The 144,179-nt window shown below is 39.0% G+C and overlaps 2 pseudogenes; both read right to left on the minus strand.

The window, feature by feature from the left end:
• Positions 1–85: 85 nt before the first annotated feature.
• Positions 86–2,462, minus strand: LOC149142525 (sec1 family domain-containing protein MIP3-like; annotated as a pseudogene).
• Positions 2,463–18,448: 15,986 nt separating this feature from the next.
• On the minus strand, positions 18,449–86,481 carry LOC149142526 (sec1 family domain-containing protein MIP3-like; annotated as a pseudogene).
• Positions 86,482–144,179: the final 57,698 nt, after the last annotated feature.

The following is a 144,179-nucleotide window of genomic DNA, read 5'->3' on the forward strand; positions in this document are numbered from 1 at the left end:
TTATTGGGAGAGGCATGCTAGTGATGAAAACACATGTAGATGGTTGTTTCTTCTCTCTTTCGCAAAGATGCCAAAGGGGCCACCGCTACCATTCCAACTGCCTCTCACCTGGTGAATGCCGATGCAGGTAGCCACATTGAGCATTGGACTCACCCTCCCAGCTGCCCCACTGATCACCAAAATCAATGGAACTATGATCTTCAACTTTACATGATTGCTCTGGTTGGGCTTCATTGAGATTCTTCGACTGTAAGTTTTTCCAGTGTGATTCTAATGCCCCCTCTAAACCATGAAGGAAACCAATGTTGATACCTGGAGAACATTCAAGAATCGCATCTACAATTGCTTCTTTCAAAGAATGTTCCTCTTCCCATGAGAATGGACCTCCAGAGCGAGAACTTTCGAAATTTTCCCTAGCTAAGGAATAACCAACAATTGAAAGGATTATGGCATCTCGAATTGAAAGAAGACCAGGAGGTGGTTCATGACCCTTGCCTTGATTTTGGGTTCTCCATATAACACTTCGATTAATAAGATCTTGTATTTGACTAGAGAGACTTTGGCTTGTATCTCCAGCACTCAGCATCAACATTCTCTCTGCACTTGCAAAAGCCTCCCAACATGTACTCCATGGCTCACTCAGGGCCACTTCAGCAGCTTTTGCTAGTTGGATGATCCCTCTATTTCTCATGATGCTTGCTGGGTTTGAGGCTAAGGCATTTATGAAGGAACGCAAATCAGATGCTGTAACAGCACCAAGGCGACTTCTTATACTAACTTTTTCTTGATGGATTTCTTCTTGGAGCCATTTATTTATAAGCAGCGTCCCATCTTTTGTTCATCTCTCAAGTAATGCTTCTAAACAGTGCACATCGTTACAACTTCCAGAAGAAGCAAGTGACCCATACATTGGATCTAGCTGACTGCACCCTTTCTCTAGGAGAAGATTTCTACTCTTATCATCATGTGCACCTGAAGTTAGCAAACCAGAACTCCCCTTCCAACCTGATAAAAATACAGTCACACCCTCATTAGAGAAATGGCCCCCATTGTTCATAGAATTTCCTGGATTGAAAATGCTCTCTAGTGGAATTCTAAAATTGGTTGTACGATCTCGCAAAGAAGATGAGTTGACTGTGATGGTTGCACCATTATCTGTTGATTGTGGAGTGAATATGCTTCTGTGCCTCCTAGGCAATTCTGAGAACATTCGATCACCCAGTGAATCACCATGACAGCATGGTGTCACAAGATCAAGAGAGTGGTCTATAAGTAGTAGGCTTGTTGATCATTTTGTACGCCCTCCCACATCATAAAGGCTCGATAAATCTGTCAAAACATTTCCAATAGCTTGAGATAGTGGGCCCAAAGTAAAAATCTCCATTTCCATATTCATCTGACCAGCAAGATGATGAAGAAAGTGTGCAATTAGAGTTGCTCCTGGTGGAATATCATCCCCATCAGAAGTCAATTCCATACTAATCGCTGGCAACCCTGGGCTCAAAGAATTTTGAAACTTGTCAGATAGGCGCGATTCTGCAATGGCACTCTCTGATGGTAAAACAAAGAATCTGGGTGAAAGTGGGCAAAAGACCATAGGAAAGTGTTTCACTGATACTTTTATCTGTTTCCAAGACTCTTCCTTTGTCATTGTAGAACTGAGATCATCTAAGCCCTTTCCAGGGGAATTGTCTTCAAGACCAGAAATTGTGGCTTCACTTGAAGTTGGCCACAACCTATCCTCTTCCTTGATAGCAATGCTTTCACGTAACACCTATTGATTTTGTACTCAGCTTCCAACGTCATCTGTTTCTACAAATATTTGGGCAAAGTCAGATTTCAAAACAAGCTCTTAGTAATCCTGCAAAAGCAAGGCTTTGTATTCTCAATAAGCATCAGGGCCTAAAGGTGCATCAACATATGTTGAATGTGCATTCTGATCAGATATCTGGAGAATTCATGCAAGGTATGAGTGAATTGGTGCAATTTCAAGCAATTTTCGGGCTTGAGGCTATATGCTCCGCGCTAAGGACCCAGTGCACCACATGGGCTGTATGCGCCGCACCCATGCAATTTTACACTACGGAAAAGGTCCCTATGCGCCGCGCGCGCCCAGTGCGTCGCGCCACTGAGCTTGTGCACTGCACTGCCTTAAATTCACACAGTTGGCCTTTTCCAAACACTATTTGCTCTTGATGTTTCCAACTTGACCTTTCTCTTCACTAAACCTCGACTTCAATCAACCCTTTGAATGGAAAACTGACATTGATACACATAGAATCGTTTTCACAAAGACATGACTTTGATTTTTTCTGATTCGGCAAACCAAGTTGTATAATTTTGGCATTCTGGCATTTGAATGCAAACTCTGTTTTGTTTGATTTTGCTTTGTCTCTTTGTGCTGATGATGTTCTTTCTGTTTGTGCTTTTGCAGGGATAGGAGCAGCTAAAGCTGCTGCCATTGAAGAGTTGTACAACTTTGAAACACTTTGACAAATTACATATTTATTACAAAAACACATTTGACGATTTCTTCTTCAAAACAAGGTTTTGATGAAGGATCAATCTCGCATTATTGATGATAACATTCCTAAAATAAAAACTGACTGAACCTCCCTCTGGCCTGCAAGCATTATTTCACACTTCTGGAGACAAAACCCTGGACTCAAGAATTAAAATGACTCTTTTTGACCAAAATGGCATTTGATGACTACAAATGACGAGAAATAAACCTTGGTGAATTTGACTCTGACAGAGGACTGACAAGACTAAGACTAACATTGGCTCCAATTGGGATGGCAGCTGCCACTCCGTGGAGGTGCCAGGAGCAGCAGATCTTTGGGAGAGCAGATAGTACCTTCATCCATTGGGCTATGGAGTCATCATTTCGACAAACCACACAAGACTTAGACTCATTTATTGACTGAAACTTGACTCAAACTGACTGAATGCAAACTGAAATGACTGAAAAACTTGACTCTAACAAACTAACTCGAAATGGCAAAGACCTGGACTTAGAACTTAAAGTTTGGTGGTAGTACATGGCCACCTTTGTTTCTTACAAGACAATATATCATCAAACTACATCAAAATGCCAATGCAACCAATCAAGAAGATGGCTTCTTGACTGATTCTTCCTATCAGATCTTCTAGTCAATTGTAGATGCTTGTAACTGGGCCTCCAAAAAGCTAATTTACCATGATCTCCTTCATCACTGACTACTACAATAATCACCTTCACTGCTGCCTGCAACAAACTTACCAGAGGATCTTGAAAAACATGAAGATTTGCCATTTCCACCTCTTGCTGAGAAAACGAGATGTCTTTTTCTCTTGCTTCAGATTTTTCTTCATAAATAAGAGCACGTTCCTGGTCTTCAAAAAATTCTGAACAAGTATATGAGTAGATTTCCTCTTCAAAGAACATTTCAAATCACGAAACATATGAAGAAGAATCTGAAATGGAATCCATAATGGTCTGGTCGGCTATAGTCTGAATATATTTCTGATCATCTTGGCATGATATGACAGCCATATTCTCATTACATTCATCACATTCATCAATCATGAGAAAAGCAACCTCAGGTGATTCTTGAAACTCAAGTATGACATCTCTATCATCTATCATAAATTCATCCAGAGAAATTTTTTCACCTACTTGAACAAAGATATCCTCTTGTTGTTCATGAATTGACTCGATTACCTTGGTAGGAAGTGTTATCACTCAGGTTGTTCCCTTTGACTCCCAAGGGTATACGGCCGAGGTAACCACTAACCAATCTTTTAACCACAGGTCCTACCCTACTTGCAACCAGAGAGGGTTCTCGCTTTCTGATTTAGCTTTGTTTTGACGTAATTTTAGGCTAGTTATGATGCACAGGATTTTGTTTTGAATTTGTTGGGATGATGATTCAGTCAGAACTGGTATGTTTTTGCAGAATAATCTAGGCCATTGGGCATGGATTCGATGCTGCTGAACTGCTGGAAATGTCTTTTGAGGGAAAAGGTTATGCTACAGAGCCAGACAAGGCCATAATGGCCCATGAGTTAAAAGAATCTCTGAGGAACACTAATACTCAGCTTGATTTAGAAAGAATGTCCTCCACAGCAAAAGACAACAGAATCAAAACATTGGAGGACATTATTGTAGACCTGGGACATGATCCTAAGAATCCCAAGGCTATCAAAGCTCTAATGAAGAAGAAGGAGGATGATATTGCTGCTCTAAAAAGGCAAATGAGGCTCTCCTCAGCCATGCATCCACAGACGGGAGAGCTAGTAAAAGAGAAATAAGTTGAGGACACATTGGACCTCTTAATGCAAATGAATCAAAGAATAGTCCAAATGGAAGAAGAATTGGAAAAGGCACTGCAAAACATGCAGGGAGAGTCGACCTCCCAACCTCCTCAAAATGCTACAACTACTGCAGCAACTACAGAAGCAGCAATGACCCCTCCAACGGCTACAACAACTTTAGATACTGTGGCAACAACAACAACAACTACTGAGGCTAGCATAAGCATGGATGAATTGACAAAAGGTGTCAAGAAGTTGGAGCCTCAGGCAACAGAGATTAAACAAGCCAAAGAAAAATTGGCTGAGCTTGAAGCAAAATATGACAAGTCCAAAATGACAATAGCTGAGCAGACCAGAGAAATTAAGGCCCTGAAAGACAGAATAAAGGCCTTGGAAAAGGAACTGAATTTAGAGAAGACTCTAGCTAAGATAAAGAAAATTTTGTGCACCCGATTGACCACTCTATCACCAAACAATGGAAATCAATCAAAACAATGCATGAGCAGATTGAGTTAATAGTCCAAGCTCAAATTGAAAGCCAAAAGGCCAGAGCAGCACTAGGAAATATGCCTCAGCAGGCTAGCACGATGATACATTTCCTCAACACTCACACCAAGGAGGAGTTGGCAGCCTTAGACATCTACAGCAGAACAGATACTATTCTAACAGCCAAAAAGGTGCTGACCCTCAGAAATTTCGTGCAGAATTTTGAGAGAAAATGTCAGGAAATGCAGGCTGAGGTAGATGATTACGAGCTAAGAATGGGTGCATTACAAGGCAAAGGATTGCCCAGCCTATTGACCGGTGTTGGAAGACTGCTCACCCGTGAGAAATATGCCACTAGGATGACCAATTTCATTGCAAATCAGATCACAGCATCCACGAGCACTTCAGAAGAAGCAGGACCTCCATCAGGGCAGAGCCTCTATGACAAGCTAGAAAAATTATTTTACATTGAGCATGAAATTAATCACATGTTTGAGGTCCCACCAAATTTTTACAAGTACAGAGAGGCAAATGAAACTCTAATAAAAATACGAAGACACCAACTGCCTAAAGAAGATTCGTGGCAAGCAATGCTGTAAATTTTTCCCCAATGATCTCGGTTTTGTCTCTCCTAATTAGCCTCAGGTCAACAAAATTTAATGCAACATGAAGACAACTGGCAGAGCGGGTGAGAATAATGACTCAGCAAAATACTGGGACAGCAAGCCCAAGAAGGGAAACGCGCAGATTTTGGATAGTGCAGCTCCAACCGACTCAGTTGGTCACAAAAGTCAAAACTTTTTGACAAGATGGACAGCTAATGCACTAAATATTTACTGCAGCATTTACTCTTTCAGCTATAATTCCTCAGGGGTTGGCATAGAATTTATGAGCTATTAACTCATCAGCTTGATATTTTGTATCTAATTTTTGTATATATACCTCCCCATACAACGTATTTGGGGTTGGTGATTTTCTCTCTAAGACACTGTTTTGTAAATTTTCAGACTATCTAATACAAATGGATGGAAAAGTTCCTGATCTCTGCACCATTTGATGTCAAAGTGATGATCTGCGTTCTGCTACAGAATTCCTGTGTTGTTTGATGGAGCAATAAGTTATCCTAAACTATGTTTTGTCTTTCTATGTTTGCTTAAATCCAATATATGTTTCATTAACTTAGCAAAAGAGAAAAAGAATAGTGGAGGAATTGTTTGAGTACACCCTCTTTTCAATCTCTGTTGTTAAATGTGTTTTCTTCAGAATTAATCATAAACATGAATTCTTAAATGCTCATGTTTGTATTCATTCTATCATTATGAATGTTGTTCAGGAATTCTTAAATGCTCCTAGACAATATTCCCACCATTCCCTCTATCAGTTTAGTGAAAGATCCTTAGCTGCCTTTCACTCCTTGATTTCATCCCATCATATTACAGATTTGAAAAATTGTTCCACAGATGCTTGTCTGGCTATGTAGCATAACCTTTTCCCTCAAAAGACATTTCCAGCAGTTCAGCAGCATTGACTCCATGCCCAATGGCCTAGATTATTCTACAAAAACATACCAGTTCTGACTGAAATCATCATCCCCACAAATTCAAAACAAAATCCTGTGCATCATAACTAGCCTAAAATTACGTCAAAACAAAGCTAAATCAGAAAGAGAGAGCCCTCTCTGGTTGTAGGTAGGCTAGGACCAGTGACTAAAAGATTGGTTAGTGGTTACCTCGGCCATATTCCCTTGGGAGTCAAAGGGAACAACCTGAGTGATAACATAATTGGCGACTCCACTGGGGAACAGAATGAGTTTTTCAATTGTTGTCTATTTGTTTAAAACTACAGATGAAGCTTGAATGTTAGCCAGGAAGCCTTTGAAACTGTTCTTTCTTTGCATTTATAGGAGTAAATAGAAGTTTCTTCAGTCAAACTTCATGCTAGTTTTATACTCTAGATAGTTGTTCCAAAGTTTGAGCAGTTCCTTGTTAACTCTAAAAAACATTCCCAAAAATACCAAAAACAAATTCGAAAGCTGGCTTCTAAAAAGAAAACTAGATATACTAGGTCAAATCCTGACCTAGATCCTCCAGCTATTTTTGACAATCCTAATTTAATCCCTAAGGTTCTTAGGAAACAAGAAGAACAAGAAGATCTTGCTGATTCCAGCCCTGAGGCAGTTCAGCAAAATTATATCCCAACCCCTGCTAAACCATCAGTTCATCCTCAGATAACCCCTTCTTCTCCCTCTTCCTCATCCACCTCTCAAAACATATTCTTCACACCTTCATCCACCACACAAACTACCGTTGTTGTCCCTGTTGTTCCAGCTGTTTCCTTCCTTCCTGTTGTCCCATTTATCCCTGTAAATATGGCAAATTGTTATGCCCCTCTACAGCTGCCTGGTAATCCTGGGGCTATGCCTCAGGACTACCAAAGTAAGATCACTTATTTTGATGGTACCGACACATATACTGCCTTACAGCATACCAAGAAAATGCAAGACTACTTTGAAAATTATGAAATAGACGATGATGATGTGAGAATGAAAATTTTTGTCCAAAGTTTAACAGGTGAAGTAAGAACTTGGTTCAGAGCACTTGCTGCAAATTCCATAGCCGATTCGGGTGCTCTTTACCAATCCTTCCTGAACAGATGGGAAAAGAAAAAGGACCCACTACATATTTTATCTGAGTATGACACCATAAGGAGAGGCCCACAAGAAACTGTCCTAGATTATTGTGCGAGATTCAACAATGTTTAGAATGCCATCCCTGAAAACCTTAGACCTCCACCTAATTTAGCCTTAATCAAATTCCCTGATGGATTTGATTCTGAAATGGCATATCAACTGAGGGAAAGAGCCCCTACAACCTTGGCAGACATGAAAAACATAGCTGTCAGTGTAGAGGCAAACCTTATTACTAAAAGAAATGGGGCAAGAGCTGAAAGAAGAACCACTTTTAAGGAAGAACCTTCAGCATTTGAACAAAAGCTAGATGCAATCATCAAAGGCATGGACAGACTTGGGGACAGAGTAGAAACCATAGAAAGAAAATCATCACGGGAAGGTCAACCAAGTACTACTAGAAACCCAAATTTTAGAAAGAATCAAAATCCAAATGTTGGAAGGGTTGATCCCGACCAGCACATTAGACCTCCTTTTCAATAAAATTATGCTGAGGCCTCAACATCTAGTGAACCAACCGAGGATCCTCACATCAACCTAATGGGTCTGGACAACGAACATTAGGTCTTTCTAACACAGGAAGATCAAGAGGCCTATAGCTGCAATCAATTTCAAACCAAATCAAGAGAGTCTTTTGACTTTAGGGAAGGCTATGATGCAGCGGTGTATGAGGTGCATAAACAGTATAAACTAAGGAGTAGAACCATAGATGTACCTGAACCTATCAAACCAAAGGACAATAAACAACCAAAAAAGACAAAGGATAAAACTGTTCTTCCAGAATCCTCTAATAAAACAGATCTACATCCAAGAGAAGTCACAATGGAGGATATATCAGATGCACAGCCCTCTAGAAACCAGCCATCCCCATCCCTCCCCTCAAAAGCAAGTTCAAACAACATCCCTGAAAATAAATCTAGGACTGATTTCATTCAAAATCATACCAATCATGAAGAAAGGGTTACTGAAAATCCAGCTGAAAAGGAAAAATCTGCTGCACTTAATGCCAAGACTCAAATGGAAAAGCCCTTCAACTTAGAAATAGAAATAAGTAAGCTAAATATAGTTGTCCCTCTTTCTGAATTAGTCAAACATCAAGTGTATAGACAGCAAATCAATAGGTCACTCCAAATATCAGACAATAGGGATGTTGTGAATGTTCTAGATGATCAACCTGAATTGTTGTTTGGCCCTGAGGTTAACGGAAAGACAGCAAATGGAGGGGTTCCACCATTCTATGTCAGTTTAAACATTCATGACAAGGTTTTACACAATGCAATGTTTGATTCTGGGGCCTTACATAACCTAATTCCCAAATCTGTAATGGAAAAAATAGACCTAGATATCACAAGACCTTACAAAGATCTATTCTCATTTGATTCAAGTCAAGTCAGGTGCCTAGGCTTAATTAAAGATTTGTGTGTCTCCCTAGTCCAATACCCAACCAAAACGATTTTGATGGATGTGGTGGTAGTTGACATTCCACCCAAGTATGGTATGCTTTTATCCAGATCTTGGGGGGCCAAACTCCAAGGATCCTTGCAACTAGACATGTCCTATGCCACCATTTCAGTCTTTGGACAACCTAAGAGATTATACCGTGAAACATTAATGAAATATTTTGTGAGTAGTCAAGAAAAACCCCAAAACTTCCCCATCTATTCAATACGTCTAGACATGGATTCATTTATTTTGTATAATGCTGACATGTGCACCAAATCTTATCCCAAACTATTAGTGGCAGCACAGACAGAGGGATTGAATGAACAATTTGCCTCTCAAGACCAAAAGACTTTTGATATAATTGATACAACAAAGGAGAATGATACATCAAATGACTAGCAAGAAACCAATCTGCCCATGACCCAACCTTCTAAGAGTCTCAATACAAACCTTGACCATGAAACCCTTTGGTATTTAAAATTTGATGGCTCTGTAAACAAGTTGGGAGCTAGGGCAGGAGTCTGGATTCACAATATGCAGAATGACCAGGCTGAAGGTCATGCATATAGGTTAAAATTTCGATGCACAAACAATATGGCTGAGTATGAAGCCCTTTTGTTAGGATGCAAACTCATAAAAAATTTAGGTGCAACCAAAGTTTCAATCTTAGGAGATTCAGATCTGATCATACAATAGATGAAAGGAAACTTTATCACAAATGATCTAAGGTTAAGAGCTTATAAGGGAGCATCTATTCAAGTACTTGACACTTTCTCAGTATCTAAATTAACCAAAATTTCAAGAGAGCTCAATTTACATGCTCATAGCTTGGCAACCTTTGCCAGCACTTCCAAGCTACCTTTCAGCCTCAATCACAGTTTCACTGTTGAAATCAAACATAGGCCTGCAGTCCTGGATAACATCAAGAATTGGCAAGTCTTTGAGAGTGACACACAGATAAATAACTTCCTTACTCTAAAAGAAGAATTTTTCGGTATGAACATTGATACTAGCACTATGGATGATCAACAACAGGCATACACAATCAAGCAGAATATATTAACTGAAGCAGTGAATCTAGTGTTGCATCCTACTATCTTTAATAACCAAAATGTACAGGAGCTGAAGCAAACAGATTTTTATGAAACAGCTGAAACAGAAGCCGATGTAATTAATCTAAAAGACAATTTTATGCCCATAGGTTTAACCACTTTGGAGGATTTGTTTGATTCAAATGATATCTCAAGGAAACAAAAAATGCAACCACCGAACGCTGAAACTGAAGATTGTAACATTGGGACCACAGAAAATCCCAAAATGATAAAATTATCCAAGGCATTACCAGCTGATCAGAAGTCGAAATACATTGAGTTGTTCAAAGAATTCCAAGATATCTTTGCCTGGAGTTATGAGGACCTCAAGTCCTATGATACCTCAATCATCCAACACACCATACCTTTAAAAGAAAACCAAAGACCTTTTAAACAAAAGCTTAGGAGAGTGAATACTGTCCTCCTTCCCCTCATTGAAAAATAAGTGAAACATATGTATGAAGCAGGAATCATTGCTCCAATCAGGTTCTCAGAGTGGATTTCAAACCTAGTTCCCACTAGGAAGAAGATGGGAGAGATTAGACTATGTGTTGACCTAAGGAATTTGAACAAAGTCTCTCTCAAAGACCATTACCCCTTACCAAAAATGGATCATATCCAACAAAGGGTAGTGGAAGCCACTACGATGTCATTACTAGATGGATTCTTTGGATTCAATCAAATTTTAGTACACCCGGATAATCAAGACAAAACTGCCTTCACAACACCTTGGGGAACTTTTAAATATGTCAAAATGCCTTTTGGGCTTAAGAATGTAGGGGCCACATTCCAAAGAGCAATGGATATAGCCTTTTCCAAAGAAATCCATGATTTTCTAGTGGTCTACCTGGATGATCTTACTGCCTTTTCAAAATCAGATCAAGAACACTTAGAACATTTGAGGCAGGTTTTCTTAATTTGTAGAAAATATGGCATATCTTTGAATCCAAAGAAATCACTGTTTGGCCTATAGGAAGGTAAGCTCCTAGGTCATATAATCTCAAAATATGGCATTAGGATCGATCCAGAAATAATTCAAGCCATCCTTCAAGTGCCTCATCCAAGAAACATCAAAGAACTACAAGGCTTTCTAGGAAAGATCAACTTCTTGATAAGATTCATTCCTAATTTGGCTGAGCTCATAAGACTGTTAAATAATATGTTGAAGAAGGATTTTAAGGTAAAATGGACCATGGAAGCTAAACAGGCCTTTGAGGATATCAAAAGAGCATTGACAAACACACCAGTCCTAACAAGTCCTAGGTTTGATAGGGATTTCATCATTTTTTCTTTTGCATCTGAGCATACAATTGTTGCAGTCCTATTACAAAAAGATGACCAAGGGTGTGAAAAACCCATTGCATTTTTTATCAAAGCCCTTAGAGATGCTCCCTTAAAATATCAGAATATGGAAAAGCAAGCCTATGCATTGGTAAAGGCCATCAAAGACTTTAGAATCTATATTTTATACTCTCATGTGATTGCCTATGTCCCGAATGCAGTGGTTAAGGACATTTTAACCCAAGAAGGAATTGAAGGCAAAAGGGGCAAATGGATTGCCAATATCTTAGAACATGACATTGAAATCAAGCCTACCAAACTGATAAAAGGACAAGGTCTAGCCAAACTAATGACTGAAACCAATTTCCAAGCCCTTGACATTAATGAACTGGACAACGAAGAGGAGATAGCGACTCCAAAGATCAATCAAGCCTTTTTGCAATCTCCCTGGTATGCTGATATATGTTTTGTATTGTTAAACCTGCAAGCTCCTCCAGGGTTGTCCAGAAGTAAGAAAAGGTTCTTAAAAATGAAAGCATCAAAGTTTTTGTATCATAGACAATGTTTTATTTTGGAGAAATCATGAAGGAATTTTACTTAATTTCCTAACATTGGATGAAACTAACAATGTTCTCAAGGAGTTTCATGCAGGTGACTGTGGAGGACACCTATACTGGAAATCCACATCTGATAAAATCTTAAGGGCTGGATTTTATTGGCCTTCCTTGTTTACTGATGTGAGAAAATTTGTAATGTCTTGTCACAAATGCCAAATTTTTGAAGGCAAGAGAAAGTTGTTGCCTTTACCACTCAAACCTATTTCAACTGAGAGACCATTCCAGCAATGGGGTTTAGACTTCATTGGTGAAATCCACCCTTCATCCTCTGGTCAGCATAGGTGGATTTTGACTGCTACAGACTATTTTACCAAATGGATAGAAGTCATCCCTTGTAGGCAAGCCAATGACTCCATTATTATACAATTTCTAGAAACCAAAATCTTGTCCAGGTTTGGCTGTCCAGATAAAATTATTACAAACAATACTGCTGCTTTCAAGTCCAAAAAAATAATCAACTTTTGCCACAAATATCACATGAACTTGGGCCATTCCACTACCTATTATCCTCAAGGCAATGACCTAGCTGAGTCTTCCAACAAAAGTCTTATCAACATCATCAAGAAGGTCTTGGAGGAGAACAAAAAGAATTGGCATAAGAAGTTGGTAAATGCACTATGGGCAGACAGATTGACCACCAAGAGATCCATTGGCACAAGCCCATATGAACTAGTTTATGGAATGGAAGCAAGATTTCCTTCATCTTTAGGGATTCCTGTAATCAAGTTGCTGCAAGAAATACAAGGTGAGCCTAATGACATTCAAAGAAGGATCAATCAGACAATTAACCTACAACAAACAAGAGAGGAAGTCTATCAGAGAACCCAAGTATTGCAAGATAAGCTCAAAAGAATATTTGACAAAAGAGCCAAAGCTGAAGATTTCTTCATAGGAAGCAAAGTGCTGAGATGGGATTCTAGGAGGAAGGACAAAGGAAAACATGGAAAGTTTGATTTCTTATGGAAGGGACCTTCTGTCATTTATGTTGTACAAGGTAATAACACCTATTTTCTGAAGAGTTTGGATGGCTCAAACACTGAGGAAGGCCCAGTGAATGGGAGGATGCTCAAACATTATTTTGACCCCCTTGGATGAAACACTACACAGCCACATATTGTATATAAATATTTGTATTGTCAGTATTTTCATTTATAGCGGATAGATAAAGGTCCAAGTGAAGCAGATTTTGAGAAGGACAAGCTACTACGCCATCTTTTGATATATGATTTGATCCTATCATTGGAAAGCAACAGGAAACATTGAGGAACTATCAAGGTGATGAGGAATACTCAGAGAAACAAGTAAAAACAGAGCTGTAATTTCACAGCAAATCAACTTAATGGGTATTTCATACAAGTTTCTAGGATTCAGATCAATGGTCTTTAACTAAAGGAAAATTTATACTGCAGCAAGAATGGAAAAATAAGGCGATCTGACCTGCTGTTCCTGGCATTTCATCTAGAAAAGCCATCCCCAAGTGGAGCCACTGTTAGTCTCCTATACCAATAGGGTTTCATTTTTCATGATTGACAGTGGAAGTGCCAAAGATGTTAATCTTTGATGTTACAAAGGTTCCATATTTTGTGAAAGGAACAGACAGTTAAAAAATGTAAAGAGGGTATGCCTTAAAGAATAATCAAAAGGCAAGAAAATGAATTGGTCAGAAAAAATAATTGAAATGAACCCCAAAGAAAGACCAGGAAAGTAGCTAACCAAAATGCCACTGCCATCTTGATGGATGGCCCAATAGTTCAAACTAGACCATGCCATGTTTTAAATTGCTTGTTCTAGATTAGAGAATGAATATCTGCTCAAACAGTTCAAGCTTGGCAGATGAGTAGCTAGATAGAAAAAGGAAGGAGCCCAACTGCTTAATCTGGGCCCTTGGAAGACATAAGGGTAGATTTAGATAGGAGGGAAGCCAAAAGAAAAGATGATTATCAGGGTTTGCAAGGCTAAGTGCACCCATCAAAAAGAAGAAAAAATGTTAGGTCTGTTAGGCAGGGTAGGCAGTTGGAGGTTGCAGAAGCAAGGTCTGACCACATGATATATTGAAAATCATATCTTATCTCATCAATAAGAGAAGGGAAAGAACAATGGTCTATATGGCAAAACTATCAAAGCATGTCTAACTTCCCTCATTCATTTCAAAAGGTTTCTTACTAATATCCCCTTGAGGACTTTAGGATCTGCCTAAACAGTCCTTCTTACATTTCTCCCTTGAGAAAGTCATGTCAAGTTGTGACCTTCTTCCTCAAAAAAGAACTCACATTTCTTGTGTAAAGCCCTCACTTCATACTTCATCCATTTCTGGCTTCTAAGTTTTAGTTCTCAAGCTCAATTTCTCCCTCACACTTCGTCTCACATACCCATATTAACTCCTAACCCTATTATATAGCTCCCTAGTACATCCCCACCTTTATTTTCTACAAAAACTATATAAAGTTCCCAAAAAAACATATTAACTATCCCCCCCCTAGCATTATAGCTAAGTAACATGGTTATGGGAGACATTAGTCCATCTGGGGCTATAATCAACCCTTTTGCGTCCTTACCCCGGAATTAGTCTAACCTCTGGTTAAGATTAATAGCCTATACTTAAACCCCCACTCACTTAAACCCTTGCAAATTACCCCGCAGTCTAAACCCAATCTTAAATGTTTAAATGTTTTTTATTAAACATTGTGGTGCAATAACCCACATTAATCCTACCCCCCAAAACCCACCCAAGCTAAAGTTAGAACCAGCAGCTACAATATATTATTTAATTACAGGCGGGTCCCGCTCCGTACTTGCACGCCGCGCCAAAGGTCCCGCCAGCCGTCGATCTCCTACCGAGCCTGATCCAACGATGGGCGAGTGTTTTCAGCCGTCAACATGTCGGGCTTTAACATTCGGGGGATGGGCGGTTTTGCCGCTGTACCCCCGCCACTTCTCGACAGCCCGGGGTGTTCAGAGGCCTCCCCCACGAAACTGCTTCTGCTCAAAGGCGGTGCGGGGAAACCAAAAACTGTCATCCAGAAGCCACCCTCCGCCCATTATGTCAGCAGTCCCATCACCATGACGTCACACCCGGTCCCCGCCACTACCCCACGTCGCCCGCCACGCTGTCCTCCCACGCCAACGCTGTGTCACCGTGTCTCGCCACATCATCATCCCAGTCAGCGTCCACGTCACGCGTCCGTACTTGGGGCCCGTTGATGACGTCATGCTGACGTCATATCGGGAAAGCGCCAAAAGTGCGTATGCACCAAATTTTTCGTTAAAAACGTCGAAAGTGACCATTTTCGGTCATTTTCATTAAAACGTTGCGGCTGCGCTGTTCTGCTGTTCACTCCAAACTGCCTCCAGATTTCAAATTTCATCACTTTGGACGCCACCACCTGCAAATTCGACATCAATATTCGCCCTTCAATCAGCTCGACCACCCTCAGTGCTAGCTAATCCAGGTATTTGCCGAATTCAACCTGTTTACCCCTGTTCTTCCCGTTCTCGGGAATTTTTTCACTAAATTTCCTACAAACTCCTAAATTTAATGTTGTCGTCCTTTGAATGTTGGCCGTTCATAATTTCACTGTGCTAGAATCCATTTTCGGGCTTGAATTTTCGATATAGTCTCACACATGCCCGGCATTGTTCCCTTTTGCCATGTTTCGCTTGATGCTCTCAGTGCATTAAGATGTAATCCTTTTTTCCTCTGCATTTGCTCTCACTGTCTCTAAATTCAGGGAGTTTTCCAAAAGAAACTAAAGCTCAAATCAAACTCTGCAAATTGTCCTTTTCAATACAGCAACAAAATATTGAAGACTTTGGCTTCAGCTAGAATCATTCTGCCACTCCTCCTCAAATCCTCACAAGCTATCATCCTTAGCCTGTTATACTCAAAAAATTCATTCTAAAGAGAACACCTGAAATTTCTGTAATGGCTACTCCATCAGCTCTTAGTGTCACTCCTATGAATTCACCAAACAAGGAGCTTGAAGCCATGCCTCTTGCTGATAGAGATTACCTTATCCAATATCTTGTTGGTGACAGAAACCACTTGCATACTTTCTGCCAGTTGAGAAACAACTATTTAAGCAACAATGACATGTATGGTATATGGGAGTCTAATCTGCCTTATTACTTCCTCCCATCTGTTAATATTTTTCCAGAGATCATCTGCTTATGTGCTGAGAACTATGAGCCAACTCAGAGAGCTGTTAAGTCTCCATCTGGGAGCATACTTTTCCACATTAATCCTGACTCCATCAACCAAATGCTCAATTTCAAGCAGACTTAGCTGTTGTTCCCCTTCTCCATGAACTATTTGCTAGATGCAGGCTCCAAACTCTCCAGTGCTGACATTGAAAAAATCATCAAGACATTCATGAGGGCAGACCGCCAGCCTACAGGCACACCTCCTTTCTTATATGTCCATTTCAATGAGGTGGGAAAGCTTCTAGTTGATATGATCTCTTATGTGTTGGGCTTCAAAACTAGTGAGCACATTGATGAAAAAGTGTTGGTATTATTAGCTGCATATAGTGTAGGCCAGCCCCCTACTTATAAGTATAACTTTGCCAAGTTTATAGCCAATAAAATACATGACTAGCTATTGAAAGTGGACAGGGAGGGAGTATTCAAATATTCATCATATATCTACCACTTATTCATGTATTACCAGTCTGAAAGCTTCCAATGCCCCATCAAGAAATTGTATTCTAGGGGTGAAAAGAGGTCTGTCATCTTCTGGTCATCGGTCTTTCATGAAGTTCAAAACTCTCCATTTTCTTACTGTGAGTTTGTTGACCAATTTGTATACCCAGTCTCTTGCCCCCTAATGAGATCCCCTCCTCCCAGATTGTCATTTGAGATTCAGAAGACCTTGCAGCTGTCCAAGAGATATAAAATAGGTGATTGGTACCTATATCAAAACCGTACTGTCATCAGAATATATGGCGGTGAGCTCTGTCCTTACAGGCTTCCAAGGTATGCACCAATGAGGTTGTTTGCCTTGGAACACTATAGGCAACTCTTTAGCTCTGATCTCACCCACTTTCATAGTGCCAAAAATAAAGCCCACCTCAAATTCAAAGACCATCTAGGCCCCTTCATCATGAACAAGAAAGAAGGTTGGCAAGATGCTGATCAAATTCTCAGGGACAAATATAAGCTAAAGGGAGCTTCTGGTGGGTCCCTTATGACCCGGAAGGTTTTATCAGTGCCACAAGAGTCAAATACAGGCTGCTAGGTTATGACCACTGTAAATATCCACAAATTGAGCAATATGCCAACCAAGATGAGTGGTTGCAAGGTACATTAGTTGAGGAATTAACTCAAGAAGAAATAATGGAGAAAAATGTCAAGGATTTAGAAAAAACTCTTGACTTGGATTCTGTGTAGCAGGTAAAATTCAAGCTGCCACATCAAATTGGAGAAGGTACATCCGCTGCTATAGCAACACCAGCCGCCCAGGGACCATCTACATCAGCAACAGGTACAACAAAGGGCAAGGAGATAATGGGTGCAGAAAAGGAAGTGGTCACAGAACAACCTGCCTCTTCAATGGAGCAACCTCAAGTACAGGCTCCTCCACAACAAACAGAAGCACCAATAGTGCCTGCCTTGCAGACTCCTGCCCATGAGGAAAGAGGCAGAAAACGAGACCGAGATGAGTCCACACCTGCTAGTGGGTCCACTCAGCAGCCCGAAGCCAAGAGGCAAAAGGTTGATTCTCCAGTTGTGGAGGAAATCAGTGAAGAAATCCTTGGAAGCCCAAGGAAAGATAGAGAAGACAGTCAACAAACAGCCACAAGCTCTTTTCAACCAAAGCAGGAAAGACAACATGGCATGGAGGTGTCCCCCTCCACACAGAAAGGCAAGAGGCCAGCTAGCATCAAGGCCTCCTTTAAAGAAATTAAGGCACAAAATGGGCTGCTAACAGTGCAATTATATGACCAATTTCTCAAGGCAACACCTGCCAAGCAAGAAAGGTTGATGGCAGCATATGACATCAAAGAGGAAAAAATGATCCTCAGCCATTTTAAACCCAAGGTACAACAGCCTCAATCGGCTGCAGATTATGTCAGAACGAGGTTGGAGGTTATGGCAAAAGACATTCACCCCATGGATCAAATAGAACTACATAAGCAAATAGGGGAAATGGTCTATGCCACATTGGTAGACAAGGCCACAATGTCCCATGAGTTAAAAGAATCTCTGAGGAACACTAATACTCAGCTTGATTTAGAAAGAATGTCCTCCACAGCCAAAGACAATAGAATAAAAACATTGGAGGACATTATTGTAGACCTGGGACATGATCCTAAGAATCCCAAGGCTATGAAAGCTCTAATGAAGAAAAAGGAGGATGATATTGCTGCTCTAAAAAAGCAAATGAGGCTCTCCTCAACCATGCATCCACAAACGGGAGATCTAGTAAAAGAGAAAGAAGCTGAGGACACACTGGACCTCTTAACGCAAATGAATCAAACAATAGTCCAAATGGAAGAATAATTGGAAAAGGCACTGCAAAACATGCAGGGAGAGTCGACCTCCCAAACTCCTCAAAATGCTCCAACTACTGCAGCAACTACAGAAGCAGCAGTGACCCCTCCAACGGCTACAACAACTTCAGATACTGCGACAGCAACAACAACAGCTCCTAAGGCTAGGATAAGCATGGATGAATTGACAAAAGCTGGAGCTTCAGGCAACAGAGATTAAACAAGCCAAAGAAAAATTAGCTGAGCTTGAAGCAAAATATGACAAGTCCAAAATGACAGTAGCTGAGCAGACCAGAGAAATTAAGGCCCTGAAAGACAGAATAAAGGCCTTGGAAAAGGAATTGAATTTAGAGAAGACTCTGGCTGAGATAAAGAAAATTTTGTGGACCTAGATTGACCACTCTATCACCAAACGGTGGAAATCAATCAAAACAGTGCATGAGCAGATTGAGTTAATAGGCCAAGCTCAAATTGAAAGCCAAAATGCCAGAGCAGCACTAGGAAATATGCCTGAGCAGGCTAGCAGGATGATACATTTCCTCAACACTCACACCAAGGAGGAGTTAGCAGCCTTAGACATCAGCAGCAGAACAAATACTGTTCTAACAACCAAAAAGGTGCTGACCCTCAGAAATTTCGTGCATAATTTGGAGAGAAAATGTCAGGAAATGCAGGCTGAGGTAGATGATTACAAGCTAAGAATGGGTGCATTACAAGGCAAAGGATTGCCCAGCCTATTGACTAGTGCTGGAAGACTACTCACCATGAGCAATATGCCACTAGGATGACCAATTTCATTGCAAATCAGATCACAACATCCACCAGCACTTCAGAAGAAGCAGGACCTCCATCAGGGCAGAGCCTCTATGACAAGCTAGAAAAATTATTTTACATTGAGCATGAAATTAATCACCTATTTGAGGTCCCACCAATTTTTACAGGTACACAGAGGCAGATGAAACTCTAATAAAAATACGAAGACACCAACTGCCTAAAGAAGATTGGTGGCAAGCAATGCTGCAAATTTTTCCCCAATGATCTCGCTTCTGTCTCTCCTAATCAGCCTCAGGTCAACAAAATTTAATGCAGCATGAAGAAAACTGGCAGAGCGGGTGAGAATAATGACTCAGCAAAATACTGGGACAGTAAGCCCAAGAAGGGAAACACGTAGATTTTGGACAGTGCCGCTCCAGCCGACTCAGTTGGTCACAAAAGTCAAAACTTTCTGAAAAGCTGGACAGCTAATGCACTAAATATTTACTGCAACATTTACTCTTTCAGTTGTAATTCCTCAAGGGTTGGCATAGAATTTATGAGTTATTAACTCATCAGCTAGATATTTTGTATCTAATTTTTGTATATATACCTCCCCATACAACGTATTTGGGGTTGGTGATTTTCTCTCTGAGACACTGTTTTGTAAATTTTCAGACTATCTAATACAAATGGCTGGAAAATTTCCTGATCTCTGCACCATTTGATGTCAAAGTGATGATCTACGTTCTGCTACAGAATTCCTGTGTTGTTTGATGGAGCAATAAGTTATCTTAAACTATGTTTTGTCTTTCTATGTTTGCTTAAATCCAATATATGTTTCATTAACTTAGCAAAAGAGAAAAAGAATAGTTGAGGAATTGTTTGAGTACACCCTCTTTTCAATCTCTGTTGTTAAATGTGTTTTCTTCATAATTAATCATAAACATGAATTCTTAAATGTTCATGTTTTTATTCATTCTATCATTATGAATGTTGTTCTGGAATTCTTAAATGCTCCTAGTTAATATTCCCACCATTCCCTCTATCAGTTTAGTGAAAGATACTTAGCTGCCTTTCACTCCCTGATTTCATCCTACATATTTGAAAAATTGTTCCACGGATGCTTGTCTGGCTCTGTAGCATAACCTTTTCCCTCAAAAGCCATTTCCAGCAGTTCAGCATCATCGACTCCATGCCCAATGGCCTAGATTATTCTGCAAAAACATACCAGTTCTGACTGAAATCATCATCCCAACAAATTCAAAACAAAATCCTGTGCATCATAACTAGCCTAAAATTACGTCAAAACAAAGCTAAATCAGAAAGAGAGAGCCCTCTCTAGTTGGAGGTAGGCTAGGACCTGTGGCTAAAATATTGGTTAGTGGTTACCTCGATCGTATTCCCTTGGGAGTCAAAGGGAACAACCTAAGTGATAACAGGAAGGTTGTGTTCTCATGAGATGAGGGTAGTTAGGCCTGTAACTCTGTCTTTTTCATTTGACGCAGCCTCAACAATGCAATTCTCTTCTATGAGATCCGGAACCACATGTTTTTCCTCATCACAATCCGTCTCTCGATCTAGTTTGTCATCATCATTTTCGGAGATTGGAACATCATTTTCCTACATATCCTCATTTATTTCAACCAGATCTAAAATAAGACTTATTTTTCCATCATTTTCGGTCATATGGAAATCTTTAACCTGCTGATTTTGATCCTACTACAAAGTTTCGTCTAAGAGTTCTGTAGGCTGCTGAAACAGATTTTAATACAATGCTTCCATGATTTCTTCGTCCGTAAAATTATCATCGTCATAGTTTTTTTCAAGGTTCTCAATAAAACCATAAGCATGCTTGCAACAATCCTGAACTAAATTTAATGATGGATAAGACTATTTATACTTCTTAAAGAATATGGAATGAAAATCCTTTGGACAATAAATGGAAGTAGGTTGCAAACTTTCATACCAAGATCAGGCATCGTCTTCCAGAGTAGCCATAACATTTTCATCAAGTAGTCTTCAGGGCAATCGTCTTTAATTTATGCACAAGAATGTGAAATTTCACCAGATGAAGAGCAGCGTCATTACCTTCCACATTTCTGAACACACGCAAATTCTTTGACCAATCTACCTTAGAAATTTTATTTGGAAAACCTGGGATGTGATCTCAGCTCATGGGAGCGTATCTTCTTGCAATCTGATCCATCCTGAAAATCTTTCCACTACTGATCTCTCTGCAGTGGAGTCACCATGAAGGATTGATTGCTGGATTCTTCAGTGAATGGAGTCACCAAGTGAATGATTTCAGCCATCTTCTTATGTCTGATCGTTGTTCACCATCAACAATCAGCTCTGAACTTGAGATATGTACTGGGGCTACACAATCTTCAAGCAAACCATTTTCCTCCCCAGTATGGTCGCCACTATGCTAGTGCTAAAATCTACCTTAGCCTGAAGGAAGTCAGGATTCAAGATGACACCATACCACACTCAGCCTCGTAGCTAACCCTACGAGGATAGGAGAGGGTTCTCTGCAGTCAATCTCGATAAAATGAGCAATAGGGAGCGAGATGACTTAAAATGGGAACTGATTTTAGGCTAGTAAATAGATAAGAGAGGGTATTTTGATAAATGACTGGGTTTTCTGGGTAGCATGGGATCAAGAACAGCATGAGCAGAGAGATTAAATCCGAGACACAGATTATCTCAAGAGGCAAGACAGGAAATAAATTTAGCATTCAATTTTGAAATTATATGGAATGAAAAGACTACTGAGAGGTTGACAAGGGAAATAGATGAATCCTTATCAAACAGAAGAAAACACAGAACATGAATACCTTCCCAAGGCAGAGTAGTAAACTGGATTCTGCCCTTCTCACTTAAAAGTATTCATTTAGAAATGATTATGAAATGAAATCTAAAACATAACCAACTACATATGAAACAAAAGGAAAGACAAATGCTAAATTCACACCACAAGAATCTCAGGAGTCAGAGTTGTATCTTTTCATTAAATCCCTGTCAAAAATTGTACAATTAAGTTTTCCTTCACACCTCTCCGAGAACTCAAAACCATTTACACAAAATTTTCATACAGTAAATAGACTCAGGAATGAGAAATCAGATCGATGAGAATAGGGGCGGTTTCACCTAAAATCGTGAGAATAGGAAAAGTTTGCTCTAAAAAGGAGCAGCGTTACATTTTGTTTGTTGATGACCAATTAAACGACAGAATCTGGAACATAGACCCTTTGACTTTACAATTGTAGCCAAAAATAGACCGTCAGTTTCTGTTTGTTTGCCACGGTAGATGTCTTTGTGGCGTTTCGGGCTTTGACTCAACACCTTCCCCGTTTGAATTAAAACTAATTTTTTTATAATCACCATCCAGATGCCTAGTTTTACAAGCATATCTCCCAACGCGTCCTGAAAGCATTTCATGGCCGTTATATGCTCTATATTATTTCCATTCTTTCTGCTGTTCACTTTGATTTGGTTGTCGGTCTTTGATTTTCCGCCTAAATTATAACATATTAAGAACAGAATTTGAACAGAGTGAAAACTGGAATCTTTTCTATGATATAGACATGCCAGCTCGAGGCTTCTTGACGAGGAATGTTATGGGGTATCAAATTCCCAACGCATTCACCTATAGGCTATAAATTAAATCACGCATAGTTACTTCTTATGCAGAATTAACGACAGGTATCAAGAGTAGATTCAGGCACCCACTTCGTGCTATTGGGAGAGGCATGCTAGTGATGAAAACACATGTAGATGGTTGTTTCTTCTCTCTTTGGAAAATATGCCAAAGGGGCCACCATCGCCATTCCAACTGCCTCTCACCCGGTGAATGCCAATGTAGGTAGCCACATTGAGCACTGGACTCACCGTTCCAGTTGCCCCACTGATCACCAATATCAATGGAACTATGATCTTCAACTTTACATGATTGCTTTGGTTGCGCTTCATTGAGATTCCTCGACTGTAAGTTTTGCCAGTGTGATTCTAATGCCCCCTTTAAACCATGAAGGAAACCAATGTTGATACCTGGAGAAAATTCAAGAATCGCATCTACAATTACTTCTTTCAAAGAATGTTCCTCTTCCCATGAGAATGGACCTCCAGAGCCAGAACTTCTGAAACTTTCCCCAGCTAAGGAATACCCAACAATTGAAAGGATTATGGCATCTCGGATTGAAAGAAGACCAGGAGGTGGTTCATGACCCTTGCCTTGATTTTGGGTTCTCCATACAATACTTCGATTAATAAGATCTTGTATTTGACTAGAGAGACTTTGGCTTGTATCTCTAGCACTCAACATCAACATTCTCTCTGCACTTGCAAAAGCCTCCCAACATGTACTCCATGGTTCACTCAGGGCCACTTCAGTAGCTTTTGCTAGTTGGATGATCCCTCTATTTCTCATGATGCTTGCTGGGTTTGAGGCTAAGGCATTTATGAAGGAACGCAAATCAGATGTTGTAACAGCACCAAGGCGACTTCTTATACTAACGTTTTCTTGACGGATTGCTTCTTGGAGCCATTTCTTTATAAGCAGCGTCCCATCTTTTTTTCGTCTCTCAAGTAATGCTTCTAAACAGTGCACATCGTTAGAAATTCCAGAAGAAGCAAGTGACCCATGCGTTGGATCTAGCTGACTACACCCTTTCTATAGGAGAAGCTTTCTACTCTAATCATCATGCGCACCTGAAGTTAGCAAACCAGAACTCCCCTTCCAACCTGATAAAAATGCAGTCAGACCCTCATTAGAGAAATGGCCCCCATTGTTCATAGAATTTCCTGGCTTGAAAATGCTCTCTAGTGGAATTCTAAAATCGGTTGTATGATGCCGCAAAGAAGATGAGCTAACTGTGTTGGTTGCACCATTATCTGTTGATTGTGGAGTGAATATGCTTCTGTCCCTCCTAGGCAATGCTGAGAACATTCGATCAACCAGTGAATCACCATGACAGCATGGTGTCACAAGATCAAGAGAGCGGTCTATAAGTAGTAGGCCTGTTGATCGTTTTGTACGCCCTCCCACATCATAAAGGCTCGATAAATCTGTCAAAACTTTTCCAATAGCTTGAGACAGTGGGCCCAGAGTAAAAATCTCCATTTTCAGATTCATCTAACCAGCAATATGATGAAGAAAGTGTGCAATTAGAGTTTCTCCTAGTGCAATATCATCCCCATCAGAAGTCAATTCCATACTAATCACTGGCGACCCTGGGCTCAAAGAATTTTGAAACTTATCAGATAGGTGCGATTCTGTAATGGCACTCTCTGATGGTAAAACAAAAAAACTGGGTGACAGTGGGCAAAAGACCATAGGAAAGTGTTTTACTGATACTTTTATATGTTTCCAAGACTCTTCCTTCATCATTGTAGAACTGAGATCATTTAAGCCCTTTCTAGGGGTATTGTCATCAAGACGAGAAATTGTGGCTTCACTTGAAGTTGGCCACAACCTATCCTCTTCCTTGACAACAATGCTTTCCCGTAATGCCTGTTGATTTTGTACTGAGCTTCCAACGTCATCTGTTTCTACAAATCTTTGGGCAAAGTCAGATTTCAAAACAAGCTCTTGGTAATCCTGCAATAGCAAGGCTTCGTATTCTCGATAAGCATCAGGGCCCAAAGGTGCATCAACATATGCTGAATGTGCATTCTGATCAGATATCTGGTGAATTCATGCAAGGTATGAGTGAATTGGTGCAATTTAAAGAAAATTTCGGGCTTGAGGCTATATGCACCGCGGTAAGGACCCAGTGCGTCGTGCGGGGTGTATGCGCCGTGCCCATGCATTTTTTGCACTGTGGAAAAGGTCCCTATGCGCCGCGCGCACCCAGTGCGTCGCGCTACTCAGCCTATGTGCTGGGCACGCCCAGTGCGTCGCATCACTCAGCCTATGCACTGCGCTACCTTATACTCACACATTCAGCCTTTTCCAAACACTATTTGCTCTTGAAGTTTCAAACTTGACCTTTCTCTTCACTAAACCTGGACTTCAATCGACCCTTCGAATGTCAAACTGACATTGAAACACATAGAATCATTTTCACAAAGACATGACTTTGATTTTTTCTGATTCAACAAACCAAGTTATATAATTTTCGCATTCTGGCATTTGAATGCAAACTCTATTTTGTTTGGTTTTGCTTTGTCTCTTCGTGCTGATGATGTTCTTTCTGTTTGTGCTTTTGCAGGGATAGGAGCAGCTAAAGTTGCTATCATTGAAGAGCTATACAACTTTGAAACACTTTGACAAATTACATATTTATTACAAAAACACATTTGGCAATTTATTCTTCAAAACAGGGTTTTGAAGAAGAATCAATCTCGCATTATTGACGATAACATTCCTAAAATAAAAACTTACTGAACCTCCCTCTGGCCTACAAGCGTTATTTCACACTTCTGGAGACAAAACCCTGGACTCAAGAATTAAAATGACTCTTTTTGACCAAAATGGCATTTGATGACTGCAAATGACGAGAAATGAACATTGGTGAATTTGACTCTGACAGAGGACTGACAAGACTAATTCTAACACTTTTGACTCAAATTTAGGAGTTATATGTCTTAAGATTTTCTCTACTAAAGTAGTGTCCTTTATTTCCGCACCCATATTTTTCATGTGATTTACAATCTCATCTATACGAAGAAAAAAATTGGCAATACATTCATCATTATGCATTATGATAGCTTCATATTGAATTCTGAGTGTCTCAAGTTTAACAATTTTTACCTTAGTATCACCTTCATTGCTTTGAATAATTATGTCTCATATTTCTTTTGTTGTCTTTAGTTGCATATCTTTGACACATTCTGATGCTATTAGACTTCTCAATAAAGCATTGATGACTTTGGCATTGGCTTCATACGTCTTCTTTTCTGATGCATTTGTGGCAACTGCTATTGGATATTGGTAACTATTATGAAACCAGCTCAAGAAAAGATAGAAAACATAGAAAACATAGATCAACACCTTAGAATTCAGCCTCTTCGAGGGGGCAACCTCCTCTACATTACATAAATGAACAATTCTTGGATGATACAAATGAAAAGACCTCCTTTCTATATATAGGAGTCTAAGGGGTCATAACATAATTAGAGCCGACATAACAATAATAATGTAAGGGCACAATAATAACAATAGTGGGCTTCTATGGGGCACAATAGTAACAATATGGGCACTACATGGGTACATCAATATAATAAGTGGGTTGTATTAATAACAATAAAGGGTTACACTAGTAGTATAGGGGCCTAACATGCCCCTCTCCTTCAAAAAGCGTTGTCCTCAACGCTTGAGTAGTTATTGATGCTTCTGTATAAAAATTTTGTCCTCCCATGTGGAATGTTTAGTGGGTAAGTTCTTCCACTTGATGAGATACTCTGAAATTGATCGATTTTGTAGCTGTCGGGTTCTTGTTTCTATGACTGCTCCAGGTTCCAATATGATTTTTCCTTCCTCTTCAATTTCTGGCAATATTGTTTGAATTGGGATCTTTTACAACTTTTGAATAAGTGGTCATACTTCTTCGTCCTTCTTCCATTCATCCCTTGCTTCGTTTATCCAATCTGGTTGGATAATAGAAATAATACAAAAAAATGCTTCCACATCCTCATCCTTGAAGAGTCTTCCAATTCGGTAAGGTCGCCATTTTTTAAGTGCATGTAGTGTTGCCAACGTTTCCTTCTCATAAATAGCTTGCTTGAGATGTAGTAGTAAAAATACCCAATCACCTACATCAAAACATTTTTTCACTACGATGTTGATCTGCCTATTGTTTCATTTGATTTTGCACCAAAGTGGCGTTATCCTTTAAAAGTTGGAGAACTTATTGTTGATGCTCGATGTGATCTTTCACTGCTTGAACCTTTTTGTCCTTGATATGTCCTTCTATATTTAGAGTTTGAGGAGTGGTAATTTCTTCCAATCCTTTACAAGATATGGTCGGATTCATTTCGTGATGCTCGATGTGATCTTTCACTTCTTGAACATTTTTCTTCTTGATATGTCCTTCTATCTTAATAGTTTGAGGGGTGGTAATTCTGACCAATGAATTACAAGATATGGTTGGATCCATTTCTTCTTTCTCGATGTGATCTTTCACTTCTTGCACGTTTTTATTCATGATATTTCCTTCTATCTTGAGAGTTTGAGGAGTGGTAATTCTTGACAATGCTTTACAAGATATGGCCTGGTTCATTTCTTCTTTCTCTGGGGTTGGGTCCTGGCGTACATCCTCTTCTTTTGATTTTTCTTGATCCTTTTTTTCCTCTTCTTCATAATCTATGTAAAATGAATTTTTTCAGTACACTTATGACCTTTAGTGCATTTTCTATCACAATTGTAACAAAGCCCTTTTTCTCTTTTTTCTTCCAATTGTTGTGGTTTAACCCTTGTAGGTTGTGGAAGGCTAGGAGAAACAACACTTCCATCTTTATAGTTGTGAGGGGTAGACTTCCTTGTTGCCATAATTTTACTTTCCATTATGTAACAAAGCCCTTTTACTATTTCCAATTGTTGTGGTGTTGCTCTAAAGAAGGTGTTGCTCTTTGTATCCTCATAATGTGCTATCATTTCCTCCATGAAAATTGACCACGTAACAAGTTGTTTACGAGAACAAAGCCCTTTATACCATAAAAATTGATCCGGTTCTAAATATGAAGATGCAATACATACCTTTTGTAACAGTGGTACACCATGTAGATCAAAATATTGCTCCATCTGAAGTATCCAATTTACCGGATCCTTGCCATCAAACTTCCTCATCTTGCTTTTTCTTGATTTTAGGAGCTCGATCTTGAAACGACTATAACTATGTACTTTTGGATCTTTAAGTTTTGAAATTATGACCTATAGTAGCCCTTTGTGTCCTCTTTCCAATGCCATCAGTCTGATCCAAATTGGATTCTCCAAGGAAGAGTTATGCCAAATTTCCCACAACGACCTGATTATAGACTAGTTCAGTAGAGCGAACTTGTACGACGTGCCATGTGTCTCTATTTCGACTTTTGGCTCTAAATAACATATGAAAGAAACTAAAGTTTGTCCTCTTTCTATAGCTTCTTACGAATTTTCAATCCAACGCCCAGAGACAAAGTTATGACGATTTTCCCTAGGTCACCTATTTGGAATGTAATTTAGGGGTCTGCAAAAAGACCAACTTCCTCAGATCATATCTCCACAAATATAGTGCAAAAAGATCTGAAATTTGGACCCGAGCTTCAGCGCGATGTGTTCGCAAATGGGTTTTTCTTTATCTTCTAAAATGTCGCATAAAAAAGGTTATAGTAAAAATTCTACGATGACCTGTTTCTAGCAGCGAAACCCTAGAATCCAAAGCTCTCATACCAAATGTTATGAAACCAGCTCAAGAAAAGATAGAAAAGATAGATCAACGCCTTAGAATTCAGCCTCTTCGAGGGGGAAACCTCCTTTACATTACATAAATGAACAATTCTTGGATGATACAAATGAAAAGACCTCCTTTCTATATATAGGATTCTAAGGGGTCATAACATAACTAGAGCCGACATAACAATAATAATGTAAGGGCACAATAATAACAATAGTGTGCTTCTATGGGGCACAATAGTAACAATATTGGCACGACATGGGTACATCGATATAATAAGTGGGTTGTACTCATAAAAATAATGGGTTACACTAGTAGTATAGGGGCGTAACAGTAACCTCCTTCCACAATTTCCCACACACCTGTTGTAAGAGACTAAAGATAGGCTCTGGTCCTTACTTTCCAATATATAATATTATTTCCATTGAAAAGTGGTGGTTTGCTAAATTTTCATCCTTCTTGATTGCTCATCTTGCGGGATCTTCCTTCAAGCAATCAAGCTGCTTTTGAAGGAACTTTCCTGATACTAATTTTGGGAAAATTACTGAGAGGTGGGGTGAATTAGTATTTTAAAAACTAATTTAATTTTCCTTTATGAAATTTATACGTGACTGTTGTAATAGAAAGTAGCGTATTCCAAGTAAACTTTGTGAAATAGCAAATTCTTTATCTGTTAAACTTTGAACCAAAATGTAAGAGACTTATCACACATTTGATAAGAAGCAAACATGTGTAGTAATAATAGAATAAAGTATCACACATAAAAAACACATGAACACCATGATTTAAGGTGGAAACTTAATGTGGGAGAAAACCACCGTTGTTGTCGTCTCAGACTTCAAAACTTATTAATATCAAAAATCACTTACATTCTTGTACTAGTGTAGACTCATACCAGTACACAAACACGCACCTATTGAAGGCTACGACCTTCAATCATTTTCCAGCTCCTACAGGAAGGGAGCTCCAACCCCCTTATATGATCACCAACTACTACTCGTAGGAAGCTTCAACTTCCTCACTGAAAGCTCTAACCCTCAACAACATCCATGGACCATGTTTAATCAAATTTTCAAACTAGATCCAATATCAACACTTATGATCAATCATCACTGTAAAACAATCATCAATCTCTGACACACATAATTAGCCAATCATTGAAACCCAAACAACAGATACATAATCAAAACTTTAACCAATCAACTGGAAAAGTCAAATCACTGTAACTAGTACATAGACTGAACTCAGAATATTTCATTAAGACACATAATAAACTGCAACCTTGATCATTCTTTTGCAAAAATGTATACATTACCTCACTTAAGGAAACCCGTGTGCATACATGCTTTTTTGGAGAGAAACTCGTGCCGCAATTTCTGAAAGGAACATTGAATCACACTCAAATCTACTGCAATACTTTGAACCACTAACAATACTCTCTCTGTGATATAATCATAATCAGAAAGTAATGTTAATTAATACCCGAACTCAACTTCATCATTCAATCAGATTTACTTCAAACATTATCACTCAACCCAGATCAACATGACGACATCATTTACAGAGAGCAGAGAAATAATAGCACTTATATGGTTGTTCATTCATTTATGAACAAAAACTCGTTACTTTATATACGTGACTTTGCAAAAGTGATGCTACGTGTATACGTGCTTTTCCCGAAACCAACCCATGTATAGATCTGCAAATTTTGACCTAAATTTACGCAGCTCTTCAGAGCTTCAGAAAGACCCAAACCTTAATAATCAAGGATCAAATCATGTGGCAGTAGTCAAATCCAGTCAATCCTTGAAAAGGTCATATAATGAACAGTCATTTTAGGTCTCATGATCCTAATCCATCATCGTATTCGTCAGTGCATAATTATTTCAGATCAACCTGATAATTATGCCCCTTACAATACAAATATACTTCGTATCGAAATATTCATCCAAAAACTATTTTTCACACTTAGCCCTTTGATATTCACTTATTTACATATCTTAGTCTTCATCCAATACCATGGGTCAAAACAACATTACTCACGGTGATAATCTTTGAAAGGATCAATATTCGTTGTTGCACTCATTACTATTGGCCAATAACATGGTAAGAGTCCTGGTATTTATAATACCATGGTACAAAAACCATACACTGCTTTTCTTTACTCAACTCATGTGCATACGTGACTTGCCTTAACAGAAGCCACGTATAGTTCTTGAACTTCCAACTTTATCATTCTTCGGAATTGATTTCTCTGAACTATCATGCATTCTTTCATTCATTCTGGTATTATGTTGTGTTCATTCCGTCACTTCTGAACTGACCTGTGAATTCTGTTATAAGTGATTTTCCATCAAGGACAACATATGTATCATAATGGCAATAGAAAACACAAGGTTACATGCCCATTTTTCAGGGTAACACACCCCATAAATAGAAAAGGGACATTATACCACCCCTCATGACTTACAAAAGGGTGTTTGTCCCTAAGTTAACGTACTGTTTTTCGTAAAGGATAGTGTTACTGGATATTTATGATATTTTGTAGGTCAAAGCACGAGTTGACTAACTCACACTACACGTTTCACTCAAATGTTAGCTCTAAAAGCAGGAAACATCTACCTCGGGCATAACTTAGGACATTGTTATTCCTAAGAGATTTTCACATGAAGCGAAAGAGAAATAAATCAAAGGAACATCCAAGGTTTTTCCCCACTGGAACCCATGAAGAAATTAGTAAGGAGAGAGTGTGTCGTGATCTATAAATTGGAGGCTTGGTCATTGTAACGGGGACCCAAATTTTTAGATCAATATTTTTATGTTGTCAAAGAGTTAAGAGAGAGAGAGAGGGAAAGGAGCCGAGGAGGTAAGGGAAGACTTCGTTTAAGAACCATGGTTGTAATCATTCTTCTTGCGTATGATAATCTATATTTCATCCTGTTTTGTCTACTTGATCATTTTGAAAACTCCTATCTATATATGTTGATGTGGATTCGAAACTGATTACTATCTTAGATGCATGCTTGCTTTATGTATTCGTATATATTAATGTTGTTAATTGTCAATATATATATGCAGTGAAGGTTACTTCTTTTCTTTTCTATGTGCACATTCTCCTCTGGAAGTGGGCGAAATGGTCCTCTCTTTACCACACTGAAATCTCTAGTGAAACTTCACTAGGGACTGAGAGGTAATCCTTCTCCTTTACTTTGTCAATTATGAGAGTAACATGAATATGTGAATGTATCTTTGAACAATTAAAAGTCACTTAATTTCGCTTGCCTTGGGTCCTGGGAGACCTGAGAAGGAATTTTGTGTACAACCACTTGTGCATTAATCCCTATAGCAGAATTGGTGACTCCATTAGGGAATGCTCATAGTTCCCGCCTTTTCTCTCCTTGTTCCATAATCTCTCTTACTCTCCAAGCCTTCCTACTCTTATGGATTCTCATTTTAGTCACGCTATGTGCTTCCCAACCCCTTCTTCTACTCTCAACCCCTTATCAAACCCTGAATAGACCCTTTATGCACCCTATTTCTCTCTAATGCACTTCCTTGTGGAATCCAAGGCATTATAACGCTCCCCGATGTATGGCACAGAGTGTTAGTCCTGCTAGTAACACTCGGCTTTTCCTTGTGAGGAGCATTACTTAGCCAATAGCTTGAAATCCACTCAATTTTGTGGATTCTTAACTTTATAGGTTTCCTGTGGTCTGGCCCATAAGATTTGCAACTGTGAATTTTTCTTGGTTGGTTCATTGAATGCTCATTTTTCTTTTTAGGAAAATAGCTTAATTGAATTTTATTTTCAGGAAAAGGGAAAATGAAAAAAGTTACTTTAGTTTTCTATTTTAGCTGGTTTATTTTCTGTTTATATTAGGATAGTTGTTAGAGCATTTTATATCTGCATTTTGTGTGTGTTTTTGTTGCATTTGGATGTGTATCGCTGAAATGATGTATAATCTATGCCTATAAGAAGCTCTTTCATCAACTAAAAAACTTAAAGCATTTTTCTTGCATGATTTGAGTGAGAGTCTCATTCAACTCCATATGTGAAGACCCCCTCTAGACACACTAATACAGGTTCACATAAAATCAACGCTTAATGAAAGTAATCAAGAACACTTTTTGAGTTTACACACAGATTAGTCTAAGTTAGGGTATTGGGCTAGGTAGTGGTGAGAAAACTTCCCATGATCAAAAGAATGGGACTAGTGTCATTAATGAGAGTAAAATTCTGCTACACTCATATCATTTGGGACCACTCCCCTCATAAATGATTTAAATGAAAGGAAAAATTGTAGTGTTAGAGAAGGTAGCCTGCCTTCGATTTCATTTTCAATGGGTATTTTGTGTATTCGGGATCCTATCGGGGATATCGGAGTTGAGATGGGGACTCACATATCCTACTGACACAGCGTGTTATGTAGGATCATGAACCCTCCCCGCTCGTGGTGTTTGTGATTTGACGTAACCTCTGTGGCCATAATTTTTAGGGACGAACATAAGGGGATTGTGGCAGGTTTCCTTCGTACCTAAAAATATGAACCTACTTCATCTTTGGTTTTTGGGGAGGGTGCTTGTCTTCACAAGTGTACTTGGCCCCTCGTTATTGAGGTTCGGGTGAAGCTAAGGATTAATTGTAATTGTAAATTTGGCTGACTATCTCTGTTAGCCACTCTGATACTAGGTTTCATCTCTCATGAGTGGTGGTTATCAAATAAAGTTATGTTCCCTAGTTACTTTTTTATTTCCTTTACAGTCTTTTTTTTATTTTTAGGGGCTAGATTGTGGACACTTAGACTATAACACATATTGCTTTCAAAGTTTTTATAAAATATATCTATCGACGTGGCTAAATTCGACCCTCATCTTCTATCTAGACGACAACAAGGTCTTCTTCCACTGACCCTACAAGACCTATCGAGCATTGGTGAGTTGGATTCTCCCTCTTGGGAAATCAGTCATTGTCCATTACCAAATCACATAACACTTCCCAATACATTGGACTATTTGAGGAATTTTTTAATGAAGGAGTAATACCTCCTTATAATCCTCTCCTCACCGATCCTCTTGGACCAGTGTTGGTTCAGGTAGCACCTGTACCTATCATGTCTTCATAAGTGCCCACATCCAATATTCATCCTGCGACTGATGGGTTGTTGTCCTTTGTGGACAATTTTTGTCCACCATCACTTCCCCCACCTATGGTCAGTACTACATAGCTGACTCGTTACCCTATTATTCAAACAGTACCTAATGTAAGCAACCTAGTTACATGAAGTATGAGTGGAATCCATGACATCCCAGTTTCTACCCCTTTCGTGTCAGCTCCTATACCTCCATCTATCGCTCCTAGTAGCATTGTTAGAATGGTTGCCTTCATTAACCCTTTTCATTGGAACCCATTTATAAGTTTTAACCTCTAGCTTCAGATGCATACGGGAAATGTTCCCAACATGCATGTCACCATTAGGAGCATCATTGTTCCCCTTCTGCCTATAGGGCCACCTGGAGCTTCGTTGATCGAGTTACCTCTCCTAAGTGGACAATATTCTAGCGTTAGTTATGTTCCTACTACCAACTATATGGCTAGCGGTATTCATCAACCTAGACTTGCTACATCCATTTGTGCACCCCATCCTCAACCTCAATTGAATCAAAGGGTCACTTTTTATCTTCGGAGGAACCATCTTATATGACTTCACCACCACAGCTTAGAGGTTATTATTTGATGAATCCTATGTATCATGTTTGAAACAACTTGATGGGGGGACCCCTTGGTCCTTCAAGTCATTCTTCATCACCTTGGATAGACTCGGGGGCACCTACACCTTTTCCTTTTTTGGTAACACTTGATATCCCCTATATGTATCAATTGGATAATGATGCCATCAATCATAACTTTCATTAGCCCCCAATCGCACACAAGATACCTACAGGCATTCCGAAATTTGAAGGGAAACAAGGGTTTGAACTAGCTACACATGTCACGACCTAACATTTATGGTGTGTATCGAAATCCATGGTTGATGAGAGTATTTAGCTCCGACTCTTCCCCCACACCCTTACTGGAAATTCTACCAACTGGTACATTCAACTACCATGTGCGTCAATCAATACCTATGGTGTCACGGTAATGGAATCCTTAAAGCACTTCTAGCTCCCTATCTGTTATGAAACTGTAATAGAAATCCTTAATTCTCTAGCCAAGACACATATACCCACATATCTGATCATATCCATGAATGGAGATGTAGGCAAAGGCTTTTCAAAGGCCCGATTCTAGATTCCCTATTAAAATATTGGTTCTACAAGTCACTTCTTCCCCAAATTTCCAAGGATGTTGCCATCGGTGGTGCGGTCATGGAAGACCAATCCACTCATCATGCAAAACATTTAGAATCAATCTAATCACAATATGGCACACTCTAGGATGTAATATTCCATGCCCCTCGAACTTCCAATTCTCCCACTACTCAACACCTTGACATGCACACTGATGGCCTCATCGGCCCTACTTCTAGGGCTACTATAGACCAATGGGGAATGTTTCCCAGTTATCTGTCGATACCACTCCTACTACACAACTGGCTACAATTCTAAATATTGTAATAACCTCTATGTAGTATACACGAAAACACAAAAGTAAGAATACCTTTCCTTTTGAGGAGGAGCCTATTACACAGAACAACACAAAGGAGAAAGTTGTTGCTAAACATAATACTAGGAAATCCAAAGTTTTAAAGTTCCCTGGCAATATCTGTATAGAGGACCACATGACTTACAATTTTCCTCATCTTCAAGAATTCACATACCTTCTATCTCAAAAGGACACTCACCAGACCCCATTGATCATAAACAACCCTTTCCCTACTCAATAGAGACAACACCTTATTTTGAACCCCCCGCAACCCCCATAATCGGGAAATGGTTGTTCACATCCTCCTTCCTATGGTGAATGATCATTAACTATTTACACCTTTGAAATGGTTGATCTACAAATGCAGGCCAAAAATTATGTAACACCTGTCACCAATGCTGCAGACACTGCCTTGAGTTTGAATCCGCCACCTCCTAATGATCTTCATATCAAAAGGAATGTCACTAACCTTGCGATTTGTCCCCTCAAAGGGGCACTTTTTTGCACAACACAAAATACCTCTGCACATGTTGCCTAAAACTATCGTATTGTAGAAGATTTTGTGCAAGCACCATCAAGAATGTCTACCCTCGAAGTATTACAAACCTATCTAGCACAACATAAAGATTTTTTTTTGGAAATTGGTGGAATTGACCCTCAGGATTCCACGCTAGAAATTCTTAACATGGAGAAAAGTAAGCCTTTCCTTTCCCACCGGCTTGCATTTTAGGTGCAAGTTATCTCGAAAGGATGAGATATCCATTAAATGGTCATTGACGAAGGTGCTTCAACAGATGTAATCTCCAATTCATGTTGCCTTGCCCTAGGTTCTCCCACTATTACATCCCCATTGAATTCCCTTAAATCATTCAATAGCCACACTTTCATCCCAAATGGATACCTTGCGAGCTACCCCATAACTCTGAGTGGGAAACTGGTAATGCTGGATATTGAAGTCATAGATCATGATCTTGATTATAAGTGGCTTTTGGGTCGTAGTTGGAATTATTCCATTAATTGCATTGTTCCTTTGGTCTTCCAACTCATCCTCTTCCCGCTAGATTGGAAAATAGTCACAATGGACAAGATTTCCTTTTGTACCTTGGATTACTCCCCATTTCCTAGTGGCATCGTGCCCTTAGCAGATGGTATACCTGAATCATATTTTAGTGTAGCTACCAGTCTTTTCAAGCATGCCTCCCTATTGGTTTTCTTTCCTCTACCACCACCTTAAGTTCTGTAGATGGTTTCTATGGTATCTATCATTCCTCATAACCCAATTGATCCTTGAATACTCCTGAACACTTCAGTCATTGAATCTTATGGAGAAGCGATGTCTCTTTCACCAACTGAATTGGATTATAAAGAAATTCAATCTACATCTAATTCCCCCATTTCTTTGGTTATGACCAATCATACCACTTCCTCTTCCATCACGACTCCTTCCAACGATCTCCTCAATAAATTTCTGCCTTCAGATGAAGTTATTCAATAGATCGTGTCTTTAAAAGAGCGACCTTGTGAAAATTCTCATCATCACACTTCAATATCTAATTGGGACAAGAAACCTTTACAAATCCTACATTTTTACCCTCTTGAGATCGTTCCTTAAAATTATATGATTCTCAAAACTATGGATTCATAAGCTAACCTAAGAAATATTTCAAAAACTATGCTCATCGATAGCTCAGTCAAAATAGGGATCATCGAAAACATTCAGATTGGAGCTGACTGTAGTCCTCAAGAAATTGTGAGCTTTAGCTTCCTTTTTAAGGAATTCCATGAAGTTTTCAGTTAGTCTTGCAAGGAAATGCCTATCATATATCCTTCTATTGTCAAGCATGAGATCAAGGTCTATGAAAATTGTAGGCCTTTCAAGCAAAGACTTCAACCAGTCCAACACTGCAAAACTATGGCTATCAAGATTGAAGTCAAAAACATTTTAAATGTTGGTTTCATCTACCCCATTCCCTTGACTAAAGGGTTTTCCAATATAGTTCATGTAAACAAAAAGAAACGTGTCATCTATCTCTATGCCGACTACCATGATTTCAATGTTGCATGTCCAAAAGGAAACTATCCAACTTCGTTCATTGACCAAATAATCGAAGATTACGCCAGTTGTGAGTCCTTCTCCTTCATGGATGGCTTCTTAGGCTATAACTAGATTGCTATAAAGCCTGCAGACTAGCACAAATCAACTTTCATCTAACCTTGGACCACATTGACGTATCAGAAGCTCCCCTTCGGTCTCAAGAATGTGGGTGCAAACTTTAAGAGGGCTATGGACTATGAATTTCATGATATCAGACATATTGTTCATACTTACTTAGATGATATTTTGGCTCATTCTAAGAAACAAGCCCAACACCTAACTCATCTTTGAGCAATCTTTCTTAGGTGTAGGTTATATAACATCCATCTAAATCTACATAAGTGGATATTTTGTGCCGATTATGGATGCCTTCTTGGTTTTATTGTATCATAACAATGGATATGGGTTGATCCCGATAAGGTAAAGGTGATTACTCACTTTTCCGCACCACAATCCATCCTACAACTCCAAAGTTTGCAAGGGAAGGAAAATTTCTTTCGTCATTTCATCGTGAATCATGTTGAATTAACGAAATTATTTTATGCACCTACTCAAGAAAGGGGCATCGTGCTTGTGGGATTGTCAATCTCAATGGTCATTTGATGCCTTAAAAGAGGGACTGATATCTGCCCCACTACTTAGTCCTCCTAAATATTCACATGAATTTCTCTGATACCTAGTAGCCTCGCCATACTACATAGGTATTTTTTTGGTTCAAACTTATGATTATCATAGTGAGCATGTGGTTTATTATCTCTTGAAAGGCCTTGTTGGGCACGAACTCCAATATTAACATGTGGACAAAATATCCTTAGCAGTTGTTTTTGTTGTTAGTCACTTTTGACATTACATCCTGTTGAGATAGACTACTATCATTTCCTTGGAGAATCCCATGTGACACATTTTGTCTCTTTAGGTTATTGGAGGAAAATATTCCAAATGGATTGTAATCCTCCAATAATTTGATCAGATTTTCGCCACTTCCAAGGCTAAGAAAGTCACTAGTCTTCACGGAATTACCTTCGGGCCTTCCCAAAGTTGACCTAGATGAAGTAGCACATGATCTTTTTGTTGTGGGGAAAAGTATCCGACTCGGAATGACCCTATCCCTACTCTAAGGGTGATAGTTCCTTAGCAACAACTGAAAGTAAAGCTTTGATATTTTTCCTTTATGAAAGTACAGAGAAGGAAGAAAAGATTGACCAACCGATGTCTTTCGCTTTTGTCGATCCTGTCTTCTCTCTTTGCCTCTTGTTCCCAGCTCCTTGCTCCTTTTGCCGGCCCAGCTACACAAAGATCCTGCAAAAACAAGAGAGGGAAACTACAAGAAACATGTACTCATAACTGATGCATGGATTAGAATGGATCAAATATACAGATAAAAACAATACATCATTGCAATACAAGTATATAGGAGAACATCAAAGCTTTATTGATAGAAGATAAAGGTTCTGAGAAGGCTACAACCATAAATGGCTCCAATCCAGCAGCACCTCCCCAGCAGCAAGAAATCTCCTCTTCTCCTCTATAAAAAGCAATCACCCAATAACTCTAACTGTAAACCAACAGCACTTCCTTACTTTGCACAAAATTCCAGCCTCCCTAGACCTCATGAGAGAGTTCTATATATAGGGTAGAAGGAGAAAGGATGAGTCAGCTTGAGACTGACATAAAGCTGCCTTGTGTCCTCTCCCTCTTCAGTTAAACTTCAGTTCTTGAGTCCACTTGGAGATCCTTGCTTCCACATGGAGATCAAGTACCTCTTACTCATCATAGGGCGAATTCCTTGAACCAAGTGTCAGTTTGGAAGCTTCCTGGGCAGTTGACATCTTGCAGAATGACTGTGCCACTTGGCCAATCTCGCCCAGCGCAGGTAGCCTTCATTGGTTTTGACTTTCAGCGTAGATACAAGGAGGAGCAGTTGACATTCAACGCAGATGCTCAGTGCAGCAGCTGACATGATCCAAAAATAGCCTGTTTTTGAGTGTTTTCAGGTGGAGAACTGATGGGAAGTGCTGTGGTTTGCTGACCTTGTTCCTCTAGGGGTAAGAACAACATGTTTAGGGACTTTGGATCCCTGTAATTATTGACATTTCATGCTCCATGCTGTGAGGCACAAAAATGTCTATAACAGTTGCCCCCTAAAGTATGAGGCCGTTTATCGGGTGAAATGCTTTATCCAGAGGGTCCGAAGTTCATTCAAGTGCTGAGAGGTGCCCTGTAATACAATACAATACAATACATTATTTTTCATTCTGCTTTCATGATCTAGCTGAGGCGGGCATTCCCATGCTCAGCTTTATAAATACATTTTGGTACATAGAACAGACGATCGTCTGATGGTAGACTGATAATTTTCTGCTGAAATTATCATCCTTTGAGTAGGATGATCATCTGCTGCAATGATGTACATGACAAATGCTTTTATATTTCCTGAATATGTATCGCAGCCCGGATGGATGAAACTAGATCCGGGGTCTTCAAACTCGTTCGATCTTCACTCTAAGTACAAGTCGATCCATGTGAGAATTTCGCTGAAGTCGAACATGGAAAGACATCGCTTGATTACCGGTCAATGATGAAAACCGTTAACAAGCGCGAGAGGAATCACCGATAATGATAATGACCCTCAAGGTACTGCAGTACAATTCACGTGGCGTGAATAAAGGACTTGGTGTCGAACGCCACGCAAAAACATTCTGGTCGAAGGCCATTGATGTATACCTGTTGCCGGAAGTGAGAAACTTGCCATTGAGGCATGCAAGCTTCAAAGTACTGATGGGGTTGTTCCTAGATCAACTTCTTGGATAATGAGCTGAAGTCGACAAGAAGCGATCCGTCAAAGGAGGGCCTTAATGAATCCCACATCAATGACACGGAACGGAGCTAATGATTTTAGTGGAGGTGAAAAAAAACTGTGACATATGATTCAGGGTGGCGATCATGAACGGATGAAGGATAATGTATGGCAGTGGATGGGACACGGTTGACACTTTCAGAATGACCTCTCTTGAACATATAACGACACTGATGCGATGGATTGGTAGCATTACCCCAAGATGTGGATGGTTTGGCGAATACCATGGTGATGAGACCGGTGAATGAAACAACCCAACCCGATGTGGTACGGAAGAAAAGTGTCATGTTCAAGAGCGACTTACTACCATTAAGCTTTGATGTTCTCCCAATTTTTCCCCAGTCATTTCTGACCAGTACCTCTTTATTTTTGTCAAGCTTGAGGAGGATAACATATGCTTGTTCTATAACCTGCCCTTCGGGCAAGCCCATCGCTATGATTTAACGAGCTTAGCGATAGGGAAACTTGTTCTCGTCTAAAGACAAGTTTGTCGCTATTTAATCATTTTAATGAGTCTAACGACAAGGAAAACTCGGTCCTTTTCATTTTTAGAGAGTCTGAAAAGGTACAGAAAGTTAACTCCATAATTCCTTTTTCGTCATCTAATCCCTTAAGTCCGAAAAAGTATAAAACAATACAGAAGGGATGGGTGTTCGGTACTTTTAACGAGCCGAACAAGACAAGCGCTCGATCTTTTTGTGTAATAATCCCTCAGGTCCAAAAAGATTAAAGTCTAAATGAGGGATAGCTCTTCCGGTCCTTTTAACGAGCTGGAAGGCCAAAACTCGGCAAACTTTTCATATTTTACGAGTCTAAAAAGAGCTCAAAGAGGACTCGTCTTTTGAGGAACGAGTGATGAACAGGGATAGCAACTGATTCCAGGTACAAGTTGGAATTTTCCAATCACGGCAGTGTCACAAGTATGGCTAGGTGAAATCACTCTTCGCAGATGTTCCTCAAAATGGGTAAACACACAAATGGAAGTGAATGATCGGCCAAATGACGGTGGAGGTGACGGTGCACAAACACGACCAAGGCTTTTATGGCTGATGAATTTACGATCTCAAAAGGGTATTTACCGGTTCATTTTTTCTGAATGAGCTTGAACTCTAAAGGAAAGCCTGCTCATAAACTTATGTTTATTTTTTAACGAGCATGAACTATGCGCTAAAACTGCTCGGATCTTGCGTTTATTTTTTAACGAGCATGAACTATGTGCTAAAACTGCTCGAAATACCAGTCATAAAATAAGAATGCCTCCTCTAAGGATCCATTTTTTATAGAGCTTGCGCCTTACCACAGCTATGCTCCAACTCATCCTTCCTTTATGTAAGTTCGGAAAACGGTTAATCTTAAAACCAGATAAATAACCGCCCCTAGCTTGCACTCCAGAAGGTTTGCATGCCCCCAGGTATAGGGTAGGATTTCGAGGCTGCCCCTCCTCTCCCCCACCTCTGCTTTTCTTTGGGTGTTCACAGCTACTTGTCATCTTGCTAATCTAATGTTAACGATACTAGTCTTCTTGTTAAGGGGTCTTACGCGGTACTCAATCTTCCCGTCGGCCCACCTTTTAACGAACAGCTATTTGTGACAAGAGAAGAACACTACTCAAAGACAAAACATTGGTATTATTGAGGGAGGCTTGCCTCTTTCTTATTATCCGAATAGGGTTCTACTTGCTGCCGCAAATCAATCTCTTTCTTCGGCGATGTCTATCATTAGGTTACTCAAAGATGGTTACCCTATGTCACAACAATAGAATCTCTTTCTTTGGAGGCTGCCCCTACTTATCCTTCAAAACATTTGTTTTAATGGGTGAGGCTTGCTTTTCCCCAAAGATGGTTACTACTTGTCGCAATAAGGGAATTCCTACTTGGGCATTGCCCACCTCTTTAGACAAAGGTGAATGACTCTTTTGCCAAACCCATAACTTTAACAAAAGAATACTATTCCAGAACAACCCCTCTTCCATCCACGGACGGGGTACGAACTAGTCATATTCTTCTGCGGAAATTCTACCTTATACCCAGGGTTTCTTCTGCCCGAAGCAGACCAGGGTGCATGCCCCCTGGGTTCCAGTCTTTCTTTCCAAATCACTCGCACTCATCGGGAAGGAGGACTGGAGGCGGAGGCGAATCTTGTGTGAACAGACCATTTAGGAATGGTATTTGACTATTTGCGATGCGAGATCCCGGAAATGAAAGTTGGTCTATGAGCTTGACCATCCTTCCTTCGTGTGGAAAACACATTACTCTAAAGAGTGAGGAGACTATCGCTCCCATGCAATAAATATAGTCACGTCCAAGGAGTAGGTTATAATCCAAGGGTCCTTGGACGACCATCACGTTCAAATTAACGGTCTTCCCTTTCAATGTAACAGGCACATTGGGGAGGATTCCTAATGGTCGACTGGTTCCTTTATCAAAACCTGAGAGATTTCTTAACTCAGGTAAAAGCGCCGGGAAACCCAGTGCTTTCCAAGCAACAGAGGAAAGGATACTCACAGACGCCCCTTCATCAATGATAGTACCAGCCATGATCATTCTATAGATCTGGACAATGATTCTGAATGGTACACTGGCTGGTAACCGGGGTCTGCCTAGTTGATTCCAATCAAAGGATACAACCAGGTTGCTTGGTGGTGGGACCGAATATACGGCCGGATATGACCCTGATGATGTTCCTTCCTGCGATAAAGGAATGGGCGCATTGCCCTGACGTTCATCAGAGTCGGTGCTGATGAAAAGAACCTGGATGGTGTCATCCTTATTCTCTTCAGTGAGGGTGTCGCATGAAGATGACTCTTCAGCGACGGTGTCATTTGAAGATGAAACTTCTGAAGGTAGAACCGGGTCAACTGCCGTATCGACCTTTGGACTTTCGTCCGGTCTGGATTCAGTAGGTTCATTTTCAGTGACTGACGCTTTAGCCGACCACTTGAGCGGGCCAGCTGTATTTTCAACCAACGAAGGACTTGGCACGAGTTTTTTGTATCCAGGAGGAAGTTTTACCGGTGAAACCGGACGATCTTCCAAAACTCTCTTTGCTTCGTCTAAGAAGGGACAACGGTGGATGGCATGACTTCCTTCACACAACTTACAGGGGAATCTTACTCCCCCTTTTTGTCTTGATCCTTCACTTTCGCTGGTTAACGGAAAGCCATCAACCTGATTGTCAGAGGTTGATGCCCCCGAATTGTGCAGACGAGGGGACCAGTCCCTTAGTATCTGGGGAATACAGGGACAATCTCTGTGGAAATGGTCTCCTCTACATATGACACATGGCGATTTAGGCCCGGTCTGTGCAGTGGGTGGGTTTTCGTCAGATGTCTTTTGCTTGCCCCCAGTCGCCTTAGGCTCCTTCTTCTTCTTTTCTTTCTTCTTCTTTTCCTTCTTCTCCTTGGGAGGCTGACTTTTGCCGGCTCTACCTTGCGAAGATGAAGGATTGGAGGAAGAGTTATCAGAAGTAGAAGGCTGGTGGGCGGCTCTAGACTGATCTAACAGTTGACTCGATTGATCAGGAACCATGGTGGCCTGAACTACATTGGTCAAGAACAGCCAAACTGGCAGGCCTATTGTCAGTCCTGGAAGCGACAATGTGGCCATATGGGGCGCACCAACTTCTCCCCAAGAGGAGAAAGGACTAGGATTTCCATCTTGTGGACTTCCTTGGTTGGGGCGTTCCATGTTCTCAACTCACAGATCAACGCGGGAATAAGAGGTGATTATGTTTCGTTTAAAATGAATTTTATAACGACGCTTTATTAGACACAACTTTGCTTTTTCATGTTTTAAGAGTCGAGAAAAAGCTAAAGATGACTCTAGTCGCCTTCAATGTATTAACGAGCCCGAAGTGACAAATGCTCGGCTGGACTTTTTCATTTATAGAGTTTGAAAAAGGCCAAAAGAAACTTCTCTGGAGATCTAGGCAGAGGGTGTGCCAAACCTTTCGCGAAACCACAGAATACGTTTTACGGTACGGGTGGTCGATCTTCGTGAATGCTGTGTTCACTGCATCGCGATCAGTAGGGCGGCCGACACGGCTTCCTAAGGATAAAGGCTTTATTCCTATAGGGGTCTCCCAATATACTCGACGGTATGCGGGAGCACAAATCCGTATTGATACTTATCGCTTCACCGTGGAGGAATCACCCAACCACTCAATGCTAAGATATATGTTGGCATTATGATTCAAGTGTTGTCCTTGATGGCAACTCACTCAGAGGTTGGTACAGGTGCTCAGAGGATGGTACAGGTGATGGCAACTTAATCAGAAGACAGTTTTTAGTACAGCATGCCAAGGAAGTTCATATACGCAGGTTAGTTAAGCCCAAGTCGCGTGTACACGCTAGTTGGATTCAGAAAAAGCGCGTGTATGTGGAAAAGTACCTTTGGTCCATGGTGGTTAGTCCTTGGAAGTTGTGCCTATGGTTTCGGACCATTGTGTCTCGACGGGCGTGTCGATCCCTAGTTTTTGAAGTTGATGGTATTGTGTTACTATGGTTTTGGCTCTTGGTATTGAGCAAGGCCTAAGGCTATATAAGGAGAAGAAGATCTTTAGGCAAGCTCATCTTCCGACAAGGCTTGAATATCTAAGAGAGAAAGAGATCTGATATGCAGGATCTGGGTTGCTTGATATGAGCTAAGGAGAAATCACATCGGCGGATGGAAGACTAGATCTAAGGATAAATCGGGATCTAATGGTTTGAAATGCACTATTATGATATGGTTGATTATGCGTATTTCTAGATCTGCATACTGTCGCAATATTATGTTCTGGATCTAACTGATGTCTGGTACAGCTGCAAGTTGAGAAAATCTGTTTTTAGATCTGTACGCAGGTTGGATTAGGTAAAAGCACGTGTATACGCGGGTTTCGCTCATTGAAGTAGCGTATATATCTTAAAGCTTGATTTTTGGGTTTGCAGTTGGATCTGACTGTTATTACAGAGTTCTGTAGACTGCTCTGTGTTCTGGTATCTGGTGATTGACAGGGTTCAGTGGTTCAGTGATTCAAAGTTTGATAATACTAGTATTGGTTGTTTTATGCTTCAATGATCTGTTGTGAAAGTTGAATGAATTGGGGTCTACAGATTGTAATGTTGTGCTTCAGGAATATCCAGTCTGAAAATGTATGAAAGGTGGTACCTGAAGGAAAGAAGATTGTAGGTCAGCACCTACGTACTAGTATCTTGGCTAGTACAAGAGCAAAGGGGGTTGGAGCTCCCTTCCAAGGAAGATTGGAGAACGAGAGAAGGTTGTAGCCTTCTGCAGGTTGTAGCCTGCGTACTGGTATAAGGCTGCACCAGTACAAAAGATTGTAAACTGAAGTTTCATATTAAAGAAAGATAGAGACAACTTGCAGCAGGTGGTTTTCACCCACATTGGGTTTCCACCTTACATCTTGGTGTTCATGTGTGTGCCTTTTGATCTGTTCTTTTATACTGCACCAGTTTACTGTTAATGTGGTGAATAATGTCCTGATGAACTTAACTGAAGAATAAGCTAACTAAATTATGAGTTTTCTTCTTATACGCTGTTTTATTTAGTCACAGTAGCGTGTACACGCCATTTCACCTAACTGAAGTAGCGTATATGTTTCTGAGCATTGAAAAAGTTTGATTGATCTGATAATACTGATTCACCCCCCCTCTCAGTATTATTTCCAACAATTGGTATCAGAGCAGGTCCTTCAGAGAAGCTTGACCGCTTGAAGGTAGATCATTCATCATGAGCAACTACGAGAAAGAAGCATCAATCAGGCCACCGATTTTTGATGGGACAAATTTCAATTATTGGAAGGTAAGAGTTACTGCATATCTTCAATCTCTTGGTACCGAAGTTTGGAACATTGTAGAAACAGGCTATGCTTTTCCTTCAGCTACTCCTACAGATCCAGCTGAGAAAAAGCAGTATGAAACAAATGCAAAAGCAGTCAGTACTCTACTAGGAAGTATATCCCAAACAGAATTCATGAAGGTCATGCACTTCAAATCAGCAAAAGAGATATGGGACAAAATGATCACTAGCTATGAAGGAGATGAACAGGTAAAGCAAGCTAAACTTCAAACTCTCAGGATTCAATATGAGACTCTCAAGATGTATAATGATGAAAGTGTGGCTAATTATTTTCTTCGGGTAGATGAGATTGTTAATTGCATGAAAAATTTGGGTGAAGAAATAAAAGAGACTATAGTAGTTCAAAAGATTCTAAGATCATTATCCCCCAAGTTTGAATCTAAAGTATCTGCAATAGAAGAAAAGGAAAATCTCCGTGTTCTCACTATGTCTCAGCTACATGGAATTCTAACTGCTTATGAAATGAGAAAGGGAGGTCCATCTGACAGAAGGGAAGCTGCTTTTAAGGCATCAAGAAAAGAAGATTACTATGAAGCAAGCCATGTTCCAGAAGAAGAGGAAGAAGAATCAAATTTTGTCAGAAATCTTCAAAGGGGTTCTGGAAGGTTCAAAGGTAAGCTACCTTTCAAATGCTTTGCTTGTGGAAGAGTAGGTCATTATGCTGCAAAATGTCCTTATAAGGATAAAGGAAAAGAACATGCTAGATGGAACAAGAAACAAAGTGCAAATAAGAAAAGCTACTACACCCATGAAGATAGTGATGGCTTATCAAACAGTGATGAAGATGAACAAGGTAATAAATATAAGCTGTTAATGGCATTTGAAGATGATGATTATGAGGATGCTGTAGATGTGGATAATCTCTATAATGAAATTACTAGACTCAAGAGATGCATAGAAGAAAAGAGTGTGATCATTGATACTTTGCAATTTCAAATTGATGAAAAGGAAAAACATCTTGAAAAACTAGAAGGTGAAATTGTTGGTCTCAGAAAAGAAATTGAGAAAACAAAAGCTATTAATCTTAAGTTTGTCAAAGGATCTGAAACTTTGGATGAGATTATCAATGTGCAGCGGTCTCCTCTAAACAAGACAGGTTTGGGCTATAATGGAGAAACCTCTCAAGCATCCACCTCAAAAAGTTATCTTGATGCAGCAAGAAGAAATGAGCAGAAGAACAATGAAGATAAACAGGTAAAGCAGGGACGAATTACAAACAGAAACTATCAGGGACAATCCTTCTTAAGGGTGAACAAAAGCTACAACCAACCACAGGTAAAATCTTCTCAGTTTGGCTCAAGAATAGATGAAAATAGAAATTACAATCAGTTGGCTGGTAGATTCAATAACCGCAGAAGCTTCTTCAATGGACAATGCTTTTCTTGCCATAACTTTGGTCACAAAGCAGCTCAATGTGTTGCATATAAAACAATCATGACTAGGGAAGCTCAAAAACAAAGAAGTATGACAGGGATTACAAAGAGGACCTATAACAACTTTTCGGTTCTTGAAAATGAAGTTGAATGTTCCATTTGCAATAATTTTGGTCATAAAGACTCTGAATGCAGGAGCAGGTTTCAGGAGAAAAAGGAACAAGCCACGAGCACCAAAAAATGGAGAATAAAGGAACCTCAAACAGAAAGATGTGGGATAGCTTTTTATGCAGAAGGACAGGAAAATCTATGGTACATTGACAGTGGATGTTCGAAACATATGACAGGTGATAAAGAAAAACTTGAATCTTATTCTACTTTAGAAAAGGGAAAGAAAGTTTCTTTTGGAAATGATACTCCTGCAACTATAAAAGGAAAAGGTATTGCTCCTTTGAAAGAAAAGGTCAAGGCTGGAAATGTTTTGTATGTTGATGGATTGAAGCATAATCTACTAAGTGTCAGCCAGATGTGTGATCAAAAAACCGAGGTTATTTTCAGATCGAATGGATGTCTTGTTCGTGATCTTGATACAGGTAAAACAGTTCTCAAAGGCAAAAGAACTCCAAATAATCTGTACATATTTGAAGAAGGACAACAACAATGCTATCTTAGCAAGGATGAAGAGCACTGGTTATGGCATCGAAGGTTGGGACATCTAAGCTTCTCACAAATAAGGAAAGCATGCAAATATCAGGCAGTTCGCGATCTTCCAGATATCAAAATTCCAGACAACACCATATGCAAATCTTGTCAGTTTGGAAAGCAAACCAGAACTAACTTTCCAGAGAAGGAAGGATCAGCTAGCTTGCCTCTTGAGCTAGTCCATACAGATGTATGTGGTCCATTTAGGAAAAGGACACCTCGAGGAGAAGAATATCTGATATTATTCATTGATGATTTCTCAAGGTTTGTTTGGTTAGGGCTTATGAAGCACAAAGATGAAGCATTCGAAAAATTCAAATCCTTCAAAGCATTGGCTGAAAATGAATCAGGACACAAAATTAAGTGCCTCAGATCTGACAGAGGTGGGGAGTTCACATCAAATGATTTTTCGATTTCTGCGATGAACATGGGATAAGAAGAGAATTCTCTACAGCTAGAACTCCTCAGCAAAATGGGGTTGTGGAAAGAATGAACAGAACTATCCAACAAATGGCTCGTGCTATGCTCGATGAATCAGGTACTCCTGCAACCTTCTGGGGTGAAGCTGCACATGCTGCTGTTATTATTCTTAACAAAACAAATGTCCGAGTAAACAGCACTCAAACACCTCATGAGCTTTGGAGTGGTAAAACTCCTTCCGTGAAGCACTTCAAAATCTTTGGGAGCAAATGTTATATTAAGAATACTGATGAGCAACTTGGAAAACTTGAACCTAGAGCAGATGAGGGCATTCTTCTTGGTTATTCTCCACATAGCAAAGCATACAAGTGCTACAATAAAAGACTTGGCAGAATTGTTGACAGTATTGATATAGTGGTTGATGAGAAGGGATATATTCCTAGGCAAGTTCATCATGAAGACATTGAAGAAGATGAAGGTTACTCTCAAAGGCGAAATAATGAAGAAGAAGAACCTCAAGAAGAAGAAGAATCTCAAGAAGAACCAGAGGAGCAGACAAGAATAGAAGAGAAGACTCCATCCAGATATGTTCAAAAGAATCATCCAGAAACTCAGATTATGGGGCAGAAAGAAGCAGGAGTACAAACAAGAAGGACACTTGCAGAAGCTTCAAGCTACTTGGCATTACTCTCCTCCACTGAACCACAAAATGTGAAAGAGGCATGCAAAGATGAATGTTGGGTCAAAGCAATGGATGAAGAACTTGAGCAAATCGAAAAGAACAACACTTGGGAATTAGTTCCTAGACCAAAAGATAAGAATGTAATAGGAACAAAATGGGTCTTCAAGAATAAATTAAATGAAAATGGAGAAGTAATTAGAAACAAGGCCAGACTTGTTTGTAAAGGGTATGCACAGCAAGAAGGAATAGATTTTGAAGAGACCTTTGCTCCTGTGGCAAGACTTGAGGCCATCCGAATGTTCCTTGCTCTCTCAAGCTTTCAAAACTTCAAGGTATTTCAAATGGACGTGAAATCAGCCTTCCTAAATGGAGACTTAGAAGAAGAAGTATATATTGAGCAGCCAGATGGTTTCATTCTTGGGAATGATCCAAACCTTGTATGCAGATTGAAAAAGGCACTCTATGGACTCAAACAAGCTCCAAGGGCTTGGTACTATCGGTTGGACAAATATCTTCACCAACAAGGCTTTTCAAAAGGATCAGTAGATAGCAATCTTTATATAAAAGTTGAAAATAACAAATTGCTAATTCTTGTTGTTTATGTAGATGATATTATTTTTGGCAGCAATGAAGAGACTATGAGTCAAAACTTTGCCTTGGTTATGCAGAAAGAATTCGAAATGTCACTTCTTGGAGAATTGACATATTTTCTTGGATTGCAAATCCAACAAAATAAAGGAGGTATCTTCTTGTCTCAAACCAAATACCTCAAGCAGATCTTGAAGAAGTATGGCATGGAAGAGTCAAAGCCAGTATGTACACCCATGGTTACAGGATGCAGCCTCAGTGCAAATGATGAATCAACAGCAGTTCACCAACCCACTTATAGATCCATGATTGGGAGTTTGCTTTATTTGACAGGTACTCGACCAGATATTACACATGCAGTAGGAATGGTTGGAAGATTTCAAGCCAACCCAAAGGAAACTCATCTTCAGGCAGTCAAAAGAATCTTCAAATATCTTCAAGGGACCCAAAACTATGGCTTATGGTATCCTAGAAATACAGATCTCACTCTTCATGCTTACACAGATGCAGATTGGGCTGGAAGTGTGGATGATAGGAAAAGCACAAGTGGTGGTGCTTTCTTCATGGGTTCCAGATTAGTATCTTGGTTCAGCAAGAAACAGAGTTCGATTGCCTTATCTACAGCTGAAGCAGAATATGTGGCTGCAGCATCTTGTTGCACACAACTTCTTTGGATGATGCAGACCTTGCAGGACTTTCAAATCACTTGCACTCCACCCGTCTCTATCTTATGTGATAATACAAGTGCAATCAGCATTTCAAAGAATCCAGTCATGCACTCAAAGACCAAGCACATACCAATCAAGTACCATTTTCTTCGGGAACAAGTGCTTGAGCAGAAGGTCAAGTTGGAGTATGTTCCTTCTAAGGAACAAGTTGCTGATATTCTCACAAAACCACTGCCCAGGGAAACTTTTGAATATCTCAGACAAAAGCTGGGAGTAGTTGATGCTTCATCCTGCTGTTGAAGCTTGTCTGTTCTACAGAAAAGTTGGTATACGCAAGTTACGAAAGTTATATACGCGTATACACGCGGATTTATGCTGGGAAAGTCGCGTGTATGGTGTACGCATGTTGCAGGACTATATCCGCGTCCATACGCCGTTTCATGCAGAAGAAATCGCGTATATGAAGTTCTGAACAGCAAAGGCAAACTCTGGAGTTCTGAACAGCAATAGGTATGTCAGAATTCTTCAGGCACAGTTTCAGGGGGTGCAGCAGGCACAGGTTCAGGGGGAGCAGCTTAAAAGTCTCATAAAGTATTGTTGGCATTCAGATGTTTTGGTTGTTGATTTCAGGAAAAGGAGCTCGGAAAGAAATCCTGGTTGCTGATCTAAAAAGATGTTTATCATATGCTGCTGGTGACTTTCATAAGTCTTGGTCTAGATCTGTTGTCTCTATGTCATGTATCTCTCTTGTCATATCTCTTTTATGGTGTCAAGGTCATGTAACGGCCTATGTTGGTTTCCCCACTATGCCTGGGATGAATGCTGTAATATAATTGGTTGTTTCTGATATGTCCCCTCTTGGTAGGGAGTATGGATGTATGTATTGAGTCTTTTGGAAGGTCCCTTATGGTGTATAAGTCTTGGTTCTTGTTGAAGAACATCTTTTGCAGATCTGGCCTACTGTCAGGGGGAGCATGAGTCAGCACAGCCAAGCAGAGGTATCAGCATGTCCTCAGCCCTTTGCCCTTGATGTCAAAGGGGGAGAGTGACTTGGTGTGGTGGTTGCCATCAAGTCCAAAGGGGGAGATTGTTGGCATTATGATTCAAGTGTTGTCCTTGATGGCAACTCACTCAGAGGTTGGTACAGGTGCTCAGAGGATGGTACAGGTGATGGCAACTTAATCAGAAGACAGTTTTTAGTACAGCATGCCAAGGAAGTTCATATACGCAGGTTAGTTAAGCCCAAGTCGCGTGTACACGCTAGTTGGATTCAGAAAAAGCGCGTGTATGTGGAAAAGTACCTTTGGTCCATGGTGGTTAGTCCTTGGAAGTTGTGCCTATGGTTTCGAACCATTGTGTCTCGACGGGCGTGTCGATCCCTAGTTTTTGAAGTTGATGGTATTGTGTTACTATGGTTTTGGCTCTTGGTATTGAGCAAGGCCTAAGGCTATATAAGGAGAAGAAGATCTTTAGGCAAGCTCATCTTCCGACAAGGCTTGAATATCTAAGAGAGAAAGAGATCTGATATGCAGGATCTGGGTTGCTTGATATGAGCTAAGGAGAAATCACATCGGCGGATGGAAGACTAGATCTAAGGATAAATCAGGATCTAATGGTTTGAAATGCACTATTATGATATGGTTGATTATGCGTATTTCTAGATCTGCATACTGTCGCAATATTATGTTCTGGATCTAACTGATGTCTGGTACAGCTGCAAGTTGAGAAAATCTATTTTTAGATCTGTACGCAGGTTGGATTAGGTAAAAGCACGTGTATACGCGGGTTTCGCTCATTGAAGTAGCGTATATATCTTAAAGCTTGATTTTTGGGTTTGCAGTTGGATCTGACTGTTATTACAGAGTTCTGTAGACTGCTCTGTGTTCTGGTATCTGGTGATTGACAGGGTTCAGTGGTTCAGTGATTCAAAGTTTGATAATACTAGTATTGGTTGTTTTATGCTTCAATGATCTGTTGTGAAAGTTGAATGAATTGGGGTCTACAGATTGTAATGTTGTGCTTCAGGAATATCCAGTCTGAAAATGTATGAAAGGTGGTACCTGAAGGAAAGAAGATTGTAGGTCAGCACCTACGTACTAGTATCTTGGCTAGTACAAGAGCAAAGGGGGTTGGAGCTCCCTTCCAAGGAAGATTGGAGAACGAGAGAAGGTTGTAGCCTTCTGCAGGTTGTAGCCTGCGTACTGGTATAAGGCTGCACCAGTACAAAAGATTGTAAACTGAAGTTTCATATTAAAGAAAGATAGAGACAACTTGCAGCAGGTGGTTTTCACCCACATTGGGTTTCCACCTTACATCTTGGTGTTCATGTGTGTCCCTTTTGATCTGTTCTGTTATACTGCACCAGTTTACTGTTAATGTGGTGAATAATGTCCTGATGAACTTAACTGAAGAATAAGCTAACTGAATTATGAGTTTTCTTCTTATACGTTGTTTTATTTAGTCACAGTAGCGTGTACACGCCGTTTCACCTAACTGAAGTAGCGTATATGTTTCTGAGCATTGAAAAAGTTTGATTGATCTGATAATACTGATTCACCCCCCCTCTCAGTATTATTTCCAACAATATCACGTTTAACGACGCCGGAACACGTCTCTAGCTTAGACCTCTATGTGTTTGCGTTATGTTTCAATGCCTTGTTATGTAAATTCAATTCATTTTAATGTTGATCTTGCTTAGCAGTTTGCCTTTAAGGATCACCACGAGATGTATATATACAACTTCCTAAATGCAATCTAAGATGAGAAGCAAAACTTTTCAATCTTTCAACTTTGAAAACCTTAATCTACTGAGGGAAAAGAAAGATATCAACTTTTCACACAGATCATAGAACACACACTAAATGCACTTTTTCCTAAATCAACATGCAAACTGTCAATAATGCACATGCACAATGCAGATATTTCTTTTCTTTATCCTTAATGTTGATGTAAGACAAAAAAGGAAACTGTTGTGTAACTTTGAATCTAATTTCAAGCGGAAGTAAACAAGCTTGTCCAAAATCAAAAACACCTTAAGATTGACTTGTTTAGACACTGGAAATGTATAGGTTCAAACCACAAGATGAAAAACAAACAAACTCAAACAGCCATGAACCGTAATAAAACTAGATCTTAAGATCACAAAGACACTTCTACAGTTCAGGATCTAAGAGGCCACAGCTATACTGGTTTGCTTTTCACAATGGGAAACTGTAACTGAAACAAGAAATACTGAAAGAACAATCACAGTTCCATCACACAACTGAGGTGGAATAATGTCAAGGAAAGTTGTTTTACAGCAAGTACAAATGACAAGCAATCAGCAGCAAAACAACAGTGAAAACAGGGCCAAGACTCAGTAGGAAACCTCAGCAAGACACTGGCTAACTGGTCCAGCGCAGGCTCTGGTCTGTCAAACTGACTTTCAGCGCAGTTCTCGAAGGGAGTACCTGCGCTGAAATGCAGACTGCCTTTGGACAGCCTGCACTGAGACACGAGAGTTGCGTTTACAAGGGTTTCCGGGTCATAAAAAGCTCAAAAATTCACTGTTTTTGCTGAAATAAAAAGCTATAGGTCAAGTACAAGCTAAGGGATGATCAAGAGGATGAAAAGCTATCACAAAGAGCACAAGAGTCCTTGTGGATCAACTCTTCAAATCATAAACTTGCTCAGAAACTGAGCCAGAGCAGCTGCCCTCTACTTTGCAATTGAAGGACTCAATTGCAGTTCGATTTGGTGCTCTCTTTGTTTATGAGATGAATAGCAAGAAACACAATAAACCAACAAGATACTAGGCTCCCCAGTGGAGTCGCCAGTTTGTTGTGGGGAAAAGTATCCGACTCGGAATGACCCTATCCCTACTCTAAGGGTGATAGTTCCTTAGCAACAACTGAAAGTAAAGCTTTGATATTTTTCCTTTATGAAAGTACAGAGAAGGAAGAAAAGATTGACCAACCGATGTCTTTCGCTTTTGTCGATCCTGTCTTCTCTCTTTGCCTCTTGTTCCCAGCTCCTTGCTCCTTTTGCCGGCCCAGCTACACAAAGATCCTGCAAAAACAAGAGAGGGAAACTACAAGAAACATGTACTCATAACTGATGCATGGATTAGAATGGATCAAATATACAGATAAAAACAATACATCATTGCAATACAAGTATATAGGAGAACATCAAAGCTTTATTGATAGAAGATAAAGGTTCTGAGAAGGCTACAACCATAAATGGCTCCAATCCAGCAGCACCTCCCCAGCAGCAAGAAATCTCCTCTTCTCCTCTATAAAAAGCAATCACCCAATAACTCTAACTGTAAACCAACAGCACTTCCTTACTTTGCACAAAATTCCAGCCTCCCTAGACCTCATGAGAGAGTTCTATATATAGGGTAGAAGGAGAAAGGATGAGTCAGCTTGAGACTGACATAAAGCTGCCTTGTGTCCTCTCCCTCTTCAGTTAAACTTCAGTTCTTGAGTCCACTTGGAGATCCTTGCTTCCACATGGAGATCAAGTACCTCTTACTCATCATAGGGCGAATTCCTTGAACCAAGTGTCAGTTTGGAAGCTTCCTGGGCAGTTGACATCTTGCAGAATGACTGTGCCACTTGGCCAATCTCGCCCAGCGCAGGTAGCCTTCATTGGTTTTGACTTTCAGCGCAGGTACAAGGAGGAGCAGTTGACATTCAGCGCAGATGCTCAGTGGAGCAGCTGACATGATCCAAAAATAGCCTGTTTTTGAGTGTTTTTAGGTGGAGAACTGATGGGAAGTGCTGTGGTTTGCTGACCTTGTTCCTCTAGGGGTAAGAGCAACATGTTTAGGGACTTTGGATCCCTGTAATTATCGACATTTCATGCTCCATGCTGTGAGGCACAAAAATGTCTATAACACTTTTGCATGATGAATCTATCTATCTAGTTGACTATACAAATCCATGGTATGGAGACATTCTTTTCTACCTCAAAACATAACGTTTTCACTGAGATCTATTGTTAGATGACCATCATTGCATCTTCCACCAAGATAAGAACTACTTATTGTTGAACGATATTCTCTATCATCATGGCACTGACTCAGTTCTTCAATGTTGTCCTACACTTGTTGAGGTGGAACACGTTCTTAATGACTGCCATGTTGAGGCATGTGGTGCTCAACTTTCAGGCATGACTACAACCCAGAAAATTTTTCACACGGGATACTACTGACCAACCTTGTTTAAAGATTGTATTACTACAGTCCAACAGTGTCATCGTTGTGAAATCTATACAATAAAATTTGTCTCCCCCCTGACCCTCTTCACTCGGTTACTTTTGGCAGTCCCTTTGCTAAATACGGAATTGACTTCCTCACTTGTAATCCTACTTCCTCTAACGGACACAACCACATTGTTGGTGCTATAGACTACTTCACGAAATGGGTTGAAGCCATTCCCACTTTTTTGGTTGATGGAGAAACCATTGCTTTATTCCTGTTTAATCAGGTAATCTGTCATTTTAGTGTACCCCACAAGATCCTTACAGATCATGGATCCCTCTTTTAGAACCATGTGATGTCTAACTTAACAACTTTTCTCGACTTTTGACAAGAACATTCTTCCTCCTCCTACCTACAGGCAAATGGGCAAGTGGAAGCCATCAATGGTATCCTCAAGACCATGATCCACCGGTTAGTAGGAAATCATAAAAGCCATTGGAATCGAATATTATATCCTTGTCTTTTGGCAGAATGAGTGTTAGTCAAAACGACTACAAGCTTCATGTCATTTCAACTTTCCTATGACCTGGAAACAATTTTTCCTATTGAGTGCCAGATTCCCAGCACCAACACTAGTGCCAAATAAGAGTGTTTGTTGTTACTAAATCAGCTTGACGAGACTCGTCGAGATGTTGCACTGGCTCTTGAAGCACATAATCGAGAGTCAAAGCCCAATATGACAAACATGTCGAGCATCACTGTTATGAAGAGGGTGAAATCATTTTACTTTATGATCAGAAGAATGAACTCTTGGGGTAGGAACCCTTCAACCATTATGGGTCAGTCCATATGTCGTTACTAAGTCTCTTTCTAAAGGCACCTATGAAGTTAACAATGCGATGGAACCACACTCATTGAGCATCGTAATGGGCTCTATCTAAAAAAAGTGTTTTTCCCAGTGTTCTACTAGGCATGTGCTTTGCAATTTTATGTATATTTTTTTTGCTTCTTTTGTGTGTCTATATTTTTTGGATTTTAAACGGGTATTTGTCTAATAAACGTCTCTCGTTGTACAAATGTCTTCTTCACCCTTACCATACGTCAGATATGCGAATGGTTCCAGTCGTCGCACATGACAAATTACAGGTGCTTGGGCTCTTTATACACCTGAGTCATAATTTTTATCACTCTGTAATTTCCCTAGGTCGAGGAGAGAAACCAAGAGGTAACCACAAAACCACTTGTAAAGTTTGGATCTAGTCCTTCGGGCTTTAGAGAGGGATATTTCTATTAGATTAGGATTTCTATTTTAAGATATTAGGCTACTTATTGAAATTTGAGGTAGGTTTTCAAAGGTTTTGTTGAAAAATGCAGGGAATGTCCATTGGGAATGGAGCCATGAACTTTGGGAAACCAATAACAAATTGACAGAGTAGCCATAAGAGGGTAGGATAGGAAAAATTTTGAATCTTATAGAGTGTCTGTGGAGTGAAAGGATGAATATTATTTAAGTTCAATGAAATATACACGATACTGATATGAATTATATACTTAATATCAGAATTAAAACATTGATACTGTTTACAAGCCAGAGAAGAGTACACGTCAAATTTTTCCCTTAATATTCTTGCAACAATAAAGAGGGAAAACATATGGAAAACTGAGAAAAGAAACAATATTTTACATAAGAAAGTACATCAACAATTGTCTGACACGGGAATCCTAGAACAAAACTCTTTGTATTTCTGTAAATTGATCACTTTAAGTAGAATGAAAAAATTACATTATAAAACTCGTTTCTTCATACAAGTTCCAACCTTTTCTAAGTCTTATTACAAAGTGTTTATAGATTTTTTACTGAACTAACTTCAGATTCCAAAATGAATTGATTACAAAATAATATCTAACAGAATCAGATATTTTTCTGAAAGAGAACTAGAAAATAGAAACTTTGGATGAATTCGATTGTGTGTTGAAAAATTGAAGGAAATATGTTGCTAACTGTGACTTTTTAAACTCTTTCTTTCTATTTTTGTGCCAAAATTGTAGGTCTTTTGTTCATCCTTATTCAACAAACTCTAGTAATTGGTCCCAACATTCTTCCCCTAAGATAGAAATATTCACCATGTTTCTAAAAATTTCATCTTTTTTATTCAAAAATAAACGATGAAGTTCATGTTATATGTTTAAATCAAACTACAGGCCCTCCAAAAATGCTTCTCTATTGATAGCCCCCTTTTCGATTGAAAACTTATTTGCCTCTACAACTATGTTTCATAATTGTTTTTTGTAATTTTATAATGGAACCAATTTTCCATTAGAGTTTCTGAGAGTGGGAAGTCCTTTCTCATGAAACATAGAAAACTTCTTGTTGAATCTCTTAACTTGTAGCTCCGACTCTTTTCACCTCTTCTCTAACTGCACCATCAAATTCTTCTTAGTGAAAACTCTTTTACTTCCATTATTATCTTTGTTCTATCGTGAATGTTGCGCTACTTAATTTCTTCTCAGTTTTGGAGTTCAACAACATTATGAACTTCTGTGGTTCTTCTCACCTATGCTCAATATCAACTCTAGTTTTCTCCATTGCTTCCTTAACTCTCTAGACCAATTCTTCTTATTCAAAGATAATATATATGGAAGGGCACAAGTATGTAACATTGGCTTTAATATTATGATGAATGTTGCATTTTACCTCTACCAACATTTGAATAATGATGGACTGGTCTTCATATTTTTTAATTTTCTCAATTAGCTTCAAATTATTTTGTACATATGCAAAGTATGCATTGTCTACCTTTATCCTTTTTTCTCCCATCTTGGTCAGTGTTGCTAACAATTTCTCCACCTCTTTGGCCGTCAATGATAATTCCCCCAAAGCCTGATTTAGATTTTGTTGAGGAATCTGAATCTAATATTTGTATTCTAAGGTGGGTTACAGATCCTCTTGTTGATGTTCCTACTCCTAATGTCCCTGTTGATGTCCTTGTTTATTCCAATTTCTCTTTTTCCTTTAGCACTACCTCCTTGTCTTTCTCCATTTTATGTATCTGAGCATTCAATTCCACTAGTAATGTAAACAAACTTTCTTTCTCCATCTCCAAACTAGTCACTTATTTAGCTTGAGGGTGTGTTGTAGTTGGGAGTTTGAGTTGTTTCCTAAGAGCTTGAATGTTTACATTCTTGCTTTTGATCACCTCCTCTACTGCATTGACATCACTAGGATCATATCCTTGTTTAATAACTAATTCTTCTAATGTTTTTATTTTGGTGTCTTTGGCCATATAGGAAATCCTCTCAATATTAAGGTGTGAGTTCATATTTTTCAATGAAACTAGCAATTTTCAAGCAGCCATGGCAGGGCAGGTTAGAGTCGAATAAATCATCTCACCTACCTGCTTATGAAAATCATTTTGATTGATTACATGAACTTGTTTAGTATCCACTGAAAAAATGGAGGCCTTGTAATCTTTAGCACCTTTGGGGGCTCACACTTTGGGTTCCAAAATGGTCATTTGAGACTTCCCCTTCTCTGAATCAAAAGTAGACAAGAAATTATGTTGAATGGTGGCAATTTGTACCTTGTGAACATACTTGCCTATGGTGGAACCTAAGAATTATAAGGGATAAGAGACTCAGTTGTATCTTCTACATTAGGGAGAGAGGTGGTATGAGTGCTTGTCAAAATCAACGTAGTCTAGTCCTATACATCACTTTCTTCTGCATATTATTCTTGAATGATGATCCCCTGAGGACTAGCTATGTTATCAGTTTTGGTTCTAGTGTGTGGATCCTTCTTCCTTCTCTTGAATACAAGAAAATATGTAGGTTTTTTTTTTTGAGTTGGCAGGAGAAATTCTTTCCCTTCACCTCTTGCCTTCTTTTTCTTTAGGAATGGGAGATGGTAATGAAGACTAACTAGTCGACTGTTCTTCTACTTCCTACAATGTTTTCTCTATCCATTCTTCTTGGCTAGAATATTCTTCTATCTCCAGCATTGGTGTATGAGGAGATGGAGTAATTTTTTGTTCAAATCTTAGCTTATGGTTTACTCCAAGGGGGTCATAGGACCATGTAAATTGGTGTTTGAACTTCATCTACATTAGAACTGCTTCCACCTCCTTTGATATTTCTCTCATGTTTATAATGTAAGGGCCTACTTGTTCTTTTAACTTGAACTGTGATTTCTTCTTGTTGGACATAAAATGTAGTTCATCCATCATTAGCATCTCTCTGGCATACTCCAAAGAAAAAATCCTCACTGGCACAAAGAATGGTAATCTATAATGAGGGAGCTCACATCCATAAATTATGATCTCTATATAATTTTGGTATAAATACCAATACCCGATATTTCAATGTTCTAAGAGGTGTAAGACTTTATTTATTTTTGTATATATCCTCGGTATAATATCACTACATGATAAACAAAAAGAGGTGTGAATGAATTAGTATACAAAATCTATATGAGTGTACTCCTCTGAATTTGTTCTGATGAGTGAAATCCAATGGATAACCAAAAATGGGTTACCCTTCTCAACCATCTTCTGCAATTGAAACTTGAATCTCTCTGCATAGTAATATAACATGAGATACACTAACACTTAATGATATTTAAACACACGCTCAACTTTGAAATTCATAAATTGGTTATGCGTGGCACCGACAAAAATTGGTTGTGATTAAATAAAAATGAAGGTTCATGTCCAACTGCAAATACTGACATGAATCCTAAAACTAATTATTGAACTCACTAGTCTGTATAATACCCTAGCAAGCGATTCACCATGGAAATTTCCTTCTTTTACATTTCTTGGAAAATGGAAACAGGGTATGAGGGATTTGTTCTGGGTAATTCAACATTTCTAGGGAGAAAACATTCAAAGATATGGGCTCTTTGGGGAAACGTGAGCTTTTTATACAATTCCATTAATGGGTTAATGGAAAATGGATGTAGTGAGACTTTGGGATTTATTTGCAAAACTTGGAAAATACTCTCTGGAGAAATGAAAAATACAACTTCATCATTCTAGGCAATCACCACTTTCTTTCTAGGAAGGTATCTGAGGTGACACCGGGTGGAAAACTCAGGGAATAAATGGGTTTGTGGGAAGATAAACTGGGGGAAAAGGATTCCTAGATATTTAAATCATCATCGTGATAAAGGTATTTTTGTTTTGTCGAAGTATGGAGTTTGTATAGGTTGAGCTGAGAGTCAATCTCAACAATTTTGTATTTGGTGTCGATCAGAGGAGATTTATCAAGGTCCAGGAAAGGGGGAATCATGGTATCTTTTTCAGTCATATTTACTTTTCCTTTCTACGCTAAAATTTTGCAATTAAAGAGGAGAAGGAAGGAACAAGATTACTAGAGTGCTTAATTGGTCGAATTTTGCAGAACGATGTCTAACAGACATCACTTCATGGCTTTAAATTTATTCAATATTAACCTACATAGTTGGAAACAACATGGAAGGAAATAAATGCAGGATTTTGGGGTATTTTTGTAATAAAATTGGTGGGGGATCATAACATAATTATTATTGTTTATGGGGGAGGATAAATTAATTTCAAATGGGTCGATTGGCAGGAAGAATTAATGCATAATGTTCAATTGTTGGCGAGTAATTTGAATGTTCAATGATTAGATGAGGTGGAGGGGTGATGACATGGAAATGGGATGAGGTGGAGTTGTGACATGGAGGGTGGAAGGGAGGACAAGTGGCGTGAGTAGATGATTGGACGTGGCAGGAAAAACTCACAGGTGGAAGTGATGAGGAGACGATGGTTTTCTAGGGGTAGGAGTAGTAATTGGGTTTGGGAGCCCCCCTCATGCCCCCCGAAGATATTATGGTGTTGACATGTCACTTCAAGTAGTTTTGTGCAAACAATGTTTTGGGATCCCCCATCCTTTAATCATCGATAGTGCAGGGGGATCCGAAATCCTCCTCTCATCTTTGATCTAGGTGGGAGTCATTGCCGTTGTTCATTCATGTGCGACCATTATTTATAAAATGACAAAAACTTGTGACATGTGGAAAATGAACCATATAACCTATATCTTTATCAAAAATAAAAATTAAATCAAAATTTAAATAAAATTGAAAGTGACATTTTCACTGGTGTGCTCTAGGGTTTTTTTTTTTTTTTTTTCATCTTATTTTCTCTTTCTTTTCTCATTTTTTTCAGATTTTCTTCTCTCTTTTATTTATTTATTTTGAGCTAAACAAACTTAAAATGAAAAATATTTTTTTACAATATCTCAATGGGATGAGAAACTTATTAAAAATACGTCACTCATATATTCATAGGGCCCTAACATTGGCTCCAACACGGATGAAATCCTCCCTGTAAGGTGTCAAGAACATCGTAGATCACTATCCTTCATCATTGGAAAATAATTTCATCATCAAAACTGAGACTAACTCTTTAAAATGAAAATCATAGATATAGCAGCAATTCATATGAAACATAGGGCCTTCACTTCAGGCCTCAATTCCTGATGATAGCCACCGACACTTGGAGTATTTGAAACAATAAAATGATATATACAATGATGTGTTTGTTACCAGCTAATCTTAGGTGAAATAGTGCTTGAGCAACCTGCCATTAATAGGTACTCTTGGTAGTGTTTCTCTAGTCAGATCCTCCAACAATAATGCATGAGTTCCATGGACAACTGTAATCCTGTAAGGGCCTTTCCATAAACTATCAAACTTTCCATTTTTTGAATTCTCTTCATTTATGGAATCCCACTTCAAAACATTTTCATTCAGCTAAAAATCATCTGCTTTGACCCTTGTGTCATGAATTATTTTGATTTTATCTTGAATCACATGTGTATTTTTGTGAACTTCTTCTCTATTCTGATGCACATATATTAATTGGCGGATCTTTTTGTGGGCATCATTTGGTTCTTCTTCCTCTTGCTCCAACAATTTTAGTACTAGAACTCCTATGGAAATAGGAAAAATTGAATCTATTCCATAAACCAATTATAAGGGTGACATTCCTATTGACTTCTTTGTGCTTCTATCAACACATTGAACATTTATCCATTTCTTGTGTGAGGATTTCTCGTTTTCTTGTAGCAGTTTCTTTATGATGTTAATCAACAACTTGTTAAAGGGTTCTACCAACCCATTTCCCTCAGGATAATAGGGAGTAGAATATACTAATACTATATGATATTTTTTTACAAAAATCAATCATCGTTTTTATTTAAAAGAAAAAAACATTATCTCTAATAATTTTTTGGGGACAACAAAACGTGAAGAGGATATTACCTTCAATGAATTTCATTATTGTCGAATCTATTGCTTGTCTCGTTGGAATGGATCCTATCCATTTGGTGAATTAGTCTGATGCTATCAGGATCCACTTGTGTTGAGCTGAAGAACTTAGATGAGTTTCTCATATAAAAGCTAAACCCCGATGCTCGAAAGGCACCTCCACTGAGATAGGTTTGAGAGGTAGAGATAATATTTTTCTCTTGCCTTCAAAAATATGACATTGATGACAAGTTGAAACTTTTTTATGAATGTTAGAAAACAAGGTAAGCCAATAAGAACCATCTGTCAAAATTTTGTTTACTGTGGCTTTCCAATAAATATGTCCTCCATGGTCACCTTGATGCAATTCCTCCATGATTTTTTTTTCTTCTTCCTTCAATAAAAAAATTAACAAAACACCTCCAACATCCTTCCAATACAATGCTTGATCTAAAATGTATAACTTTACAACTTTTAGTTTGAGAGATCTAGCCTTGATTTTTTTGAAATGAGGAGGAGCTTGTAAATTCTGCAAAACATATGAAATATCTGCATACTAGGGAGAAGTAAGAAAAATTTCTAATACATGTGGAGTTGAAAGATCTTCTTGTTCATTAAGAGAGGGTACAAAATTTATGTCTAGTGCCTGAAAGTTTGACTTAACGATCAATTTGGATAATCCTTGACCTTTGATAAGTTCTGTAGGCTTTATTTCAATGTCATACTCCAAAATCACTGCTATCCATTTACCTTTTTTCCCATCTGGATCAACCTGAGTGAGGATATCCTTTACCATTGCACTTGGAACAAAATCAATTATGCCAAAATGTAATACATACACTATGAAATGTTTCAAGGCCTTTACTAAATAAAAGTATTGATTCTCCATGATATTATACTTCAGGCAGGCATCTCTTAATTCTCTGCTAAAAATTTCTATAGGTTGTTAATGTCCCTCCCTGTTTTCCTATAATAAGGTTGTTACAATATTATGTTCAAAAGCAAAGGAAAAAATAATGAAACGTTTATTTTAATATGGGCTAATTAGAATAGGAGCATAGGCCAAGGTTGTCTTCCCATCACCGAATGATCTTTTGGCTTCAACATTCCATTTCATCCAGTTTCCTTTATTCAACATGTTTGTAATAGCTCTTAAAATCACAACTAAATTTGGGAAAAACTTCTCAGAAAATTTATTCTACCAATAAAGTATTGCACTTATTTTTGTTCCTAGGTGGATCAATATTTATAATAAATTCAATTATACTTGGATCAATTCAGATACCATGTTTTGAAATTATGTGACCAAGTAGTTTAGCTTCTTCTAAACCAAAGAAATACTTGTTTGGGTTCAAGGAAATACTATATTTCCTACATTTATAAAAAAAAATCTGAAATGAAATAGATGATCCTCATCTATTTTGGATAACACAATGATGTCATCTATATATATTACAATACATCTATCTTTCTCATCTGTGAAAGCAATACCTGTTCCTCTCTAGAAAGTTCCTTCTGCATTCATAAGCCGAAAGGGCATTTTCACATACATGAATGTTAGGTTCCTCGTGATGTTGTGAAAGATGTTTTGTGTTGATCATCTAGGTGCACAAGACTTTCGTTGTAGCATGAAAGAATGTCAAGCAAATATTTTTTTCTAGAACCAACTACCTTTGTAAAATATGATCCATTTTTGGTAAAGGGTAGCTAACTTTGGGAGAAAATTTTTGTAGGTTTTTGAATCGACAAATAATTTTATTTCCCTTCTAATTTTCCTTGTTGGCACCAGATTTGATAGTCATTTCAAAACCTCAAAGGTACAATGATTTTCTCATAAAAAAAAAATTCTAACCTCTTTTTCTATTAAGGGTAACAACATTAGATTCACCATCCTTAAGTTCAGTTTGAAAGGTTTCTGGTCCTCTTTGATGGGAATGGTTTGTTGAATAATTCTGGTATCATATGCCTTTAGATATTCATATCCCCATGCAAACACATTAGAATACTCTTTCAATAAATCAATGTACCTTTCTTTTTCTTCAGTTGGGGAATATTTGGATAGATTTACAATCTTTGAATTACTCTTAGTAACAATATCACAGTCTTCAACTTCAACTCCTACAGGTTCTATCTTGGGCTTTTAGCCACATCATTAAAATCAAAAATTTATTCTATTGGAACTAAACCCCTTGGTAACATAATATCTTTCAACTGTAGGATCTCAAGATCTTTTGGTTCCTCATTGATCAAGTTCAACACCATTTTATTTATACCATTATCTACACTATTATCTGTATCTACATGTATATTCTCAAATTATTCCTTTAGCTCCAAAAACATTTCTACCTGTTTATCACTACCAAACACTTGCCAATATCTAATATTATCAGGGATAGTCTATCTATGCTTCACTTCAATTTCATAGTTTTTATTGGGATGGAATGGAACTTTACAGTTACTGGCTAAGGTAGCCAGTGCATCAGCTAATACATTTTGACTCCTAGGAATGAGAGATAAATGATACTCTGGAAAACACTACAAAAAATCTACGACAACATTCTTGTAAACCCTTAACCTAAGATGTTTAGCTGAGTAATCACCTTTAATATAATTAATGATGAGCTATAAATCACCATGTATAGAAATCCTTTTAGCTCCTGACCTCTTCAAAAGTTGCAATCGTAAAATAAGTGCTTCATACTCAGACATATTATTAGTGCATTGAAAATTTAACTTGTAATAATATCCCTTTGCTATACCTGCTTTTGAGTTTAAGACCAAAATGTATAGCCTTGATCCTTCCTTACTAACTCACCCATCAAAATTCATATTCCACAGGGCTTCATCTTCTTCATTTTTTGTTCCAGTATTTTATTTCACATCCTTTATTTTGCCTAATTTACTTTCCATGTCTGACCCTTCTTCTTCTACACATATATCGTTGCATAGAATGAAAGAATCCATGTCTAAATGAAAAAAATAAATGGGGTAGTTATTTGGTTTGTATTGGTTGGTTACCATAAATTTCATTAGTTATTCCCTGTACAAACTCCTCTATTGACCAAAGATAGGAATAGTCGCATATGTCATGTCAATCTGCAATGTACCTTGTAACTTTTCTCCCCAAGATGTTGATAAATATCATTCCATATTTGAGAGGTATGCCAGCCACTACAATATCCATAACCACACTCCTTGTCGATATTTGGGCCAGAGTCACACAATCCTTGGTGAGACCTAAGAATCTTACTTTGTTACAACCAAAAGAGTAAAGGTATTTATAGGGTCTTGTTATATCTAGTCCTATTTTCTACATGATGACTCTAGGCATGAAATTGTGTGAAGCACCAAAATCAAGAATAACATTGTGTAAAATGTAGTCATGAATGTTTAGATTCACACAAAAGGGTTGAAAATTACCATCCTGAGACTTCCCTTCAACTTCAGGTCCAAAGATTAATTTACGTTAGTCATCAGTTAAGTTAACTCTGTCTGTTTACTCCTCTATTTTTAGTGCCTTCATGGCTTGAGTTCTATGTGCATTCTCATTGATCAATTTTGTTAAAGGAATATAGATTTTGACCTTGGCTAATTTATTTTCAATACTGAAATACGTTTGAGGTTTATCTACTTCCTTTTTTTTAGAAACCTCTTTTAGAGAGTTATCCTTTGTTAGGCTAGTGGAAGGTGTATCAATCTGAATTTTCTTGGGAAGGTTTGTTGCAACCTTCTTTCTTCTCAAATTATACTATTTGTGTACTTCGATAATAGCACTTTGGTATCCCTTTTTATAATCATCTGATTCTACAGGGATGAATTTTGGATGTGATAATAAGAACATAACTTGTTCCTCCTTGGTTAAGAAAATATTGTTTATTTGTCCTTCCCCAAAAAGATTAATTTGATTCTCTTCGAGGTCATCTGTTATCTCAATTTCTTCATCTACTTAAATTTTTTGGAATGAAGGTCTGATTTGTTGTTGGTCTGTTGGGGCTCCTTGCTCACTTTGTTTAACTTAGGGTAGATTCCTCCTAAAATTAGGATTTATGATCTAAGAATCCCCTTGAGCTTCTATTGGTGGAGCCCTATTAGTCAAACTCAGCCTTTCCATCATTTTAAATAATGTTTCTAGCTTTGCATCAGATGAAGAAGAAGAAGGTTCTTCTTTCATAGTCACTCTTCTTTTAGCATTTAACTTTTCTCCTTTGGCTAACAAATTTGCTTCCGATCTAACAACATTTCTTTTCATTTATTCTAGGGTAGCATGATTTCTCTCTCTCAATTGATAATCCATATCAACATCAAATCCATCTGGAAATCAGATTAAAGGCAGCCCTAGTAGAGATTGTATTTTTGCTGGAATAGAATTGTAAACATTATTAAATCTAGTGCAATAATCAGAGCTATTTATCTAGGAGCTCTTATTAGACTCTCATATTATACCAGGATCTGAAGAGCCCATCTCACAAGGAAACTTTGATGAAACATTTGTATACCTACAATGCTACGTGACAGCAATCCCCTAAACCATTTTCTAACTTCCCTTGCCAATCTTTGTGAAAAGAGAGTCATTTTCACATCATCATCATCAACTTCTTCGAAATGTGAGAATTCATTCATCTTGTCTATGTCTTGTTGTGCTATAATATCCTTAGTGCTACTAGATTGTTGTATATGTTCACCATACGTCTGGGGCATGGCATTTAGCTATGGTGGTAATGCCAAAGGGGCATAACATGGTGACATGATTGGAATATAAGAAGAGGATGAAACCACATTTGTGCTATATGTTAGACATGGTAAATAAGGTGGAATAATGAATTTATGAGTTGTTATAGAAGGAGTATAGATGGTGGATGGAATGGGAACATTGGTAAAAATATAAATCACACGAGGGGTTGATCATGATGCAAAAGAAGAAAAGCTAGTTGGTTGATCTGTAAATCATTTCTAGGAAGCCTCATTTAATTTAGTCACCAAATATTCAAGTTTTTTATTTTTTTGTTATAACATCCTCATCAAAATATGAAATGATAGGTTAATGTGCTGAGATATAGGGTTTCAAAATATTTTCATCAAAGACTATCTCAAGGAAAAATCTCTCTAATTTTCTCCTGAAAAGACTATGGTCAAAAGGTAAGTCAAATTCAATATCCTCAACAATTATAAAACTTTCTGGAAGATAATTAACTCTTGGAAAAATTTTATTACTTGCTTGGTTCTCACTAAAACTCTTCTTCCTAATTAGCTTCTTAGGATTATTTACAATTTCAGGTGGGTTAGGATCTTGGTGGGATCTGGTGTAGATCTTCCTATGAGTCAGATCTTGAAATATATTGTTTGCAGATAGGTATATGTAAAAATTATGGGTGGAAAAACAACCTATATAGCATCTATTTCACCGTCACCCCCAAGAAATAGCTTTGGATCTCTGAAAGGAATATTTACCAGGGAAATATATTATTTATCTAAGGTTTATCCCTAGTATGGTTTCCATAATGTTATCACTCTGTAATTTTCCTAGGCTAAGGAGAGAAACGTAGAGGTAACCAAAAAAACACTTGTAAAGTTAGGATCTAGCCCATCCAACTTTAGAGAGGGATCTCTTTATCTAATTACGATTTTTTTTTTAAGATATTAGGCTAGTTATTGAAATTTGATGTAGGTTTTTCAAAGGTTTGGTTGAAAAAAGTAGCAAAAGTCAATTGGGTGTGGAGTCATGAACTTTGGGAAACCAATCACAAAATGAAAGAGTAGCTATAACAGGGTAGGATAGGAAAATTTTTGGATCTTATACAATGTCTATGGAGTGAAAGGATGAACATGATTTAAGTTTAATTAAATATAGAGAATATTGAGATAAATTCTATACTTAACATCAGAATTAAAACATTGATATTGCTTACAAGCCAAAGGAGAGTACACTTAAGAAAATTCTACTCTTAATCTTCTTGAAACAATAAAGAGGGAAAACATATGGAAAACTGAGAAAAGAAACATTTTTTAACATAAGAAATTACATTACCAATTATTTGACACAGGATTCCCGAAACAAAACACTTTATATTTCTGTAAATTGATCGCTTTCAGTACAACGCACAACTTACATCAATACAACTTCTTTCTTCATACAAGTTCCAACCTTTTCTACGTCTTATTACAAAGTATTTATAGATTTTCTGCTAACTAACTTCAGATTCCAAAAGGAACTGATTACAAAATAATATCTAATAGAATATCATATTTTTCTGAAACATAAGTACAAAATAGAAGCTTTGGAGAAATTCATCTATTTCTTTAAAATTTGAAGGAAATATGTTTGGTGAGTGTCACTTTTTCCATCTCCTCCTTTCTGGTTTTGTGCCAAAATTGTAGGTATTTTGTTCATCCTTATTCGACCAACTCCAGTGATTGGTCCCAACGTTCTTCACCTAGGATAGAAAAATTCACCATTTTTCTAAGTCTTTCATCTACCTCGATGAAATTTTGAAATGTTGGTTTATTCAAAAAGTAATGACCAATTTCATGTTGTATGTTCAAATCAAACTGCATAACCTTGAGAAAGGCTTCTCCACTGATAGCCCACTTTTCCTTTGCAAACTTATATTCATCTATAGCTATGTTTCATAACTGTTTCTAGTAATTTTCTAATGGAATCAATTTTCCATTAGAGTTTCTAAGAGTGGGAAGTCCTTTCTCTTGTAATAAAAAAAATATTTTTGTTGAATCTTTTAACCTATAGCTCCATCTCTTTGCACTTGTTCTCCAACTACTCCACCAAATTCTTCTTAGTCAAAACTATTTTGAGTTCCAGTTTTGTCTCTGTTCTGTCTTAAATGTTGAGCTCTTTAACTTATTCTTTGGTTTTAGATTTCAACAACCTTATGATATTATTTTCTTCTTCTGGCCTATGCTCAATATCAACTTTAGTTTGCTCGACTGTTGCTTGAACTCTCTGGACCAATTCTTTTTGTTTAAAAATGATTTGCATGGAAGGCCACAAGTTTGTAACATTAGCATTAATATTGTGCAAATTGTTGCATTTTTTCTCGGCCAAAATTTGAATAATTATGGACTGATCTTCATACTTCTGAATTTTCCGAATTAACTTGAAATTTTTTTGTAATTCTATCAAGTATGCATTGTCTGCCTTTATCTTGTTTTGTTCCATCTTGGTGAGCGCTGCTCACAATTTCTCCACCTCTTTATTTGTTAATGATAATTCCCCCAAAGATTGAGTTAGCTTTTCTGAGGAATCTGAAAGTAATATTTTTGTTGTAAGTTGGGTGACAAACCATGTTGTTGATGTTCCTACTGCTAATGTTCCAACTAATCTTCCTGTTGATTCCCATTTCTCTTTTTCTTTTAGCAGTGCCTTCATGTCATGTTTCATTTTCTATATTTGAGCTTTATGTTCCACTACTAATGTAAGCAGGTTCTCTTTCTACATATCCAAACTAATGACTTATTTATCTTGAGGGTGTTTCATAGTTGGGTGTTTGAGTTGTTTCCTAAGAGCTTCAATGTCTACATTCTTTCTTTTGATCACCTCCTCTGCTGCATTGACATCACTAGGATCATATCCTAGTTTAATAACTAATTCTTCCAATGTTTTCATTCCAATATCTTTGGCCATAGAGGAAATCCTCTCAATCTTAAGATGTGAGTTCATATTTTTCAATGAAACCTACAATTTTGAAGCAGCCATGGTAGATCTTGGTAGAGTTGAATAAATCATCTCACCTACCTTCTTATGCAAATCAATTTGATCAATTTCATGATATTGTTTAGTATCCACTGAAAAAATGGAGGCCTTATAATATTCAACATCTTTGGGGGCTAACACTTTGGGTTCCAAAAAGGCCATTTGAAATGCCCCTTGTCTAAATGAGAAGCAGATAAGAACCTGTTTTGAGTGGTGGTAGTTTGTTTCTAGAATTCTGAGTATGTTGAAGCTTTGAGAGCTTCATTTTTTAATTTAGTCTCTCTATACCTTATGAATATACTTCACTATGGTGGAACCTGAGAATTAAAAGAGATATGAGACTCATTTTCCTTTTCTACATAAGGGAGAGAGGTGGTAGTAGTGACTGTCAAAATAAAAGTAGTCTACTCCTGCACATCCATTTCTTCTTAAGATTCTTCGTGAATGGTGATTGCCTGAGGACAAGCTCTATTATCAGTTTTTTTTTTTGTAGTACGTGGATCCTTCTTCCTTCTCTTGAATACAAGAAAATTTTCAGCCTCTATTTCTGAGTCAGTGGGAGACATGATTTCCCTTGGCCTCTTTCTTTCTTTGTCTTTAGGAATGGGAGTTTTCCATGAAGACTAACTAACCTACTTTTCTTCTAATTCCTGCAATGTGTTCACCATTTGGTCTTCTTGGTTAGCATATTGTTCTATCTCCAATGTTCGTGTATGTGGATATGAGGTACTTTTTTGTTCAACTCTCAGCTTAGATATTACTCCCAAGGGTTCATAGGACCATGTAAAAATTGGTTTGAACTTCATCTACTTTAGAAATGCTTCCACTGCCTTTTCTACTGCTTTGGTTTTTACAAAGTAAGGGCCTACTTGTGCTTTTAGCTTGAGCTGTGATTCTTTCTTGTTAGACAAAAAATGTACTTCATCCATATTTACCATTTGTCTTTCATACTCCAACGAAAAAATCCTCACTAGAACAAAGACTAGTAATCCATAAGGAGGGAGCTCACATCCATAAATTTTGATATTTGTATAATTCTGGTATATATACCACTCACTGAAATTTGACTATTCTGAGAGGTGTAAGAATTTCTTGATTTCTAGAGATATCCTCGATATAATATATGGTCTACAATTTGGTCTAATATTTGGTCTACAAAGAGGTGTGAAGGAACTATTCTACAAAATATGTATAAGTATACTCCTCTAAATTTATTATGACCAGTGAAGTCCAACGGATAACTCACAATGGTTACCCTTCTTGTCCATCTTCTACAACTAGAACTTGAATATGTTTTCCTGGTAATATAACATTAGATACACTAACACTGACTAATATTTAGGCACACCTTTAGCTTTGAATTTCATAAATTTATCATGCATGGCATCAGACAAAAATTGACCATAATTAAATAAAATTGAATATTTCTTCCCAATTGTAAATAGTGACAACAATCCTAAAACTACTTCATCAACCCACTGGTATGTATAATACCCTAGTAAGTGAGTCACCCTGGAAATTACCTTCTTTGGTATTTATGGGAAAATGGAAACAAGCTATGGGGGATTTGTTTTGGGTAACTTAACATTTTCAGGGAGAAAAGACTTTTATACAATTCCATTAATGCTCAGTGGAAAATGTATGCAGAGAGACTTAGGGATTTATTTTTGAATCTTGCCAAATACTCTCAAGAGAAATGGAAAAGATAATTTCATCATTCTGGGAAATCAATGTTTCTTGCTAGGAAGGTATCTGAGGTGACACCAGGTGGAAAAATCAAGGTAGAAATGGGTTTGTGGAAAGATAAAATGAGAGAGAAAGGACTCCCAAATAGTTCAAACATCGTTGCGATCATGGTATTTCTATTTTACCCAATTGTGGAGTTTGTATAGGTCGATCTCACAGTCAGTATTACCAATTTTGTACTCAATGTCGATCAAGGGATTCTTATCACGGTTTTGGATAGGGGAATCATGGGATCTTGCTCAATCATATTTTCTCTTCCTCTTTTCACTAAAATTTTCAATTAAAGAGGAGCAGGAAAGAACAAGATTACCAGATCGCTTTATTTGTCAAATTTTGCAGAATGATGGTTGACAGACAGTGCTTGATGGCTTTAAATTTCTTCAATATTAACCTACAAGGACATAAATAACACTGAATGAAGGAAATGAAGGCTTATGGGGTATAGTTTTATAATCGAATTAGTTGGTGACCATAACAAGATTATTATCAGTTCAAGACTGGTAGAAACTAATTTGAAATAGGTCAATTGGTAGGAGGAATTAATACATAATGTTCAATTGTTGGCAGGTAATTTGGACATTAAAATGATTATGTGAGGTGGAGGGTCATGATGTGGAACTGGGATGACGTGGAGGTGTGACATGTAGGGCAAAAGAGAGGACAAGTTGCATGAGCGGATGGGTGGAGGTGATGAGCTGAAGTGACAGGTGGAAGTGACAAGGAGATGGTAGTTTTCGGGGGGGTAGGAATGGTAATCAGTTTTGGGAGGGGACCGCCCAAAAACATTGTGGTGCCAACACGTCGCTTGAAGCAGTTTCGTGCAAACAAATTTTTGGAACTCCCCTGTCATTTAATCATCCATAGTGTGGGGGGGGGGGGGGTCCGAAATCATCCTCCCATCATTGAAGAGGGCACAATTCATCGCCGCCATTCATTCATGAATGACCATTATTTATAAAATGACAGAAATTCATGTCATGCGGTAAATGAACTATATAACCTATAGTTTTGTGAAAAATAACAATTAAATCAAACTTTAAATCAAATTGAAAGTGACATTTGACTCTCATTCTATAGGGGTTTTTATTTTTATTTTTTAATATCTTAATTGTGTTATTTCATACATATTATTTGATCCCCCTTTTTTTTGTTTTTTTAAATGTTTTTTTCTATTTTTCTTTTAAGCTAAACAAACATAAATGAAAAAATATTTTCTTACAATATCCCAATGGGATGAGAAACTTATTAAAAATTCAGGACTCCTATATTTATAGTACCCTAATAGGAACTACTTAGTTCTAGGGGAGTTTCTCTTGGTTTTGCCACCAAGAATATTGTTGAGTACATGTCCATTATCCAACTCCTTACTGAAGCCACATCTTGTGACATCTCCAATCCAGTGGTGAGGTTATACTCTAAGCTAGTTGTTATGCAATTGAATACTCACTATCACATTCACACTCTAATCTTCTTATGTTACTTTTTAGTGGTATGAATTATAGAATGTCAATTCGATTTTATTACTTCTGAATAAATTCCTAGAGAGTCCAATCCATTAGCTGATTTTTTGGGAAATTATGTATTGGATTGGCACCTGTCACACTCATTAAAGTTACATGTATGAGTGTAAAATTTTCTTAGTTAAAAATTTATAAAACTCACAAAACACATATACCATTAAATTTCCAAAAATATATGTATGTATGTATATATATATATATATATATATATATATATATATATATATATATATATATATATATATATAGATAGATAGATAGATAGATAGATAGATCATGTCGAGTTTTTTTATATAAAAAAATTCCCAAAACTTAGGTGCTTTAAACACAAAAATGGATCTGCTAAGCCTCACTCTGACACTCGCTATCCATACCCTACTCCCATTGAGCCTGTTGCTCATGGTAATAGATCACTGCTCTAGCCAACCTTCTCAGATGCACCAGAAACCTCTTTGGCACGCCCATTGTGTGTTGCCACATGAGGATCGATATCTCTCTCATGGCAAGATGTAGAACACCTATGCTCAAACCTTTGAGGTTCCTAGAAACTTTGTGTAGACTCTTTATGTAATCTCCCTCTTCAGTGGATGTTGCACCCTCTGTTAATTATTGAACCCCAGGTAGTTGATCACCTTGCCTAGAATGGTGACATATACCTACAGGATGAACTGGTGCGACATCTGTGTTAAGGAAATGCTTCATGTCAAAAAATTTCACCCATAACTAAAAAAAATTCATTAACTTCGAAAGACAAAAAATACTACTGCACTTTGATTTATCCACTTACCTAGTGGCCCCCACTAAGTTTCGGGTGGTAGTATAAGTTTTGGATACCCTGAGTACTTCATGTCATCATACGGATAATCCTCAATCATGAAGATCTGGCGACTGAGCCACTCAAAGTAATCATCCTCAAATAATCATCTAATCAGTCCCCCTCCAATACGAGGTGTTAGGGCTACCAATCACTCATGTCTAGGCTCCATAGGACCATCTATACCAAGAATCATACGAGTTCTCATCACAATAACCCTCTCTAGTATGAAGGAAATCATAAAAGCCATACCCAAACTCTCTTTAGGCTCGACTCTTACACACATTCAACTCTGCTCTCACCTGATGGAGGACTCCCTCACACAGCTGAACTCTTTCAACTACAAGAAATGTGATGCCGGTAGAAATTAGGCCTTTGTAGAAATTAGGACCCTACCAGGCACACAATCATCCATAGAATACACCTCATTGCTCTTGTTTTGGTCCTCTCTGTTGGAATTCTATTGCTCACTAGCCAACTACCATCTCTGCAATATGTTTGGATCAACTCCACAGTGGTCCTAGGATGTGCTCTCCCTCTTGTCAAGTTTACTCATTCAGCTCTACATGATGGACCAATGAGGAATATATGCTATCCCTCTCAATTTATAGAACATGATCCCCAATCCTAAACAAACCATGTCGTTCATTCCACCGTTGGATAATCCAAATCAAGAGATCCTCCTGACTCTTCATCAGGTCATGTATGGCATAGTTTAGTAGCCCTCATCATCAGAAAACTACCAGACATTCCAGATCACTTAGCATTTGAAGTTCCCCGGCATCATGCAGTCTTTCTCTCCACAAAATCATCTTTCAAGCTTTATTATTGCACAATACAACCCTTGAATGAGTCTCTAGCTAGCAGAAAGCCCTAGGTAATCAAGAAAACCAAGATCAACTTGTGCTTGCCCAGATAACGTGGCCCTCCAGTGCCCACAGGGTGTGTTGATGACCATCCCTTTCATGGGAAGAGTATTAGGCCCCTATCTAACTAGTGTAACTCCTTATTGTTATTAGTACAAGCCCATTATTATATTTATGTACCCATGTAGTGCCCATATTGTTACTATTGTGCCCAATAGAAGCCCACTATTTTTATTATTGTGCCCTTACATTATTATTGTTATGTCAGCTCTGATTATATTAAGACCCCTTAGACTCCAATACATAGAAAGGAGGTCTTTTCATTTTTATTATCCAAGAATTGTTCATTTATGTAATGTAAAAGAGGTTTCCCCCTTGAAGAGGCTGAATTCTAAGGCGTTGATCTATCTTTTCTATCTTTTGTGAGCTGGTTTCATAACAAAGAGCATTAGAGCTTTGGATTCTAGGGTTTCACTGCTCCAAATAGGTCATCGTGGCATTTTCACTATAAATTTTTTTCTGCAACATTTCAGAAGTGAAAAAAAACCCATTTGAGACAAAATTGTGTCAAATATCGGGTCCAAATTTCAGAGCTTTTCATGCTATATTTACGGAGATATGATCTGAGGAAGTTGGCATTTTTTCAGACTCCTGAATTACGTTCAAAACAGGTGACATGGGGAAAATCATCATAAAAAAATTTTTGAGCATCAGATTGAAATTTCGTCACAATTTATAGAAAGAGGGTGGATCATAGCTTCATGTGTATATTTTTCATATCCTAAGGTCAAAACAGTGACACGTGGAACTACATACAAGTTCGCTCTTCTGAAGAGGTATATAATCAGGTCATCTTGGGAGATTGTGCATAACGTTTTCTTGGAGAATCTAAATTTGATTAGACTGGTGGCATTGGAAAGAGGACGCGAAGGGCTATTGCAGGTCAAAATTTCAAAATTGGAAGAACTCAAATTACAGAGTTATATTCATTTCAATATCGAGCTCCTAGAATCAGGAAAAGGTGATATGAGGAAGTTTTATGGCAAGGATCCGGTAAATTGGATACTTCAGATGGAGCAATATTTTGATCTACATGGTGTACCATTATTACAAAAGGTATGTATTGCATCTTCATATTTAGAACTGGATAAATTTTTATGGTATAAAGAGTTTGTTCTTGTAAAAAACTTGTTACGTGGTCAATTTTCACAGAGGAAATGATAGCACATTTTGAGGATACAAAGAGCAACACCTTCTTTAGAGCAACACCACAACAATTGGAAAGAGTAAAAGGGCGTTGTTACATAGTGGAAAGTAAAATTATGGAAATGAGGAAGTTTACTCCTCACAACTATAAAGATGGAAGTGTTGTTTCTCCTAGCCTTCCACAACATACAAGGGTTACACCACAACAATTAGAAGAAAAAAGAGAAAAAGGGCTTTGTTACAATTGTGATAGCAAATGCACAAAAGGCCATAAGTGTGCTGAGAAGAAATTATTTTACATAGAGTATGAAGAGGAGGAAGAGAAGGATCAAGAAACATCAAAAGAAGAGGATATATGCCAGGACCCAATCCCAGAGAAAGAAGAAATGAATCAGACCACATCTTGTAAAGCATTGGAAATAATTACCACTCCTTAAACTCTCAAGATAGAAGAATATATCAAGAAGAAATAGGTGCAAGAAGTGAAAGATCACATCAAGAAAGAAGAAATGAATCCAGCCATATATTGTAATTCATTGGTCGGAATTACCACTCCTCAAACTATCATGATAGAAGGACATATCAAGAAGAAAAATGTTCAAGAGGTGAAAGATCACATCGAGCATAAAAGAATGAATCTGACCATATCTTGTAAAGGATTGGAAGAAATTACCACTCCTCAAACTCTAAAGACAGAAGGAAATATCAAGAAGAAAAAGGTTCAAGTAGTGAAAGATCACATCGAGCATCAACAACAAGTTCTCCAACTTTTAAAAGATAACGCCACTTTGGTGCAAAAGCAAATGAAACAACAGGTAGATCAACATCATAGTCAAAAATGTTTTTATGTAGGTGATTAGGTATTTTTATTGCTACATCTCAAGCTAGCTATTTATGAGAAGGAAATGTTGGCAATACTACATGCACTTAAGAAATGGTGACCTTACTGAATGGGAAGACACTTGAAGGTAAAAATGGATCATGATAGTCTTAAATACTTTTTAGAACAACTATTATCTTTAGAAGAACATAAAAAATGTGTCACAAATATGTTGGGTTGTGACTTTGACATCATCTATAGAAAATGGAATCAAAATTTTGTTGTAGATGCACTCTCAAGAAAGGATGAGGATGTGGAAGCATTGTTTTGTGCTATTTCTATTATCCAACCAGAATGGATAAACGAAGCAAGGGATGAATGGAAGAAGGACGAAGAAGTATGGCCACTTATTCAAAAGTTGCAAAAGATCCCAATTCAAACAATATTGCCAAAAATTGAAGAGGGAGTAAAAATCATATTGGAACCTGGAGCAGTCACTGAAACAAGAACCCGACAGCTATGAAATCAATCAATTTCAGAGTACCTCACCAAGTGGAAGAACTTACCCGCTGAATATTCCACATGGGAGGACAAGAACATTATATAGAAGCATCAAGAACCACTCAAGCGTTGAGGACAACTCTTTTTGAAGGAGAGGGGCATGTTAGGCCCCTATACTACTAGTGTAACCCCTTATTGTTATTAGTACAACCCCCTTACTATATTGATGTACCCATGCAGTGCCCATATTGTTACTATTGTGCCCCATAGAAGCCCACTATTGTTATTATTGTGCCCTTACATTATTATTATTATGCCGGCTCTGATTATATTATGACCCCTTAGAATCCTATATATAAAAAGGAGGTTTTTTCATTTGTATCATCCAAGAATTGTTCTTTTATGTAATGTAAAGGAGGTTGCCCCCTAGAAGAGGCTGAATTCTTAGGAATTGATCTATTGTTTCTATCTTTTGTGAGTTGGTTTCATAACAAAGAGCATTTAAATGCTCCCCATATTTTGGGTGACCACGTTAGCCGTCCTAGCCTCATAGTGCTTACTCAAAACTGCAAAACTGACTAGCTGACTGCTTGAATTAAGCATTTAAATGTAAGTTAGGGATCAAGACACCTACCTGGAATTTTCGTAACATCAAATGGTCACCTGGATTTCTCACAATCATTCAAGAATATTTTTCTTCTTTTTCTCTCGAGGGCACTCTCACAAACTTCAAACAATGAAAATGAGGGCATGTCACCCTTATTATAATCACTCTAGAGGTATGACTCACTTTATCTAGTCATCAAAATCGAAGCTATTCATTCCTCTATTTCTTGAACATGCACCATATCGATATTCTGTGACATTTTACTTATCCTATGACATTTTAGTGTCTTTATGCAGAGTTGACCAAGTTTGACTGCAAATCAACATGTTCTATTTTGGGACTTTTTCTCACTCTTAAACTGAAAATCCCCTGAGTTATCTTCTTTAGGCTCACAAAACTCCTTATAAAAGGACCTGAGAAATTATTTTTACCTCTTTTTCTCCCTACTTAAACTAAAAAAAGATATATCGAGTTTTCTTAATCTGACTCATTAAAATTTTATCAAGATCTGTTGATTTTTTCTTCGTCTGAATCATTAAAATTTCACAAAGAATGTCAAGTTCACTTTGTCTCCTCGTACTCATAAAAAAATGAGGTAGGCATCTATTTTAGAATAGGTTTATCACTTTACCTAGACTCAATGGACTAAATTATTGAAAATCAACTATGTCGAGTATAATATTAACCCTTTGTCGCACCCGGTCATCAACCATGATGAAGTTACCCCTTGGAGTTGCCTTTACTATCTTTTCATACTCTCTAAATACGAAAAGGCCACTGATTTTACCCCTATAGACTCATTAAACTTAATCATATGGGGAAAAATTGGACAGAACAGTTGATCAATATACGTATTCTAAAGGATCGTTTAACAACAGTCAATCACTTGAACATGGAACCCCCTCAATAAACCTTTTTTTCACCTTCTCACCGAACCTTACCATCCTATGATTTTATCCTTCATACTCTGATGTTCCAACATCCATGTATTGTAACACTCTTTGGTGTTCATGAGTCTAAGATGCATGGCAACCTTGATGTCCTGCCTTCTAATTTTCAAGAGATTCATCTACTCTCTACTTAATGTATCAGCCATACCATCATATGCCTAATATTTCCCTCTATCTATTTGACCCATTGTAGTAATATATCTCCAAAACAATCATTCTTGTCTCGTTTCATGTTAACTGATGTATGACACCTTATTGCCTACCTTTAGACACATTTTTCCTATCAACTTCAACACTTTACCGAGGAAACAGATCCATGTCAATACCTTGGAACTTGTAGTGCTCATTGGAAGGTTACCCTATGCTTTGTTGGGGGTTTTCACTATTGGCTCCCAGTTGAACGATTCTACGAATGTTCGGCAACAACACACTTTTCACACTTCTTAGTTTGTATTGGACACCTTGGAGAACATTTTCCTTATCAGTGTCTAGCCTTAGGTTTCTTCATAGTTTTCATAATTGAATAGTAATCAAGTGATTTCTTACATGTTTAACTTCAACTCCTTTATTCACATGTGCATAAATATGTCATTCAGAGAGGCGGCAAAAAGACCTTAGGTTGAGGCTTACCTCAATCATCCTTATTTACTCTCCCAAGTTGTGTATATTCCTTTTGGAGACAACTCTTGAGATTGATTATATTATGACTCATCTTCCACATTGTGCCTATTGGTGGACATAATAGTCATCCCTATTCTGAAAAATCATTTTGGTATTGCTACTACACATGCTAATTCCTAACTCGAGATATATTTATATATTTCTGACATATGGGCTTGTTATCAGATCTCCTGTAGTTCTGAAGCTCCAATCCTCTCTCTCTCTCTCTCTCTCTCTCTCTCTCTCTCTCTCTCTCTCTCTCTCTCTCTCTCTCTCTCTCTCTCTCTCTCTCTCTCTTATAAAAATTATTTCATCCATTGTATCAATATCTGGTGTCAAACTTTAGGGGGCATCTGTTATACACAAAATGGCCTCCTCATCAGCTCAGAGGAGCAGGACACTTTGACTAGAAGAAAAAAACACACTACAAGCCCATTTATCAAGGTAATGCACCCCAGAAACAAAGAAAAGGAGTTATAATGCTCCTCAGGACTTAGAAAATGGTGTTAGTCCATAGGTTAATGCATTGTTTTTCTTAAAGGGAAACATTAATGGATATTTATGAGATTTCAGAGGCCAAAGAATGAAGTGACTAACTAACGCTCCTCTTTTCACTCAAATGGTAGATCGAAAGGTAGGAACATCTACCTCATGCCTAACTAAGGGAATTTTTATTCCTAACAAAAATTCATGAGAAGGGAAGGAGAAATAAAGCAAGGCATCATCCAGTATTTGTCCTCATTAGAACTCATGAAATAATTGGAAACAAGAGAGCCTCTCCTCATCTCTAAATTAGAGGCTTCACCATTGTAACAAGGATCATAATTTTTGAGATTAGTATTTCTATGATGACAAATATTTGAGAGAGAGAGAGAGGGAAAGGTTTGAAGGAGTTAAGAGAATACTTGATTCAACAACCATTATTGTAATCATTCTTCTCTCTTCTGAAAATATAGATCTACTCATGTTGTTTCTACTTAATGATGTTGAAAACTCCTTTCTGTATATGTTGATGCAGATTGATAATTGTTGATTATCTTAGATGCATGCTAGATTTATGTATTATTATATGTTAGTGTTGTTAATTTTCAATATGCATATGTTATGAATCTTACTTCTTGTCTTGGATATGCCTAGGTTCTCCTCTAGGAGCGGGTGAAGTCGTCCTCGCTTTACCACACTCAGATATTTGAAGAAACATCACTAGAGACTCAGATATAATCCTTCTCATTAACTTTGTCAATTATGAGAGTAACATGAATATCTGCATGTATCTTTGAACAATTGCAGGTTAGTTAATTTCGTCTGCCTTAAGTCCTGAGAGACCCAAGAGGGATTTTCTGTCTATAACCATCCTTATATTATTCCCTATAGCACACATGCCATCGGATGGTGGAGAGTGACGTGGTGAAAATGTATTGATATGAATTACCCAAGGTAGAGCGAATATCACAAATACCTTGCCTAGCCACGAGTTAAGTGGGTTCAATAATGAGCTCATGTAATTTGAGTATGTGCATATACCCTCGTTTGAAAATGACTCCTTAATAGCACATGTGTAAGCTAAGTGGAAGTAGGTGGGTACATCACATACATAAATTGGCATTGGGAAAAAGGAAATAAACACTAGTTAGAGCATAAATAACTATGCAATTGATCTGAAAATGTTAGGTTTCAAATACCAATTGTATGTGCATGAGTGGGAGATATAGAGTTTAACAGATGGTACTCCTAACATAGACATAGGTTATTAATAATCATTTCATAATAGAAGAGTAGTTCCTTACAATGGTAACATCATATTATATAAGGAGTTAATGAAATTTGTTTATGAGGCAACCTAGTGTAAAATATAACAATAATAATAAAATAGGTTGTTGGCGAACTAATTCATATGAAATTAAACATAGATTTGTTTTTTCTTGGGTATGTGACACATACTTTGTGCAAAACATGTTACAACATACATTTTGTATGGGTTATTTTCAATCGGTTTACATATGTTTCCATGTTGGCTAACATCTCAAGAGGTTGCTGAATTTTCTTATAAAATTTGTGTTATAGTCCCATTTGAGAGGGATTCCCACTTGGTTTAACATCAAATGGTTCTTTATCTGAAAGAAATGGTTCCCCACTACTTTCGTTGAACCCTAGCTAGTTGTGGATTTCAAAGGTGTAGATATTTTCTCATCAAATGAATCGTGGGGATTGATCTAGGAAAGGGTTAGGGTATCTATCATACCCATCATGTTGTTATAGTTTTATGATGATTGTTTTGGTGGGGAAAATGAGGCTCTACAACCTTTCTTCCAAATGTTGTGGAAACAAAGGGTTTCACATTCATTTGTGAAAATAATTCCACCAATTTTTTTTTTTCTATATTCCAATGGACTCTGCATACCTTTAACATGGTTACAATTACTCTTAGAGAGTACACCAGCTCATTTTTTTGGTAATTTCATTTCAATTTTTTCATACCCATGTCAATATTGATATATGTATGTTAAGTTCCATGTCGTTTCTTTTATTTATGCTAACTATATCTATGTGTTGCGCAGGTGATCCAAGCCATAGTGGGAGAGCTTTTGAAACCCATGTCTTAGGGTTTTGGTAAAGGTATCATTTGTTACAACCCATATCCTATCCATATATTCTCTCTCAAAATGCTTCCCTAGGGTAAGAACTTCAACCTTGACTTCTATTGCGTTCAATCATTCTCGTTCCTTACAACAAGGGTGATAACTAAGGAAAAATTATCCATTTCTCTTAATGGATAAAAGTGGTGAATATAACTAGTCATGTAGAGGTAATTAACTTCGTTTTGAAACCCTATCTATTAAAAAAAACAATTTTCTCGAAAAGGGTTTGCATAAGTGATGACTTTATACATTTTCCACAAGTATGCTCTTTTGGTGGCACTGACTCGAACAAACAAACCTTTTAATTGACTAGAGTTTGACTAGTTTATTCTTGGGGTTATCACTTGACTTCAAAGGTGCTCATTTTACCTTATTTTCCATTGTTTTCCAGGTTATTTGAGCCAAAATGAAGTTTGTTTTATGAGGGGTTAAATTAGATTACACTAGATAGGGATTTTTATTCTTAGCTTAGATCATCTACATATCCTTTAGATTATTTGACTTGTGTAAAAGGATTAAGTACAACTATGCAATCCATGTCACATTTTTCAATTGTTTAATTCTACCTAGAAAAATTACTAGAGGAATTTTTCTTTCTGTACAATGGTTTACTCTTATTTTAATGGAGAGCATAATAGTTTGCACCAACACCCTTAGTTATAGTATTATTAATTCTTTTTTCACATGATGTGTGTGTGTGTGTGTGTGTGTGTGTGTGTGTGTGTATTTGTTTATTTGGGTACATTTGTATGCCATTTATTGTTACATGTGTTCTACCATGTATGAATTATTGGGTTATTTGACATGGATTACTCTTCATCTTAACAATATATATGGATTTGCTTACAAGCTTCTCTTTTGTTTCTAGAATTCTTGCTACGAATTGTTTGTTCTTACAATTCTTATTTTCTTTTAATTCTTACAATTGTTAGATATTGGAGTGTTCTTCTAGAACCTAGTCTTTAATTGAATTCTTGGGTACATGTTTTCTTTTATTTTTTAGTGCATATTTTGTTTTATAGTACTTGTAAAAATAAAAAAGATATTTTGTTCATATTTTTTTCGAGTAATGTTACTACAGTAATCTATTAATATGGTTATACCTTTCTATAACTATGGAGATTTATATATATGTATTTACATGCTTTTAGGTTACAGAATTTAGGGCATCCCTATAATGGGGAACCTCAATATACATTTGATCCCTAACCCTCAACTTGCTCAAGATTGATGTGTTGACCAGAAACATTTATATGTTTCATATAGGTTTGCACAACTATGATGTGCATAAATCCAAAATCGTTACCTTGACATTATCTATATATATATATATATATATATATATATATATATATATATATATATATATATATATATATATATATATATATATATATATATATATATATATATATATATATATATATATATATATATATATATATATATATAGATATATATATAGATATATATATATATATATATATATTCTATTTTTTTTTAGTTACACTTCTTGGAACATTTATCCAGTTTGTTACTCTAATTCTAAATTTTCCTCATGCCCAATATTTCTCACATTATCCTCTTGTCATTTTGATTTACTAGAAAGATCCCAAGTCTTATAGTACTACATATTTCTTTACCTATATCAACAAGGTTAACCCAACAAAACTACATTTCTAAATACCAACACACTCATATCTTCTGCATTGAAGCAATATCGCTTAACAAATTCTAATTTTTCAAACCCTTACATTCTATAGTAATATTTCCTTCTACATTTACTATACATTCCAATGCACACACTCAAATATTCACTACTCAATCACACATATAATTATATATATCCTTCCACAAATAGGCTAAAGGTTTCATCATCCTCTCAGCCTTGGACCAAATATTTGTTAATGCCCCCCCGAGCTCCACCCTTTGATGTCAGGAAAACCATATTGAAATCTAAACCAGGATTCAGTGCATGAAACCTTAGCAACATCCTACTAATTTTGTAGTTTCAAATAGTATTTACCTCCTAGTCATAATCTTCTTCAAGGGTAGCTGACTTTATCTCCCATAGTTCCATGTTATAGAATACACCACATGGCATCTCTTTCTACTCATGTCAATTTATTATTAGTTCGTCTCTTATCAATTTTCTTCTCATTTCCTTCTTCTTCCTTCTTCAAATGATAAAAGAGTAATAATCATGATAAAAGGATGATTTTAATCATTTCTATTTCTTCTCCTCTCGGCATAACTAATTTCAACAGTTTTTTGAAGAGTTAAGTGTTAATCTCTCATGTTAACCTTTAACGCATTTCTTAGAGGATTCAGATACAAAAATAATTCTTGTTTTCATTTTGAGAATAATAATTACATCAACATATTCCATCACATGTGCTTTTTTGTTTTCAAATCAACAAGTAAATAAAAACTCTCATACTAAGTTTCTTGCGGTATTAGATCTCATCTCCCCTTAAAAGGGATGTTGTCCCTAGTGTATTTTTTTCACGCATTTGTCCCTATTATAACAACATAGGAAATTTCTTTCACATATCATCTTCCATTTCCTAACTGCCATACTCTGGCCCATCGTACTTCCATTTCACTTTGACATGTGATGACTCAATTATAGAGTATAATCTTCCCCTCATCCAAAATTTGTAATGGTTTGACTTGGAATTATCCTTTTGGTTCAACCAGTATGACATGCCAATAAATTATATCACTGAGGTTGTGTATATATTTCTCTGAAAGAAACACATGAAAAATATTATAAATTTTTATATGAGTTCGTAATGTCGGCTTCTAGGCTACCACCCCTACCGTAGCCAATATCTCAAATGGCCTAAAAAATGAAGGGGCCAGCTTAGAACAACTTGTGAGATTCAAGGAAATCTTTTTGGGTCTTACTTTAACATAGACATTTTCACCCACTTGGAAATATTTATGTTTGTTTTTTAAATTAGCATATTTTTTCTTCCTAGAGTCACTTTTAAATTCTACCTAATTCTTTTAAACATTTCTTCCATTTCCTGCAACTAGTCTAGTCCTAGCTGCTGGAATAAGGAATTTTTATTTTTTTTCTGAATAAAGACTAATTCTATTAAGATAAGAAAAGTATAGTACAATCAAGCTTGCAAGCAAGCGAAGCAGAAAAGCAAGGGAGCCACAGGTGATAGGCTATCCACCTCGCGCCTTAGAGACATTCCATGAAAGGGCTAAGAAGACAAAGGAGAACAAAAAGAAAGAACTCAGCTAAGAGAACTACCCCGAGGGGTCATTTCCAGCCACACGACATTTTTTTCCTTTTTTCTTGTTTACTTTGACCCACCCAGTGGAGTTTGGCTGAGCCATGACAAGCTGTAGACTATTCTGCACTGGCGGCGGAATATCCTTATCAGAATCTGAGGAAGAAGAAAAATGAGAACGTTTCTGAGAAAACTGAGGGTCAGAGGAGACTGCTGGAGCACCCGAGGGAGTGTCCATTGGAATCACATCATTCTGCACATCTGCTACAGTAGCCTCATCATTCTGCAAAACAGCTTCAGTTTCCTCCTCATCCGAACTAGAGAAATCTAGATCGTACATTGAGGGTTTTCGATTTGGATTCTTCTTTTTATCGAGGAACTAAGTACATGTACTCTGGAGTTTCCCCGTTTGATGGCAATGGTGGCATCGGAAGGCTGTATTCTCGTAATCCAAGGTTTCAGTCCAGTGGAAATATCCAATCTTGAGATTAATCTGATCTGGTAGTCCTTTGTTGATATCTATTTCTGCACAAAGTCTGTCGTAGGTGTAAAGACCATTTTCCTTTCTTGAGGTGTCTGTAGCCAGGTAGCATCCTAAAGTATCTCCAATGGCTATGAAAATAGATGCATGCCATAGATGAGCCGGAAGATTCAGGAGCCTGACCCAAATGGGAAGCTTGGTGATGACTGCTATAGAAGGGTTGAAGTCTGGAAACCAGGGGGTGAAAAAAGGCCCAGCCGCACCCCAGAACCAAGGGCCTCCCATTAAGGCCTTCTGGTAATCTTCATTTGAGTCAAAAACCACAATGAAGAATCCTTTTGAACATAAGTAAATCTTGATTTTTTTAGTCCAAGTGGAGTGGATCCATTGGTATAGATCTGTTGTGCGAGGCCAAAGCCAATTAAATCTGCAAATGAGTGCTGATTCTTCAAAAATCTGTAAGCGATTTTCAATCTCTGCATGAGATAAATTGATGGAAGGAATTTCCTCTGATTTGTCTACCAAAAAAGGCTTCGGAGCCTCATTTGGATGGGCTACTTTTAAAGAGGACTGAGGTTGGGCAGTGTCTTCGAGAGCTGCATCTTTATAAGAGAAAGAAGGGACAGAGGAGGTCTACCCAAAGGAACCACCTCTTAAACGAAAAGAAGCCCCAATAGAGGCGTCCTTATGAATTCTCTAAAAAGAGAGAGGAAGGGGATTCATTAGTTGCTTACCCTTATATAACAATCTGAGGAAGGAGGAGGGGATCCCCAGCCGGCATTTGAGTTTTTGCAGAAGATCCTGGACTAGATCTATTGCTCGAACCCAATGCATCCTTGTCTTGCCCAGTAGTTTGACTTGGATTTGAAATTCCTGAGATTCTTCCAACAGATCTGGCTGAATCAAAAGAGGAACCTCTGCAAGCAAATCTGGCGAGAATGAGGAGCAGATTCGCTGCTTGCTTCTGGCAGAGAGGAGATCTGGGGCAATCTGGCCGCGAAAATGGAATGAGGATGAGACAGAGATCCCGAGATCCGCCCTAGGGGAGACCAATGCCTTGGGCTGTGCGTTCTCATCTGATTCCTCCTTCAAGTCATCCATTTCGTCGGGCAAATATCCGCGAGTTGGCTCCTTTCTGTCGACTCTTCCCTGAGGAGCAGGCTCGCCGTAGAGATTATTCTGTTGAACGGAAGGGTGATTCTGCGTGAAGTTCTGAATCCCGATTCTTCTCAGGGGCTCACTGACTTCATTAACTAGAGAGGGCTGGAAACTCTGAGCGGGATTTACAGGCAAATCGTGTGATGCCCGCAAAGAATCACTGGCATCGAAACTCCACCCTACCAGGTCCACGGCATGGGAAGAGGGGGAGATGGGCACGAGAGAACCTGCGTTGCAGTTCCCCTGCCTGAGATCTGCGCAAAAAACCAAGCCGATCTGAACGCCGGCGGCGGCTTCCATGAGTGCGAGGGTTTCGAGCTCGGATTTGTGCTGCGTACTGCGTCTTCCTTTCCCAACGTCTTATTATGTATTTGTTGGAATAAGGAATTACATGAGGGGGTAATTAGTAATTAGTGAGGTTCTTATGATTCCATCTCAATTCTTAACTTTCCTTCACTCTTTCCAATTACTTATGTGGGAATTCTTAATACAATACATGTAAAACAATGTAAAACGTTTATGTGAACGTCCAATCAATCAATTGAGAATCATACACATATTAACACATGTATCTTTATGTGGAAACCCAAAGGGAGAAAACCACCAATCTATTTGTTATTAGGATGTAATTTAAGCTCATACTTAATTACACCAAGTATTTTGTGAGAACCCACTCATAGGAGGCCCCAACCCCCTTAAGATAGCAAGCCACTATTTGCCAAGAGGCAACCACATCTTATGAATGCAGGCCACTACCTACTCTAGCCAACTATTTTTCTTTTGATACAATTTCGAAATTGAACACAGAGACATATGCAAAAGCACAATAGTATATAAATTTGTCAGTTTCTCTACTTAGCATGTTCATCTAAGCTCTATAGACCTTCTTTGATCTGCACACTTCACTGATACATCGACTCTGATCTTGGACCTTAATTTCTCTATGTGACTACCATCTCTTCGCCCCAATATCCCTTCTTCTCACACATAGACATTTTGCACCTCACTCTTTTTCCTCATCGCATAATAAAACAATTGAAAATAATTGTGTGTTCCTCTCGAAAGTTCAATTTCCATCACTAGTTTTGTTCAACTCCCATGCAATGGTCGATGTTGTCTCTGTAGACACACTGCCCGAGAGTTTACTTTCCACATGACTCCCCTTTCTATTGTTGCATCTGAATACATGGTAATTGTATTCACATTAAAAGTAAGAATTGGCTTTGAGTGTTTCTTCATACTGAGAATTAATTTTGAGTTGAACTATGAATACTAGTAAATCGTCTATTTATGTTCCCATGTACAACCAACATGTCTCTTATTTATTTCTCTTTAGGAAACATAGGAGACAAGAATAAAACTACAATACAACACCATAGTCCATTAGTATACTGTTATGGTATCCTTGAGATATTCTCTTCATTTAATTCTATGTAGTGTCCAAGAGTGAATATGGCTTGCTTCTATTCTTGAGCCAACCATATTTTTTGTCATGATTAATCCAGTAGTGAAAACCTTATTGTGTACATTTAACTGACCACACGTGCTATTGCTAATCACATTTGTGGCCATGGCCAATTATGACACCCAATGCCAATGAGTTTTCGACTCATTCAAACTTCACTATTGGCTTGTTGGGGCCTAATTGAGTTTTGGAGTTCATTAGCCAAAGAAATCCCTGTACTACTAGCCCTTTCAGTAATAGTCCATGGAGAGTGGACTTATGGCTCACTCCAAGTAGTTTGGGGGGGTGCTAGAGCCAGGTTTCTGTACCCTTGAGATGTCCAAGAGGTTGAATTGGTCGAACTTCATGCAGGTTACTTCACGGATTTCACTAGCCTTCACGCCAATGATATACTTGCCTTCACACATCCCTAACCAGGGGCTATGGGGCTTCTGCGTTGCTAGAGCAGCGCTCTACACTATTTCCCTTAGTCACACCCGAGATCGGACTTATTTTCTTAAACCAGTTAGTTTTCTTCGCATAAATGGATGACTTATGTTATATTTAGTTATACAACGCATTCGTAACAGCTTATGTAGCAAATAAACATTAAACTTGTAATTCATACCCAATAATACATTAAACAGGAAAAGATACACATAAATAAGGTATAACTTCTATTTTATTAATTCTTCCCACAGTTAGAGACTCAATATTCCCTGCGCACTCAGCTACATGGGTCCACGCACTCAGCTACGGACTAGTAGGCCTCTATGCACACAGCTGTAGAGCCTTCTCCTACACTATGACCCAAAGACACAATTTAAACTTCAACTCAATTCCTTAGACTCATCATGCTTCTATTCTATTCATTGATTGATTTCTACACTTAGAGCCTCACTCTATTTATACAATCCCATGGTCAGTGGACCATGGGTGGATCTTTCAAGCTGACATTAGATTACAAAAACAAGGGCAGACTTTTATAGCTCCAAATCTCACTCTTATGGTTTGTGATGCTGTACTCATGGCCTAGGGCAACCCCTCCTTCCACACCTGGTCCTAAAATTTAAAAAACAGTGTTTTATCCCTTATACACGACATTGCCCTGAGTTAAACGCGTGTATACGCAGGTCTGTGTATATCCAACCCACGTATATGTATTAAAACATTTAAAAATATATAAAATTCCTTATTTTCGGGCGAAGATCACAGGTTTTACCTATTGATCACTTGTTAGTGCCCGTGGCCCAACTGTTCCCAACCAACTCCCAACTAAAAAACTACTTTGGGAGAGGTATTAAATGACCTCAAAGGGAAGGCCTAAGGGAGGAGAGAAGAGAGAGAAAGGTTATTATGCTAAGATTTTTCCCTTGACCAGGTCTGAAGTCCCTTGTGCCTTTTGCACTTCCCCCATTTGTCCTGGAAACCTTTGTTTCCTTGTTTGTTGATGTTCATCCACCATTTATGACATCATGGAGAGAGTCATGGAAGGAGTTTGTTAAAGGCTTGAGACTGGAACGGATCCAAAAGGAAGCTTTGCTTGGAGCCTACTGAAGGTGACTTAGGTGAAAATATTCCTTTTTATGTACTTTATTTGTCTATAATAAAAGATACACATGTCTTGGTTCCCGAAATGAATCTTCTTTATGTTAATGATAGTCATGTTTAGAATTCATATGTAAATGGTTGTTTGGATTTCATAACTAACTACCTTTATTTATAACATGAAGATGGTTTCTTTATAAGGTTTTGTCCATATACTGTTGTGTTCTTTGAATTGGTTGTTTTGCAGGACAAAAGAGAAGAAGGGAACTCCAAGAAGGGTTTGGACCCTAAAGGCCTTCTCAAACGTAGGACCTAAGGTACGTACCCTTTACAATAGAATTTTCTTATAATAGCATAATGGCTGTGTGAACGTGTGCTTCTTTGAATAGACAACTTTCAGTCTACTAGGGTTTCAACCCAAAAAGCCCTAGGGGAACATCTCCCTCCATCAGAATTGGCGACTCCACTGGGGACAACACTCTTGTTGTTCCTAGTTTGGGTGTTTTTCAAGCCAATCAGGGCTCAACTGCCTGTTTGTTTGCTGTTGTTGTCTGGTCTGTTTTTGAACTTTAAGTTTTGCCAGTTTCTTCAATTTGTTTTTTTATTTTTGTTGAAACCTTTTATATACGTTGTTTTTCTTAGATACAAAGGAATATGTATGCATGTTGCTTTAAGTGAACCCACATATACGCAGGTTTCCTTAGTTACAGTAGCATATACACGCATTCTGTACATAAGTACAGTCGTGTATATCTTGTAATTTTCAAGATTTGTAAATCTTTTTGTCTCTGGAGGTCTGTCTGGTAGTTTGAGTCAGTCTGAAACAGTCATTTTCCAGTATCAGTTATTTGTTTTACAGCGATCATCTTGTTCCGATTTCTCTCTGAGTATAAGAAGTATTGGTCTTGTTTTCGTTGATTGCAAGCGTCATCGTTTTTGCTAAAGCATGCAAGATTTCTTGCTAGGAATCTAGGTTGCTCTGATTCATCAGGGTAGGAAGATTGATCTCAATCTTTGTGTTAACCTTGCTTTTGGTGACTTTTTGTTTACTTGACAAAAACCGTTTTTTTTTACCATCCACTTTTTTGTTTCATGAAAAGTAGTTGATTGACACTTTCTTGGAATTTTTCTTTTCGATCTTTTTGGTTTTCATTGCCAAAGTTTTCATTGCTACTTTTGATTGCTAAGAGAACTTTTAACCACATTTATTTTTGTTGAGTTTTCATCCGTTCTGTGGTGTCAACTTGCAAAAGTGTTTGATTGCCTATTCTTCAATCACAAGTTTTAGTGTTGTTGAGAGCATTTTTTGAAAAGACTCTTTTGTTGTTGCTTTGAAAAACTTAGTTTTTCTTTCTTGAACTTGGTTTTCATTTGGTTTCCTTTTAGTGAGTGAAAGTGATTTATGTTTGTCTTAGAGCTTGTTTTTAGTGTTTAGACAAAACGAATAGTAGCATCTCATATTCCATCTAGACATTTTAAGTGGCAAGATAAAGATTGATAAGCAAGCAACTTCCATTTTTTGTTTTTAGAGTAGTTATAAATCTTGCATCCGCATATATTTGTTGCATTAGGATAGATTTGCATACCTTTTTAGGCATACATAGAGTTGTTAACTTTTATGAGTGTGAAGCATGAATTAACGAAAATAAAATAAAATTTTGTTTTATTAGAAGTTCCTCTGAACCCTATAGAAATTGCTCTTCATCGAAAAACGAAAAAGTGCATGTGCATGTAGTTAAGTTTTTATTAATTTATTTTGCGTCAGAAAACACCACTAGTTTCACTTCCGTTACCTTGTGACTTAAAGAACAGCCTATTTTAAAATCAAGCGCTAACTAAAATTCACTAGAACTTTTTGTTTTAGTCAGTTACACCAACAAGTTTAGGATTTTAGGACCTTGGATTAGGCGAGTGGAGAGTTAACTCTCCAAGGCCATATAAACGTCAAACGTAGGAGTCTGAATAATGAGAGAAAATCCAATAGCATTAGGAAGACTAGGAAAGCTCCGGATCTGGGAGTTAGGCACGGGGGTCTGTGAAGACAGGGAAGAGAGATACCCCCTCTCCTACTTGTCCGAACTTACCTCACGACTGTTCCACCTGGCTTCTGCGACGAGTTGGTATCCATAGTTGCTACTCCTAGGGATCTACACAGGTGGCTGCTGAAGGGAATCCCGTGGCACCTGAGGTCGAAGTTGCATCACTCTCGACAGTACTACTGGAGGGCACCCTTGCGAAGCTTGGGGGCTTGCACCGGCGCAGGCCATTGTTAGGAGGTCAACGTAACTTCCTCTGATACCTTCACTAACAGGAGTGGGCTCTCATCATCCCAGACTATCTTTGGAAGGCCCCTTAATTCACTTTCTTGTATTTTGGTGTCTGGTCCTAATCACCTGGAGCGGAAATACTTGGAAGTTGTTTGATTAGCTATTATCTTTAGGGACTTTATAGTGTGTGCTCTGTGCTCTTAGTTGGCCTAGCTTTCAATTTTTTGAGTCTTTAGTTAGATCATAACAAAAAATTCAAAGTGGCTGACCGATCTCCCAAACAGTCTCGAAGACTTCGTGGTCTTTCACCACCAAGTTTAGAGCCTTCTCCTAGAAGGCGCAAAGGTAATACTACCGGTGGGTTCCGTCCCACGACGACTGACGCATCGGGGATTGATCTTCCTCTCGGGGGCATTAGTGTTCAAGCAAGGCCTGACACTTCTGAACAAGAGAGGGACACTCCAGTCCTTTCTCGAGTTCTCTTTCAAGCAGAGAATAACATAGAGGTAGAAGAACTGTCAGAGTTGTTAGCAGCTCCGAATTCTCCACTACCATCTAGTCATCCAGACGTATTACAATACGTTGGGACTCCGACACATAGACCGTCAAGTCCAGGTCACGCTACGCGCTTACCATCGATGACCACTACTGGAAGCATGGCTTCTACAAGTGCTACGACTATGCAAACTCCAACATTGGTGCAAGGAGGAGGAACGATTTCCATCTCATCTACTTCCTTGTTTGGATATTTTGCTAGCACATCTTTAGTTGGGTCTACCTCCATTCCGTCCACGAGTGGAAATGCCCAAACCAATGCTTTTGGTATTGGATTCTTCCCATTTGGCACCCACTCACAGGGTATTCCATCAGTTTCGTTTAGTGCCGCTATGTCCATGATGGGCGGATCAGCTTCATTCCAGGGTTTTCCTTTCAGAAGTGGTCATATACCACAGTCCAACCCGACGATAGGATCCATGCCTTTTTCTTCTATAGGACAAAGCAACAATCCTTTCCAAGGTTGGAATAATCCTGGGGTTAGTGGCGTGGGAACTGGGAATCCGTTTATCGGCCAACAAGGGAATAGGTCGTACTCCACGGTTAGTTCGTTTCAAAGTTTTCCTCCCCTCCCTTCAGCTTGGAATCCTTATCAGGGGTTATCAACCCCTTATAATCCTTTAGGAGGAAACTTTGCTGGTTATGGAGGTTTTGCGGCCGGAGTTGGTCAAACTTTGAATTTTGCTGGATCACAAGGCTTGCCTTTTGGTTCAGCCGGTTCTACGGGTTACTTCGGGCAGCCTAGTGCCTCCTAAAATCCAGGACAATCTTTTCAGAACTTTGGGAGTTCTGCCCAGTCTGGGTGGAATCCCCAAGGTCCTCCTAGGCTTCCGTTTCTGGCAACGTTGAACTTGTCAGATCTCACTAAGTTAACAAATTACACAATCAAATACAATCTGGCCTAGCCTCCGGTCCCAACCAAACTCCCTTCGGACATTCCAAAATTCGAAGGGAAGAGCAGTGAAGACCCAGGCGACCATGTAACCACATTCCATTTGTGGTGCTCATCTAACTCCCTTATCGATGACTCGATTAGGTTGAGACTCTTCCAGCGCACCTTGACTGGTAATGCGGCCAAATGGTATATAGAGTTGCCAGGGGGCAGCTTTACATCATTTGCTGACTTAGCCAAGATTTTCTTAAATCATTTCCACATGCCTGTCCGTTATGATGCTGGAACTGAACTTCTGGCCACTTTTCATCAGGATAAGGCAACTCACATTTCTGACCATGTTCAGGAATGGAGACGGAGAAAGAGGCTCACTAAATCCGAAATCCCTCCAGAGTACCGTATCGAGTGGTTTTTGAAATCTTTAGAACTCAAGATCTCCAAGGATGTCTCCATGTCTGGAGTCTATTCTGAGGAGCAAGCCATTTTTAGGGCCCAACAATTAGAATTGATCTACTCTCAGTCTGGGATCCTACAAAAATACTTGCCAAATGCTCTAGGGTCTAAGGTTGACGTAGCTACGTCGAAGCCAGGTCCCCACGCGGATGGTATCGTTGGGTCAGTAGACACAACTACCGTGAACTTATTGAATCAATTGCAGCAGTTCTCCTTACAAACTGCTTCTAACAAACGAGTCACATCGTCTAATCCCCCGGCTTCCCAAAATTCTTCAATTAATGTCGTCCAATCTGATAACCCCAAAGGAAATCAAAATTCCAATGGGAAAAAGAAAGGACGAGGTAAGAAAAAGAACCAGGATGGGAAGCCAGATGCAAATAAATCTGGCAACAACGCTTGTGGTGGTAGAAATGAGTCGAGAAAGAAAGTCAAGTTTCCATGCAAGTTGTGCAGTGGAGACCACTTAACTCATCTCTGCCCTAAGATTGAAGGTGCTCAGCGCTTGTTAGGATATCAAAGGACTTATAGTTTTCAGGCTGTGTTAACTAACCCATTTCCCCAAGGGCAACAACTTCTTGCTGACGCGAGTTCAAACCCTGGAACCTCCGTAGGGGGCAACCAGGAAGGGGAAAAATCATCGAATGTTTTCATGATGGGTTCTAACATCCATGTGGCTACTCGGTCACGTGATTATGGTGAAGCCGAAACTTCCAAGGACAAGACTGTTCTCGGAAATACCGACCTTCATATTGAGCGACCCCCTGTTGAGACTATACCAAGGATACCGAAAGGTTCCGCTAAACACGCGACTATTAATCCTAATGCCAGGGCCGCCCAGAATTACTCCATTGTGGAGGATCTGGCTTAGAGTCCATGCGCCATGTCCGCTTTAGAGGTTCTCCAGTCGTGTCTGGCTCAGCGAAGTGCTTTACTTTCCGCGATTGGAGCAGTCGATCCAGCTAATTCTTTAGTGCTCCCTTTTGACATGTTAAATCTCAAAAAGTGACTCCCTCATCATATGGATTTCCAAATAAAGTCTACATACCAGAAAATCAATATTTTTCGTACCACTATAGATGAAGGAGCTTCCACGTGCGTCATGTCAATGTCATGTTGGAAGGCTATTGGATCGCCTTCGGTTGTTCCTTCACCCACCGTCTTGACTGCATTTGATGGTCATTCTCATAAGCCGCATGGTATTATCCCGGCCTTCCTATATGTGTTGGGGAAAAGGTCATCAATATTGAAGTAGAGGTCATAGATGCTAACCTAGACTATAATCTCCTATTAGGAAGGAATTGGGTATATGAAATGGATGCCGTTGCTTCGACTCTATTTTGCGTCATTTGCTTTCCTCATGAGGGGAAAATCGTTAAGGTCGATCAAATGGATTATTGTCCAGTCAACCCTACAACAATCTCTGACTCTACTATTCCTTTAGTGGATAACCCTCACCCGCCTATTGAGAATTTAGGAGTGGGAATGTATTCCTCATTGATGGGTACCTTTGATCTTCGCTCTCCTTTTGCTAAAATCAATGCCATTTCATCATCTAAGGAGTCCCCTCGAGAAGAGTCCTTTCGAACTCGTTATTTTTCAGACCCTTCGGCCTTGCCTTCACCTATGACCACATTAGTTGAAGGACAAGTAAATGGAATGAAATTCCCTATATCTGCAGCTGAGCTTTGATATCAACCTATTGTAGACTCTGCAGACAACCACCCTACTCCTTTTTCTTAAGAGCAGTTAGATAGTGATGTGGCCCCGGCTTGGAGCCTTGATTCTACCTCTGCCTTGTACTGCTTAGATACGGTTTTACCTTCTAAAGAAGCAATCCTTGAAGCAATGATGGGTATAGATCAACCTTGGGAAGACTTACACCATCGTTCGTACTTTCTTCCTCCATTGCAGGAAGTAGAATCTAGATTCTCCGAGCTCTTTACTAGTGATGTTTGTACGGTGTCAAATCCTTTAGCTCCAGCACACATTCATGCCGAAGGTAATATGTCAGTAATTTCAAAAATGATACCTATAAACATCTCTAGGGACCCTAACATCATCGAGAATCTCTTCATCGGATTTGAGTGTTCCCCTAAAGAAATTCAAATTTACACCGACCTATTTAAGGAATTTCGAGATGTATTTGCTTGGTCTTATGAGGAAATGCCTCGCATTGATCCTTCTATAGTTCAACATGAGATCAAGACGTATGAGAACGCCAAACTGGTTCGTCAAAGGCTTCGGCCGGTTAACCCTAGGAAAACAATAGCTATCAAAGGTGAAGTTGAGAAGCTGCTAAAGGCGGGTTTCATATACCCTGTTCCTCTTACTGATTGGGTTTCTAATCCAGTCCCTGTGGATAAAAAGCAAGGAACAATCTGAGTATGCATCGATTTTAGGGACCTAAACAAAGCTTGTCTGAAAGATAATCACCCCATGCCATTCATTGATCAGATTATCGACGAGTGTGTGGGTAATGAAATTTTTTCCTTCATGGATGGTTTTTCGGGTTATAATCAAATTTCTATCCGTCCTGAAGATCAACATAAGACAGCCTTTATATGTCCCTGGGGTACCTTTGCATATAGAAAGATGCATTTTGGCCTTAAAAATGCTGGAGCCACTTTTCAGCGGGCCATGTCATACGCTTTCCACGACATCAAACATGTCATCGAGGCATACTTGGATGATCTCACTGCTCGTTCTCGAAAGAGAACTGATCACCCTAGTCATCTTTGATTAGTTTTCAAGCGATGTCGTTTTTATAAAATCCGGTTGAATCCCAACAAGTGCGTTTTCGCGGTTACGTCCGGTCGGTTGTTAGGGTTCATCGTGTCCAATGAAGGGATTTGGGTTGATCCCTTCAAGGTTGAGGCGATAGTTCAGTTTCCTCCCCCGTCCTCAATTCGACAACTTCAAAGTCTTCAAGGGAAGGCTAATTTCTTAAGACGGTTTATAGCAAACTATGCCGAGATCACTAAAGGGTTCATGTGTTTGCTACGGAAAGGAGTTCCATTTGTGTGGGATGACTTTGCGCAGCGGTCGTTTGATGCTTTGAAAAAGGCATTAGTCTCTGCCCCACTTTTGAGTCCACCGGATTATGGCAGAGACTTCCTATTATATCTCGTTGCAGCAGAATCAACCATTGGTATGGTTCTCGTTCAGGAAGACGATGATCTCACCGAACATGTGATTTATTATTTGAGCTGAGGTTTAATAGGTCCTGAACTTCGCTATACTGCGGTTGAGAAGTTGGCCTTGGCAGCTTTCCATGTTATACAGCGGCTCCGTCATTATATCGTGCTACGCAAAATTTTTGTCTTAGCGACAGTCAATCCATTTCAATTTGTCCTCAGTAGGTGAGTGATTGGGGGCAAATATAATTGATGGATAATCATTTTGCAAGAATTTGATCTCGAGTTCTTGTCTGCCAAGTCTAAGAAATCGATGGTTTTCGCAGAGCTAATTTCTGAGCTACCTTGTGGAGAAGATACTGTTTATGAGGAAAATGTTCCCGACGAACATTTATTCCTCATCTCTTCACTCAACCCTTGGTATGGAGATATCATTGTCTATCTCCAAACTTCGAAGTTTCCCTCTACTTTCTCCAAGGATGAACGTCGAAAATTACGTCACCTGGCTAAAAACTATGTTATCATCGGTGACACTCTATATCGTCGAGGGGTTGATTCAATCCTTCGGCACTGTTTAAGCTTACAGGAAGCAGAGTCAGTGGTCAATGACTGCCACAGTGGAGCTTGTGGTGGTCATCTATCAGGGCTTGCTACAGCCCAACGCATCTTACGTGCTAGCTATTTTTGGCCTTCACTCTTTAAAGACTGTGTGGAAGCGTCAAATGCTGTCACCCATGTCAAATTTTTACTCAAAAAATGCGCGCGCATCCAGCTCCTCCTTCTCCCGTTGTCACCGTCGGGCCCTTTACTAAGTGGGGTATTGATTTTACGACTTGTAATCTACCTTCAGCGGCGAATCACAAGTACATTATCATGGCTGTAGACTACTTTACGAAGTGGGCTGAGGCCATGCCTACTTATAAGAAAAATAGTGACATGGTAGCATTGTTTCTTTTCAATCAAGTTATCTCAACAATCGGTATCCCGAGAGAGATTGTCACTGACCATGGCAGTCATTTTCAGAATCAACTGATGTCTGAATTGGCTCTCAAATTGGGTTTCCGCCAAGAGCATTCGTCTCCTTATTATCCTCAGGCCAATGGACAGGTCGAGGTAGTCAATAAAACTCTTAAGAAGATACTCCAATGGACAATCGATAAAAATCGGTCCAATTGTCACGTTATGTTGTATTCGGCTCTTTGGGCATACCGAACCTCCGTGAAAATGGCTACTAGTTTTACACCTTTTCAGTTGGTTTATGGGATGGAATCTATCTTTCCGGTTGAATGTGAAATTCCACCTCTTAAATTGGCTTTTGAGCTCCTTCCAGAGACTTCGAGTCTCGAAGAGCGCCTACTTCACTTGGAACATCTCGATGAGCAGCATCGAGATGCCGCCACGATGAATGAGGCTCATAAGAAAAGGGTTAAAACGCAGTATGATAAATCTGTCCGTCCTCGAGTCTTTTCTGAAGGTGACCTTGTCCTGGTCTATGACCAAGATAAAGACACCTTAGCGGCAGGCAAATTTAAGCCTATGTGGTATGGTCCTTTCATTATTAAACGAGTTTTAGAAAAAGGGTTGTATGAGTTAATCAATTTTGAGGGAAACAAGCAAGCAGAGCCCCGAAACGGGCTCTACTTAAAGAAGTACTTTGCTTAGTTTTGGCCAGGCAATGGCTTCTTTGTACTTTATGTATATTTGTACATATATTGTCGAGAGTTTTTTGATATCAGCACTTTTTGGTCTGATGTGGCAGGTGTTGATGGATGATTTGGTCTATTTTGGGTTCGCCGATGGTGCTAGTCGACACACTTGGAATCTCGCTTCCGCAGCTTGGGTACTCTATTATCCAACTAGTTAATTGATGGCATCAAGAGGCATGTGCATCAGTCCCACTTCAAACAATATGGCCAAGTATATTGCCGTTATTAATTTATTATCCGAGGCAATCTCTCATGGGATCGACTCGTTGGTAGTATATCTTGATTCTCAATTGATAGTGTCTCAATTAAATAACATTTATCAGGTACGGGATCCATCTTTATATCGCCAGTATTTAAGGGTGAGGTTGTTGCAGTACTTATCTTAATTATTTTCATATTCCAAGATCTCATAATTGGTTAGTTTATTCTATCGCTAATCAGACAATAGACTGGCACATCAATCATTCATCATAATAAAATCAAGCATCAAAAAGTCAAACTGTATCTATATATATATATATATATATATATATATATAGATATATATATATATATATATATATATATATAGATATAGATATATATCGTAAAGCGTCTCGAGTGTACATATGTGTGTCTAAAAATATACAAAATTTGGGACTCAAATGCCCATAATCATGTCCGACATATCTAATGCCTCGGCTCAGGATGAGCGTCTAAGTATGTAACTATCGCATTGGCCACACGCCGAAAAGTGCGAACCCAGTCATGTGGCATGCCAACCACATGACGCTGCATATCCTCAGGAAGGTCCTCTATGGCGGCCATCGGGACTCGGCAGCTCAGCCTCGCCAAGTGTCGCTTGATGTTGTTTAGAGTCCGTTCTATATCTCCAGCTGTCTCTTCAGCTCCTCGGCCGCACCGTCCATGCCGTGGGAACCCATCTGGTCGTACCAGCCCAATTTCTGGAACATGATCATCATATCAGTCATTTGAATCTCATCAAAAATATTTTTCAAAATGCATCATTATATTTGAAAAATCCAAAAAAATCATAAAATCAAAAAATTCTTACCAATCTCGCCCCATGCTGCATTCGGTGGTAACACTAGATCAGGATCTCCTCAGAAATCCAGCCCAGCATAGGGGTAGTCATCCACGACGATGATCTGTTGATCCCACCGGTGAAGAAATCATCGTCGAAGGCAGTCCTTGGGACCTCCCCAACCCCCAGACGTTTCATCAGATCGGCCCACTGGCCCATGCATGGATCGCGTGGGTTGCTGATGGAAATTGCTACCCTGGGGCGGAGTGCGGGAACCTTCTTGAAAAAGAAAGTACACAGGATAGTCACATATCCAAAGTTCTTGGTTTGGCCCCTCCTGATAGAAGTGAGTTGGCTCTTCATGTTGGCTAGGAGAGGAGTACACTAGTCGAGCACAGTAGTGAGGCAGTCAACTGCCATGCTCATGATGACCCGTGACGCCTGATGCAGAGAGGATGATCCGTTCACTCGAGCTATGGTGAACATGATTATCCTAAGTGACAAACTAGCAACATGTGTGATGGAAATCTGGCTCCCAACCTTTTTGGGATGTCTTTGGCAGTATATCTGTACATAGTCCTCTATCATGAGGCTACTCCGTGTCCTGCCCTAGGAATGTACTACCTCTCCCCTTCAGGAAAGTCCCGTGATAAAATAGATATCCTCCACTTCTACCCTGAGCAGCATCTGATCGATCATAAAGGCTTCCTCCTCGACGTCCCAATAATCAATGAGCATCTCAAGCATACGCGTGTTCGCTTTCATATTTGGAAGTTTGAAAAATTTAAGCAAACCGCATCCCCGTAGGGCATCTAATGCTTCAAAACTGTTCATAACTTCATTATCTGTCGTTGCATGCTCTCTTTCACGCCATGTGATAGGAATCCTGAGAAAAAAATGATTTAAAACCGTTAGTTTTTTTTTTAAATGGTTTGCGGCGTATACGCGGGTCCCTGTGCACACAGTCGTGTATAGGGCCCGCGTGTACGCGGGTTCAATACTACCAACCCGCGTATACGCCATGGGGAAATTTTTGACAAAAGTTCAATGGTGAAACATCAATCAAAAATCTTAAAACCTGTCACAATCAATTGCAAGCTAAGTATAAGTGTTACATGGAGGTCTTTGACGAATTTGAACGGTTGAATCTCGTTGTGGGAAGTTTGCTCCTTTTGCTCCAAATCCTTTGCTCTCAAACTCAAATGGTAAAAATGGTGAGTCCAAAATGCTTTTTATAAGTTTTGAAAATGAAAAAATTTTCAAAATTTTATTTTGTTTGGCCTCATGTGACTTTTAACTTGGGAGCTTGGAATGTCGAGAATGGTTTGTTTTTCACGACATTTTGGACGTTTTTCAGTTTCGAGACGGTTCCATAACTGCTGACCCGTCGTGGCAGGTATCGTTTTCTCACTGGCATATAGGTTAGGGACACCATTTTTCCGTTGCATTATGCATACTAACCTCCATTTGCCGATACATCTGCCATAGGGTCGATCCCATCGTGTTATGGTTCGTAAGCCATCTTCACTCGCCGATTCCTTAAATCATGACACGATGGTAGAGCCATCCTTTACATGGGCATCGTATTTAGAACCTCACTGATATTTTTTGCCCATGCTGCTCCATTGAGTAGGCTCGGGAGTCCTCTGTAGTCCCGCCATGACTTATGCGTTGAAGACTCATTCCTCTTAGCTTCTCCTCTTTGTTCTGGCCTTATACCCTAGAGGGTCCTTTGTGTTGAGTTGTACTACTACATTGCATGTTGACCACTTGCACCTTTTGGCCTAGAGCTAGCTTCACTTGGACTCGTGTTTAAGCCGACTTTTGACCATGATGACTCCAAAATCAACCTTGCATACCTTTGACTTCTGCAGCTTGACACACCTTGACCCGTGGAAGCAACACACCTTTGAGTGTCACTGACCAGTTTTCACCTCCCTGCATTGAGCATAGGAACGTTCCATTCCCAGGAACTAGATCATCTGTTTCACCGACACTCGTTCTTTCCACTATACCATAAAATTCTTTTATTCTTTTTCCAGCTTAACAACAAAAGACAAAAAAATTAAATATTCCAAAAAAGAGCGGGAACAGGACAGTATTTCCATTTATTGTTGGCAGCTAGAGTCAGTTGTGTCGCCCTTGAACAAAGCACTCAAAACAAAGTCTCCTCCGCATGGGTGGGATTTAGTTTGACTTAGGTACGCCATAACCTTGTTATTGAGTCAGTTCTCCCCTGATTGGTTATCTCTTCCAATCATATGGAGGGTTCGTTCGTGCCTCCTACATGGCGAACTTATACAGAGTCATCATATGCTGCCACATAGTCACATTGAGTCATGCTTTTGTTCAAGGGAAGTTAGCCTGAGTCGGCCTCTCTGCGGAGTCTCTTGACTCATTTTTCAGTCGGCCATCCCTGGTTGTCAGTGTCATGTCTATCATCACATTAGCTATATTGGTCCTTTACTCATGCCGGTTTGAGAAGGTCCCCATTGACTTCTTGCTGGCGGGTCTTGTCGTTATCGATGACGACACCTTGCTCTGAGAATAGGCCTAGAGCTGCACCCTGGCCCTATTTTCATTATTGATAGGTCACCTTGTGCTCAGCATCGATCAATATCATGGGTCTTTGACTGAGTGGTTTCCCTTGTGTTCGACATCAACTTACATTATCACACATTAGGATTCGTGCAGTACCTTGGTTTCCATTTGACCCTATTGGTGGATACCTCGCCACTGTCTCAGCTTTCATTATTGGTTGGTTCAGAGGGTTTCTGTCGTGCGCTAGCCACATCTTGTGTACGTCGGAAACGTACTTCGGTTGGGTTACTACATCTTTTTCGTCTGATTCCTTCTACATTTTTGGCCTACGGGTTACACTCGCGCTAGATTGATGAAGGATGCTTTAATGCCTTCCTTCTAGCGGATCTTTCCCTATCGACTCTGACTCATTGCTCTGGGGCAAAGATCTAGAGTCCATTTGGCAACACCTTGGGGTTTGCAGTCATTAGTGGCAGATCCTTTGCTATCGACAATGAGAAATCATCATTGTCTCCTGATCGATAGATTCTTAGAAGTGTTCGAATCCAGCTCATCTATTCACACTTGTTAGATTGTACTGGGTACCTTGACGCTCATTATCATTATCGGTGAGTAGTCTCGCGTTTGTTAATGGTATACATCAATGACCAGTAATCAAATGATTTCTCACATGGTCGACCTCAGGTCATTTATTCCCATGGTGTAGAAATGTACCACAGCGGTCGGTGAAGACCTCAGGTTGTATCAGCATTCATTGGTTCACTTGACAGTTTCTCCTATTGCTGCCAGTTGATACCACTCCACTTTGTATGTTGCAGTCAGTCATGGCAACATTCTATATGCTGGCACCTGAGTTTGCAGTGTAGTACCATCCTATTCCATCATGTTCAGTTGGTACCTTTTCCGATCAGTCTTTGATATCAGTGATCCATTGCATCTTTCAGCATCATTGACAGTCTTATATGTGATATTCAGACATGTACTTGTTCTTATGATCAGATGATCCATTATGTATCTTTCAGTCATTTATACTTGTATACTTAGTGGATCCGCTTGTACTTGATATGCGGACATGCTTTACTTTTTCTGAGCATGGGTATGCCCACCTTAGACAGTGTTTCTTTGTGATCTCCTTTGGTGGATTGGCAGGCTGAATTCTGGTGAAGTCCTCCTCATTTTTTGACAGGCTTCCTTTCCATGTACTCACATAATATTTTGGCCATCATGTACCCCTTCTGACCTCATATATTAGGGGGCATCTGTTATAGCTCCAAATCTCACTCTTATGGTTTTTGATGCTGTACTCATGGCCTATGGCAACCCCTCCTTCCACACCTGGTCCTAAAATTTAAAAAACAGTGTTTTATCCCTTATACGCGACATTGCCCTGAGTTAAACACGTGTATACGCGGGTCTATGTATATCCAACCCACTTATATGTATTAAAACACTTTAAAAAATATTAAATTCCTTATTTTCGAGCGGAGATCGTGGGTTTTACCTGCTGATCACCTGTTAGTGCCCGTGGCCCAACTGTTTCCAACCAACTCCCAACTAAAAAACTACTTTGGGAGAGGTATAAAAAGACCTCAAAGGGAATGCCTAAGGGAGGAGAGAAGAGAGAGAAAGGTTATTATGCTGAGATTTTTCCCCTGACCAGGTCTGAAGTCCCTTGTGCCTTCTGCACTTCCCCCATTTGTCCTGGAAACATTTTTTTCCTTGTGTGTTGATGTTCATCCACCATTTATGACATCATGGAGAGAGTCATGGAGGGATTTTGTTAAAGGCTTGAGGCTGGAACGGATCTGGAAGGAAGCTTTGCTTGGAGCCTGCTGAAGGTGACTCAGGTGAAAATATTCCTTTTTATGTACGTTATTTGTCTATAATAAAAGAAACACATGTCTTGGTTCCCAAAATGAATCTTCTTTATGTTAATGATAGTCATGTTTAGAATTCATATGTAAATGGTTGTTTGGATTTCATAACTAACTACCTTTATTTATAACATGAAGATGGTTTCTTTATAAGGTTTTGTCCATATACTATTGTGTTCTTTGAATTGGTTGTTTTGCAGGACAAAAGAGAAGAAGGGAACTCCAAGAAGGGTTTGGACCCTAAAGGCCTTCTCAAACAGAAGACCTAAGGTATGTACCCTTTACAATAGAATTTTCTTATAATAGCATAATGGCTGTGTGAATGTGTGATTCTTTGAATAGAAAACTTTCAGTCTACTAGGGTTTCAACCCAAAAAGCCCTAGGGGAACATCCCCCTCCATTACAGACAACCCTAGGACTTTATTATGACTTCACATTCCATGCCCATAAATCGTAGAGCCTTTATAATGGACTTGGTCAAAACTTTGGCTTTAAGCCTGGAAACATGCCTTGGGGGGGGGGGGATTCCACACCCAACAGGCCCCTAAAATTGACATTGTGACTCGCCCTCAAGTCACTCGGTTGGTGAAAATATCTTCATGCGTTGTCCCTCCAACTCTGCTCAAACCGCTACAAGGTTGGCAGTGCATTAAGCCGTTGCTTACTGAATCTCCTGTAGTCATTGTTCCAAGACCGCGGCGTCGAAACTGCTTCCATGCATATGTTATTGTGTCCCCTGCATTTGTGTCAGGTTGCCTTCAATTGTTGCAGTAATGGTGAAGGCCAGGCTGAACGCATGCCTTCAGAATCACTTCTCGGTGTCATGCGACATCCACTTGCTCTTTTAGTGCTTTGGCCTGTTGCATTCGTGCGAGCATCTGAGTGAGGGTGACTATCTGCATGGTCCCCTTGATGCTATTGTACTACTGCTAGACCTCATGTGCCTCTATCTCTAAGCATTGTACATTAGAGTCCTCATGCAGATTAGTGAGGACCTCAAATGAATCCTCCAACATTCTGGTGTAGTACTTTACTACACTGCTAATCTCTTCAATCCATAATGTAATAGCATTGGTGCACTGTTCTCTTATCTCTGGAGGGGTGGATGGTTGTGCCTTCAACCACATCTCTGTAATCTGAAGGTTCAGCTCTAGCTAAACCTTGGTCATTTGTTACTCGCGTCTTACGCACCCCTGCTGCTAGTCTGTGGATGCGTGCCTCTGCTGGTGCATTTGCTGGGATGACCAACTACCTGCTGCTAGTCTGTGGATGCGTGCCTCTGCTGGTGCATTTGCTGGGATGACCAACTCAGGGACCATCTAACAGGCTTCCTCGAGTACCTGTACCATCTGCCTATTCTACAACACCACTTTGTCACACTGCAAGCTCAATTACCCCATTTTTATCTTTTTCTCGCTCAGTACTTGCTGTGCGCAACTCTCCCTAGCCCGCAGTTCTGCAGTAATCCCATCCTGCAGAACATATAACATCTCCCGTGGGAGCACAGCCATATTTATATTGGTACCTTTCAGTGCGCCAATTGTAGGCCTTTCGCCCTAATTTGTTGAAATTAGTGCCCCTTCTCGTAGCATTATCGTGTTTGTTGTCCAAGTGTGCAACATCGGATCTGTTGTAGTTGCCCCTATTGCGAGGCTGGTTGAAAGGGTACCAACCTAAGGAGTGTGCACCTGCAAGTCCTGAAACTATGCTTTGAGGGTCCCCAGCATAATATAATTCTCTTGCGCAAAGTTCTAAAGGGTCTCGAAGGTGATGTCATGCACCATCTCGTCGATGTCGTGTAGATAACCCTCAATAACGGTGATTAGGTCGATAGAAAACTTTGATGCCTTGACCTTCTTGTGTGCCCCTGTCCGCTCGCTCAGGCGATGGTGCGTCAGTTATGTTGACATGGTCTGTGGGTCCCTAGTCTTCCTGTGTTGCCATTTATTTTTCTTTCCCATGTGAAGGCGACTCCTGGCCCTCATGCGCCTTCTCAGCTGCCTCTTGTGTTGCTGCTGCTACTGTGGCATTTTTTTGTTCGGCTGCTATATACGTAGTGTCCTGTGCATTCTATGCTTTTGTTACTGCTGCTTCTTACCGTCTCTTCTCTGCCAACTATGCCATGCACAGTTTGGCCTCTTCTTTCTTCTTCTGGACCACAGAATTCTCCATTGTCGCGATGTCTGGGGCATGCCACTCCGGTGGCCATGTCTCCAATACATCAAAACTTACGTCATTAGTGGCTACAAAGGGTAGCTCTCTCCATTTCTTGGTCGAGTCCTTGTGCGCTCTGACATATATGTTGTAGAGGTCCGCAATAAATTCTAGAAAACTTTGCAGGCTGTTGTAGACAGTGGGTATAACCACAGCTTGCGGTTAATCCCCATTTTGATTTTCGTTTCCACGAACACCCAAAATATCTTACTGTCACAGATTCGGTTTGCGTCTTTCATGGCCCAGAGCGAAGCGTACTTTGTGGCCTCTGGCAGATTCTTGACAATTATGGGGAAGTGATTGTCCTTCCACAATTCCCCTACCATGAGCACTATGGACAGCAAAATCCATGCATAGTGGAACATTTTTCCCTATTCCTAGGCCTCGTGGTAATTTTCTAGGAACTTTTTACATAAAACTCAGACTAGTTGAACTGGACCCCCTCTGCACATTGCTCAACAGTGCCACCACCGACATGGGTACCTCGTCCGCGCAGCATTTGTGCATAACTTTACTCGCCAGTATATGGGTCTCCACTTTAAATGCTTTGGTGTTGATGCTAGATATGACGTAGACCCTTTTCTTCTTCTCCAACTTGTATTTCTTCTTTATGGCTTCTCCAATGGGCAAGTCACTACTCTTCCCCTCCGATATGTCTGTGGGATCCTCTCCTTTGCATGGGAGCTAGGTAATGTGGTGGATTAAGTGGTTTGTGATGGGGATGGGCTCCTCCAGCCACAAACATCCACCATGGACCAGGAAGAGCAATTGCCTGATGATGAATATTGTTATTGGGGTGCGGTGGAAATGTGAAATGCAGAGCAGGTTTAATAACCCTGCCTTTTCCACTCTATGTAACCACTTTTGCAGCTCCAATTCAGTAACCCCCACCATGGTGTTCTGCTTGGGCTTCATGAGCTGCATGGTCTCTAGATGAGGGAACTTCTTGTGGTTAGAGAGATCCCAATCTTCAAATTTCAAGTTAATCACCCGCCCCAGGTGCATACCCTAAAAGATGATGTCATCAAGGAGGAGCGGAGTCTAGAGAGAGCTCTTGCTCTAGTCAAAATCCTTGGGAACTTTTGCCTTCCCTTTCCATGGGGGGATATAGGCGGGTAGCTTTATTAGAGGGTGTGTAGGCTCAGTTTCTTCCTCCATGCCTTCATCCTCGTCTTCCTCAATTATAAGGTCCTCAAGGTCTTCCTCCTCCTCATCGGTTTCCAAGTTAACACTTTCCCTTTCTCTGCCATTGTTAACCTGGTGTGCAGGCAGGTTTTGAGGGGACACACGTACAGGAATCATCAGCTATTTGTCTTTCTTCAGCCTCAGCATGCATGGTGATATAGGGATTTCCGCCATAATCTTGTAACCTTCAGATGCATCCCCAACAGTCAGGGCCTGCGCAGCCTCTTCAGCATTCATCTCTGCAATTTCCCTAACTCCTTGTGATGCTACCATCTTGCCGGTCTAGGAATATTTCAATCACGTAACCATGGGCTCAATCAAAACTTGGCATAGGGAAAACAGATATCAGCTTAGAATACATGGGGCATACAACATCTCAATTCGCAAATGACCAAGTGTTGTTTGCTGGGAAACCTTTTGAATTTGAATTCGATTGTTCCTCCCAAATCTAATCCATTAATGCTCCCTTGGCAGCAGATTTTCCCAAATTTTGCCCATAAAGAGCATATTAAATGCCTGTCACCCACTCCTTTTGGTCTCAAGTCGAACATCATATCATCAATAATGACTCCAACGGTCACTTTCCAGCCAACCCATGTGGCAGTGTAGCCTCCCTTGCATGGTCGCAGACCTTGTGACACTTTGCTTCTACGCGTAGCTCCAACATCGCGTAGCTTCGAAGCATAGTATTTTATAGTCCCACGCCTCCTTTCAACTGCCTAGAGGGCTAAGACTGTACTTCCCACGGCTAGTCAAGTGGCCACAACACCTGCATAGGGTTTCCTCCAATCATCCATCACTTTTCCTGGAAAATACCCAACTTTCATTATTACTGGTTACGTCGCACACTTTATCATCAGCATGACGCCACCATGGTTGATCTGTTTAGTAATATGTGGTCCAATCCCAGGCATTAGGCTGATCAATTCTCGGCAATAGTCCCTAAATTCGTCAATGTGATTGTGCGCACCTTGCTTTGTCATCCTAGGTTCTTTATCGAGAAAATCCTTTTTGATCCTGTCCTCAAGCTTCTTGACTTCTGCTTCGAGCAAAGTGCTTTTCTCCTTTAATCACACCATGTCTTTCATAAGTTCTTGGCACCTAAGGTCACCCTTTCAGATTTCCTCGCCAGGTCCCAAGTGTTCTGCTTCGTTCAGCTATGCTACCCCTTCTTCCAAGGTTCCGCGAACCGTCGTGTCTGTCGGGGCAGCCATGCACAAACTAGGCATTTTATGATCTATGGGGATTACAGTGTTCTCTCCATAATTCAACCTCAGAGGTGCCTGCATCGTCATTTTATTGCACATGGTCCTATAAGCCCATAGAACCACTGGTACGCATAGGTCCCAATCAGTTCATTGCGCACTGTGTACCTTGTTCAGCAATTCGCATACCTTGTTAAAGGCTTCTGTGTGAATAACCTTTTGCGTACTTGGTCTTTCCATACTCTATGGTTCCAACTAGAGGGGTCATTCACACGATTGCCTTTCCCGCACATGCTTACTGACCATGTCTCCTAACGCAAAGACTGTGTGCATCCGCGGAGGTCTCATACCATATGCCTTTATCCATCTAGACAGGTGGGGGCACAGATTTCTTGGTCTGCAAATCTTATCTGTTAATCGCATCTGAGGCTTCCCAAATTGTATCTGCATCATTCTCCTGCATTCCCACCAGTCCTCGAAGCTTCCTTAGTGTGTACCCCACCACCTCGTGGGCGTAGCATGCAGTACCCATTTCAAAGCTTCAAAATGTTATTGTTCTAGCACCTCTCTTTCAAATTTGTTTAGAAATTCATCTAACTCAGTTAACGCATCATACGTAGGCACATCCCTTACCTCCTTTGGTACGCAGTATAATGATATCATCATCATGTTACAGTTAAGTGTGGTTACCTCATGTAACCATTCTCCCATCGTTCTATCTCCTTGTCAGAATCCAATGTGTAGGAGCTTTCGCACTCCCATGAGATTCATCCATCCACGATTGGATTTACCCAGTCTTGCTCTCACGTGGTTATCTTGTAGATGCAGTCAAATTCATCATCGCTTTCATAGTCACGCACTGGCTCTGTGTAGCGCAGTCCTTTTGCAGGGTCCAAAGGTACTACTACAAGCAAAGACTTTTTCTCAAAAATCATCTTGTGCTTCTTCAGATTTATCACCCCATTCATGCTAGTGGCCCAATCTATTCCTAATAGCACAGGATCGGGATTGATGTTGTCAACAATCTCTATCACTTCGAAATCTGCTAGGACGCTTTCTCCTTCGATATCCACTGTGATTCCCTACAATCTTCCCATAGGTAGGATCTTTTGCTAGTTCGCCATCCATAGTTGGATATGAGACTGTTGCATCGTAGGCCTTCCCATATGCTCCCATGTTTTCTTCGGCAAAACGTTCGCGTCTAATCCTAGGTACAAAATCACTTGGTCCATCTCATATTCTCCAAACTACATGGTCAACCTCATCTCCCTTCCTGTCCTCATTGTGTGATTTCCGAGCTTCTGGACTATGCGTGGTTCTCCTGGCACGGTCCTAGTGCATCTATTTATGAGTTCCTGCAAACCCTTTACAACCTTGTTGTTGCGCAGTAGCTTCATGCATTTTTCCAAGAACGTTGTGAGCATCAATGGGTCCATTTACGGCTCCGTTCTATCTTTGCTTCTTCAAGGTTTCCTTAGCGCGCTCCAAATCAAACTCTGGTTCTTTTGTCGGAGCCTTGCGAACCCATGTACTCTCTTCAGGCTGCTTGCCTTTGTCATCCCATATTGTAATTCCAATTCGGAGCACGATATTCATATTAGGGTCTTCCTCACACGGCTTAGACCTCATCATTTGCAGGTTCTAAGTCAAGGGAGGTTGGAGCGCTCCTTTATCGCATAGCCGTGCTATTAGCATGGGACAGTCCTCCGTCTCATGATAAAGAAATGTAAAATACAATCATGATGAAAATGTTAGATTCGTACAATCGCAGACATAATGTCCTGGCCCTCCGTAGTTGTAACATATCAATTTTCCGCGACCTCTTCAAGGTCCCCCTCCACCTCGGCCTCGTCCACGTCCCTGAAATCCAGTTTACGCCATCCATGAATTATTATCAAGGGGTTGTGTTTCAGCCTAAACTCTATAGGTAGGAGTCTGATCTATCATCATCTCAAAACTTCCATAGGTGTTCTCATCATGTCCCATTGAGCTATAGAAATTATAGAACAACTGTTGTGAATTCTGCGTGTACTTTTGCAATAAATGGCAGTTATCTGTAGCATGCTTTCCTCCTATTTGACAAATTGTGCACCACAATGTAGGTGTTGCACTAGGTCTTGCTTATGCCTCCAGCCTCAATGGCATTGGTCCTCCTCCCGCAAGGTAATCCTCGAACATCGAGCATTGCTCCTTGTCATGTCCCTGACCCTTGCACTTTATGCACCATACCTCGTCACGCACTTATGGGCGAGCTATCTTGTCTTATTTCAGTCTCTGCATCTCAAGGCACAAGTTTTTGAACTGTGCATGAATCTGCTAAAATTCCAGGTTGGGATCCTATATGAGGGTCTCGCACAGTCTCATCACGATCTCCAAGGCCTCAGCCTAAGTGGTTAGTGTCTATTGTGACAGCGTGCTCCTTAGATGCGGATTAATGATGCTACAAACCATTCGTGGTGTTGTCCATCTGTCAACGTCATCTTAGCTTCACAAATTGTGCACTTCAGTATTTGATCCAATTCCCAAGGGGTCTCTCCTGGTAGCATTGTGATTTCGTTGAACCCAATGATCGGCCATGTCTCTGACTTCAGCCTGCTAAAGTCTTTTTTTAGCACAGGTTGGATATCCATGATAGTTGCATTCAGATTGCCATTAGAATGCTTAATTTACCCGGTCAGCATGCGATCCTATAGAGAATTGACCAACATTGATTTCTTTATATCGTCATTTGTAACTCCCTGTGATTCCCATACAACTTTTATCACGAACCAAAAATAGTCCAGATCTTCATTTCCTACTCCCTTGAACACTAGCAACTTTATCATGCTTGCCATATTGACTCGTGGTAGTGGCGGAGGTGGTATTGGTGAAGATGGGGTGAAGATGGTGAAATTGGTGGTGGTGTGGGTGGTGGTGGCATGCACGGAATCCTATACCTTATTAAATTGATCGCACTTCTTGTTGAGACCTTTGTGAGCTCTTCCTCATCCCCTCATGGAGGTGAAATAAAGGGGCTAGTTTCTAGTTCCACACTACCTTCATTTATGTAGATTCTCCCACTTCGCATAGTCCCAAACATAAATTTATTCGCATAACCCGCTTTTCACAAAGTTGCATTTTAATCCAAGTGTTCAAAGACTTAACATACTTACCTCGCGGTCCTTTGAGGAAGCATCACTATGCTTCACTATAGTTGACTGAAGAATCTACCGTGAACTCAGTGATGAATCCTCCCATAACTCGATTGAGCGAGTGATCAACAACATGTGTGATCTTATCTTCCGACGCTTCTAATCTGTACACCAATTCTGGAGTCCACACAATAGTTCTATCGAGCTTGCACCTTCCTTTTGCTATCTATTAGCTTGGTGATCCACTCGTATAGCTCAGTTGGGAAAGATGCAAAGAAAATTTCGTGGATCTCTGTGTATAAGTAGTAGTCTAACCACTCTTCTTTTGATAGTCACAGATTCATATTCTCCTATGCCGTGAACTCGTGAATATTCCTATCCAAACAATCCTCAATTCCTTTCTTACTTGGATTCTAGTGATATGACATCACACATCTCTATGCAGAGCCTGTCCCAGTAATGGAACCATTTGTTGGCTTGTTGGGTCCTGAACCAGGTTCGAAGTTGACTAGACAAACAAATCCCTATACTACTGGCCCTTTTAGTAACAGTTCACGGAGCACGGGCTGAGGTCTCAACCGAGGTAGTATGGGGGGTTGTTGGAACCAGGTTTTCTCACCCTCAAGATGTCTGAGAGGTTCAATTGGTCCAACTTCATGCAGGTTACTTCACGCACTTCCATAACCTTGACACCCTAATATACTCGGCTTCACATAGCCCTAACCAAGGGTTGTGGGGCTTTTGCACTGCTGGAGTAGTGCTATGCACTCTTTCCCTAAGTCACACTCAATATCTGACTTATCTTCTTACACTAGTTAGTTGTCTTCGCGTAAATGGATGCCTTATGTTATATTTAGTTATACAACACATTCATAAGAGTTCACGTAGCAAATAAATAGTAAACTTGTAATTCATACCCAATAATACATTAAACAGGAAACAATACACAGAAATAAGGTATAACCTCTCTTTAATTAATTATTCCCATGGTTACAAGCTCTATTTGCCCTGCGCACTCAGCTGCAGGGGTCTATGCACTCAGCTGCGGACTACTAGGCCTCTGCGCACACAGTTGCAGAGCCTTCTCCTACTCTACGACTCAAAGACACACTTTACACATCGAATCAATCCCTTAGATTCATCATGCTTCTATTCTATTCATTGATTGATTTCTACACTTAGAGCCTTGCTCTATTTACACAATCCCATGGTCTGCGGATCATGGGTGGATGTTTTTACGTTACAAAAGCAAGGGTGGACAACCATGTGACTCTATTATGAATTTGCACTCTGCACCCACAAATTTCCGAGCATTTATGATGGACTTGGTCAAAACTTGGGCTTTAAGCCCCAAAACATGCCTCGGGGGAATTCCACACCCAACATTCACAGATGCATGAATATGGAGCATTTCTACATTTGGAATCCCTGCTAAAAATGGAGGACTTCTCTTAGGATTTCAACCCATCCATTCAAGTTTCCAAGTACCTTAATAAATTCCTAAATCCTTTTTACTTCCACTACTACAAACATAACCTCCATGGCCCCTTTTTATTTAATTCGACGAATCACTGCCAAATCTGCCAAAATGATTTTAGCCCTTTCTTCAGTGGTGCCGAACTTGCTTTTACACCATAGGGCTAGGTCTTTTGACCTCCATCTAGGACTTTAGGCCCTAAACCATTTTTCTATCTTGTGGGGCATATTTCCCTTTATAACCTTCTTCATACCCTTAGTCTTCTGCTACATGTATCCATGTTTTGACTCTTAGCCTATGGGTCTCTATCCTGATACCTTAAGCATTCCTCAACATAACTTTTCCAAGCTCACCTTAGCAGGATTGTCTATATTATGGGGTCCTCCAGCTCTAATGGGAGGTAATAGAATTGCACTTGTGCTTAGTCATCTTTGACATAACCATGTTTTCCCGACGCCGAGTCTGCCCGTCGATTCATGATTTCCCTTTTCATTAATCTTTTGGGCTCAAACCAATGGGATGATGTTAAACTGATGTCATAAGTGCCACATGGCACCTCGAGAGTAGTGACATTAGCCACCATGATTTGGACCAAAAGGTCACCCAAAAATGACGAGTCTTCCTGCCATGTGTCCCTTTATACCAACGTCATCTTGATGCCATCTTGTTGATTCCCATGTTTCGGCGTATCTTCTTCGAGGATAGAGAAAAGGGGTCTCAGGCCTTGTGTTTTGTGTTTATTTCCCTTATTAAAATATTAGAGGTCCCAACCAATTTTTAAGACTGCACCACTCTACCCTTATTACATTTATTTTACATTTCCCTGACACTTCCATCCTAAGGCTCCTACTCTACATCCCTTTAAAACCTTACGTGGTACTCTTCCCTGGAGACACTTTATCGGGATGAATTGTAGTGGGCTCCATTGCTAGCCAATCATTACGATACTTTATACTATAAACATCCCGACCCTAGGTCCTTGTCTCTTTTCTCATGCACACTATTACTACAAGTCATCTTGCTCAATCTCCTTGTGCTCCTTATCATTTTGATAGAATGCACCCATTGGGGTAGATGTTGTGGGCTTATGTCTCTGGTGGGACCTCTATTGACAAATTGAATAAGATCTCCACTGCGTCTATGTCTGCCCACATCCATCTAACACTTTGTTAGCAATTGCACTAAGTATCTTCACCATATTTGGAAAATCTGGCAAACTAACATGCCACTTAAAACTCCTCTAGTTGTTTTTAGCACTACAAATTTTACTATCAATAAATTTCGATTTGGGGGGCCATTTTCAAACTTTAATAAATTTTTGGAAATCTATTTATGAAAAAAAATCCACCTATAATATTTCAAAGTCCACCTGCGCTAGAATAATGAGGTTTAAATTACCTTAAATCACCGGACTCCCCAACCATCATAGTGATTAAACTATGGCTTCTCCACTAATATTTCTACTATGATGATTCTCTACAAGAGCCTGTAGCAACAATTGGACTCCTCCCAAGATTGAAACCATTCCTAGCTTGTTTGACATCAATGCTAACACACAAAATCCCACAAGTCTGTTAGAGAATAACAACTTCATAACACTAGCATGTTTGTCTTCAAGTCGACATCAATTTAGAGGAACATGACATGTCCTTCCATACAAAGCCTTAAAGGGGATTATTTTGAGTGATTACTCGTAACCATTGCTATAAGAAAAATTATACCAAATGTAAATAGTCCTCCCACTTGATGGATTGGTTCATGACATACAATTGTATAATATCTTAAACAACGTGGCTAACCCTTTCCATTTGTCCTTCAATTTGTGCATGGTACCCAATGCTAAAGTTTAGTTGTGTATCCATTCCAACAAACCAGGTTTTCCAAAAAATTGAAGCGACCTTGATGTCATGTTGTCATTGCGACAATAGCCCTCCAAAAAATTTTCCTAAGTCAACTTTGGAGGCTACATAAACATTCGTTTGAAGCCCCTCCATGTTTCCATGTTCTTTTTTTGTTATACTTGTGTTTTCTTCTGGTGTTGCATCCTCCTAAGTCAATGTTTCTTAAGTGCCGTCACCTAACCCTTAGAAGCACCTCAGTTATCAAGTCCATATTTAGGTTAAATTGTGACTTATCCCTACTTAGAAACTTTTCTTTACACCATGCACATACACGGAAAGAACCCAAAAGAATAAAAAATAAAACAAAAGCAAGGAAATTGCTCTTTAAGGAAAAAGCACACTCCAGGTTCATGAATACATGCACTTTAGTTGAGCGCACTCCTTTGAGATGAAGAATTGTGCCCTCTTTGTGTAGGCTCCTTCATGTTGAGAAAATGAACCCTCCTAGAAAGTAGGAGCCCCACTTAACTTCCCTTAAATAATATTTTCACTCAATGACAAGTGGCGATCATACATGAATCTATTTTGCATGTAAACTCTTTTAAATCAACCCAGTTAATCATTATTTTACATAATCATTGTAATCTGAGTTGAGCACAAAATTGGAGATCAAGAAAATTTTCATCAACATGATTCACAAGTAAGTTTTACATGTCGAATCTTTTCATTTCCTTTCATGATTTCACTGTCAATCTTACTTTTTCATGTTTTCATTTCTTTAACTTCTAGTTTAGTTACTAGCTCTTTTGTTCAATATTAATTTTGCAAGTGTTAATTTGATGTCGCATGCATAAACTCTGCACATTATTCAACCTTTCACATTCTACAATGATTGAAATAGGATATATATAAACTTGTAGGTTGTTCTTGTCATTATTATCACAAATCCTCACTATTAAACTTGTTCCAGAGCTTTCCTTAGGTAGAGCACACTTCTGGACCTTGAAGCCCGATAAGCCTTGGAAATTTCACCCACAATGACCAAGTTTCCCTCTTAAGTGCACTCCTTCATTACAAATAATTGCAACCTCCCTTGAGCACATGATCGTACTTCGAAGACATGAATGATTTATCTTTATACCTTTAGCATGTACCAGTGCACCCTTCTTCCCTTTGAGAGCATGAGCATACCCTGAAGGACGGAAGGCTTGATGACATGTTCCTTCATCCCTCAGAGTGAACAAGTGCACTCTCATTGTCTCCTTGAGGGGATGAGAACACTGTGAAATCCTAAAGGAACAACAGCCCAACCCTTCAATCCTTCGAAGTGCACCAATGTGCCCTTGAGGTTTCCTTTCTGTTACTTGAGTGGATAAGCTCACTGCAAAGCCTTGAATGATCATTGACCTTATTCATGATTTGAAAGCGTACCCTCCTAGTTTTCATGCCTATTTTCACATGCATGCAAGTGATTTTTCACTGTCGTTAATAGATTTACATGTTAGTTATCTTTTATTTCTCCTTATACATGATTCATGAGATATTTTTTCATAGTTAGTTTCATTAAGCTGATCTTATCGTTATGAGTGTGCTTCATCAAAAATGTGTTCGTGTTGTGAGTATTGTCTCTCTTTCATCATCTTGTGGAGACATACGTCCTTGTAAAGTGTCATTCAAATAAATATCAAATGAAAGAATTTAGGAACCTATTGAAGTGACCATGATAACCACTCTTATTTATGCAGACACTCACTCCTTCATTGATAAGTCTACTGATGTCACATGGAGCAGTATATATAACAAATTTCTGCAGAAACCATTTCCTTAGGACTTGGATGACTTACTAGTGTACATCAATATCGATAGGTCTATGATGCATAGGGTCACATGAAAATTCCCAGTTGTCCCCTATGCAGAAGTAATTGTGTGGATCATTATACATATGGATGACTCTTATCCTATGGTTTGCAATGAGAGTGGAAGAAAATTCACCATTTATGCAGACACTCACTCCTTCATTGATAAGTCTACTGATGTCACATGGAGCAGTATATATAACAAATTTCTGCAGAAACCATTTCCTTAGGACTTGGATGACTTACTAGTGTACATCAATATCGATAGGTCTATGATGCATAGGGTTTGCAATGAGAGTGGAAGAAAATTCACCATTTATTATGGACAAGACATGAAGATATATTATAATATGCTTAAACCAAAAGAATATGCAAATGATGATTTGTATATGAGATGGGGCACCCTTGACATAAGTGACATTACCAAATCACGGTGTCCAAAGCATGCCAAGTTTATCCATCACCCACCCATAGTCTACCCGACTAAGATTCTTAGACATGTATATCAATATTTAATAACCATGTGTTTTCGATTGCATGGGCACAAGAATGTTGAGGTGTTTGAGGAGAATTGGATATATATGCTCATGTGGTGATCCCCATGGGTAAATCTCTCAATTGGTAAGATATATTATCATTTGAGTTGCAGTGCCATGTCGGGCAGTGAAAATCATCTTTGACGGCAAACAAGGAACCTAATTCTACATGTCTATATTTCTTCTACATGGAGTTTCTTCACTACATGCTTTTCTAGCTTTGTACTCAAAGTAGACTCCCAAGAATAGGTTCCTAGTGTACTTCCACTGTAGAGCATTATCATAATCAAGCTTCAGAAGTGCATATGACAAATTTTCCAGGTACATATTTGCAGTTACCTTTCATATGATATTTGAGATCGATCCTCCTAGCATGACCGATCAGGTGAAGAAGTCAGTATGGCATATTGTAGATTGATTTGTAGCTCACAAGGGTACACACATCAAATATTTTGGTTTTTAGATATCCCCTCATCTCATGACGTGATATGCGACCAATAGGGTGGTAACCCAAGAAGTGGAAAATTAGTTGGACAAAGTATTTTCAAGAGTTATTCACAAGAGGAAGAAATCCCTTGGCCCACATTCCCATTGAGCATCAGATTATATGAGTGGAAGAGCCAAAAGGGGATAGTGACAGAAATATAAGAGTTGGATCACTTGTACTTCACCACTATACACTTTCATGGTTATTATCCTAGGAGAGTGTGTAACAAACCTTGCGAAAGGGTCACTTTCAATATAGGGTATTGATAATTATACAAAGAAGAATATGAAAAGGTAATTAACCTATATAATGCAGTTAGAATGACAGATCCATGAGCCAAAACCAATTCACCCGAGGGTCCACTAGCGCATGGTATGAAAGTACAAAAGGAAGGGCATATATACCATCAAATAAGGAAATAAGCTTCTAAGAAAAGTATTAGATATGACTTAGTGGGTGAGAGAAGTAGAAACTTGAAAGTTGATCCTTTGAAAATAGGAGCTAGTCAATAAGAACAAAAGAGGAGAGAAAATAAGAATAATAGGAGAAGAGGAATCAAGATGAGAAGAAATGATCAGAAGAAGAAGAGAGGAGAAGGATATAATAAGAACATTCAGGGCAGTCCCAAATGGAAGAAGTTGCACAAAGGCTGGAAGAATAGTAGTTGACTCAAAATCTAGAAGAGGAAAAGTTGGAGGAAGAGGATACCATCCAACCAATGGAGGATGAAACAAATACTCCAGAACAGGGAAAATTTTAAGAACCCCCCTAGATTTATAAATATAATAAATGGGCGAATCTCCATGGTATATAGGAAAAATGGAAGGCGATTTTATCAATAATATAATATGTATATATAATTTTTTGGCGAATCTCTCACCAGGCATGGCGAATATTTTACTCAATTATAAAATCTTGTAAGATGTTGGCGAGTCTTTCACTAAATAATAAAAATTTGTAAAGTCTTAGTGAATCTTAGCATAGGCTACATGCTGGTTTAATTCCCACATTTAAATAGGCTACATTCCAGGCGAATACCATGGGTCAATACCATGTGCCATTTTGGTGAATACCATGGGTCAATACCATGTGCCATTTTTATTTTTATTAGAATATTTTACTCAATTATAAAATCTTGTAAGATCTTGGCGAGTCTTTCACTAAATAATAAAACTTTGTAAAGTCCTAGTGAATCTTAGGATAGGCTACATGCTGGTTTAATTCCCCCATTTAAATAGGCTACATTCCAGGTGAATACCATGGGTCAATACCATGTTCCATTTTGGTGAATACCATGGGTGAATACCATGTGCCATTTTTATTTTTATTAATTCTAATATTAGGGTTAATAATGGTTTTTTGTATGGTATTAATAACAATCTAGTCCATGGTATTTGTCCCATAGTATTTTGGCCATAGGTTTCACCTAAATATAACCCATTTTTTGAGTGTTCTTAAATATAAGGTGACTTATGGAGTAAATATAAAAAAAAATGTTTTATTTTTTTACCATACCTCTCGTTTATTTATATTTTTATTAATTTACCATACCTCTTTTACAAATATGGTATTTGGCCCATAGGATTCACTTAAATAAAACCTGTTTCTTGAGCCTTCATAAATAGAATGAGGGTTATGGACTAAATATAAAAAGAGGTTTCATTTATTTACGATACGTCTAGTTTATTTAAATTTTTATTTATTTACCATACCTTTTGAGTAAGTATAAAAAGACGTTTTATTTATTTACTATACCTCCACTTTACTTATATTTTTATTTGTTTACACCCTTACATGTATATAAGGTGACTTATGGAGTAAATATAAAAAAATGTTTTATTTATTTACCATACCTCTCATTTATTTATATTTTTATTAATTTACCATACCTCTTTTATAAATATGGTATTTGGCCCATAGGATTCACTTAAATAAAACCTATTCTTGAAAATGGGTGAATGGAAGGTTGTAAGTCCTAATTTCAAGGGCTAAATTTACCTTTTTTACCCTCTCCCTTAAAATAAGGTGGGATATTTGAGGTGATTTGTAAAAATGTACTATGATACAAAATATTCGCCCGCTAAAAATTTAAAACCCCTTAATTTCGCCAAAGGGCGAGCATTCGCCCCTAAAATTATCCTTGCTCCAGAGGAACATCCTCTCTCAGGTAGTCATCTTCCATTTGGATATATGGGGATCACACCTCGACCAATTGATAGAGTCATGTATGTATGTAGTGTCTCATTTGATTAAATTAAGAATAGGATCATGTAGTGGAGGCATATATATTTCTCGAAGGATACTCAGAATCCAATCTCAATATCTAAAGAGAAGGTGATTACTTCTAGCACCAAAAGGAATCCTAGAGAAATCATGGTAGAAAATGTTTCTTTTTCCACAACAATACGTGATAACTCTGAATATCTACTGAGTGAGAATTCTAGATTGAGGAATGAACTTACTGCAATGAAGAAACAGGTGAAACACCTTGCGATGGAGAATCAATGGTTATCATCATAGATTTTTCGCACCACATAATGGAAATCACCCATGTAGGAGCAACTGGGGCCAATGGAGGAAACTATGGGAAGACTACATGACGAGATGATAATTATACAACATGTGGTGGCTCCTCTCGTTGGAATTTAGAAGAAAGCACAAGAAGTGGTAGAACTCTTGAAAGTGGCAAACAAATTAGTTGACGAAATTGAGGAGTGGGATGGCAAGTATCGAGATGCTCTAAAACATTTGGAAAATAAAGACATGATTGTAGCTAAGATTGACATAGTTTTGTTGAGACTCCAACTATAGAACTACTTGCATCTTGGAGCACAGTTGATTAGTAATATTTCTTCCTATACTTGACTTCATAATGGTTCCGAGTGTGTAACACAAAAGCCTAGGATGATCTCAATTGGATCACTTGAAGTGATCAGAGGCAGAAAATTCATCTTCAAGGAGATCAGGAAATATATGGAGCAAACCAAGTAGGAAACATAATAGGAACACTTGGAGGTTACCAAAGACATTATCATACATTGTGCCATCACACCAGTTAAATCTCATATGAAACTTTCCTAGATCACGAATAATGTGTAGTCAAGCTCATATGAAACTTTCCTAGATCCCGAATAATGTGCAGTCAAGCTCCAAGGCCATAATGACGAAGGCACTAGAGGTGAAGATGTGGTATATAGGTAACTTTCCAATTGGGGTCAAAGTCACCTCACTGAAGTTCACAACATGGAACACATACCTTACAAATGAGCTCTATGAGGAAGAAAATTATTTATCAATTTGATGGGAATTTGTCCCGTTCTAACTTTTGTATTATTAGTTCACTGCCTTATTTATAATTTGTCTTATGTAAGGACTCCTAAGAGACACATGTGGAATGTCAACAGTCACATATGGAATGGAATAAGTCATGAATAGGATATTAATAGTAATATAAGTCAAAATGTCATGAGGAATCTCATAAGTCATTGTTATTTTATATAAATAGCTCCCGATAACTCAAATAATGGGCTTGGATTCTTGGAGTCTTTCCTTAGCTTCTCTTGTAGTGCATATGAGATAGATAATTATTTGGAGGAGCAAGTTGTGGCTTCATGTTAAAATAATAGATATAATGTTTCATTCATGTAGGAGTGTAATTGGGGTCATTCACACTTAGTCAAAATCTCTATGAGCCAACTTCTTCATACATGTCTCATAAATATGGTAGGACTAGTCTTGCTATGTTTATGATATATGTCACTTTAATTACATATTAAGTGAATCAAATAATTTGTTAATTAGATATGGTTGTTATTGAATGAGTTTTGTTATGCTCTAATGATTTCTTTTTATTATGTAGACTAATCTGCATGTATTCAACAAGTCTTTATATTCGTTCTCAGGTCCCCCTTTAGGATAGTTCTATTACATTTCTAACCGAAGTCTCATTTTCCTTTACCAGTAATGGATGTTCTCTCGTGCACCTTACATGGGGTGTCTCACAAAGCCTACACTCTTGTTTCCAAAAAAAGTTTTATGATCTCTTGTGTGTTTGTAACCAAGTCATATATTTGAAACCTTTCCAACGGTGGGCATACTATATGACCAAATGGGACTCCTACACTAAATAGTGTGAGGTATAATTGGGACTTCATGTCAGGGATATCTCGATACAATGTTGGTGGCATCTAGCACCATCAACATGTCACTATCTAATATCACTATATTGGGTATACCATGAAGTCAAAAAATATCTTTCATAGATACCTCTTCCACTTGTGAAACTTTGTAGGTGGACTGTATCATAATAAAGTGGGAAGTTTTAGTTTCCTTATTCTGGTGAACCCCGTTGTAAAATACAATGATGTTACCTATGAATTCCACTTTGGTACATGTAAGGGGTTTATAAATCATGTTGGATGTTGATGACTTGTTGTCACCAACTCACATTCCTGGCACCTTGCCAAATATTCAGAAACATCTTTCTTCATTCATAACCAAAAAATTATTTCCTAAGAGCATAAATCATTTTTTGATATCTTGGATGTGATGTGTATAGATTTTTATGATATTCATCCAAGAATAATATTTTAATTTCATATTAATTTGGGATATAAATATATTTTTTTAAATACTAGAAATCCCTTTTAATTAATTTCATACTTTAGTTGTTTTCTATTAATACCACTTCTCAAGTTGTCACGAATAAGGTTATAATTCTGATCATTTAATGTAGCCTTTTTTATCTACTTAAAAAAATGTGTTTTAATTTTTCTTATCCTTATCTCACATATTTTTTTTTTAAACTTTGACTTAGTGTATCTGCCACTTTTGTTTCTTTCCCCTTTATGTATTTTATGTCAAAATTGTATTCAATTAGGAACACCAAAAACCTAGCCTGCCTAGAATTCATGTCATGTTGCGAGAAAAAATATTTCATAATTATATGATCTATAACTAAGGTTAATTTCTTACCAATCATGTAATGTCTCCAAATTTTAAGAGCATGAATAACTGCTTCCAATTCTAGATCGTAAACTGCACAGTTCCTCTCATGTTCCTTTAGTTTTCGAGACTCATAGCCTACCATATGTCCCTCTTTCATTGATGTCTCTCTAAGACCATCCAAAAAACCATTAATAAAGATAACCAAATCCTTATCCAGGACTATTATCCTTAATACAGGTGCTACAATTAGTAAATGTTTTAGCTTCTCAAAACTTTCCTCGCATCTTTGTGTCCCTACAAACTTTACTCCATTCTTCTACAAGGAAGTTACAAGATATGCTATCTTTGAAAATCCCTATATAAATATTTAATAATTCCCCATAATTCCCATAAATGATGTTATATCGACCACATCTTCTGGGACTTCTCAATCAAGGATGGCACTTACCTTTTCAGGATAACATGTCTAAGATATTATATCTTTCCTTGATAATATTGACACTTTTTATATTTACCATATAAATGGTATTTGCGTATGGTACGTAGCACTATTTCCAAGAGTTTTTTTCACTCCCCCTGGCTCTTAAAATAGATTAAAATATCATATATAAAAATCAATATGACCTTATCCAGGAACTTACTTAACACACTATTCATCAAATACATGAAGGTGATAAGTGGATTTGTAAGTCTCAAGGGTAACACTATACATTTCTAATACCCATATCTTGTTTAAAATATTGTCTTCAGTATATCTTCCTCTTTAATTCTTAGTTGATGATAACCAAATCTAAGATCTGTTTTGGAAAATATTTTCGCCCCGATAACTTGATCAAAAAATTGATTATCCTAGGTATGGGATATTTATTTTCAAAAATAAACTTATTTAGGTGATGGTAATCAATGAACAACCTAAAAGATCCATCATTTTCGTTAACAAAATAGAATAGTGTGCCCCATGGTGATAAACTAGGTCTGATATATCCTTTAGTAATTCTTGAAATTGCACCTTCAATTCCATCAACTCTCACACACATACGATAAGGAGCCTTTGATAATGGGGATACCCCTGGCATTAATTCTATGGAGAAATTTATTTCTAATTTTCGTGATAAACCCTAAATTTCATGTGGAAACACATCCAAATAGTGTTGAAAAAATTATAATTCACTTGTAGTGTTGGCTGAGTTGTTTAACAAGTGAACTTATACATGAATTTCAAAAAGTTTCCATCCCCTTCTCACAATCCTTTTTAGCTATAATGTTGATATCTCTTTAAATGAGAGTGAAACATTTTAGGAAACATTTTACTTTTTCCTTTTTGTCTTTATTGCATAGGACATGACACAACAAATGGGTAAATTTGGTTACTAATGCATCTATATGCATTTGACCAAGTTTTAAATTATGGAATATAGTTGTATCATCAAAGTAATGTTATATGAATTACTTTACTTTAAACAACAAATGGAATTCATCCCATTCAACCTATTTATTTTCTAAATTATGAACTAATCGCATTTCCTCCCACCACAGAAAGGATTTTCCCTACATTTAATAAGTCGGTAGCCCGGCCTTTAACTCTGTCAAATAAACATACACATGGAAATATCTATTGATGTTGAGAAACCATGCTTCAACAACTTCCTTTGTGTCACCATCAAATATTAGAGTCTTATTTTTCTAAATTGTCCATGGAGTTATATTTTGGGAATCCTCCCTAATTTTTCCTCTATTTTTGAGGAACTATGCTCCTCTTCTTAGACATACTTTTCCTCTTTCCTTTTTTCCACCTCTTTAATGATTTTTTGTTCAGAATTTTCACCCTAATTTTCTTCATCTCTCATTGTTTCTATTATCTTAGGGTTTGACTTATAAGTTAAATTGTTAATAACTTTCTCCTATTTGGAACTATCTTTCAACAAATTTTCATGTCCTCCACATAAATTTATCAACTACATGTGTACATTTCTCTCATCATTTCTAATAGTTCTCTACTCGGTATTTACACTTGTTCTCCCAAATACAAATAAAACTCTTCTTCTCCAATGTTTATCTCCTTCTCTTTTAGTTATTCTCCTTGTCTTATATAATTCCTCTATTTATAAGCACAAACATTTATTTATTAGAAAAAACATAGTTAGCTCGAAGGACACAATATTATAACCTTTTTTCTACAATACCATATGTAACGTCGCCCTATTTTAACATAGGGAAAATAATTATTTACTTTGATGATGACACACTATTTTTTGTTAAGAACAAATAAAACTTCTCCCATCATCAAATCTACTCTTCATTGTGATCTTATTTGTCTTTATCTATTTCCTAATATTATTGTATAAGTGATCATTATTCATTTATTTTACTATACCATCATGGAAACACAATCATGTGCAAGTTCTATTTCACAGTTTGTCTATCTGTAGTATCACATCTGTAGTTACAGTTATGATGAATATTTTGGCGTATTTACACTTCATTTTCATTCTTAAACCTTTTCTATTCATTTTATCATTTTGGTTTATATTTATAACTCCTTTTGTACTTACTACTTACATGTGGTTGCATTTTTGGTCACACACAGACACATATATCACAATTTAGCTATCTATAGTATCACATCTCTAGTTATATTTATGACAAATATTTTGGCATATTTAAGCTTCTTTTTCCACGCTTAGACATTTTCTATTGATTTTATCTTTTTGGTTTATATTTATAACTCCTTTTGTACTTACTACTTGCATGTGGATGCATTTTGGGTCACACTCACAAACATATATATCTCACTATATATATATATTAACAACCCCCAATAACGTTGTAGGAAAATGCATGGTGTTCTGAAATTTTTACAGCATTTACCAATGTGTAACTTTCTAAATTACTTTCCATTTTCCTTCAATGACAAATATGGAAACCATCAGGCTTGCATATAGTAATCTTTCATAAAATAATAGTGAGTTACACAACCATTGACTACCACTGTTGTAGCATATTAACTTAAACTTTCTAATGTAACCTTTCATCCATTCAATGATTCTTTTAAATCATCTACTTACTTGATAATTTATCGATCACATCATGCAAGGAATTCAACATCATCAAAATGGTGCAACCAATCACATCATTAGACATCGATATACCCTGGAAACCATGTAGGGTGAAAACAATAAGCATTCAATTTTATTACTAAGTGCTTGTGAGGGTGTTCACCTCTCTCTCAATGGCTTGTAAGGGAGTCCATCTCTTAACCACTGTCATAAAATATTACATAGAGATAATTCTTAAAAACAACATGTCCAACTAGAAGTTATTACAATAATCATGATATCGTTTATCCACAAATTCACAAACTAGTTGTTTATGTTGTTTCAAAGAGACACTTCCTTGTTGTAAGGGAATAAATGCTTGAGACATCTCAATATTAATGAAAGAATATTACAATCAATTGCCATAAGAACAAACCATGAGGGCTTGCAAACCAAATTTCTAATTCTGAAACCCTAACTTTCTAAAACAAAATGTTGAGAAAACTCTAAGGTTTGCAGGGTATTGGATTGAAGGAGTGGTTTGAGGAGAGATAGAGGACATAATTTTAAGAAGACACTTAAGAATTTAGATCTAAACTTCTATAGAAAGAATAATGAAAGAATGAAGAAGTGTGGAGGAGTGCCCAGCATGATGGAGCCCCCTTTAGGGCTTCTTTAAGTAAGACTTGTAGGTGTTCTCTAATGAGGACATAAAATTAGTAAAAGTACTAATACAAATAAGGCAGAAACTTCATTACACTCATGTCGACAAAGGGAAAAAATTAATGGAAAAATTAAAAACACATGAGAGACAGCATTTCTAAAATTACCCAAAACTAGAATCAAACTCCTTTGTATTCTTTGATTTTGGAAAGATATTTTTATTACAAAGGAGTCATGACTCCAACACTCTAAAACCCCTTCAAAATCTAATTTCCCCCACTTTTATTTCTCTCCCCCTCTAATACTAACTCTCATGAATCAGTTATGAAACTGATTTTTAAAACAGTTATCAAATTGACTTTTACGCATAATGAAGCCCTTTCCAATAGTACGTGGGCTCATCTTCATATTAACATTTTGGAATTAATATTATATATATATTAATAGCCTCCATTTTAAAATGATACAATAAAGAATTTGAATATTAAATACATAGCCCACTTTGTTGATAAGTGATACATTCAAACTTTTAGATCACTATAATTTAAAAATGATGTTTAAATATCGAGGAAAGAAGAGCTGGGCCCATATTTTTTTGTACTCTTGTGTTCATCAGCAACCAAATATGGTTTGAAAAAACCATTTTCTACCCTTCAGGGCATGTCAAGGAGGTTTTTGGAAAAGTGAATGATGTTGTTAGAATGAAAGTAGACCATTCATTTTTTTATGAAAATTTTGAGAAAAATTGCTTTCCCGAGATCACTCCCCCGTCTAACTTTTGGGCATGTAGTTCTGGAGGGATTGTTTTAATTTTGAAGAGGAAAAGTGTGAGGCGTCGATTTTCTTGAGAAATTCAGTTTTCTTCAGGATTTGTGAAATTGAAATATTATCCTCAACATTAAGTATTTTTGCCAAAAATTTTCACCATCGACTTTAACCAATTTAAGTTCATGGTATTTCTAACGACATACATACAAACACATGCTACTCTCGGAGAATTTAGGGCACAATGTGAAAATTTATTTAGAGGGAACTATGATGTGAACTCCATGGCATTGTGTAAGGCCCTCCCGACTCGGGCAGGTGCGCGACGGGCGGGCGCCCCTTCACACGACAGTCGGGTAGTGAACGTGACCCGGGTAGGCGCACACGACGAGCGGGCGCGGTTCTACACCAGCGGGCGAAGTTCTGCACGAGCGGCCGCAATCACCCGACGAGAGGGCGCAGTCACCGGGTGACCGGGCGCAGTCACCCAACGAGCGGGTGCGGTCACCCGGCGAGCTGGCGATGCAACGAGCGGGCGCAGTTCTGCACGAGTGGGCGCAGTCACCCGGCGAGCGGGCGTAGTCACCCGACGAGCAGGTGTAGTTACCCGGCGAGCTGGCGATGCGATGAGCGGGCTTGGTTTTGCATGAGCGGGCACGGTTCTGCACGAGCGGGCGCGGTCACTCGGCGAGCGGGCGCGGTCACCCGGCGAGCTGGCGATGAGACGAGCGGGCGCGGTGCGACGAACAGCCGAGCTATGGTGCGACGAAAGAATGACATAATGCGACACTTAAAAATAAACTGTGTTGGAAACCCGATTTATATGCGGTGCTTAAGGGGTGTTATACATGGAGTTATGGGGTCGGCCTTAGGCTGGACACCCCCTCCAAATAACACGCAAGGATGGGTATATATGCAAGGAGACTTGAGCTCATTTGCATCCATCGAAGTTCATCACAACTTCGCTATCTCTTCTACATCGAGCAAGGGGTAAAAGGGGCGCAGTAAGTGCGCATATCTCATGCGCTAAAGGGTAAAGTGCGCAGTTTTACCGGGAGCTGATTGTAGGACGACAGTACATGGTTGTAAGGCAGTTTTGTGCAGAACTGAGAGGAGGAGTTCTTGGTGTCTCGGGTGAGCACCCTCCTACCGTAAGAGGTTGGCACATGGTTGTAAAAGGCTGTCTTTGCCTTGTTTGTAAATATTGCTAAGTGTTGGCTTGGATTTTGCCAAGCACACTTGTATGATGTATTATTGAAGATTATCATAATATATTGTTATCGGGCAGACTTGTTCGGGAGTTGCCCCTCCCTTTATACTTGTGTGCAATTGTTATTGTCTTGGTTAATTGCATATTGGATAATGAATGAGTATGGGCTTCATTAAGTATAAAGGCTAATGCATTTTACTTGGTTTCGAAACAAAAACTAAGTATGTTAGTGTGGAAAGGCATAGTCCATGTGTACAAGTATTGTTGAAAAGAAAGTGCACGGTGGTGCCGCACCTCGCCGGACACAGTTGGAAGACTACCGTAGGCCTGGGGGTGTGACAGGTGGTATCGGAGCTCGGTCTAGAGCTGGTGAGCAGGGTTACTCGTGACAAGGTTCTTGCAGGTGAAGGAAACCGTTTCACACAAAGTGGAACAAGGGTTGGTTCTATTGCAGGTAACTTGGGAAGCCGTTGAATGGTTGAAACTAGATTGCAGAGAAGCAAGAAGTTGTTAGGAATGGCAGCTGATTCTCAGGCTGGGTCTAGTCACACCGTAAAGGACACAATGAAGGATACTACTCTTTGGTTCGTTGAAAAGGTGATTGAAAAGATGGAGGCTTTGGAGACTTCTTGGGATAAAAATATGGACTCACTTGCTAGTGAGCGGGAGACCAACTTGAAGACCAAGGAAGAGCTTGAAGAACTCCGAGTACAACATGATGAACTCCGAGCACAGTATGAGTACACTGATCTTATGTGTACACAACTTGAAGTAAGGGTCAAGGAGGTCGAAGAAGCAAGGGATCAGGGTCTTGCAGAGATCGTGAACTTGAAAGGGACTCTTGACAAAGTAAACAAATCCCTTGATGAAGCCAAGGATGAGATTGCGGTATTGAAGAAGGTCGTGAGGCATAACTCAGTTGGAGGAGTGCCTCATGTGAAAGTCAAAGAACCGGAATATTATGATGGTACAAGTAGTGCAAAGACTCTTGGCAACTTTCTATGGGACATGGAACAGTACTTGGAACGATTGAGTCTACCTGATGGTGAGACACAAGTCGAGGTGGCTGCTCAGTTCTTGACAAAGGACGCTAAGATGTGGTGCCGAAGGAGGGTGGATCAGATTGTCAATGGCAGTGCTGATGACATCACTTCGTGGGATGACATGAAGAAGGCTTTGCAGACCCATTTCAGTCCTCAAGACGAAACATGGGAAGCAAGGATGAAGATTAAGTTCATAAAGCAAACCGGGAGCCTACAAGCATACCAGCGAGAGTTTTCAAGTGCAGCTCTGGAACTCCCCGACATGGTGGAGGGGGACAAGGTGTTCAACTTCATTATTGGGTTGAAGCCTTGGGCACGCAATGAGGTGAAGAGGCAGAAGATCAGAACACTTGAGGAGGCTTTTGCTACAGTTGATAGGTTGGTGGATCATTACGGCGAGACTTCTAATGAGAAAAAGAAGTCTGACAAGCCAAAAGAAAAAAAGAAGGATGATGCTTCGAAATCGGATGATAGTCCGAAAGCAAAGAAGCCTTTGAAATGTTGGATATGTGCAGGACCACACGTGGTGAAGAATTGTCCCTCTAAACCGAAGGTGTCCGCTGTTGCACAATCTGATGATGATGATAATGCTTCTGTGGGGATGATGCAGATACTTGGTGCCTCTGCTACTACAGAAGTGACCTCTAGAAGAGATCCAAAAAGAAACAGGTTAGAGTATGTTTAGATGAAGGTTGGAGGTGCTGATGTACTCACTATGGTGGATAGTGGGGCTTCACACAACTTCATGAGTGAAGATACTGCGAGAAGGATTGGGCTGAAATTTGTACCGGTGAAGGCACAAATGAAGACAGTGAATTCTCCTCCTATGGGAATTCTTGGTATAGCTGAAGAAGTGGAAACTACACTTGGTGAATGGACCGGGAAGGTGGACTTCACTAGAGTGCGGATTGATGACTATGAAGCTGTATTGGGGATGGAATTCATGAAACAATTTGAGGCTATGGTTGTACCACATTTGAGGAAACTCTTCATTTATGATGGAAGGGAAGATGTACCCATTGGTGTTCCAACCATTGGTGTGACAAAACCTGATCATAAATTAGGAGGAATGCAAATGGAAGATAAAGAGAAGGTGAACAAGTGGTTGTCCACTGTTGAGGCAAAGCTTGTGGAGCAGTCATTGGTCATCAGATCACTTTCAGATAGCATCTTGGACTTGTCAAAAAGGCTAGAGCTGGTGGAGGACGATAATGATGATGTTGATGAGGTATATGTGAGGCCGAATATCCAGAAGGAAGATCGGGAGGCATATCTACAAAGGATGGAAATTGAGGATCCTGATAGATGGATTGAGTTGATTAGTGAGGGAGAGCCTTCAGGCTCTTCTCCCTCTACATCTTCTTAGATGACATAGAATATGGGTCTCATTGTTAGCTGCTCATGGCAGTGAGCCCTTAAACATGTTGAGCAGGTATGATTGATGGTGCAGGGATGGCTTGGCATAAAGCATCATGACATGTTGCAGATGGATGGAGTTTCCATGGACCTGAGCATGGGATTATGGATTCTTGATGAGTTTAGGATGTGGCTGATGTTTGAGAAACAGTTGATGGAGACATGAGAATGTTCACTCCCATGGATTGGACGTGATGGTTGGATTAGCTACCCAACTAGTTCAGACATGGGGTCGCGAAGTGTACAAAGATGTGTTGACATTATGCTGGAATATCATGACATGAGTTCACATGATGATCATTGAGATGACTATTGATATAGTGCGGAGATGAGTTGTTGACACATGGGTGAGATGTGTTAGCACTTGTTGACATATCATGGGCAGTTTTGCACATGGAGATGATGACATGATGGAGATGGAGCTTTATATATGTTGCAGAGATGTTTGCCTTATATGGAGGAATCTACATCATGGTTGATGATGATCTGGGTGGAGAGATACCGGGATGGTGTGTTGTCGAGGACGACAACGATTTCAGGTGGAGGAGGATGTAAGGCCCTCGCGACTCGAGCAGGTGCGTGACTAGCGGGCACCCCTTCACACGACAGTCGGGCAGTGAACGTGACCCGGGTAGGCGCACACGACGAGCGGGCGCGGTTCTCCACCAGCGGACGCGGTTCTGCACGAGCGGGCGCAGTCACCCGACGAGCGGGCGCAGTCACCTGGCGAGCGGGCACAGTCACCCGACGAGCGGGTGCGGTCACCCGGCGAGCTAGCGATGCGACGAGCGGGCACGGTTCTGCACGAGCGGGCGCGGTTCTGCATGAGCGGGCGCAGTCACCCGTCAAGTGGGCGCAGTCACCCGACGAGCGGGTGCGGTCGCCCGGCGAGCTGGCGATGCGACGAGCGGGCGCGGTGCGACGAACAGCCGAGCTATGGTGCGACGAAAGAATGACATAATGCGATACTTAAAAATAAACTAAGTGTTGGAAACCCGATTTATATGCGGTGCTTAAGGAAGCTAAGCCGACTTGTGTTAGAGGCATTTGGGGTGCTATACATGGAGTTATGGGGTCGGCCTTAGTCTGGACACCCCCTCCAAATAACACGCAAGGATGGGTATATATGCAAGGAGACTTGAGCTCATTTGCATCGATGGATGTTCATCACAACTTCGCATATCTCTATACATCGAGCAAGGGGTAAAAGGAAGGCGCAGTAGGTGCGCATATCTCATGTGCTGAAGGGTAAAGTGTGCATTTTACCAGGAGCTGATTGTAGGACGACAGTACACGGTTGTAAGGCAGTTTTGTGCAGAACTGAGAGGAGGAGTTCTTGGTGTCTCGGGTGAGCACCCTCCTACCGTAAGAGGTTGGCACATGGTTGTAAAAGGCTGTCTTTGCCTTGTTTGTAAATATTGCTAAGTGTTGGCTTGGATTTTGCCAAGCACGCTTGTATGATGTATTATTGAAGATTATCATAATATATTGTTATCGGGAAGACTTGTTCGGGAGTTGCCCCTCCCTTTATACTTGTGTGCAATTGTTATTGTCTTGGTTAATTGCATATTGGATAATGAATGAGTATGGGCTTCATTAAGTATAAAGGCTAATGCATTTTACTTGGTTACAAAACACAAACTAAGTATGTTAGTGTGGAAAAACGTAGTCCATGTGTACAAGTATTGTTGAAAAGAAAGTGCACGGTGGTGCCGCACCTCGCCGAACACGGTTAGAAGACTACCGTAGGCATGGGGGCGTGACAGGTGGTATCGGAGCTCGGTCTAGAGCTGGTGAGCAGGGTTGCTCGTGACAAGGTTCTTGCAGGTGAAGGAAACCGTTTCACACAAAGTGGAACAAGGGTTGGTTCTATTGCAGGTAACTTGGGAAGCCGTTGAATGGTTGAAACTAGATTGCAGAGAATCAAGAAGTTGTTAAGAATGGCAGCTGATTCTCAGGCTCGGTCTAGTCACACTGTAAAGGACACAATGAAGGATACTACTCTTGGGTTCATTGAAAAGGTGATTGAAAAGATGGAGGCTTTGGAGACTTCTTGGGATAAAAAGATGGACTCACTTCCTAGTGAACGGGAGGCCAACTTGAAGACCAAGGAAGAGCTTGAAGAACTCCGAGTAAAACATGATGAACTCTGAACACAGTATGAGTACACTGATATTATGTGTACACAACTTGAAGTAAGGGTCAAGGAGGTTGAAGAAGCAAGGGATCAGGGTCTTGCAGAGATCGTGAACTTGAAAGGGACTCTTGAAAAAGTAAACAAATCCCTTGATGAAGCCAAGGATGAGATTGCGGTATTGAAGAAGGCCGTGAGGCATAACTCAGTTGGAGGAGTGCCTCATGTGAAAGTCAAAGAACCAGAATCTTATGATGGTACAAGGAGTGCAAACACTCTTGGCAACTTTCTATGGGACATGGAATAGTACTTGGAACGATTGAGTCTACCTGATGGTGAGACACAAGTCAAGGTGGCTGCTCAGTTCTTGACAAAGGATGCTAAGATTTGGTGGCGAAGGAGGGTGGATCAGATTTTCAATGGCAGTGCTGATGACATCACTTCGTGGGATGACATGAAGAAGGCTTTGTAGACCCATTTCATTCCTCAGGATGAAACATGGGAAGCAAGGACGAAGATTAAGTTCATAAAGCAAACCGGGAGCCTACAAGCATACCAGCGAGAGTTTTCAAGTGCAGCTCTGGAACTCCCCGACATGGTGGAGAGGGACAAGGTGTTCAACTTCATTATTGGGTTGAAGCCTTGGGCACGCAATGAGGTGAAGAGGCAGAAGATCAGAACACTTGAGGAGGCTTTTGCTACGGTTGATAGGTTGGTGGATCATTACGACGAGACTTCTAATGAGAAAAAGAAGTCCGACAAGCCAAAAGAAAAAAAGAAGGATGATGCTTCGAAATCGGATGATAGTCCGAAAGCAAAGAAGCCTTTGAAATGTTGGATATGTGCAGGACCACACGTGGTGAAGAATTGTCCCTCTAAACCGAAGGTGTCCGCTGTTGCACAATCTGATGATGATGATAATGCTTCTGTGGGGATGATGCAGATACTTGGTGCCTCTGCTACTACAGAAGTGACCTCTAGAAGAGATCCAAAAAGAAACAGGTTAGAGTATGTTCAGATGAAGGTTGGAGGTGCTGATGTACTCACTATGGTGGATAGTGGGGCTTCACACAACTTCATGACTGAAGATACTGCGAGAAGGATTGGGCTGAAATTTGTACCGGTGAAGGCACAAATGAAGACAGTGAATTCTCCTCCTATGGGAATTCTTGGTATAGCTGAAGTAGTGGACACTACACTTGGTGAATGGACCAGGAAGGTGGACTTCACTACAGTGCGGATTGATGACTCCGAAGCTGTATTGGGGATGGAATTCATGAAACAATTTGAGGCTATGGTTGTACCACATTTGAGGAAACTCTTCATTTATGATGGAAGGGAAGATGTACCCATTGGTGTTCCAACCATTGGTGTGACAAAACCTGATCATAAATTAGGAGGAATGCAAATGGAAGATAAAGAGAAGGTGAACAAGCGGTTGTCCACTGTTGAGGCAAAGCTTGTGGAGAAGTCACTGGTCATCAGATCACTTTCAAATAGCATCTTGGACTTGTCAAGAAGGCTAGAGCTGGTGGAGGACGATGATGATGATGTTGATGAGGTATATGTGAGGCCGAATATCCAGAAGGAAGATCGGGAGACATATCTACAAATGATGAAAATTGAGGATCCTCATAGATGGATTGAGTTGATTAGTGAGGGAGAGCCTTCAGGCTCTTCTCCCTCTACATCTTCTTAGATGACATAGAAGATGGGTCTCATTGTTAGCTTCTCATGGCAGTGAGCCCTTAAACATGTTGAGTAGGTATGATTGATGGTGCAGGGATGGCTTGGCATCAAGCATCATGACATGTTGCAGATGGATGGAGTTTCCATGGACCTGAGCATGGGATTATGGATTCTTGATGAGTCAAGGATGTGGCTGATGTTTGAGAAACAGTTGATGGAGACATGAGAATGTTCACTCTCATGGATTGGACGTGACGGTTGGATTAGCTGCCCAACTAGTTCAGACATGGGGTCGCGAAGTGTACAAAGATGTGTTGACATTATGCTGGAATATCATGACATGAGTTCACATGATGATCATTGAGATGACTATTGATATAGTGCGGAGATGAGTTGTTGACACATGGGTGAGATGTGTTAGCACTTGTTGACATATCATGGGCAGTTTTGCACATGGAGATGATGACATGATGGAGATGGAGCTTTATATATGTTGCAGAGATGTTTGCCTTATATGGAGGAATCTACATCATGGTTGATGATGATCTTGGTGGAGAGATACCAGGATGGTGTGTTGTCGAGGACGACAACGATTTCAGGTGGAGGAGGATGTAAGGCCCTCGTGACTCGGGCAGGTGCGCGACGGGCGGGCACCCCTTCACACGACAGTCGGGCATTGAACGTGACCCGGGTAGGCGCACACGACGAGCGGGCGCGGTTCTCCACGAGCGGGCGCGGTTCTGCACGAGCGGGCGCGGTTCTGCACGAGCGGGCGCAGTCACCCGACGAGCGGGCGCAGTCACCTGGCGAGCGGGCACAGTCACCCGACGAGCGGGTGCGGTCACCCGGCGAGCTGGCGATGCGACGAGCGAGCGCGGTTCTGCACGAGTGGGCGCAGGCACCCGGCGAGCGGGCGCAGTCACCCGACGAGTGTGTGCGGTCACCCGGCGAGCTGGCGATATGACGAGCGGGCGCAATTCTGCACGAGCGAGCGCGGTTCTGCACGAGCGGGCGCGGTTCTGCACGAGCTGGCGCGGTCACCCGGCGAGCGGGCGCGGTCACCCGGCGAGCGGGCGCGGTCACCCGGCGAGCGGGCGCGGTCACCCGACGAGCTGGCGATGCGACGAGCGGGCGCGGTTCTGCACGAGCGGGCGCGATGCGACGAACAACCGAGCTATGGTGCGACGAAAGAATGACATAATGCGACACTTAAAAATAAACTAAGTGTGAAACCCGATTTATATGTGGTGCTTAAGGAAGCTAGGCCAACTTGTAATAGAGGCATTTGGGGTGTTATACATGGAGTTATGGGGTCGGCCTTAAGGCTGGACACCCCCTCCAAATAACACGCAAGGATGGGTATCAATGCAAGGAGACTTGAGCTCATTTGCATCGATGGAAGTTCATCACAACTTTGCATATCTCTCTACATCGAGCAAGGGGTAAAAGGAAGGCGCACTAAGTGCGCATATCTCATGCGCTGAAGGGTAAAGTGCGCAGTTTTACCAGGAGCTGATTGTAGGACGACAGTACACGGTTGTAAGGCAGTTTTGTGCAGAACTGAGAGGAGGAGTTCTTGGTGTCTCGAGTGAGCACCCTCCTACCGTAAGAGGTTGGCACATGGTTGTAAAAGGCTGTCTTTGCCTTGTTTGTAAATATTGCTAAGTGTTGGCTTGGATTTTGCCAAGCACACTTGTATGATGTATTATTGAAGATTATCATAATATATTGTTATCGGGCAGACTTGTTCGGGAGTTGCCCCTCCCTTTATACTTGTGTGCAATTGTTATTGTCTTGGTTAATTGCATATTGGATAATGAATGAGTATGGGCTTCATTAAGTATAAAGGCTAATGCATTTTACTTGGTTGCGAAACACAAACTAAGTATGTTAATGTGGAAAGGCGTAGTCCATGTGTACAAGTATTGTTAAAAAGAAAGTGCACGGTGGTGCCGCACCTCGCCGGACACGGTTGGAAGACTACCGTAGGCCTCGGGGCGTGACACATTGGCTAATAAAACTGTTTATAAGCAAAAAGATGAATTTCCAAAGTCTATAATTTATCTTTACAACGCAAATTTATTCGCTATTCACTGGACCTCTTCTTCGACAAGGAAAATGATCATCTTGTAATTTTGACGTTTAGTTGTGTTTACTTACAACCTTTTAAATAAAAACGAAATCTTATCCCACATTCAGCAAATGATTGGATGAATTAGTGTTTCTATCCATGACTACCTCGCAAAAATTTTGACATGCCGTGTAATGTACTAGCCGATGTGGGCTCCTCCTTTGGTTTCATGACTTGACAAAGAATAAACATTGCCTTATAAAAGGGACCCCTTTTTTATAGATGTCGAAAGCTATAACAAAACATTCCATTATAGAATGGATTTTTCATTGACGTGATAATCAACTTGGCTGATTAACTTATGGTTGGTGCACTCAATAATAAATACATGGAAAGAAAAGAAAACTCAAATACTAAATCTCGGAACCTAGTTTATAGCAGCTAAGAGCATAGAATTTCCAGAATAAAAACAACATTAAAATCTTTTTTTCACGTAACATCTCAAACTCCCATGAGAATATTATTCTTGCTTACAAGGTAGCATATAACTTAAAAAGTGGCACTTTCTTTTCATTTATTTCTTGGTTTATGCTTAGAAACCCTCTTTGTTTTTCCAAGAAATAAATTTTTATAACAGGACAATGTTTTTCCTACAAAGTGTTGAGAATTGTAGAGTAGTAGCCTCTATTGGGCATGAAGTTATACCAAAAACTGAAATTGATCCCAATTTGAAATCTCTGAAATTCCAAACTCTCTTAAATCTATGTTTTCCATAATTTTATTCCTCCTTTTGTTAACTAAAATACACCCGCAGAAAATAGAAAATTAAATGCTCCTTGTGTGAGGTTATTTTTGTACAAATCCTACTTATAACACGGTTGAGCTAATTCATTTTTGCTTCATAAACTAAGAAATCAAAACAACGATGAGCTGCATAAAAATTTTAAATGAAAGATATTTCACATACCTGAAAACAGAAATTTGTTGTTGACCAAAGAAAGCTTCCATATAGTCAACTACTAGATCAAAAGATTGATAGAATAAAAACTTGCAACTCCCTCCCTTTCTTGAATAGTCCGCTGACACATATCGCTTTGCATAGGGTAGCCACAATCACTACTTAACTCTTCAACCTTAATCCTTTCTTGAAGAGTTTATTGTTGATCATATTCTTTGCATTTTCCCCAAACAAATCTTCTTTGAAATATGCAGCAAAACCATCTTGCTTTGAACTGTAAGTATCGTAAACTAGAGAATTTGTTGAGGAACCAAAACCCTCATCTGAAATCTAAGTATCATAAACAAGAGCACCAGAAAAATATACAAAAATGTGACCCTCGAGAGTTTGTCTACAACTCAATCAACTCTTAAGTTTTTGGAATGAGCTCATCGTAAAAGAATTCATAGGTTTCCATTTTCAAAACCTAAAAAAAGACACCCAAAGTTAAGCATACAAGTGAAGATGTACAAGTAGTTTCTAAGTCTTTTCACCTTCAATAATTATCTCCAAAGCTTAATGAAACCCAAGGAAATTTTTTCTAATTCATTCCATGACAACGATGTCAATTTGATGTTGCTTCGGCCAAGGCATTTCCTAGATGTGGGGGACCGAGTGAATGAGACATATTAAGATTCATGAGGAAATATTAAAATCAGTTGTTGGATGGACATACCATGAGGGAGTGCAACCAAAGCTTTTAGTTATGAAACCCTAGCTTACAAAAATAGAATGGCCATAAAACTAAGGGGTTGTGGCCTCTTGTATTGAAGGAATGGTTTGAGAAGAGATAGAGGACATAGCTTAAAACAAGGACATAAGAATCTAGATGTAAACTTCTACAAAAAGAACAATGAAAAATAGAAGAAGTGTAGATGAATTTCCATCATGGTGGAGTGCCCCTTAAAGCTTATTTATGTAATATTTGCAGAGAGGACACAACATTAGTAAATATTCTAAAAAAAATAAGACAACTTTATTACGCTCATGTCAATAGAGGAAAAACATTAATAAAAAAAATGAAAACACTGAAAAGAAAACATTTCTGCAATTACCCAAATATGGAATCAAACCTCTTTGTAATCTTTGATTTGAGAGAGATTTTTTTATTACAAAGGAGTCAGGACTCTAACACTCCGATCCCCATCAAAATTTTATTTCACCCACTTTTATTTCTCTCCCCCTCTCATACTAATTGTCACGAACTAATTATGAAACTAATTTCTAAAACAGTTATCAAACTGACTTTTACACATAACTATCCCGTTTTAATTAGTACGTGGGCTCATTTGATATTAACATTTTGGAATTAGTATTATATATAATATAATATTAATAACTTCCATATTAAAATGATACAATAATGAATTTCAATATCAAACAAATAGCCACTTTGTTAATTACTGATACATTCATACTTTTGAATCATTATAATTTAAAAATGATGTTTGAATCTTGAGAAAAGAAGAAGAAAGCCCATATTTCATTGTACTCTTGCGTTCATCATCAACCAAATATGGTTTTGAAAAACCATTTTCTGCCCTCGAGTGCACGCCAAGGTGGTTTGTGGAAAAGTGAAAGGTGTTGTCAGAAAGAAAGTAGATCGTTGATTTGTTTTATGCCGAGTTTGAGAAAAAGTGCTTCCCGGGATAACTCCACCCTTTAACTTTCGGGGATGTAGTGCTGGTGGGACTGTTTTAATTTGGATGAAGAATAATGTGAGTCATCAATTTTCTTGAGCAATTAAGTTTTCTTCAGGCATTGTGAAATTGGAACATAATCCTCAACATTAAGTGTTCTTGCAAAGAAATTTCACTATTGACTTTAACCAATTTAATTTCATGGTCTTTTCAACAACATACACAAAGGCATGTCACTCTGAGGGAATTTAGGGCATAATGTGAAAAAATATTTGAAGGAAATTGTGAGGTGAACTCCATGGCATTGGAAGAGGATACTGTTGATATTGGAGGAGTCCATCTTTACCATTACGATGGAAATTTCTTCTCTATTCACTGGACCTCTTATTTGATAGCAAAAGGAAAATGATCATCTTGTAATTTTGACATTCATTTCAATACACATAGAATCATCCTATTTTATATGTCACATAACGATAAATATCCCTAGATTATCCTTTCTAACATCTACTTGCGATGGATTATGACCTTTTAAATGAAAACGAAAGATTATCACACATCTAGGAAACGATGGGATGAATTAGTGTTTGACTTCCTCCCTAATCTTTTGACATGTTTTGCAATGTACTAGCCCATGTGGGATCCTCCTTTGGTTCAATTCCTTGACTAGAATAAAAAAATACCTTATAAAAGGCCCTTCTTTTAATGGATGTCAAAAGCTAAAACAAAACATTCCATTATACAAAGGATTTTTTATTTGACTTGATTATCAACTTCGCCACTTAACTTATAGTTGGGGAATTCAATAACAAATATGCATGAAAATAAAAGAGAAATCAGAGACTTAATAATCTTAGAACCCAATTTATAGAAGCCGAGAGCATATAGTTTCTAGAATAAAAATAACAATAAAATAACTTTTTCACGTAACATCTCAAACTCCCATGAGAATGCTATTCTTCTTTACGAGGAAGCATATAACTTAAAAATATGACACTTTATTTTGAGTCATTCCATAGTTTAAGTGTAAAAAACCATTATTACTTTGCTAGGTTAGAAATTGCTACAACAATTCCTATCAGTAAATCATCCTACAACTTACATTCCTCAATCTGCATAGACCAATAATTTTTTACCTAGCAAAGTGTTTAAGCATCCTCTAGCATCCTTTGTATAAGTCACCATTTTTCCCCATTAGTGTTGTTAGAAAACTTTGATATCATGATTAGATAATTGTCCAATAATCAATGTTTAACAGTGTTGTTTCAACATTTATTGATGTGCATACATGAAATGAAAACAAAAAAATTGTGATATGCTTCTTTAAACAATCACAACACATGCATTAATCATAAGTATATAACTATTAGAGCATGTCTATAAATTAATACCACATTATTGAATTCACGCTTTTTGTGATCCATATCAAGTTTTTGAGAGATGTTTTTGGGGATAATCACACCAATATTCTTTTTTCCACAAGTTTTGAACTATCTAGTGGGGTTCATCATCATGACAAGTAGATCATGGCATGACTATGAATGGAAATCAATATAGAGACTCGAGGCTCAAATTAACTACTATAATAAATAGCTAGTTTATAAAAATATAATTTTATTTTCTAATTCCTATAGAAAATGTCTAATTTATAAATAATATTTTCTAAGTGTTATTTTATAAATAATATTTTTGTATTATTAACAATAACCATTAGCATCAAACTAATCTAGAATAGGTTAAATATAAATGAAAAGAAAACAATATTTCAAAGTCAAATGTCAAACAAAGAGCGAAGTAAAAAATAATAGAAGGAAAGGAGACCCTATTAATAAGTAAAGGAGTAAATACATTATTAAAATAATAACTTATGAGAAAAAAATGGCATAAATAAGTAAAGGAGTAAATACATTATTAAAATAATAACTTATGAGAAAAAAATGGCGTGAATAAAAAATAATGAAGTAATGTAAATTAATAAAATTCAAACTCAAAATAATAATTAAAAAAAAGGATACAAGAAGCAAAGTCAAAATAAAGGGGCTCAGCTTTACAGTAAATACAAGGAATTAAGAAAATAAAAAGGTCTATGGTAAAATACAAGTTAAGAGGGGCTAAGAAAGATCAAATACTCATAACATCACCGAAACATAAAAACATGAACATATAAATAAATAAGAAACATACACAAAGGAAGGAAAAAAAATTAATACTTAAGAAGACACAACGGGGACCCAACTTTTGCTAGTATTCCAACCATCATCTCTATTCAAATTTTTGTCTTCCTTTCTATTTCTAGGGCCTCCTTAAATTTACAATGATGGAAATTACTAACCCTTGTAATGACCTGAGCATACTCAATGCATATGTGCTTGCCAATATATTAAGGAAGCATAATGTTCCTTCAACATTTAGGCATCTTAATACCATACAAAGTTCCCTACGATCTTTCAAAGACCGAGTGGACCCTAAAAATATGAAAGGTGTTTATGTTATCCCTTTCTCTTGTGGGAATCCCTACATTGGTGAGATAGGTCGCTCAATTAATCAATGGATTTCTAAGCACACCACTCACATTAATCATGGTAGGACCCACTCCTTTGTTTTGGTAGAACATGCACATAAATATGAGCATCACTTTGGCATTGAGGATCCCTAGGTCATTTTTAGGTTTAGTCATTTCCATCGCAAATTTAGTGAGGCCTTAGAAATAGAAAGGAGGCCTAATATTTGAATAGAGATGATGGTTGGAATATTAGCAAAAGTCGGGTCCGTGTCGTGTCTTTTTAACTATTGACATATTTTTTTCCTTCCTTATATTTATGTTTCTTATTTATTTATATGTTTATGTTTTTAAGTTTCTCTCATGAGTATTTGATTTTTCTTAGCCCCTCTTAACTTGCATTTTAGGTTATACCTTTTTATTTCATTAATTCCTTGTATTTCCTATAATGCTTGCACCTCTTTATTTTGACCTTGTTTCTTGTATCTTTTTTTTAATTATTTTGAGTTTGAATTTTATTAATTTACATTCATTTTTAAATTTTTATTTATGGCATTTTTTCTCATAATTTATACTTTTAATAAGGTATTGACTCATTACTTATTAACAAGGCCCTGATTCCTTCTATTATTTTTTACTTTGCTATTTGTTTGACATTTGACTTTGAAAGTATGCTTTCTTTTTATGGTAAAATACAAGTTAAGAGGGGCTAAGAAAGATCAAATACTCATAACATCACCGAAACATAAAAACATGAACATATAAATAAATAAGAAACATACACAAAGGAAGGAAAAAAAATTAATACTTAAGAAGACACAACGGGGACCCAACTTTTGCTAGTATTCCAACCATCATCTCTATTCAAATTTCTATCCTCCTTTCTATTTATAAGGCCTCCTTAAATTTACAATG

Source organism: Pinus tabuliformis, chromosome X, assembly GCF_031772625.1.
Source record: "Pinus tabuliformis cultivar Carrire ecotype Pingquan chromosome X, CPIR1, whole genome shotgun sequence".
Classification (NCBI taxonomy): domain Eukaryota; kingdom Viridiplantae; phylum Streptophyta; class Pinopsida; order Pinales; family Pinaceae; genus Pinus; species Pinus tabuliformis.